General features: G+C 43.3%; 1 non-coding gene across 1 annotated transcript; it reads left to right on the top strand.

The window, feature by feature from the left end:
- The first annotated feature begins 4533 nt into the window (after positions 1 to 4533).
- trnas-gcu (transfer RNA serine (anticodon GCU)) lies at positions 4534 to 4615 on the top strand. Its single transcript has one exon. It is a non-coding gene; the product is annotated as a tRNA-Ser (tRNA).
- Positions 4616 to 144179: the final 139564 nt, after the last annotated feature.

The raw sequence follows: 144179 nt of genomic DNA, 5'->3' as shown, positions 1-144179 counted from the left end.
GGACAGTTCCGCGTATCTGACAAACAGGCAGGCAGAGCTAGGTCCTATGCGGGTGCGCATGGCTACCAGTTTCGATGGAGGAAGTGGGAGAATTGGAAAGCGAAGTTGTTGATTGTGAGGACATGTTCAGCCAGGTGGATGAGGATGTCGGTGGAAAGGCACTGGTTGGGATGATGTGAGATTAAGAAATGGAAGGCTTGCTGACTTCTGTCACGCAGATGGATTTGTACACGGACTGGATGTTCATGGTGAAGATGACGCGTTGTGGGTCAGTGAAAAGAAATTCTTGGAGGAGGTGAAGTGCATAGGGGTGTCACGAATGTGTCACGAGCGGGCATTTCCTAAACTGGGGAGAGATGATTGTGTCGAGGTCGGAAGAGATTATTCGGATGGGACAGGCTCAGGATGAGAGAATAGGTCGACTGGGGCAGTCAGGTTTGTGAATCTTAGGAAGGAGGTAGAATCGGGAATTCCGCGGTTCACGGACAATGAGGTTGAAGGTTGTGGATGGGAGATGCCCAGAGCTGATGAGATTGTGGATGGTCTGCGAGATGATGGTTTGTTGAGGGGAGGAGAGTTTGTGATCGTGGTCTGTAGGAGGAGGTGCCTGCGAGTTGGCACCTGGCTTCAGCTTTGTTCCTCTGCCCGACTCACAAGCCTAATTCCTGATGAATGGCTTATATCTAAATCGTCCATTCTTCTGCTCCTCGGATGTTGCCTGACCTGCTGTGCTTTTCCAGTACAACACTCTCCACTCATTCGTTGTTACTGTCTCATTTCACACTCCCAGGTCCATGCTGTCTGTTTGATTCTACTGAGCACTGTTCTCATGAACTCCGACAAAATCTGCCAATCTGAAACAAAAACAGAAATTGCTGTTAAATCACAGGTGTGCTGTTTTTGTTTGATTTTCAGCATCAGCAATTTTTTTCATCTTGTTTTCTTATTTTCTGCCAATATGATTTTGCTAAAGATTACGTTAAATGTTTTAAATATGACTGTGCTGGAACGGCCAGATTCCACCAGCTGGCTACTTTTATTTGGTTCACGTGACCAATGCCTTTCCATTTGGTCACCGCACCCTACAGCTGCACTGCATATAAATTGACAAAATTGTGGCATTCTCTCGGATTGGTAATCAGGAGCGAGATTGATTGAAATATTGAAAACTTAAGATAAACTGATAAAATACGGGATATAAAACGGGAAACTGAAAGGGAAAGAGAGAACAGCGAATGATAATTTTTTGACAAAACTGAAATATAATTGCTCAAGATTCAGAAAGTTCTTTCATCCACAAACATACCATAATATGGAATGTAATTTTTGGGACAACCAATGCAAGCAGATTGCAAAAATCTTAGTTTTAAAGTCTTGCTGCAACTGTTTTGGTTTTAATGAACGCACACATGGGATTCAGTGCTGCAATGATCTGCTAAAATGGACAAGGAAATCCTTGGCTTCGAGGATACGTGGGGAATGTTGACTGATTCATCCCAGTAATGGCAGGACTGTCCTTTGGAAGCGTATGAGTAAATTCTTTCAATGTTCCATGGAGTTTCGACTGAGTGGTGAAGGTAATGTCTCCATTCACTAATTAATCATTCAGTAAAACTCAACACAGCGACTCATGAAATGATGAACAAATTGAACAAGAACACGAACATCCGATACACAATAGCTACGAGAATTACTATGCGAAAACGGTTGATTTCAGATTCACGGTGGCCTTTAGTGATAGCATTTACTGTCCAGAACCAGTCTGCATTGGAATGATGGGAGACACCCTATGAAGTACTTGAACTTCAGTCGCCTTTAGAAATAGCTGAGACTGACTCAGGACATGGGCATTTCGAGATGTTGGCCTTACAAACCTTTCAGACATTCCGTGGAAGAAGAAAGGAAGACATAGAAAATTCTCGTCTCCATCGAGACGATGTTCATGAACTGGATAGATAGTAATTTACCTTATTGGAGTTTATAAATAGAGGCGTCATATTTAAAAAGCAAAGAGTTCATAGCGTAACTGTAAAATCTTTTTGTCACTCTCAGTGGGAACATTGTGTGTAATCCTTGTCCTCATTCTCCACCAAAAACATGTGAAGAAGTTAGAAAGGGCACAGACGCTGTTTCCTGGAGAGCAAGATATTAGAAAGCCAAGTGACGTTGTTTACTGAGACATAACAATATCAGAAAGGATACAAACGGGATGATAGAAAGAATGGAGGAGTTTATTCACGAGATTTGGAAATGCTGGATGCACAAACACGCAAGTTTGATGTAAACAAATGAGATGTTCACATAACGCGAAGTTTGAATGAGTAAATCGGAGAAAGTCCCTCTTTCTAGTGAACAGATAACTTTAGTTAGAGCTTGAAAACCATGATTGAATGATTAAGAAAAGTTTGGATGAGAGTTTCTTCCACTCAATAGAGTTATTTTAATCATGAACGACTTTCCAGAAATAAAACATAGAAGCTGATTTCAGATTGTTTTAAAAGATGCACGATCAAACGTACGAGGAGAGAATATACCATTGAGTGAAAGTCAGTGTGGTTGCGTGACAATTTAGAATTTGTTGACTTCAGACACAAAGATATTTCATGAACACGTACAACTGAATAAGACTGAGTATAACAAGTTCATGGAGTGGTAAGGTGTGGCGTATTGTTCAAGGTGAAACTCTGAAAATGGAGTTGATGTCGTAAAATAACTGCAGACGGAAGTGATATCCTAATGAGTCGGAATTGAATCGTCACTTGGAGAGGCAACACAGACTTTAAAGATTTGACCACATTCACATGATGTTATGTACATTTCGTACATTCTTAACTCCACCCAAGAAATCCACCAAGAAGACTCTGTCCTTTTGTATTGTTAACCCTCTGTACTTCTCTGCAGCACGCCAGTTAAGATAAAATATGCTCAGACCAAAATTCAATTCAATACAATATTCAAACGGTCCTATGTGATTTCTTTTTTTATTTTTGCAACAACCTTTGTGTTTTTGCAACAAACTGTGAAACATGAAACCAGTTCAACTTCTATTTTCCCGGAATTTAACGCAGTGCACATGGGAAACGTTATCCATCTGCTGAAAAATCACTTTCGGCTCTCTCTACACACATGTCTCTTCACGTTTTAGATACTTGGAGTATGTTTGTAGATCAAGGAGTCATTATCCAGAAGAGGTTGTTTCTCAATCCACAAACACGGGTATTTTCCCATAAACTTGGCTTTGCTCAATATCACCTTCTGTCCGTATCCCTCAACACGACGACAAATTGAAGCTGCTCCATGTGAGGCTCAAAATTAAACCTTCGGCACAGCACACCCCACTATACTTAAACAGAGATACCGTGTACTGGTCACCTTCAGCACAGGAGCAACACATTAATGCTTACCTCCACATTCCTGGTTTTACCTTAACGTTTGGGAAACCGAGTTTCTCTGATTCCATGGCTAGTAACGGGGATTATATGATCATCTTCACCAGTGGTTCAGTCCCTGAGTGAGGAAAGTGGTGAGGTACTCATTGTAAAGATGGGTAGATTGATGAAATGTACAATTTCATCTTTTGCCTTCACTAACCCATGAGCTTTTTATTTTGTTTTGCATCTGTAAAAATCTTAAAATCTTCATCTTGAACAGACTCAATAACAGGTCTCCATTGTGTCTCTGGCATCAAATTTCAAAATGTAAACCCCCTCTGAATTCTTCCACCTCAGTCCACTGTTTGGGAAGTGTTCCTGTGGTGGGAAATGCACTTCCCCGTGTGTCACCTGCTGCTCCCAGCATGCGCACTGGCACTGCACTCATTTTCCTTCTGACACTTGCTCACTGTGTTGCTGTGATCATACAGTGACTTGGTGTCACACAGTGCAGGAAAATGATACAGATCAAGGTTTTTGCATTGTTGCCTTCAATTGTCAGTTTAGCCTTATTTTGGATTTTGAAATTGTCTGTTCTGTACACAAGTGCGTGTCAAAAACATCTGAGCGGAAGTTAGGTGTTCCGAATAATGACATTGAGCACTATGCACTCTCCTCCAGTCTGGAAAACAATTCCTCACAGGCAATTTAATAGACAATTTACAGCAGGTGCAGGAGTAGGCCATTCTGCCTTCGAGCCAGCACCACCATTCATTATGATCATGGCCTGAACATCCTCAATCTGTATCCTGTTCCTGCCTTATCCCGATAACTCTTGATTCCACTATCCTTAAGAGCTCTATTCAACTCTTTATTGAAAGAACACCTCCTGCTGTCTCGGGTTCTTCATTCCGTTGACTTCAAATCTTCACAGAATTCAACAGACCTTGTTACATATTCATTTCCTCATTTTTGTTCAGATCACTGTGTGCATTGTGTGACAGTGGGAGTGCACTTGCCCCACAACCCAGGGGTCAGACCATAGTCTTGGAACCGTACTATGTTATTTATCATTTTACCAACACCAGGGAGAAATATCTGCTGCTCTGCATAATTTACCCAATTCAATTATTCATAAGGTCAGAGCTTCCCCACGGTCTGTGACGTGGTGGCCGAGAGGTTAAGGCTTTGGACTGCTAATCCATTGTGGTCTGCACGCGTGGGTTCTAATCCCACTCTCGTCGCTGTCATCAACGGCATTTCCGTGGAGCTGTTTTCAGATATACACAGCTGTCGTATTGGAACGCTAATGGTCAGTTTATATGCATTGACGCTATTCCAAAATTTCCAAGAATGGTTTTAGCCTGTTGACTAAACTGTGTTGAAATGTAGGTTGCATAGGGATTAATGAAAGGGAGCGCGGTTTCCTTTTGCAAATCAAGTTGCTGTGAACGTTTTTTCGTATGAAAGACATCCAGGATAATCAAATAACGAGAGCTGCGAAGTGCATGTTTATGCAAAGGAATTCTTAATGAACGTTTTGTCAAATGAAATCTGAAGGAGGTTGAGTAGAAGTAATTCATCCTGGTGAGAAGAGCACAGCGAGATAGCACAAAATGATGGCGATACTTCAAAGGGGCAGGGCGTGGGTGTACGGGCACTGAGGACTGGCTGTAAATGCATAGTGGAGAATTGCCAATGTTGGTGCCGTGCATGGGCACGGAAAGGCTGACACATTGATCTCGCCCTCGCCCCTTGCTCTCGCCATTGATGAATGCTGGACATAAGGCACAGATAAACACAAGATGTGGGAAGCAAGCTCCCTCTCGTTATACACACACTGGATGCATCACATTGAACTATGAACAACTGGAGAAATCAGCATGTTACCTTTAGGGAGTGAAACTAAACTGTGGATCAATGACCGCAGATTCATGCAAAATAAACATGAAAAATAATTTAAAATGTAGGGTGAAGGTTTGCTTGCTCAGCTGTAGCTTTGATATCCAGACGTTTCATTACTTGGCTAGGTAACATCATCATCAGTGGCGACCTCCAAGTGAAGAGAATCTGTTGTCTCCTGCTTTCTATTTATATCTTTCTCCTCGATGGGGTTCCTGGGGTTTGTGGTGATGTCATTTCCTGTTCGTTTTCTGAGGGGTTGATAGATGGCATCTCGATCTATGTGTTTGTTTATGGCGTTGTGGTTGGAGTGCCAGGCCTCTATGAATTCTCAGGCGTGTCTTTGATTAGCCTGTCCCAGGATAGATGTGTTGTCCCAGTAGAAATCGTGGTATTTTTAATCCGTGTGTAGGGCTACGAGGGAGAGAAGGTCGTGTCTTTTTTTGGCGAGCTGGTGTCCGTATATCCTGGTGGCTAACTTTCTTCCTGTTGTCTTACGTAGTAGTTGTGACTGTCCTTGCATGGAATTTTGTATATGACGTTGGTTTTGTCTTTGGTTCTGGTTCTTTTAAGTTTGTTAGTTTTTGTTTGTGAGTGTTGGTGGGTTTGTGTGCTACTAGGATTCCGAGGGGTCTTAGTAGTCTGGCTGTCATGTCTGAAACTTCTTTGATGTATGGTAAGGTGGTTATGGTTTCTGGCTGTGTTTGGTCTGCTTGTCGTGGTTTGTTCTTGAGGAAAGTGTGGACTGTATTTTTTGAGTATCTGTTCTTCTCGAATACATTGTAAAGGTGGTTTCCCTCTGTTTTCCGAAGTTCGTTTGTGCTGCAGTGTCTGGTGGCTCGTTGGAATACTGTTCTGACGCAGCTTCGTTTGTGTGTGATGGGATGGTTGCTGGTGTAGTTAAGTATTTGGTCAGTGTTTGTCGGTTTTCTGTATGCACAGGTTTGTAGTTCTCCGTTGTCCTTTCTTTCTACTGTGTCATTCAGGAATGCGAGTTTGTTGTCGGTTTCTTCTTCCTTGTTGAACTTTATGCCTGTGAGAGTGTTGTTGATGATGTTAAATGTCTTTACTATCTTATTTCGTTTTGTGATGACAAAGGTGTCATCTGCGTAGCGGACCCAGATTTTGGTTTGATTGTTTCTAGGGCTGTTTGTTCTAGTCTTTGCATTACCGCTTCTGCTCTGAATCCTGATAGCGGAGGTCCTATGGGTGGGCCATTGGGGGTTTGTTTGTAGACGATGTTGTTGAAATTGTAGTCGGTGGTGAGGCACAGATCGACAAGCTTCATGATGTTTTCGTTGGTAATGTGATTGATGGTGGTTGGTGTGTGTGATGGTCTCTTCTAAAAGTGTGTTTCCTTTGCCATGTCGATGTTGATGAAGGTGAACAGTGCTATTATGTCGAATGAGACCATTGCTTCCCTTCCTCTACTTTGGTGTTTTTGATGATTTTTAGGAATTCCTGGGTGGAGTGGATGGAGTGCTGTGAATCTTCTATGAGGTATTTCAGTCTTGCGTGTAGTTCTTTGTCAGTCTGTAATTTGGTGCTCTGGGTAATGAGACTATGGGTCTGAGGGGGCTCCTGGTTTATGGATTTTTGGTAGTCCGGTTCGACTTGGCCAACACATTGATCCTGCGACAGTCTAAGCAAAGACACGCCAGAGAATTCCCAGAGGCCTGGCACTCCAACAACAATGCCATAAACAAACACATAGATCAAAAAGCCATCTATCTATCAACCCCGCAGAAAACAAACCGGAAATGACATCACCACAAACCCCAGGAACCCCATCCAGGAGAAAGATATAAATAGAAAGCAAGAGACAACAGCTTCGCTTCACTTGGAGATCGCCCCTAATGATGTTACCGAGCCAGATCATGAAACGTCTGGATATCAAACCTACAGCTCAGCGAGCAAACCTAAACCCTAAACCTCAACCTGAGCTACAAACCTTCACAAACCTTGCGAATTAAAGTATCTTTATACGCATATCATTAATAGACTTTTCGTTATAATACCCGTCTGGTTGAAAGAAGAAGACATCACATTTTAAGATAGATGACAACGTAACCAATTTTGTTTTGAAATTGAGATTTATTTGGTCATTTTACACAGTGAACAAGTTCATTTTAAATAATGCAAACCACATTCTCTCACCTGGAATAAAAGTGTGATTTCAATATAAACATTGTCCTTGCTAACTCGCAGTTACTCAACATGAAAAATAGGATGTAATGTTTATTAAGCATAGATCAATTAGCACCATTATCTTACTTTGGATTGACTGCAGTATGCACATGCTAAGTAAGGTTTAAGAAAGAATGACTTTTGGAAATAATGATTCGGTGGTGACTAAAAATAATATTAGCTTCTCATGATGTGGATAGTCCACCAATGGTTCCAGTGGTGGAAATGTTCAGTGGGAAGTATTTCTATGATGGTATAGACGTATGTGCGCCGCCAGGGATGGGAGCTCCCACTTCATCTGGAACAGCGTCTTTTGACGTGGACCAGGGAGCATTGTGGCATCCGTCTGGGAGTTCCAACCACACCTGCTGCAACTTCCATTGGCATGGAGCAGCTGGGAGCATTGGCACATCCGAATGCAAGATCTGACCTCATTTGGAGCAGCTCCAGTTGGCCTGGAGCAGGGAGCTTTGGGAGATCATTCTGGGAGCTCCACTCTCACCTGGAGCAGCTTTTAATGACATGTAGCAGCAGGGAGCATTGGGACATCAGAATGTTAGATCCCACCTCAACTGGACCACTTCTATTGACATGGAGGACGGAACATTGGGACATCAGACTGGGAGCTCCAACCTCACAAGGATCAGCGTTTAATGACATTTAGCAGCTGGGGGCATTGGGACATCAGAGTGGTAGGTCTAACCTGAACTGCACCACTTCTACTGACATGGAGCAGGGAGCATTGTGACATCAGTCTGGGAGCTCCAACTTCAAGTAGAGCCGCTTCTTTTGACATGGAGCAGCAAGGAGCATTGGAACGTCAGGTTGGGAGCTCCAACATCACCTGGATCAGCTTGTATTTACATGGAAGAGGAGGGAGGATTGGGACATTAGGCTGGGGGAAAGGATATTCAACTATTTTAATCTAAAGTAAAATATGTTTCAACACCTCAGATGTTAATTGATTTATGAAGAATCTTTCCCGGGAAAATAATTAATTCTTTAGATAATAAAGACAAGTCCTGCAAATATTCAACTCAGGAAAACGCATTGGTACAGAGAGAAATGGGAGTGATGATTCATGTCGTTTTCTTTTCATTTCTGGCCGTTTCTGCACTGGATTACATCACCGGAAGGACGTTTTCACTCATTTCCAGCAAATACGGTCAGCTCACTAACGTAATCTAAAGGTGAAAATTAATGGGAATATGTGATGTTATGATTAGGATGGAGTTTACTTCAAATTTTGGTCAAAACGTAGCAAAGTCAGTTGCAATTTCCAAGATCAGCAGTGACCTCATTGATTGGCTGATCAGATTGTGAATGGTCGTTTTTTTGAGGACAATTTGAAGTGAATCAATGATGGTGATTATCTTTGTTCTTTGTTCACCTTGTGACTGTTACTGCTATTGCTCATGTCCTTGTCAACACCACAGCTCTGCAGCGTGTAAAACCTCAGCTGTGCATCTGGCCAGTGGCACAACCATTCGTATAGCTGGCTACGCATCAGGCGGTTGTAAGTTCAACTTTTACTTTGCGCAAGCGCATTGTGGAGATTCATCACACATCCAACCTAATCATTTTTGTAATGCTGAGGTGGATAATATTTGAAATTTTCATCTTCACGAGCGAAAATTCTTTCACTGTCTTCGATCAGTTAAGCATTACCAAGAGCTATCAGAGTAAAAATCACACAGCACCAGATGGTATTGAACAGACGTATTTGGAAGCACCAGTGTTCCATGCACTGCTTCTTCATCAGGTGTTTGTCAACTGTTGGAATCGAAAATGGCTTTGTCTGATTATTAAATGTATCCACCCCAGTCCAACACCAACACCTCCAAGTCATGGGTACCGTCGACACCACGAACGGTTGGTTAAAGTCCAGATGATCTTCCAAAAGATCGCGCATATTGACACAAACACCAAGTTTCTGCAGTAAAACACCCACCTGATGAAGGAGCGGCTCTCCAACAGCTAGTGCTTCCAAATAAACCTGCTGGACTCTGCCCTGATATTGTGTAATTTTTAACTTTGTCTACTCAATTCAAACACTGGCACTTCCTTATCATAGACAACATCAGTCATGTCCCACCGTTGTCAGAGAAGGCAATCCTGGAAGAGCCTAATACATTGCACATGGGTCCGTTTCATTTTCAGAAAACAACGCACTCAATCGCTGCAGCTCCGGTGGATGAAATGGCAGAAAAGAAATGGCTGAGACTCGGTTTTGACAATATTTTGAAACTTTTTCGGAAGTGGAATCAGAGGAGAATGAAGGATTAACGGTCCGACTGTGCAGAGAGAGGGAAGGCACTATTCCCTTCTTTGAAGAGCTGTGGTATTGACTGATCTAAGGCATGAAACAGATTTCTGGTAGAGCTGCGCTCTCTGCATTAGGAACAAGAAGTCCTGATTTTCTAAACTGTAATGAAACCCAGGCCACTCAGTTAAAGCGCTGAATACTAAGCACTAGACCACCAGGGATGAGGGCAGAAGCCGTTGCACCGTTTCTTCCTAACACAGTTTTTGGAATTATGTCACTGCAGATATGTTTCCCCTCAAAAATGATTGAATTATCGCGTGTTTACAGCACAGATCTGGGTCCCTTCATCTCGTTTCCCAACACTTGGTCTGTAACCTTGTATGCTCTTACATTTCACGTGAGGGCGATTTTCTCTGGAACGTTTTAATCTCGTAAAACACAATAAGTGGGATTAAAGTTTGAGATGGGAACTGAACCCCATTTTTAACCATAGACTGAAGCACGCAGACACAGTTCCCCAAGTGTGTCACAGGCCTCGGGAGAAAACAAGCAGAAAGTAAGATTTCACCGACTTGTCTGATGTTGTCCCATTTCAGAGTTCAACACCAATGTCTGGTCACAGCAAAGAAAGGAAGCATTCAGCTCCTCCCGTCCCAGTGTTCCTTGCCCATTGTTTCCCCATTACTCTGTAGTTTATACTGCCTCACCTCGTTCTTTCTGCCAAACTTGATCACTGCTCACGCCAGCTATTTCCTGTCCTGACGAACGGTTTGCCTCAAGTTCTTGGAATGAAAAACAGGATTGGCCTATTTCAAGCACTTTTCTAGTTTACAAGGACAGTTTTATCACCACTGAGCAAGCACATTGCCAGCTCAGAGAGAAGGTCTCATCCTTTAGAAACTGAAATGCAAAGATGATTGGATAGCCTCAGTGTTTTAAACCAACCAACAAGACCGGAATAGGGCCCAGGGGACCCCGCACAGAAGGATGGGAGTATAGAATGGCGAATTTCATGGTGTCCAGGGTGATGTTAACAGAAATATTCCCTGGTAGTATAGTGATGAGTATTCAGTGATTTCACTGTCATGGCTTGTTAAAGGTTAACGTTTACAGTAATAAATATGAAATACTGCCTGATTTTTCGAAGCAGAATGATGTGTAGCATTCAGAATCGTTTCCCTGCATGACCTAATAAGAGAGCTCAGAAGAGCCAGGAGGAGACATGAGAGCCAGGAGGAAACATTAGATGTTGTTGGCGGATAGGATCAGGGTTAACCCTAAGGCTTTCCATAGGTATGTCAGGAATAAAAGAATGACGAGAGTTAAAGTAGGGCCAATCAATAATAATAGTGGGAAGTTGTGTGTGGAATCAGAGGGGACATGGGATACAATAAATAAATATTTTTCGACAGTGTTCATTATATAAAATGAAAATGTTGGCGAGGAAGATACCGAGATACTTACATCTCGACTCGAAGAGATTGAGGTTCACAAGGAAGAGGTATTAAAAATACTGTAGAGTGTGAAAATAGACAAGTCCTCTGGGCCAGATGGGATCTATCCTAGAATCCTCTGGGAAGCAAATCAAGAGATTGCCGAGCCTGTGCCATTGATCTAGAAATCATCATATTCTACAGGAATAGTGCCTGAGGACTGGAGGATTGCAAATGTGGTTCCCTTGTTAAAGATGGGTAAATGAGACAACCCTGGTAATTACAGACCAGTGAGTCTCACTTCAGCCGTTGGTAAAGCATTGGAAAAGATTATAAGAGATAGGATTTATAATCATCTAGAAAAGAATAATCTGGTCAGGGAGAGTCAGCACGGTTTTGTAAAGAGTAGGTCGTGCCTAACGAATCTTATGAGTTTTTTGTCAAAGTGACCAAACAGGTGGATGAGAGTAAGCAGGTTGATGTTCTGTATATGGATTTCAGCAAGGTGTTCGATAAGGTTCCCGCAGTAGGCTATTATACAAAATGCGGAGGAATGGGATTGTGGGAGACATAGCAGTTTGAATCAGTAATTGGCTGTCTCAAAGAAAACAGAGTGTTGTAGTTGATGCAACATGTTCATCTTGGTGTCCAGTTACTCGCGGCATTCCGCAAGGTTCGATGTTGGGTCTACTGCTATTCGTCATTTTTATAAATAACCTGGCTTACAAGAATGTGTTAGTAAATTTGCGGACAACACTATGGTCGGTGGAGTTGTGGATAGTGACGAACGATGTAGTAGGTTGCAGAGAGACATAGATAGGATGCAGAGCTGGGCTGAGAGGTGGCAAATTGAGTTTAATGTGGACAAGTGTGTGGTGATACACTTTGGACGGAGTAATCGGAATGTAAAGTACTGGGCTAATGGTAAGATTCTTGGGAGTGCAGATGAGCAGATAGATCTCGGTGTCCATGTACACATATCCCTGAAAGTTGCCACCCAGACTGACAGGGTTGTCAAGAAGGAAAACAGTGTTTTGGCCTTTATTAATAGAGGGATTGAGTTCTGGAATCAGAAGGTTATGCTGCAGCTGTACAAAGATCTGGTACGGCCACATTTGAAGTATTATCAACAGCTCTGGTCACCGCATTATAAGAAGAATGTTGACGCTTTGGAAAGGGTGCAGAGGGGATTTTCTAGCATGTTGCCTGGTACGGAAGGAATGCATTACGAGGAAAGACTGAGGGCCTTGAGGCTGTCCTCGTTGGAGAGAAGACTGAGAGGTGACTTAATAGAGACATACAAGATAATCAGAGGTTTCGATAGGGTGGATAGGGAGAGTCTTTTTCCAAGTATGGGGATGGCAAACACGAGGGTCACAACTTTAAAGTGAGGGGAGAAAGGTATAAGACAGGTGTCAGGGGTAGTTTCTTTACTCAGAGAGTAGTTAGGGCATGGAATGCTTTGCCTGTAGCGGTGGTAGATTCGCCAAGATTAAATGCATTTAAGTCATCATTGGAGAGGCATATGGACGTACATAGAATAGTGTAGATGGGATGGGCTTTAGATTAGTATGACAGGGCGGCGCAACATCGATGGCCGAAGGGTCTGTACTGCGCTGTAGTGTTCTATGTTCTATATGCTACAATTCCACATCAGCAATTTCATCGGCAATTGCCTGACGTTCAATCAGGTAAAAACAATGACTGCAGATGCTGAAAAACAAATACTGGATTAGTGGTGCTGGAAGAGCACAGCAGTTCAGGCAGCATCCAACAAGCAGCGAAATCGACCTTTCGGGCAAAAGCCCTTCATCAGCAATAAAGGCAGTGAGCCTGAAGCATGGAGAGATAAGCTAGAGGAGAGTGGGCGTGGGGAGAGAGTAGCATAGAGTACAATGGGTGAGTGGGGGAGGAGATGAAGGTGATAGGTCAAGGAGGAGAGGGTGGAGTGGATAGGTGGAAAAGAAGATAGGCAGGTCGGACAAGTCAAGGAGACAGCAACTGAGCTGGAAGTTTGAAACTAGGATGAGGTGGTGGAAGGGGAAATGAGGAAACTGGTGAAGTCCACATTGATGCCCTGGGGTTGAAGTGTTTCGAGGTGGAAGATGAGGCGTTCTTCCCCCAAGCGTCTGGTGGTGAGGGAGCGGCGGTGAAGGAGGCCCAGGACCTCCATGTCCTCGGCAGAGTGGGAGGGGGAGTTGAAATGTTGGGCCACGGGGCGGTTTGGTTGATTGGTGCGGGTATCTCGGAGATGTTCCCTAAAGCGCTCTGCTAGGAGGCGCCCGTTCAATCAGTTTAAAACAAGAACGGAGGGGGCGTCAGGAAAACGGAAGGGGAATAGTGGTTTGTGAGAGTCAACGACATGCCTCGTGGAGCCAGGTTCAATGTAGACACTGAATATGGGTTTCCTGTTTACCTTGGTATACTGATCACTACAGATCAATGACTCAGTATTGCCTGCCATTTGTGTGTTGTTCTTTGTACATTTCACCTCGGTTCAGTGCTCCGGGGGACCACGCTTTTTTAAATTTGGCACGTTTTACTCAGGTCGGTTTTGCAGCTTCATATTAAGGCCAACAATTTTAGGAACAAATAATCACCATTCAGACCACCAAGTCTGTTCCGCTATTGAATGGTTTCATATCTGATCTGATAACCTTGAACTGCACTTCCTTGTCTTTCGCCATAATGCTTGATGTCTTCGCTGTTTGAAGATATACCGATCTCAGCCTCATTACACCTCATGACACTTCCTCCACAGCCCTCTGCTACGAGAAAGTCCACTGATCCAGAACTGTCTGAGAGAATAAATGCTTCTTCATCTCTATTTTAATTGTGAGATCCGCATTCTAATACGAAGTTAAAAATCGCACGACACCAGGTCATAGTCCAACAGGTTTAATGGAAGCAATAAAATTTGGAGAGCTGCTCCTTCATCAGGTGGCTGTGGAGTACACAGTGGTAAGGTACAGAATTTATAGCGAAAGGTTACAGTGTAATGTCACTGAAATGATGCATTGGAAAAATACCTTGATTGCTTGTTAAGTCTTCCATCTGTTGAAATGACTATGTTAGGTTCATTTCTTTCTTATGTAAATCGAAAGACTTTCTTTTAACAGTTACATTCTCAGGTGGACTTTACTAATTAGTGTCAGCACAGATAACATGTTGACAGTGTTAGTCCCTGTGTGCTGCGCCCATGCCATAATGTTTAGACTGACACTCATCTGAAAAAAAACAACACGCTGCAGGCAACGATGCCTTAAAACATGGTACATCGGTAAAGCTGAGCAAAGACTACATCAACGGAATGGGCGCTGCACATCAATCAACAGACAGGTATGCCCCTTCCCTGTTGGAGAGCACTTCAGTGATCCAGGACATTCGACCTCGGATCTTCGGGTGACAATCCTCCAAGGCGGTCTTCGGAACAGGCAGCAGCTAAAAGTGCCCCCACAGAGACTGATAGCGCACACACACACACACACATATACGTCTGTGGGGTGAATTTGTACTTGCAGATTTACATTGTACTTTGCACAATAACTGCATGAATCCATGTAAGTCTCTGGTAACTCATTTTTATAAATTAGAATCAGTCTAAACAATATGGAACAGACAGCAGCAGAGGGGGGCAGACACCAGTTGTTAAACTTCACTCGAGAATGAAACTTTAAAATAAAAAAAAATTGCACTTTACATATGAAAGAAGTGAAGCTCACATTGTCATTCTAACAGATCAGAGACTTAGCAAACAATCAAGGTATTTTTCAATGTACAATTTCAGTTCCGACACTATCTGAGTGAATCTCTCCTGCAACTTTCCCAGTGCGATCTCATCCCTGGACAATTCTAGCACTGAGCCGAATGAACATATTTCTATTCTGTAACAGCATCGGGGGTGGCTCTGCAGCATTTATTGACTTCCGGTTTGGAGTCACGTGGACGCCAGACCAGATAAGGACGGTAGTTTCCTTCCCTCAACGACGTCAGTGAAACACATGGGTTTTTCAGACAACGTATTCTTAATTCTAGGCATTTATTGTATTCACATACTATCATCATCGTGGTGTGGTGAGAATCCAACCCTTCTGCCCAGAATATTACCTGGCTTTGCTGTGTTAACAATCCAGCGATAATACCACTAGGCTATCGCAGAAAGCCCTCATGGGGGATCTTTTCCAATAGAGTCTCTTTTCCCCAATGATTCCTTATGCCCTTTTATTGAGCCTCACACTCCAATAATCTCTGGTCCATGTCAGTAAAAGCTACTAAAAGAGAATTGATCTCACAGCCAAGGTATCCAAACGGATCGAATGCTTTGAAGGTGCCAATGAAGAGATTGGGGCAACAGTGAGTGCAACGGCACAGATTGGATGGTATCAACGTGAAAGTGTATATTAGATTGTGCAATGCCTCAGTTAAATGGGATGAGGGACGGAAAAGAGAGTTAGGGAGAGTGCGAGGGAGAGACATCTTCGAGAACTTTTGGGTTTAAATCCTGATACATGAGACGCAGAAATATTAGAGAATAAAATTCGATGGAAAACAGATCATCACCTCGGAGGATATTATCTTGTAAAAACGATTAATTTCTGACCGTGTTACACCAAAAGTAAAGCTTTGAGAGAGCTGACTGCCATGATGTGGATTCGAAGTGAGGTCGCTGCAATCACAACGCAGAATGCGATCTACTAAACGGTTAGAGCATTCGACATACCACACTCGTAAACTGCAACCAGTATGGTAGCAGAGGAAATGTCAGGAAGAATGTACAACATCAGGATTTAGCGACAGGAATGTGGGAACACAGAATGAACCGAATCTTTAACTTTAGGGTCCCCAGAGACTGTGGAGATTCCATGAATGAGAGTACAGGAGAATGGGATTAATGAAACTCTCCAAACTCTTGGCAGAGTGCAGAATATTGTTGAAACGTATGCTTCAATAGCATTATATTTGAACATCGGCTACTCCATGACTTTGCCCACACAAGGCTGGACCAATTGCTGCATGCAATCACACATAATCCCAGTTCCAGACCCGGAATCAGAGCAACTGTATGAAGCATCCACGAAGATCCAATTGGAAACTGGGATGGAATGACAGGAGAGAGGCGCATGTATTTCCGAGGTTGGGACAGCTCCTGGTCAAAAGCGGGGCGGAAGGGAATACTTGCCCCCATTTATAATATTATGACCATAAACAGTACCTGTTGCTGAGACAGCCGAGTGGCGCATCTAAAGCGTGTGGAGACTTTAACTTTGGGGTGGCAAGGTTTGAAATTTCATTTTCCTGATTGGATCATTGGTTTTGACATTGGCATCTGCTTTTGTTCGCATCAGCTCAGAATCAGCTTCTTGTTCCCAATAAATTCTGCAACCTGGAGAAGGTGGTGTTGTGTTTATATAATAAACTAGGCATCCTTGGGCACTCACACACGGAACTGGTAATGTTAAAGTTCGAGGAATAAAACCTGGAATGGAAGCCTGATCTCAGGAACAGTGAACATGCCTTTAATTTCCTGCAATCTCATTCATGCATGTCGCTGAGATAGGGGATGCTACCATCATTACCCAATCCTGCCTACTTGTGCCTCCAGGACCTGAACAAAATAGGTGACCCTTAATCCCAGAATGAAAACCGCGCGGGAAAGGAGGCCATTCAGCCCTTACAGTTGACACTATCCCTCTGAAGCACATCCTATCAGACCCACACTCCATACCTATTCCATTCCCCTTCATATCTACAGACTGTGGGAGGAAACTCACACAAACAAAGAGAGATTGTGCAAATTGCACACAGTCACACGAGACTGGGATCGAATCCATGTCTCTCGAGCAGCGAGGCAGCAGCGAATCAGGATGAACAACAAATGCTGTCCTGACCAGCGACATCCACACCCTGTGGGTGTATCAGGAAGAATAAAAACACATTCACAACATGGACAACGGGACTTACGTCTGCGTGGACATGATTTCAACCAATCGTTTATCCTGGGTAGATACAAGGACACCGATATCACAGAGAAACCAGCGCAATGCGGGATTCAATTACCTGGTGAAGTGGAAACTCATCTACTCAGTCAAACTGGGGACAGAATATTCAACAGTCCCGTGGATGGGAAGGGCTCAATGAGCAGAGAAACCTTCAGATTTACCAGCAAGATCACATATCCCAGAAGGAGATCAATTAAACTGTCAACGGTGCTGTTAATCCCAACCAGCTGCCGGTTTCATAGCGTCAAAGTCATAGACTCACACAGCATGAAAACAGGCCTTTCACTCCTACCAGCTCATTCTGAACATAATGCCAAACGAAACGAGTCGCATCTGATGGCTCTTGTAAATGCTGAGGGTTAATAATGCCCTTGTGATATTATTACTGTATTGTTAATATGAATGTCCAGATATAATTCTGAGGACACGGGTTCAAACGCTGGAATGGCAGATGCTAGAATTTTATTAAAACAAATACCTAGAGTCTAATGATGATGCTGAATCAGGAGATCTGATTCACTAATTCCTGATAGGGAAGGAAACTGCCATACCTATCTGGTCTGGCTGGTATGTGATTCCAGATCCATAATATCGTGGTTGATTCTGAACTTCCCTCTGTGCAATAAATAATGTACTAGGCATGAATGAATAGCTTTTGTTAATCCCACTGATACTTTCCAACTCATTTATCGATCCAAATATCGTGTAAATATTGTAAATGTACTTTCATTCCTCACTGCCTCAGGAAGTGAATTGCAAACATAAACCATCCTCTGTTTTAAAAAGCCTCTTTTTTATTTTAAATCCCTCTTTTCACTTTAAACATTTGCCCTCTCGTCTTGAAGTGCCCCTCCTTGGAGAAAAAACAGTTACAGTTAACTCCAGCCGAACTCTCAATAATTTATAAATTTCTATCAGGTCGCCTTTCAAACTCCAGTGCTCGAGTGAAAATATTCTCAGCCTATCCAGCCTTTCGTTAGAATGCAAACCTTCCCCACTCGCCATACGCGGATATTCCTGTTCTAAACCTACTCCAGCTGAATAATTTCCCTGCTATTACTGGGCGACAAGAACTGGACACAGTATTCCAGAAGACGTAACACCCAATGTCCTGTTCAACTTCAACATAACGTACCAACTCCTACGCTCAACGGACTGAGCAACGAAGGCAAGATGACATTTTTTTAACCATTCTGTCTATATATGAAGCAAATTAAAATGAATTATGTCCTTGCATTCCTGGCCTCCGTGTTCCACAACACGATGCAATGCTGGTCATTAATTGTATAAGCACTACTAATATTTGATGTAGCAAAATGCAATACCTTCCATTTATCCAGATTGAACTTCATGTGACATTTTTCAGCCCAAAGACGCAATGGATTAAGATCCTTCTGGAACCTTAGATCACCTTCTTTAGAGTCTCCAATTCTGCTCCCCTTTGCAAGCTTATGAACCATGGTTCTATGAGTTCTATTGTTTTCTCATACAGGTCAACGATTTTTAATTATTTGTCGTGGCCATCATTTAGCTGTTCGCAAATCAGGTAACAATTAGTCATGTCGTTAACCATGAGGAAGAAAGCCATAGACTGCAGTGAGATTGGAAATAAATGGCAAGAAAATGTGCTGAAAGGAATTCAATCCAGTGAAGTGGGTGATAATTAATTTGGGGAGGATCAATGATAATTGTGTGAATACTGAGTGGCTTAAAGTAATAAAAGAGAAATTGGAGTAAACATTCACGAATCTTTGTAGTTGATTTGACAAGGGATCAAGTGGTCTCGAGAGCTTGGAGATACTTTCTGTTCTTGACCGCAGCTGGGAATATAAGAGCAGGGAAACGATGCTGGAACTTTAGCAATGGCCTATTCAAGATCAAGAGACAGGGGAATCCGATGGACGGAAGTGCGTACTGCAGGTGCTGGAAATCAGAATCAATATTAGAGTGGCGCTGAAGAAGCACAGCAGGTCAGGCAGCATCCGAGTTGCAGAAAAAAATAACGTTTCGGCAAACGCCCGTCATCACGAAAAAAGGTGGGAGTCTCGTGGGTGGAGCGATAAACGGGAGAACTGGGTCTGGGAATAATTTAGCTGAGAGTGCAAGAGGTGGATAGAGATGGGGTGAAAGGTGATAGGTCGGAGAAGAGGGTGGAGCGGATAGGTGGAAAGGAAGATAGACAATGGGACAGGTCAGTAGGATGGTGGCAAGGTAGAAAGTTGGAACTCGGATAAGGTGACCGTGGAGAGATGAGCAAACTGGTGAAGACCACGTTGATGCCCTGGGGTTGAGGGTCCCGAGGTGGAAGATCTGGCGTCTGGTGGTGAGGGAATGGCGGTGGAGGAGACCCAGGAACTGCATGTCCTTGGGAGAGTCGGGGGACGTGGTAATTGATGTTTTTGGTCATGGGGCGTTGGAGTTGAATGTTGCGGGTTCCCTGGAAATGTTCTGTGAAGCGCTCTCCGAGAATGTGTCTGTTGGCCCCAATGTAGAGGAGACCACATCGCGAGCAACAGATGTAATGAACGACATGTGTGGAAGTGCACACGGACATTTGATTGATGTGGAAGGCTCATTGGAGCCTTGGAAGGATGTGAGAGGGAAGATGTGGGTGCAGGTTTTGCAATTCCTGTGGTGGCAGGAGAAGGTGCCGTGAGGGGAGGGTGGGTTTTTGGAGGGCGTCGACTTGACTAGGTAGTCGTGGAGGAAAGAGTCTTTGTGAAAAGTGGATAGGGGTAGGGAGGGAAATATAAATTTCCCTGTCACTGCAGGAATTACAAAACCTGCACCCACATCTACATCCTCACCCCTGTCCAAGGCTCTAATGGAGGCTATCGCGTCCATCAAAGTTTCTCCTGCACTTCCACACATGGCATTTCTTGTATACGTTCTGCCCGATGCAGTCTCCTCTAAGTTGGAGAGAGGAGATGTGTTCTCACACAACACTTCAGAGAATATCTCCAGGATACCCGCAAGAATCAACCCCAGTGCCCCATGGCCAATCATTTCAACTCCCCCTCCCACTCTCCCGAGGACATGCAGGTCCTGGGTCTCCTGTATCGCCACTGCCTCACAACCCGATGCCTGGAGGAAGAAAGCCTCATCATCTGCCTCGGGACCCTTCAACCTCATGGCATCAATTTGGACTTCACCCGTTGCCTCATTTCCCCTCCCCCTACCTTACGCCAGTTCTCACCTTCCAGCTCAACACCGTCCGCCTGACTTGTCCCACCTGTGCATCTTCATTCCCACCTATCCACTCCACCTACTTCTCTGACATATCATGTTCACCCCCCGCCTGCATCCACTTACAGCACTCTCAGCTACCTTCTCCCCAGCCCCACACCCTTCCCATTTATCTCTTCATCCCATGTGCTCCCAGTCTCATTCCTGAAACCTTTGCCTGAAACGTCCATTTTTCCTCCTCCTCAGATGCTGCCGGACCTGCTGTGCTTCTCCAACACCACTCTAATCTTGACGGGAGTCAGTTGATTGAGAGGGTTTTCAGATATTTTCTATTGTTGAGCTGTTGAGCACAGGCTGTGGATGATAGCAGAACTTTAGCAACCACCAGTTTAGGGAACAGCTAAAGGACTGAGCACAAGTCTGGTCATGGCATAAATCAACATTTTTCTTAAAATTGGAAGATAAAAGATGGAAGGCTGAAGTATGCAACTTTGTCCATCAAGACCATTTCACCAATGATTTTCTCACTGATTCCTTTCCAACTCAGGGTGCTATGGGCCTTGGAGGGTAAGTTGAAAATGGTGGCGTTTCGTTGCATCTTCCAACCTTGTCCTTATAGTCAGTACAGCTGTTGAGCTTTGAAGGTTGTCAAAAATGCCCGTATGACTTACTCCAGTGCATCTTATAGTGGGTGCACTCTGCTGCAATTGTGCCTTAGCGGTGAAGGGAATGAATATTGCAGGTGTTGAAGAGGGTACACTCAAGTGACTGCATTGTGGTGGACGGTGTCCAGTTCCTTAAGTGTTATTGAAGTTACACCCATCTCGGCAAATAGTTAGAGTTATATTAATGTCTCATTTGTGCCTTGCAAACTATGTAGGAGTCATAGAACAATGAGTTGAGTTTATAATCAAAAAATGTCTCAAGAACATGTTGTTGTTGTCAAAGTGTTTATGTCGCCAGTTTCTATAAGTTTTTTCCCCCGAAATAATAGCTCTGTGGACGATTACACAGGGTAATTTGTTTACAGTAAAGTTATTGAATGTCAATGAAATATGATTAGATTCTCATTTGTCGGAGAATTCATTACTCTATTTCGTCCTTGTGTGGACCAATCTGATTCCAGTCGCTGTCTGATTTCAAGTTCCAATTCCCGTCTGTGCTTGAAATTCCAACCGTTTCTTCACATAAATGTCTCCGCCTGCCGTAATAATATGTAAGGACGCTGCAGGGACAGCAGAGAATAATGAACATGTTGTCAACACTGGAGAAAATGGAGCTTCGTGGAATGATTGGTTAGGCTGGGATTATTCTCCTTGAAACAAAGAAGACGGAGGGGAACTCTATAATCACATTTATAAACGTTCAATATTCATTGACAGGGTAGTTACGGGCTGGTGATTCACCCTCTGGTAGGATGAAAGCAGAATTAGATATTGCCTGCTTAGTTCAGAAATTAGATGAGTGTGGAAATAAGCCCTTCGGCCCAACAAGTCCACACCGACCCACCAACACCTAATACTGCAGGCAATTTACCTAAACTACACATTTGTGGACTGTGGGAGGAAACCGAAGCAAACCCACGCAGACACAGGGAGAATGTGCAAACTCCACACAGTTAGTCGCCTGACGCGGGAATTGAACGCAGGTTTTTGGCGCTGTGAGGCAGCAGCTCTAATCACTTTGCCACCGGGCCACACACGACTGAGGAGTATTCCCTTTGCTCAGGGGCCAGTAAATCGGTGGAACTCCTTGCCGAAATTGTTGTTGAGGCTGAGTTGTTGTGTATTTTCAAACTGTGCCACACAGATATTTAACCAGATAGATGATAAAGCTTTGTCGAGGCAATGCTGGAGAATGGAGTTGAGGATTATCAGATCAGCCATGAGTTCGTTGAATGGTGGAGCAGACTCGATGCGCTGAATGGCCGACTTCCAATCCTACATCATTTGGTCTAACGCCTTATTTAATTGACACCTTTAGAATTCTGAGGGGAGGGGATGAAGTGACAGAAAAGGTTTCTCAATCTGATCAGACAGATCAGGAACTAAGCTCATAAGTTCATGAACAGGAAATGAGCTGGGGCCTGGCTACAACAAATGGCACTGGGCACACCGCAGATGGGTATGTGCAGATGTTCTGATTGCTAAAGAAAATTGGTGGATCTAATATTGTTGCCAACTTGGTGATCACGCTGGATGATGGATCGCGGTATGATTCACACAGCAAAAGGTTGTGAAAGACTGAAAGATTCATTTCATTGGAAAAGTTTTCTGCGGTTCCAATTCAATTGACTGTTTAAAATACTGATCAGAACTTTGTGTGAAGTATTAAATTAAAAATTAACAATCCCACTTGATAAACTATTGCACTCGATCTTTCCTTATTTGTTCTCCTTTCATTCGACGTAAATTCATAGAATGTCAAGATGGAATTAAAGGAGAAAAGAAACGTTTGCACTCCATTTCGTTATCCCAATGTAACTTACAACAGAATCAAATTGCTTTACTTCGACTTTGATGAGGTACCGATTTCTCACAAATCTCCGGTGCAATGAAGGGCAAGAGCAAGATCGTCCACGTTAAATGTTGCATTCAATTTTGCTCCGAATTTATTTCAGCTGAAAGAAAATACTGATGAGAAAAACAGAAGGTTGAGCTAAAAAACAAGATGCCAGTTTTGATGCTCAGTTACTTTGGCAGATTTCAATGGGTATCAAATGAGCCCAAAATCATGGCGATCGTCCTCCCATCTTTAAGGCATGGGATTAAAGCAAGAAATCGATCTCTAAGAGACGGGTCACTTCCTATTCATTATGGAATAGCTTTCCTTGACAATAAACCAAATCTGCTCAGTTCCATTTATTATGCTTCATGTGGAATATTAATAGAAATCTTTAAAAAAACACTGAGTTTTTTGCTGAATCTTACTCAGCTGCAGACGTTTTCGATATTTCTTTGCATCTGAAGTCGTCCAAATTAGATATTGTTTCCTCGCACCTTCTACCCCCTACACCCTCCTTTACACTTTTACCTGGCCACAGGCTGTCTCTCTCCTGTTGAAACTCACTGCTTGTGTGTCTCTCAATGTGCCTTTCCAAATATTTTGGAAACGGATTGTCTGAGTGACAGAAATGCTGCTCCCATTATTTCTTTGTCCAACATCGATGGTTTTGAAATCTTGACTTTCAGAAACTTATGAACTTGAAAAAGTGAATTTTCCACATATTTACTCTCTCCAAACCTCAAATGCTCTGGAAAACTTCCATTCGGTTTTCCTTGGTTTAGTTTCAAATTTTCCAAAATACAAATACATAAAACTCCATCCCCACTAAATGCCGTCAGCATCGTCTCCAATGTCTTAGCAGCACAGTAAACCCTGGAAGTGTCCTCTCTAATAGAATCACCGATTCCTCACAATGCAGAAAGTACAGTTGAGTCAATCGGGTCTGTAGGGAGACTATGATCAGCATCTCAACCAGACCGAGCTCCCGTCTCTATCCCCGCAGGCCTCTGGCTTGTGATTTCAAATAAACCTGGTGCAATAATAACCTGGCAACTTGTGACTGCTGACCTTATCACTGCGTTACCCCTGGCTAATTCACTTAACTTACTGAGTTCACGCCCTGGACAGATGAGCGCAATTTAACATGGCCAATCCACCTAACCTACAGACTTAAGAGCAGTGCGAACCACTGATCAAATGTAACATCACATTGAACACTATCAGTGTCATGTGTAATGGCTTTACACACTGGCAACTCTGCCGAGTGAAAGCAAGCTGCGCCCACCAACCCGAATTCAATGCATCCAAACGCGGTTCTACGCTATACAACCTCAGTAGTTCTGCTGGAAATGTTTCTGCACTCAGATCTGAATGGATTTATTCTGTTTGCTTCCTCAGATTCCTGCTTTAAATAAACACATCAGTCAGGAACAACTCTATATAATGGTTTTGATTGCAACACAAACACAATGTGCAGTTTGCTGAAGTTACGTGTTTGCACTTTCACTGACACTCTGTCTCCCCAGGAGCTGCAGTCCTTCCCCAAATGATTCGGACAGCACTGTCCCTGCTGTGACATGTCCCATCGAGAATGGAAGGCCAGACATGAATAACCTTCACTGGGGAACAGAGCGACAGGTTCAAAACCGTTACGATGCCCCCAGCGGATTATTAAGCCCTGTGACAGGTGGGGACACTAACCATAATACTATGGAGGACAACAACGTCGAAGGAGGTCCTTCAGCCTGTTGTGGCCGCACTTGTCAAACACAACTGCTTAACGACCTGAATCAAGTTTTCCATCGTTTAGCCCATGATCTTACATGTTTTGGCATCGCAAATCAACATCTCAATTTTTTTTAAGGTTAGAATGATTTCCGCCTCTATGACCCTTTCCACAAATCTACTCAAACCTTTCTGCTTTTCCCAAAATCTCTTGGCCCCAGTGTTCAATCGCTCCATCAATAAGAAACGCTTCTTTCAGTCTATCCTATCCATATCCCTCAGTATTTAGTACATCACAGTCATGTCTTCTCCAATCTCCTCTGCTCAGCGACAAACAACCCCAGTTTGCCCAATCTCTCCTCACAACTGAAACTCTTCAGCCCAGACAATATCCCAGTGAATCTCTCCTGCAACGTTCCCAGTGCGATCACATCCATGCAGTACTCTGAATTGCAGAACTGCACACAGTAATCTAGCTAGGGCCAAATGAACTTTTTTTTCTATTCTGTTACAGTATGAGGGCGTCGCTGGCTCGGCAGTATTGATTGCTATACCAAATTGCACAGCGGGTAATTGAGACTCAACCGTATTGTAGTGAGTCTGGAGTCACATGGAGGCCCGAGCAGGTAAGAATGGCAGTTTCATTCCTTAAATGACGTCAGATAGTTTTGTTATTTTTTTTCATCAATTGAACATGGATATATAGGAGTTATTAGATTCGTAATTCCAGATATTTATTGAATCCCAATTCTACCATCTAGCATGGTCAGAGTGAAACCCAGGTTCCTGGTGTCTGAATTAACAGTTCTGTGTTCAGTTGTAATAGCGCTCGGCCATTGCAGAAAAGCAGTGAAACTGATCTTATCCAATTAAGTCGTTTTTCCCCGATAGTGTTCTGTGCCATTTTCCTGAGCTTGACCTCCACTCTCCCCCCCCCCCCCCCCCCCAATAATATCTGGTCCGTATCAGTAAAAGCTGCTACATGAGTATTGATCTCACAACAGTGGTAACGAAATGGATCAACTGTTCTGCAGGTCCCGATGGTGGGGTTGGGGCACGTTCACCCAGCAACAGTGACCCCAGCCACACAGACTGATTGGTATCAATGGGAGAGTCTGTATTAGATTCTGCGATGCCTTCGTGAAATGGGAAATGACTCCACAAACACATGATGAAAGAGCAGCGCTCCAAAAGCTAGTGCTTCAATTAAACCTGTAAGACCATAACCTGGTGTTGGGTCATTTTTAACTTTGTACTCCATAGTCCAACATCGACATCTCCAAATTAATGAAATGGGGGTATGGGATGGAAAGTTCGGTTACTGATCGTAGGAGGGAAGAAACCTCTGGCAACGGGTGGATTTGAATTCTGACATATGAAACACAGAGATGTGAGCGAGCAGAACTTGGAGGAAAAAAATCACCTTGGAGAAAATCATGAATTTAAAACAATTGATTGCTTTGCGTTTCACAAAAGACTGGGACACACAAAACTATTACTGCCGTTATTCGGATTCGAGCCGAGGTTGTTGCGGCCACAAAGCAGAGTACTAACCACAATACGATCACAGCACCCCACAGACGAACACAGCAAGGGCATGCTCTAAGTACAGTATTATAAGGAATGTTAGGCAGAGCACCAAATGCATACTGTCAGTGCTTCGCGAACAGTAGCAGATATGTGGGAACTCAGAATGGTCTGACTGTTTAACATCGGTTCCCCAGTGGCTGTGTTGATTCCATCATTAATGTGTTGAGGGCTGAGATAAATAGATTTCTCCAAAACATCAAAGACTCCGGGGACAGTGCAGCTTTTATTACCTGCACATCCACCAATATTATTTATTGTATCCGTTGCTCCCGGTGCAGTCTCCTGTACATTTGGGGACTGGGCGCCTCCTAGCAGAGCGCTTTAGGAACATCTCTGGGACACCCGCACCAATCAACCACACAGCCCTGTGGCCCAACATTTCACATCTCCCTCCCACTCTGCCGAAGACATGAAGGTCCTGGGCTTCCTTCACCGCCGCTCCCTCACCACCAGAAACCTGGAGGAAGAATGCCTCATCTTCCGCCTCGGAACACTTCAACCCAGGTTATCAATGTGGACTTCAACAGTTTCCTCATTGCCCCTTCTCCCACCTCACCATAGTTCCAAACTTCCAGCTCAGCACTGTCCCTATGACTTCTCCAGTGTTGTCCTACCTGCCTATCATCTATTCCACCAATCCATTCCACCCTCCCCCCCGACCTATCACCTTCATCCCCTCCCCCATTTACCGATTGTACTCTATGCTACTTTCTCCCCACCCCCAACCTCCTCTCACTTATCTCTCCACCCTTCAGGCTCTGTGCCTGTTTTCCTGATGAAGAGCTTTTGCCCGAAACGTCGATTTTACTGTTCCTCGGATGCTGCCTGAACTACTGTGCTCTTCCAGCACCACTCATCCAGAATCTGGTTTCCAGCATCTGCAGTCATTGTTTATACCAAGCTTTTGTTGAAATGTATACTTCAGTAGCAATGCAGTTTAACATCGGTTACTTCACGAGTTTCCCCACACAAGGCCGTAACCACTGCTGCCACATAATCCCAGTTCCCAGCCCCAAAATCAGAGGAACTGAGTGACGCAGTCGCGAAGATGCAACTTGAAATCGAGATGGGAATGAGGTCGCAGAGATACTCGCTGGCTCAAGTGACTCAACCGGAGAATGCACGGTGTTTCTATGATGGTTTAGAGGCGCAAGCAATTCCGAGGTTGGGAGTGCTTCTGGTCAAAGGCGGGGCAGAAGGGAAAATCTGTTCCCGGTTATAATAACAGCAATCTACAGTGCATCTTGCTGAGACAGCTGAGTGCCACAACTGGAGCGTGGGCAGCTGGTTTGAAGTTTAATTTTGCTTCACGATCACCCACTTCTCTGGAATGAATTACTTTCACCATTTTTATTTCAAATTGTTTAATATCTCCCTGCAGTCTGCAGCTTTCTTCCTCATGTTTAATTGCGTGACTAACTGTTGTATGATCTGCACACTGCTAAATCACGGCCACTACAAGTAAATAGGAATCATTGATCTACATGAGAAAACAGTGGAACTCACCGCTGGCATGCTTCATAGGTTTGCAGGCGACACCAGAATTGTAGACAGTGATGAAGATTATCTAAGTTTCAAAAGGATCTTAATCCAATGAGTCGTTGTACTGAAAAATGTAACATGGAGTTCAATCTGGATAAATGGAAGGTATTGCATTTTGGTACAACATAAAGAGTATGGCTTAAATTCATGATCTCTGTTCCTGAGGTCAGGCTTGCATTTCAAGTTGTATTTGTCGAACGTAAACATCACCGTTTCCGTGTCCCAACCCCCAAGGATGACTCGTTTAAAATATCATCCCAACACCAACTTCTCCTGGTTGATGTCTTGACTGTGTGGAAGAAACTGATACTGAGCTGATGCGAGCAAATGTAGCTGCCACCGCCAGTGTCGGAAACACAGAGCAAAATAGCAAAATCATCTTTTAAACCCACCACTCCAAAGTTAAGGGCTCAACACGCTCCACTTGTGCGACTCAGCTGTCTTAGAAAGATGCACCGGAAATCGCTATGGTAGTATAAACGGGGACAACCATTCCTTTGAGCAGGAGCACATCAACCGAAGAATTTCTTGAGCCTCTGTACCATCACACACTCACCTATTGCATCACTGGTAACTCTGCGCACTGATTCCCATCCCTATATCCGGTTGGATCTGGGCGGCTGTGCCGATGTTAAGCTGAAATGCTATTGAAGCATGCATTTCAACAATATCCTGTCCTGTCCCCTGAGTCTTTGATGTTTTTTTCGAAATCGATCAATCTCATCTTTCAACGTTCTTATTCAAGTGATCTCTACGGCCTCTGAGGACATCGATATGAAAGATTCAGCTCATTGTCAGTTCCCACATGTCTGTCACTGATCCCTGAGTACTGATATTGTACATGAGCTGTACATCCGAACATTTCCTCTGCTGGTATACTTATTGCTGCTTGCAAACATCCTGTTCTGTGGTTATGTGATCGTGGTTGTCGGTATTTTGCATTGTGACCACAGCAAACTCGATTTGAAACCAAATCACGGCACTAAGTGTTCTCTCCGTTGTCCTTTTTGTGACACATGCTAAGAAATTAATTATTTTACCTTCAAATTCCGCTCTCTTACATCTCTGCGTGTCATATATCAGGATTGAAACACACTCGTTGTCGGAGATTTCTCTTCTTCCCACGATCATTAAACCTCCTTTCCGTCCCTCCCCCCATTTCTCTAAGGCAATGCCCAATCTATCACTCTCTTTCACATTCATACTGTTCTGTCTGTGCTGCTGCTGCGGTTACTGTTGTTGAGTGAACGTGCCCCAATCCCACCATCGGGACCTTCAAACAAATCGATCCATTTGGATACCGCGGTTGTGAAATCAATCCCCATGTAGCAGCTTTTACTGATATAGGACAGAGACAATTGGAGCGTCAGGCTCATGGAAAATACCCAGAGCAGTTTTGGTGAAAAGACATTTTATTGGAAAAGATCAGCTTTTGTGGTTTTCTGTGTTGGTCTTGTGGTAATTTCATAGGACTGATAATCCAGAGGTAATAGTCTGGGTACTCGGGCTTGAATCCCACCATGCCATGATTGTAAAATTTGGATTCAGCAAATATCTGCAATGAAGAATCGAATGATTACGATAGATACATTGACAATTGTTGAATAAAAAACCATTTAGTCCACTGATGTCATTTCAGGAAGGAATCTGCTGTCCTTACTTGGTCTGGCCTGCATGTGACTTCAGACTCAGAACAATATGGTTGAGTCTCAATTTCCCTTTGAGCAATTCAGAATGGGTAATAAATTCGGCTTAGCCAGAATCGCCCTCATACTAATCCAGAAATTTTAAAACAAATGCTCATTAGGCTCAAGCAAGAGTTTTGATTGCAGTTTTGCAAGTCACAGGGATGTGATCACACTGAGAAAATCGTAGGAGATATTCACCGGGACATTGTTTGGGATGAAGAGTTTCAGTTGTGAAGAAAGACAGGACAGAGTGGAGTGTTTGTCGCAGTGTAAAGGAGATGTAGAGGAGACATGATTGGGTTAGGTATGGACAGGGTTGACTGAACGAGTTTGCCATTAATGGAGGATTAGCAGGGGGCAGAGATTTAAGAAGAAAGTCAGAATGGTTTGAGAAGATGTGCAAAAGTGCTTTATAAGCCAGTGGGTGGTTGGAATTTGGAATACAATGTCTGCATTTTTCAGAATGGCAGAAACCCTTAGAACCTGAATAAACATTCAGATGTGAACTTGTGATGCCATGACATATAAGACTGTGGGATAAACATTGTGAAATGGGATTCAGTTCATTAGGCAGTTGTTTTTGACAAGTGTCGACACAATTGGTTGAAGGGCCTCCTTTGAGACTCTTGGTCGCGGTAGTATAGTGGTTCGTGTCCACGTCTGTCACAGGGCTCAAGTCTCCACTGGGGACAGTGTAAATATTTTAAAACTGTAGCTCCATTCCCAAGTGCGGGTATTGATACCTGTCCTTCCATTCTCGATGGGGCATGTCACAGGAAGGACAGTGCTGCCTGAATCAAGGTGGGAAAGGGCTGCAGCTCTCAGGGAGGCAGAGTGTCAGTGAAAGTGCAAACATGTGACTTCTGCAAACTGCACCTTGTTACAGTGTTGGAAAGAAAAGAAAAACAGTTGGCAGACTTGTTCCGGATTGAAGTGTTGAATTTGGGTTGATTTGCTTTGATGTGGCTGAGTTACCAGTGTATTCAACCATTAAAAATGATTCAGGTTTTCCTCACTATAATGGAACATTGGCTCAGTAATTCGCACTGCTGTTCGGTCTGAGGGTTATGTTGATTGGTCAAGTTAAATTGCCCTGTCGTATCCAGGGAATGATTTCAGTAAATTAAGTGAATTAAGTAAAGCGGGGACAAGGTCATAAGTCACAGGACGCCAGGTTATAGTCCCACAGGTTTATTTGACATCATAATGGGGAGGGTTGCCCCTTCTTCTGGTGAAATATACGGGAATAGGGAGGAGAACTAGGTCTTGGTGAGATGCTTTTCAGAGAGTCGACACTGGCTCGATTGACTGAAATGCCCTTTCTGCACTGTAGGATTCTGTCATTCTATCAGAGAGGGTAATGACGGTGTTTACTGGGGGTAAAGCCACTAGAGTCGATGCTGACGGGGTGTACTGAGGATGAGATTTTATTCACTTGTTGTCTTCGAAAATTTAGAACAGTTATCCCTGAACCAAGAAAGACCTAATCGGGGGTTTTCATGTTATGAAAAGTTTGGACAGAGTAAGTAGGTGGAAAATTCGCTATTTCAAGTGAGTAAACATCTAGACGTCAGACATTCAAACCCTTTGATAAAACCTTTGAAGGACAAAGAAAAGATGAGAGCAGAATCGCTATCACTCCGAGAATCTGTTTTCCAAAATATTTGGAAAGGCACCTTTGTTGACATACAAGGAAAAAATTTCACAAGAGGGCGACAGCGTGTGTCTCGGTAAAGGTGTAGGGGTGGGGCGTAGTCGGTCAGAAGTTTCGGGGAAACAATGTCTAAGTGGGTTGACTTTAAATGTAAAGACATTTTGTGAACGTGTGCAGATGAATAAGATTCGGTTCCAAAGACTCTGGATTTTCAAAGATTTGGCATAATATTCTACCTGAAGCATTGTAAATGGAACTGAGTGGATTTTTCATCTTGTGAAGGGATGATATTACATAATGAATAAGAAGTGACCAGTTGAGATCGACTTCCTGCTTTAATCACATGCGTTAAAGCTGTGAGGACAAACACCATGATGTTTGGTCCATTTTATACTCGGTGAAATCTGCCAAAGCAACAAGCAACAAAACTGGTGGGTTTTCTTTTGCATTTTAACATTCTGATGTTCTAAGCAGTATTTTCCTTAAGCTGAAATAAAGTCGGAGCATATTTGAATACAACATCAATCGTTCCAATGAGATAAATCTAATTCCCTTCCGATTATTACAATGAACATTGTGAGGTTGCAGCAAAGTTAAAATGAAACGAATAAAACAGAGTTTATAGCGATTGAATCCAATTCAGGTTCAGCCATATGAGAAAGGCCATTGAGCCACAACATCGCCTTTGTTTCCCTCTCCATGACTCCTTCTTCACGTGAGAGAGAAAGTGACTGAAGAAATTATGCGTCAAATGTAGGTGGGAATATGACGGAAAATTCTTATTCTCTGATTCATCCTGACACAGTTCTGATCAGAATGTATCAATGACAGCTATTCATTGTGACGAACATGGCTATTTATTGGAATTTGCTGTTATTATAATTCTGATGCAAGCAGAAACACAATGGTGTGGATTTGAATCCGCTCTGCAAATTTCTCATCCTTTACTTTCACCACATGTACCCTGATGAGGTCACATGTCACCCCTCCACAACATGTGCAGAGGAGACTGAACGATTATGGTGTTGTGTTATTATACCGCTGTGCTCCACATTCACGAGTTCGAGTCATACTCTGGTTGCTAACTTCACAAACCGCTCCAGCAGATTTTCTTTGCATCTCACACCTCTGGAATACACTGGATCGAGAATCTTGTTCTTGCCCTTCACTGCACGGGAGATTCAGGAATAATCGACACCACATTAAAGTCGAAATGAAGAGTGAGAGCAGACATTCTATTCAATTGTACATTAAATTCGTGTAATGAGAAGGAACGCATTTTTTTGCTGCCCCACATTCCATTTTGTCTTTCTATGAATTTGCATCGAAAGAAAGAGAAACAAATAACAAGAGAACGGGAGCACAAGTTTATCCAGTGGGGTTGTTCATGAGTATTTTAACCTGACAATTCACACAAATATCTGATCAGTATTTCAAACAGTCACTCGGAATTGGAATCGCAGAAAACTTCTCCACTGAAACGAACCTTTCATTCTTTCACAAATTTCTGCTGTGTGTGAATCATACAACGATCCATCATCCAGCGTGATCACTGACTTGCCAACTGTCTAAGGTCTACCAACTTTCTTCAGCAATCCCACCGTGCCGCCCCAATAATCTGTAACTCCTTTCTGCTCACTTAACTCGACAAATTTTCATCATCTTTCTGATTAACTATCTAGCACAGTTTGGAAATACCCAACAGCACAGATGGCACAGATTGTTTGGCCCCTGAGCAAAGAAAGTACTCCTCAATTCTGAATTAAATGGGCAATATGTAATTCTGAGATTATGTCCTCTGGTGCTCTCCTCACAGCCTAGGGCAAACCACCTGCCCGTATCGACCCTGTCAAGATTCCACGAATATTGAACGTTTATAAATGTTATTATGTAATTATAGAGTTCCCCTCCACCTCCTTTGTTTCGAGGAGAATACTCCCAGCCTAACCAATCATTTCACGAAGCTCCATTTTATACAGAGTTGGCAACATCCTTGTAAATCTGTGCTGTCCTCTGCAGCGTCCTTACATATAATGAAGGCATGTGGAGACATTTATGTGAGGAAACGGGTTGAAATATCAGTGCAGATGGGAATTGGAATTGAAATCAGAAAGCGATTGTAATCGGATTGATCCACAGAAGGACCAAATACAGCAATGATAACTCTGACAAATGATAACCTAATCATATTCAATTGACATTCAATGGCTTCATTGTAACTGAATTCCTATGTGTAATCGTCCTGAGAGCTAGTATTTAGCAGAATTGGAACCTGACCACCAATATAAAAGAATTGTTGACAAAAACATGTCTGTCGGTCGTTTTTGTTTGATTATTAACTCAACTCTTGTTTCCGTGAAGCCTACATCGTCTGCAACGCACACGTTAGATGTTTAACAGGACTCTCTCCATGTGCCTCGGTGGGTGCTGCTGCAATATCACTGAAGGACCAGGACACCCTTCACGACAATACAGTCACTTAACTGTACATTGTAAAACGCATGAATATTTATTCCCTTAACTGCTGAGGCACAATTGCAGCAGAGTACGCCACCGAGAAGATTCACTGAAGTAAGTCAACCAGGCTTTGTTGACAGAACCTTCAAAGCTCAAAGACTGTGCCAACTATAAGGATAAGGGTGAAGATGCACTGAAACGTCACCATTTATGAATTACCCTCCAAGGCACGTACCAGCATGACTTGGAGAGGAAGCAGTGGTAAATTCATTGAGTGGTGAAGCGGTCTTGATGGGCAAAGAGTTATACTTGAGCCCTCCGCCTTTTATATTACAATGTCAAAATATGTTGATTATTGCAATGACCAGACTTGTGCTCATTCCTTTTGGTGTTTCCTAAACTGGCGGTTGCTAAAGATCGAATATCATTCTCAGACTGTGGTCAACAAAGAACCTCTCGTACAACTGATCTCCCTGTCCAACAATCTTCAGAGATCAGTGAATATCTACTCCAAGATCTTTGTTCCTGTTCACCACTCAGAATCTTCACTGTTATTGTTTCCACTCCACAAATTCATTACCACTTACTGGTCTGGATTCAATTCTATTCTCCGTTTTTTCCTTTCCACCTGATTGATACATCCCTGCGTCCCTGGTATTATTCATCACAGTCACCTACACGACCAATTGTTGCATCGTGTGTAAACTTCTAAACATGACTCCTACAACTAAGTTTGAATTATTGATCTACATCAGGAAACAGTGGTACTCCACTGGAATCAGCCATCCAGTCCATTGCTGGATGGGATGAACACCTGCAATAACAGCAGAATCGTTCTCTTGCTATCATTTGTAATCCTGATGGCAATTCAGCACGTTGCTCTCCTGAATGATTCTTTCTCTCATGTGGGAGTGGTGAAGGAACTGTCCACATTGCGACTGGGGAAGTGAGTTGACATTTCAGCGGGTAATTGAATCCCTTCCTACAGACCCCGCCCCCATGGACCTGACTTCATGGAGGCGTGGGTATCCTTGTGTCTATTTAGTTTGGATAATCAGCTGAATTTGAGACCATGCTGAGACGACTCCCAATTTTCTCCGTCATCCATGTATCTTTTTTATCCTTCCTTGTTCTCCCCAGGAGTGTGGCCATCATAGTCTGAACAGCATTTGTTGTTCATCCTTAACTCTCCTTGAACTGAGTCAGAGGGAATTTAGGGGTGAACCGTACTATTGTGGGTCTGGAGTTATATGTTGGCGGGTCTCTTTAAGGAAGGCAGATTTCCCTTTTGAAGGGACATGAATGAATGGGTTTTCAGCAAATTAAAACTTTTTGTCACTCTTCCTCTGAGCGGGTTTATATTCCAGATTTTATTCATCGAATTTAATTACCAGCAGTTGCAATGTTCCAGTCTCCAAGGGTTGCTAGTCCAAATATCGCCATTACATTTGCAGATGACACGAAGATTGGTGGAGTAGCAGAAAGCATAGGGACTGTCAAAGACTGAAGGAGAATATAGATAGACAGGAGAGTTGAGCGGAGAAGTGGCAGATGGAGTTGAATCCAGGCAAATGTGAGGTGATGCATTTTGGGAAGTGTAAATCTAGAGACAAGCATACTGTAAACGGAAGAGCCTTGGGTAAAGTTGATGAGCAGAGAGATCTGGGAGTTCAGGTTCTTTGTACCCTGAAAGTGGCTGCACAGCTGGATCGAGTGGACAAGAAGGCAAATGGCATGCTTGCTTTCACCGGACGGGGCATTGATTGTAAGAGCTGACAGGTCATGCTAAAAAATACAAGATTTTAGTTCAACCGCATTTAGAATGCTGTGTACAGTTCTTGTCACCAAATTACCAAAACGATATGGACGTTTAGGAGAGGGTGCAGAGAAGGTTTATGAGGATGTTGCCTGATATGGAAGATGCTAGCTCAGAAGAGAGGTTGAGTTGGTTACGTTTGTTTTCATTTAAAAAAAGAGATTGAGGGGGACCTGATCGACGTCTACAGAATCATGAAGGGTATAGTCAGGATGGATAGAGGTAAGTTTTTCCCCAAGGTGAGGGATTCAACACTGAGAGGTCACGCGTTCTAGGTGAAAGGTGAAATGTTTAAGAGAGATAGACGTTGGAAGCATTTTACACTGAGGGTGGTAGCTGCCTGGAACGTGTTGCCAGAAGAGGTAGTAGAGGCAATCTCAGTAGATTCATTTCAGGTGCGTCTGCACAGATGCATGCGTAGGCGGGGTGCAGAAGGATACAGATGCTTAGCAATTGGGTGATAGGTTTAGACATTGGATTTGGATCAACTCAGCCTTCGACGTCCGAAGGGCCTGTTCCTGGGCTGTAAATTTTCTGTGTTCTTTGTTCTTCTTTGTTCACTAGTCTGCCAACTTCATCTCTCCCCCTCTGACTTATCACCTTCTCCACGGCTCCATCCACCCTTCGCTTTCCCAGCTACCTTGCATCCAACCCCAACCCCGTCCCATTTATCTCTCAGTCCCCACCCACAAGACTCGTTCCTGATTAAAGATTTATGCCAGAAACGTCGATTCTCCTGCTCCTCGGATGCTGCCTGACCTGCTATACTTTTCCGGCACGACACCATCGCCATGGCGAAGATAGACGAGCTCTGCTCAGGCTCTTTATCTGGGAGCGGAGAAGGCGAGTGAGGAAGTGATTAAGGGGCACATTAAGGGGATCGGTATGTGTGATAGGAACAAACTTCTTATGGGAAGAGTTAACAACCAGGGATCTCCGTTAAACGCAAGGGAGAGGGTGCTCAGAGGAGATATAGGAAGAACGTTTTCACTCTGAGAGTATTGTATAATTGGAACTCACTGTTTGAACGTGTGGTAAAACTTTGTGTCATGAAAATATTTCATGAGTATTTAGCCAAATACTTGAGAAGCTAGAGCACACATGGATAAGGACCCGTACTGGAAAATGGGGTGAAGATAAACAGATGTCTGATGAAATATCCGAACACCGTACAGAAAATACAGAGCATGAAAACACGGGAAGGGTAAAGGCACGGAAACTACGTGAAATCTGTTACAAGGGGTCTGCGGAATGATACACGCGTCAAAAGGTCACTGGGGCAGGATGGGGCCGCTGTGGCAGGATGGGATAGGAATAGTGGAATGCTCCTACACCAATTAGCAGAGTCAGACTGAGGCTGAAAGGTTACAATGGCAGGCTGAGATAATAACAATTAGTCAATTCAGACTCCCTACTAAATATCATCATGGTAGGTTGGGACAAGTCGTGACAATAAATAGGAAGGGCATGACTTTAATTAATTAATTGATAGTAGAGTCAGCCTGCTTGAGACGCTTGTAGCAGGATATGACATTATATACATAATCAGCGGTTAGTTGAGTCAGCTTTGGATAGGAAATCATTGTGACAGATGGGGTAGCTGAATATCTTATCATGACAGGTTAGTCTGGGATGGAAGATCATTGTAGCACAGGTGGCAGTAGAATACCTAATAGTGACAGTCGAATATTATTAAGTAGAATTAGTTTAAATACATTGTGACAGAAGTAGAACAACAACGGGAACTAACACAATTGGTTTATTGTATAGCTGGAGTGAGGTAATTCTGACTAACACAGTTGGACATTCTGATAAGCTAACTAAACATGATTAAAGAAAAGTGATGGAGTTTAATTCAGATTAATGCGAGGTGCTGCATTTTGAGAAAGCAAACCTTAGCAGGACTTATACACTTAATGGTAAGGTCCAGGTTCTGAGCTCCTTGAAAGTGGAGTCGCAGGTGTCAAATCCCAGTCACATACATGGCTGTTGTTCTTAAAGTAATTTCTTCTCTTCGTGTGTAGAAGTAACACAGTGAGTGATCAATTACAATTGGCAGACGTACATAAGGGGGCGTGTGAAATGCTGAAGTTGTGAGATCAGAGCAGTTTGTATTGACATACACCATTCAATGTTCGAATCTGATACTCAGAAATGCGATTTTGAGCGAAATTTGAGCAGGAAAGCTTACCACATGATGTAACACCAGTTTGTGTGGTTACTCTGTTGTTTACCACATTTGTGTGTTTTGCCTCATTGAGGATTTTGAAGTTGTCCCCCTCTACAAAAGTTTCGTGCTTTTGCACCAATATAAAAAAGATGCAGTACAATAACACCCAAGGCTGATTCAGTGTACTTGTACAGATATTGACACCTGGAAACAGCACTATGCACTCTCCTCGAGTCTGGAAAATAATTTGCTCCATTCCCACACTTATGGCTCTTTTCATTCAATCGACTCCTGTTCTTCACCGAATCCGATTCAGCAGATCTTGTCACTGAGTCATTTATTTGTGTGTTTTCAGATCATGTGAGCAGAATATCACAGTGGAGGGCCCTGGGCCCATAACCCAAAACCAGACCATACTCAGGGAACCCTCCTCTGCTCTTGCTTATTTCATGAAGACCAGGAAGAAATATCTAAGCTCTTCAAAATTTACTAACCGGTTTTTCAGAAGCAAGATAAACAATTCCAGGTTTCTGCTTTTGTTGTCACACGGACCAAGATTGTAAATGCTGGAGCCAGTTGAGAATGTCCGCTCATCCACGTCCATGTTCTCCCCAGGAGGTGTTAAGATGATGGTCTCAATCGGATTCTTTGAAAAAGAATAATCTTTTAATCTATTAATTTCTGGTTTATGGGTCCACCAGTTTCCCCTAGGCCTCTGTGTTAGCGCTGACCACAACAGTTTCCCGCAGTCTTCAGCTTTTTGTAGCATGCACCTTCGAGGATGACATCAAAAGATCTTCACTGTTAATGTGTGATGATCTACCAATGGAGACAGCTCAGTCCGCGGGGATGGGATAAACACCACCACCCCGCTACTGCTACTTAGTTCATGTGACCAATGCCTTTCCACTTGGTCACCGCGCCCTACTTCTGCATTGCATATAAATTGACATGTTTATGGTACTCTCTCAGATTGATAATCAGGAGCGAGATTGTTTGAATTGTTGAAAAAGTAAGATAAACTGAGAAAATACAGGATATTAAATGGGGAACCGGAAGGGAAAGAGAGAACAGTGAATGATAGTGTTCTGACAAAATTTAAATATCATTGCTGAAGATTCAGAAAATGCTATCATTCACAAACATAGCACAATGTGGAATGTCACTTTTGGTACAAGCAATGCAAGCAGATTGCAAAATCTTAGTCTGAAAATCTTAGTCTTTCTGCAACTGTTTTAGTTTTAATGAACACACACATGGGATTTAGTGCTGTAATGATCTCCTAAACTGTAGAAGGAAATCATTGCCTTCGAGGATACGGGGGAAAGTTCACTGATTCATCCCTGTAATGGCAGGACTGTCCTCTGCAAGCATATGAGGACAATTATTCAATGATCCATGGAGTTTCGAATAAGAGGTGAAGGGAAAGTCTCCATTCACAAATTAATCATTCAGTAGAACTCAATACAAGGACACATGTAGTGATGGACAAAGTGGGCAAGAGCACAGAAATACGATACACAATAGTTACGATAATTACTGTGTGAAAAGTATTGAACTCAGATCTATGGTGGCCTTTGGTAATGATATTTACTGTCCAGAACTAGTCTGCACTGGAATATCTATAGTCCTACTATGATGTATTTGAACTTCAGTTACCTTTAGAAATAGCTGAGACTCACTCAGGTCATGGAGATTTAGTGTAATCGTATTTAAAAAGCAAAGAGTTCATCGTGTAACTGTGAAATCGGTCACCCTCAGTGTAATCCTTGACCTCGTTCTCCACCAAAGACATGTGAAGAGTTTATAAAGGGCACAAACGCTGCTTCCTGGATAGCAAGATATTAGGAATCCCGGGGACGGGGTTTACTGAGACATAAAATCATCAGCAAGGATATAAATGGTTTCATCGGTATGATAGAGAATGAAGGAGTTTATTCACGAGATGTGGAATTGCTGCACCAGAAACACGCAAGCTTAAACGGAAACAAAAGAGATTTTCACATAATGTGAGGTTTGAAGTGACTAAATTGGGGAAGGTCCCTCTTTCGAGTGAACCTACCAATTCAGTTAGGGCTTCAAAACCACTAGTGAATGATTAAGGAAAGATTGGATGAGAGTTTCTTCCATTCAATAAAGTTATTGAAATCCTGGATGAATTTCCGAAAATAAAACGTAGATTTCTGATCTCAGAGTGTTTTAAAAGACGCACGAACTGACATACAAGGAGGGAATTTATCATTGAAAGAAAGGAAAAGTATGGGTGTGGATTAATTTCGAATTTGTTTTTTTTTCAGTCACAAAGGCATTTCACGAACACGCACAACTGAATAAGATTGAGTTCATGGACTTGAAAGGTGCAGCGTATTATTCAAGGTGAAGCATTGAAAATGGGGCTGATGTCCTAACATAACTGCAGACAGAAGTTACATCCAAATGAGTAGCAATTGAATCGTCACTTGGAGACGCAACACCTACTTTAAAGATTTGACCACATTCACATGATGTCAGGTGTACTTCATGCTTTCTTATCTCCTCCAAAAACTTTACTCTGTCTTTTTTTGTGTTTTTCAACAGCACACCATTTCATCTGAAAGATGCTCAGACTGAAATTGAATACAATATTCAGACGGTCCTATGCGACCAATCTTTTGTTTGATTATTACAATGACCTTTGCGAGTTTGCAACAAACTGCATAACATGAAACCAGCTCAACATCTATTTTCCCGGGATTTAAGGCAGTGCACATGGGAAACGTCACCATCTGCTGAAAAATCACCTTCAGCTCTTTCTCCACGCATGTCTCTTCACGTTTTAAATATTTGCAGTATGTTTGTTGATCAAGGAGTCATTATCCAGAAAAGGTCGTTATTCAATCATTATATTGAATCATATTATGAAATATATCTGTGTACGTGTGTCTGTCTGCCTGTGTGTGTCTCTGTGTATGTGTCTGTATCTGTGTGTGTGTGTGCGTGTGGTTCTGTGTACCTGTGTGTGTGTTTGCCTAATAGCAGGAGACAGCATTATTGAGGACGGCTATTTTTCAGACTGGAGGCCTGATGTTTTGTTCTAGGCCAACTCAAAACGTTCTTAAGCAGGCAGGAGAGACCTGCTTAAGAATGCAATTTGTTTCAATAATTGCACAGTGAAAATTACCCAGAGTAACCTAGCTAGGTTGACTATCATGTTTTAATATAGACAAAATGTAATTCACAAAATTATACAATGAAACACAAAGAACAGAATAAAGAACAACTCAGTCTATTCAAACTAGACTTAATTAGCTGTTCTGAACGTACACACCAGTCCCAATAAGCAAACCCCCATTAAAAACTGGAAAGGTCGAACATCTGCTAACCGGTTGAAGTTAGAAGGGCACAAGGAGAGAGAGAGAGGGAGAGAGAAAGAGATTGTCCACACAGCTGAACTCCATCTGGACTGAACAGCTCACCGAGACAGCTGACCACTCCCCTTTCATTACACCTTTGATCACAACACCGTTTAATCTCTGGACCAAACCAGTCACCTTGGAGCTTAGAGCTACTTACGATACCTCTGAAAAAAAAATCAATAATACAGTATCTGTGAGAAAAGGAAACTTTCAGAGAAAAGGGACAAGCTTTGTGACACTCTGCACAGTGGTGTTCCACAGGGACTTATGCTCAATCCATTATTGTTTGTTAGTTATAGAAATGATTCAGATGATAATTATGGAAGGTGTGGTTAGAAAGATGAAACGAAGATTGGCTATATCGTGGACAGTGAAGATTACATAGGTACCTTGATCCAATGTCTTAACGAATCCTAGAGTTGTACAGCGCTGAAGCAAACACTTTTGACGAACTCGTCCATGCAACCTGATTTCCTAAATTAATCGTGTCCTATTTGGGTCGGTGCGGTGGCTCAGTGGTTAGCACTGCTGCCTCATATTACCAGGGTGACTGACTGTGTAGAGTTTGCACTTTATCCCAGTGTCTGATTTGGTTTCCTCCCACAGTCCAAAGATGTGCAGATTGGGTGAATTGGCCATGCTAAATTGAACATAGTGTCAGATGCATTAGTCAAGGTTAAATGGTTCTGGGTAGGTAACTCTTCAGAGGGTTGGTGTTGACTTGTTGGGCAAAAAGGCCTGTTTCTACACTGCAGGAAATCTGATCTATGTGTCAGCAATTTGCCCATATCCTGCTAAATCCTTCCTATTAATATACTCATCTGGGTGCCTTTTAAATGTTGTAATTATACCAACCTCCACCACTTCCTCCGGCATTTTATCATATACACGCTCCAATTTCTGAGTGAAAAAGTTGCCACTGAGCTCCCTTTAAAATCTTTCCCCTCTCACATTAAATATATGCCTTCTAATTCTGGACTTCCAAACGTGGTGAAAAGATCTTGACTACTCGCGCTATCCATGCCCTTCATGAATTTATAAACCTCTAGAAGGTGCAAATGTGACTCCAAACCAGGGCCTGTGGTTTCAGTCATCCGGAGATTAAATTCTGAAATTGAATACTGAAACCTCTTCCATCTCGATCAAATCACAATTTTAAACTCATTTTAGTCAACGTGTTCAAACATATTATAAAACACCTCTGGTAGGATTTGAACCTCGAGCTTTGCAGCCCAGAGGTAGGGACACTACCACCACTCCACAATAGTCCCTAAACTTCGAACACTATTCTCCTGTGTGTTTGTTCAGCAGCCTGTTCTGACATGCTGTGACACACCTCTGCACCTGAATCCAGACTGTCTGGTCTCGAGCTAGGGACATGTTCAGACAAATTCAGGAATTGGAATAGAATCCAGAGCTCTGCATCAGAGGTAGGAACACTACTGACTACACAAGACCTAAACAGTACCTAAATGTTTAATTTTAAGTGCCAGCTTTCAGTTTGGTATAGATTCATTGAAATCTGGTTCACTTTACTGAATAACACAGTGAGAATAATAACATTGTTTAAAAAATACAAGGTACTTGCCTCAATTGTAGGATGTCGAGTTTATGTGCTCTAGTTTCGAGATAAAATATGAACATCATTAAATACTTGGCTATTATTTCCAGCATAAATGAATATTATCGGTAGTCTGCAATGTGAGGGAATGAAGTCATGCAGACACACACTGCACTATGAAGGAACTCGAATAGATATCAACACTGAACATCTGAGACAAAGAAAGCACATACTTTCTGGCCTCAAACACCGATCACTGTTTCCCACCTCTAACGTGTGACTGCCCTCTTCCTAAAACTATTAAATGATACAGGCAGCTGATTACTTTCCAGCCTTTCTTCCCCAGTACGATCACTCACTAGCTAAAGAATGGCAGATGGAGTATAATGTTGCTAAATGCAAGGTATTGTACTTTGGTAAAACAAACAAAGAAAACACATATACAATGAAAAGTCGAGCCAATAGTAGTGTTGTAGAACAGAACGACTTATGGTTTCAGGCATAATTCTTTGAAGTTTGTATCATGTGTGGGCAGGGTAGTTATGAAGGTGTTTCGCTTGCAGGCCTTCATAATAGAGACATAGAGTCATAGAGGGGTACTGCGTGGAAAGAGACCCTCTGGTCCAACTCGTTCATGCCGACCAGTTGGCTTAACCTAATCTCGTTAAATTTGCCAACACGTTGCCCATATCCCTTCCTATTCATATACTGATCCGGACGTCTTTTAAATACTTTAATTTGACCAGCCTCCACAACTTCATCTGGCAACTCATTCCATACGCGCACCACCCTCTGTGCAAAAACAAAATTGCCACTGAGGTCACTTTTAAATCTTTCCCCGCTCACCCTAAACCTTTGCCTTCCAGTTGTAGACTCGCCCAACCTAAGGAAAAGACATTGTCTATTTACCCTTTGCATGCCTCTCATGATTTTATGAACCTCTATAATTCACCCACAGAGAAAACTGCCCCAGCCTATTTCGGCTCTCCCTACAGCTCAAATCCTCCAGCCTTGGCAACATCCTTGTAAATCTTTTGTGAACTCTTATAAGTTTCACATCTTTCCAATGGGAATGAGACCAGAATTGCACGCAATATTCCAAAAGTGGCCTAGCCAATGTTCTTTGCAGCCACAACATGACCTCCCAACTCTTGTCCTCAGTGGTCTGAACAATAAAGGAAAGCATACCAAACACCTTCACTATCGTATCTACCTGCGACTCTACTTTCAAGGAACTACGAACCTGTACTCCAAGGTCTCTTTGTTCAGCAACATTCTCCGGGACTTTACCATTGAGTGTATGCGTCCTGCTCTGATTTGCTTTCCAAAATGAAGCACCTCACATTTATCTAAATATCTCTCCATCTGCCACTCCTCAATCCATTGGCCCATCTGATCAAGATACCATTTTATTCTGAGGTAACCTTCTTCATTGTCCACTACATTTCCAATTTTGGTGTCACCTGCAAATTTACTAACTATATCTCACATGTTCACATCCAAATCATTTATATACATGACAAGTAGCAGTGGACAATCCTTTGAGTGCAGGATTTGGGATGGTATGTTCAGGTTGCACAGGACATTCGTGAGGCATGTCTTGGAGGACTGTGTGCAGTTCTGGTCGCCCTGTTTTATAAAGGATATTATCAAGTTCGAGAGCGTTCAGAAGAGACTTATCAGGATGTTGCTGGGAATGGAGTCTTTGAGTTATAAGGACAAGCTCAATAGACTTGGACATTATCTACTGGAACGTAGGAGGCTGAGAGGTGACATTATAGAGATTTATAATATCATGAGAGGTATCGATAATGTTGAATTGTAGGCGTCTTTTACCTCGAGTGGGGGATTGTTTTTAGATAAGAGGAGCACTTTTCTAAAAACACATAGCGTCATAGAGCTGTATAGCATGGAAACAGTCCCTTTGGTCCAACGCGTCCATGCAGACTAGATAGCCAAAATTAATCTCGTCCCTTTGCCAGCATTTGGCCCATTTCTACCTAAACCCTTCCCATTCATCTGCCCATCCAGATGCCTTGTAAATGTTGTAATTGTGCCAGCCTCCACACCTTCCTCTGGAAGCTCATTACACACAACCACCCGCTACATGAAAATGTTGCCCATTGGATCCCTTTTATGTCTTTCCCATCTCACCTTAAACCTTTGCCGTCTAGTTTTCGGCTGCATTACCCGAGGGAAAAGACCTTGGCTATTCACTCTAACCATTGCACCCAGGATTTTAATAACCTCTAAAGTCAATCCTCATCCTCGGATGCTCCAGTGAAAACAGCCATAGCCTTTTCAGCCTCTACCTGTAGCTCAAACACTCCAGTCCTGGCAACATTGTTGTCAACCCTTTCTGATCCCTTTCAGGTTTCACAACATCCTTCCTACAGCAGGTAGAATAGAATTGCATACAGTATTCTAAAAGTGGTCTAACCTTTGTCCTGTACAGATGTAACCCATTCTCCTAACTCATATACACAATGCACTGACCAATAACATGCCAATACTTTCTTCACTATTCTATCTACCTGCAAATCCACATTCAAGGAACTATAAACCTATACTCTGAGGTCACGTTGTTATTAGCACCACTCCCCATGACTTGACCATTAAGTGTATAAGTCCTGCCCTGATTTGCCTTTCCCATATGCAGCATCTCACATTTATCTAAATTAAACTCTGTCGGCCACTCCTCGGTCCATTGGCTCATCTGATCAAGATCCTGTCGTAATCTGAGGTAATCTTATTTGTTGGCCATTATACCTCCAATTTTGGTGTCATCTGCAAACTTACGAACTATATCTCCGATGTTCATATGCAAACCATTTATATACATGATGAAAAGTCGCAGAACCAGCACCGATCCTTGTGGCACTCCACTGGTCACAGGCCTCCAGTCTGAAAAGCAGCCCTCCACCACAACCCTCTGTCCTCTACTTTTAAGCCAATTCTGTATCCAACTGGCTAATTCCCCCTGTATTCCACGTAACCTAACCTTGCGAACCAGTCTCCCATGCAGAACCTTGTCGAATGCCTAATTGAAGTCTGTATAGATCACATCCAGCGTTCAGCCCTCATCAATCCTCTCCGTTACTTCTAAACAAAAAATAATCAAGTTAGTGAGACATGATTTTCCAGGCACAATCCAATTTGCCTATCCTGATAAAGCGCTTTTGCCCAATACATCTATTTTCCTGCTCCTCAGATGCTGCCTGACCTGCTGTGCTTTTCCAGCACCACTCTAATCTAGACTCTCATCTCCAGCATTTACAGTCCTCACATTGTTCTATCCCTAATGTATCTTTCCAAATACATGTAAATCCTCTACCTCATGATTCCCTCCAAAAACTTGCCTACCACTGATATCAGGTTCACCAATCTATAGTTCCCGAGCTCTTCCTTTCCATTTTGTTTAATAGCACAACTTTAGTCAAACTCATGAATTCCAGCATTTCACCTGTGGCTATTCATGATAAAAACATCTCAGCAAGGGTCCCTGCAATCAATTCGTACTCTTCCTACAGAGTTATTGGGTTCACATGATCAGGTCCCGTGAGGTTGTTTTTTTACACAGCATGTGGTTCATGTAGAGAGTGAACTTCCTGAGGAAGTGATGGATTATTGGTAAAGTTACAGCATTTAAAATGCACTTGATTAAGTACAAGAATAAGCGAATGTTTGGATAAATCTGGACCAAGCGCATGCAGATGGGACTGGTTTAGTTTGGAATTATTGTCAGCATGGACTGTATGGGCCGATAGGTCTGTTTGCAAATACCCTGTATAACTCGATGAGTCTATGTGTATTTACATATCCAAGTATGTATCTGCATGTTTCTGTTGTGTTTGTCTATTCCCGTGTGTCTACATATGTTGCTGTGTACCATTGTGTGCATGTCTATCTCTCTGTGCTTGTTAGATGTGTTCCTGCATTAGTGTGTGGATCTCTGTCTCTGCATCTCTGTGGAATTGGAACTCTTGTTGTTTTTGGTGTGAATCACTGAAACGGGGTCAAAACCGCTCTCCCTTCCTCTCCCTTTCCCTCTTTTCTTTAAAGTGATCAATCCCACACTCTGCTAGTCTGGTTTAGGTCTTTTCAATCCTTTCTCACATGTAAGGTTACTTGTAAGAGTAAGACATTAAAAATTGCAAGTTACAGGAAGTGCATTAAAATTAATCTCATCGCCTTGCAATATGGCTACTCGGATTTGCTTGGATCTAATTGCAATGGAAATATGCTTTAATGAGTATACTGTGCATTGAAAATAATACCCAGTGACAAAACGTTTCCGCATTAGAGAAGGAGAGCAGACATTTGTGCACATTAAACTGTTCCACTCTGAGGGCTTCAGTCCAATGACAATCCTGTCCACACCAACTGTGTGTGTGTGTGTGTGTGTGTGTGTGTGTGCAATCAAAGTTTAGATTGGATTGTGCTGTGAACTACTGCCCTCTCTCTCCCTCCCAAACTGAATCCCTGATGGTTTACACACTTTACCACCATGATTACAGTGACATCGGAGGTGGGAGGTGGGAAGTGGGGGATGGGGTTTGGAGTGCAACAGAGATTGACAACAAGAGAAAGCTCAGCAGCTCTGGAAGCATCTTTGGACAGAAATGAAATTTGACGTTTTGGATCGAGTGACCCTTACTCAGAACTCGTGTCGGGGGACATTACATCACTTGAAACACCACAGAGACTGCCAGATTCGCCATACACAGATACACACACGAATATACACACATAGAGGCACTTGCTGTTCATTGACACGACAGACATGGAGAGTGTCAGTATTTCTCTCGCTCCATGGTAACCTTGTCAATATTTCAGTCGATCTGTCTGGTGTGTGTCAGTATTTCTGTGTGGAGTGTGACTGTAGGACAATTTCAATCTTTGCAGATATCAAACTTGGAAGAATTGTAAAGTTTGTTGAGGACAGCATGGAAGTCCAACAGGAAAGTTATATTTTGGTGTAGTGTTCAGGCGTATGGCAAATGCTGATCAAAGCAGAACAGTGTGAGGTGATGCTCTTTGGTAGGAAGGACATTGAAAGGTAACATTAAACAGGCTATACTGTTATAAAGGAGGTGCAAAAGCAGAGGGTGCTGGATGTATGAGCACAGATTATCGAAGAAGTCAGGACAAGTGGAGGTAGCGGAAAATCTCACAAATTAGTGTCAGTATCTGAGCTGTTTACAGGAGGAAGGAGTCACCGTGACCGCTTCCTGGGAGGTGGTGGAGATGGTGTGTTGTGAGTCCACCCTCATGCCCACCGAAACTGTGGGGATTCTATTTGTAACAGCTCAACACAAAAGGGAGATGGCATCAGGGCCATGGCTTCCAAGTTGTGCCGGTGGGAAAAGGAGCTGCTAGTGGGTTTAAGGAGAGAATTTCCCTTCACTGAACATTGCTCCTTACTCGATCGGTGGGACGTAGATGTTTCAGAATCTCCACACGAGGCATCCCGGTCCTCTCCGGATCCTACCAGGGTCCTCCCCACATGGCGGGGGCAGGGGGGTGAGGGAATGGACATCGGGCACTCCACCACACGGCTTGGCCCTTTCTGTCCAATTCCAGGCTGTTTCTCCTAGAATGGGAGAAGGGGAGGGAGCGAGGGTAGGAGTGGGTGGCACTGTTGTTAGTGCTGGTGTAGGTAGGGGGAGATATGGTGAGGTGCCCGGAGAGAGTCAATCCATAGTGTTGTATCCATGTAGTGTTATTAGTGTCGGGGGGGGTGGATAGTGGGGGGAGAGAGAGGGTGTGTGTGTGTGTGAGAGAGAGAGAGAGAGAGAGAGAGACGGGGGAAGGTGCTGCATGCAGCAGTGAGAGTGGTGGACCATGAGCCTTGTTCGGGGTCGGTGCTATAACAGATATACAGTGAGTGTGAGGGAGCAGAGAGAATAGAGTGACACTGTCCCTGACAGAGCGGGGAAGGTTTTGGATGCTTGTCCTGTATTGCTGGTTATTTCTTCAGACCGCAGATACTGCACTGAGCTGGGTGGGGAGCTCAGACCATGCTCGGTGGGTCTGGTGGTGTGGCCTGCCTCTGGAAAGAGCAAGGCCCCCCTCTGTACTAGACCATCCAGTAGGACCTCCGTTCCCCTGTCGACAAACCGTCTTGTAATTTCCCATTATCTGCAATACTCGGGGTAAACTGTGCAGGGCAGCTCCAAACTGAGAAAGCTCAACCTTGTGCCTATTGGCCTTTTAAAGATGGCAATGGTGCCAGGGATCACGGAATATCCAGGGGTATCTGGGCGATGGTGAATACCTCCAGACATGATGGGTGGGAGAATAGGGCTGGCATTGAATGAGAAGGACACCATGGGGTGGGGATTAATGAGAAAAGTTTTATAAGATAGCACCAGGAAAAAACTAGCTCGGCTTTGTGCAGTCGATCCCTCTGTCGCACTCAGTGAAAATGGCTAGGAGACGGATTATTGTTCGATTCAATCCAATGAGTCGAATAAACTGCTGACCCCACGAACAGTAACAAAGCTGCATTTGCTTATCCAATACTCTCCATCACAGAGAACGAGCTAAACATGAACTACGCTTGGGAAATAAGGCAGGTCAGGTGACTGAGATATCAGTTAGGACGCACCTTTGGACAAATAATCATAATTCCGTTAGTTTTAAAATAGAGATGGAAAAGGAGATTGGAGTAAGGCCAATTTTGATGATATTAGAAAGAACTTCCAAACTGGATTTGGACAGATATTCGCAAATAACGGGCCAACTGTGAAGATTGAAGCCTTCAAAAATGAGATGTCAAGAGCTCAGACACAGTATGTCCCTGTTAGGGTGAAGGGTAAGGCTGGTAAGTGTAAGGAATGCTGGAGGACTGGAGAAATTGAGGGTCTGGTCATGGATAAGAGGGAAACATATTTCAGGTAGAGAGAGGAGGAATCGAGGGTTTTCAGTATTCATTCACGGGATGAGAGTATCGCTGGTTGGGCCTGCATTTATTGCCGAACACTAATTGCCTAGAGGGCAGTTAAGAGTCATACACATTATTGTCGATCTGGAGTCACGTGTAACCAATGACAGGTGAGGGTGGCAGTTTACTGACTTCAAGAACATCAGCGAACCAGGTGGGTTTTTTCCAAAAATCGAAAATGTCTTTGTCATCATCATTAGCTTCTTAATTCCAGATTTAAAGTCAATGTCCAGTGAGTCTAAAGCCAGTAGGAGTATACTTAAGCGGGATATAAGGAGGCCATAATGGGGACATGAGATAGTTTTGGCAAATAGGGTTAAGGAGAATCCAAATGTACTCTACCCATACATTTAGGAGAAAAGAGTAACTCCGGAGAGTTTTGGGACATCTAAAGATTAGCAATGCTGCCGATGTGCGAAACCACACGAGATGGAGGCGACACTGAACAAGCATTTTGACTGTGCAGAAGGATATGGAAGCCAGAGAACTTAACAGTGGTATCGTGAAAAGTGTCTGCATTACAGAGGAGGAGATGCTGGACTTCGTAAAGCCTGTAAAGGTGGGAAAATCCCCAGGACCTGATCAGGTGTACCCGAGAACTCTGTGGGAGCGAGGGAAGTGATTTTTGGGCCCCTTGCTGGGATATTTGTATTGTCAATTGCCACAGGTGAGGTACCGGGAGATAGGAGATTTGATAACTTGTTGGAATTACTAAAACCATTTAAGAAGGATGGTAAGGAAAAGCCGATGAGGCTGACGTCAGTGGAGGGCAAATTGTTGGTGAGGATTATGTGGCACAAGGTTTGCATGTATTTTGAAAGGCAAGGACTGATAAGGGATAGGTAACATGGCTTGAAGCATGGGGAATCGTGTCTCACTAAATTGACGGAGATTTATTTTGAAGAAGTGACTAAGAGGATTCATTGAGGCCGAGAGATACACCTTGTCGATGTGGACTTCAGTCAAACATTTGACCCTTTCCACATGGCAGACGCGTTAACAAGTTTAGTTCACATGGGATACATGGAGAACTAGCCACGTTGATATAAAATTGGCTCGAAGGTAAGAGACAGAGGGTGGTGATGAAGGGTTGCTTTTCCAACAGGAGATCTGTGACCACTGGTGTTCTACAAATATCCGTGCTGGGTCCAGTATTTTCATGATTTATGTAAATCATTTGGATGCGAACATAGCAGCGATAATTGGTAAATTTGCAGATGACACCAAAATTGATGGTTGAGTGGACAGCAAGAAGGTTTACCTCAGAATAAAATGGGATCCTGGTCAGATGGGCTGATGGGCTGAGGCGTGGCAAATGGTGTTTAATTTAGATAAATGTGAGGTGCTGCATTTTGCAAATGCAAATCAGCAAAGGACGTATACACTTAATGGTAAGGTTCTGCGGGGTGTTCCTGATCCATGAGACCTTGCAATCCAGGTTCATAGTTCATTGAAAGTAGAATCGCAGGTAGGTAGGATAGTGAAGAAGGCATTTGGTATGCTTGCCTTTACTGGCTAGTGCTTTGAATTGGGAGGTCACGTTGCTGCTGTACAGCACCGAGTTTGGCCACTTTTGCAGTCTTGCATTCAATTCGCGTTTCCCTCCTATCGGAAAGATATTATGAATATTGAAGGGAGTCAGAAAAGATTTACAAGGTAGTTGCCAGAATTTGAGCAATAGGGAGAGGGTGAGTACGTTGGGGTGATTTTTCCTGGAGCGTGAGGGGCATGTATAGGTTGAATCGCCAAGGTCTTTTCCCCAAACCTAGAGGACATGGATTTCTGGTGAGAGGGGTAAGATTTAAAAATGACCGAAGGAGCAACTTTTTCCAACAGAGGTTGGTGCATGTTTGGAATGAGCTGCCAGTGGAGATGGAGGAGGCTGTTACACTTACAACATTTAAAAGACATTTGAATGGGTACATGAAGAGTAAGGGTTTACAATGATATGGGCCAAATGTTGGCAAATGGGACTCGTTTAATTTGGGATATCTGATCGACATGGACGAGTTAGACTGAAGGATCTGTTTCCGTGCTGCATATCTCCAAGACTCCATGTCCCTGTCTGACCTCACTCCAATATCCCATTAATTATTCATTCCCGGAAATACCAGTTTATGTTGTGAGATGCCATCCAAATGCCTTCACTTCAGCATTCTGAAACCTGTGAACACATCCTCCCATAGCACTGTATCTAAGTCTCTCTCTCTGTCTATTTCCCAAATCCCTCCCATTTGTTGCTATTTAAAACTGTTGGTATTTAAACCCTGACATCCAGTTTTAGTTGTCCAGTTTTAATGTGAATAACTGTCCCATATCTTCCTCTTACCTTGAATGTTGCTCACCCGAGAGCAGCAGTTTCCAACATTAAGATGCTTAAAAACAATGTGCAAAATGCATAGCTTGCATTTTCTTTGACTTCCAAGTATCCTGTCCTGTGCTCCATTTTGAATCGTAGGTTTCGAGCAGTTTTCAGGCACATCTTTGTAACTTGCTCTGTGCCTATCCATTCAATGCCTGTGTTAATCACTCGCTGCTGATCGTGTGCTCAGTAACATGAGGAATCCCCTCAACTGTTACTGATTCAGACCAGGCTTCCTACTTGCAGTTGAGTGTCATTTGACTTAATTCTAGTTTTGGTACATTCGTGGAAATGTTGAGCACCGTTTCCTAGAGACTGTGCTTTAAACTGCTGTGGGACTTTCAGGAAGACCAGAGGCTTTGGTGACCTACTCTTAATGGGTCATGGGGGCTGCAGTTAGGGCATCTGGGTCTGCAACATGATCAACGAATGGAGCAGAGGCTGCAGAGAGTGGAATGAGGAAATCACAATCAGATCAGCTGTGGTCTTAGAGAATGTTGGAGCAGGATTGAATGGCTCGCTCATGCAACTTTTTCACATATTTCTGTCTGAAACAAGACAATTCCCCTTCTCTCCCAGTGACCCATACTGATGGGGAGTGAGTCACCTCCTTGTGTTCCTGCGTAATAGGACCCTGGGGCCTCACTCGCCCTCTGATTTCTCCCGTTCCAGTCCTGAGCAGTTGAGTGACTGCCTCTAGTTCCTGTGTCCCAGTATTGAGCAGTTGAATGACTGCCTCCTGTTCCTGTGTCCCAGACTCTCGCATTTGAGTGACTGCCTCCTGTTCCTGTGTCCCAGGCTCGAGCAGTTGAGTGACTACCTCCTGTTCCTGTGTCCCAGTCTCGAGCAGTTGAGTGACTACCTCCTGTTCCTGTTTTCCACTATCGAGCAGTTGAGTGAATGCCTCCTGTTCCTGTGTCCCAGCCTCTAGTAGTTGACTGGAGGCCTCCTGGTCCTGTGTCCCAGCCTCGAGCAGTTGAGTGAATGCCTCCTGGTCCTGTGTCCCAGGCTCGAGCAGTTGAGTGAATGCCTCCTGTTTTTCCCTGTTTCTGAGCAGCAGTTTCAAAGCTCTGATATTTTTGTCTGAAACAAGACAATTCCCCTTCTCTCCCAGTGACCCATACTGATGGGGAGTGAGTAATCTCCTTGTGTTCCTGCATAACAGGACCCTGGGGCCTCACTCGCCCCCTGATTTCTCCCGTTCCAGTCCCGAGCAGTTAAGTGACTCCCTCCTGTTCCTGTGTTCCAGCCTCGAGCAGTTGAATGACACCCTCCTGTTCCTGTGTCCCAGCCTCGAGCAGTTGAGTGACTCCCTCCTGTCCCTGTGTCCCAGTCTCAAGCAGTTGAGTGACTCCCTCCTGTTCCTATGTCCCAGCCTCGAGCATTTGAGTGACTCCCTCCTGTTCCTGTGTCCCAGTCTCAAGCAGTTGAGTGACTTCCTCCTGTTCCTATGTCCCAGCCTCGAGCAGTTGAATGACTCCCTCCTATTCCTGTGTCCCAGCCTCGAGCAGTTGAATGACTCCCTCCTGTTCCTATGTCCCAGCCTCGAGCAGTTGAATGACTCCCTCCTGTTCCTGTGTCCCAGTCTCAAGCAGTTGAATGACACCCTCCTGTTCCTGTGTCCCAGCCTCGAGCAGTTGAATGACTCCCTCCTGTTCCTGTGTTCCAGTCTCGAGCAGTTGAATGACTCCCTCCTGTTCCTGTGTCCCAGTCTCAAGCAGTTGAATGACTGCTTCCTGATCCCAAGTCTGTGAAAATGGATGTCCTCCTCCTGTTCCTGTGTAACAGGCTCCAATAGCTCTGTGCTCACCTCCTGCTCCTGTGGAATGGAACTGAGGGACTGAATAGCCTCTTCACATTCCTTACAGCTTCTGTTGACTAAAAGCAATTCTCCTGATTCTGTAAATCACCATCAAAATCTGAATGATGTATTTTTGTATTTTGCTCTCAGTAATTGAGCAAACAATCTGACTGACAGAATTCAGAAGCTGAGTAGCCTCCTCCTGTTCCTGTGTTATACACTCAAAAGGCAATAGAGTCTCAGAGATGTACAGTACAGAAAACGATCCTTCAGTCCAGTCGTCTATGCCACCCAAATATCCTAAATAAATCTCGTTCCCCTTGCCAGCATTTGGCCCATTTCCGTCTAAACATCTCTCATGCATGTATCCATCCAAATACCTTTTAAATGGTGTAACTGTACCTGCCTCCACCACCTCTTTTGTCTGTTCAATCCATACTCACAGCAGTCTCTGTGTGAAAATGTTATCCCTCATGTCCCTATTTAAATCTTTCCCCTCTCACCTTAAACCTTTGTCTTCTAATTTTGGACTCGCCTATCCTGGGAAAAGACGTTGACTGTTTACCTTATCTATTCCCCTCATGGTTTTATAAACCCCTTTAAGATCACCCCTCAGCCTCAACACTTGAAAATAGTCCCAGCCTATTCAAACTCTCCCTGTAACACTAACCCTCCAACACCTGCAACATTCTTTTAAATCTCTTCTGTACCCTTTCAAGTTTGACAACATCTTTCCGACAGCAGGGAAACTGGAATTAAAGGCAATATTACAAAAGTGGCCAAACCAATGTCCTGTACAGATGCAACGCGTCGTGAAAATGTTTAGACACAAAGCACGGACCAATAAAGGGAAGATCACCAAGTGCCTTCTTCACTGCACTGTCTACCTGTGATGGCACTTTCAAAGAACAGAGAACCTGCACCACAAGGTGACACAGTAGCTCAGTGACTAGCATTGCTGCTTCAGAGCACAACGATCTGGGTTTAACTCCATCTTTGAATGACTGACTGTGTGGAGTTTGCACATTCTCCCCGTGTCTGTATGAGTTTCCTCCGGATGTTATGTTTTCCTCCGACACTATAAAGATATATAGATAAGGGTAGATCGGCCATGCTAAATTGAGTAAAGTACCCAGGGATGTGTAGGCGAGGTGGATTAGCTATGGAAAATGCAGGCTCAGAGGGATAGGGTAGGGGTTTGTCTAGTGGGATACTGTTTAGAGGGTCGGTGTGGCCTCGATGGGCCGAAAAGCCTGTTTCCTCACTGTAGGGATTCGATAACTTCTATGGAATTCTCCTTGATTGGCAGCTTTCGACAGGACCCTACCTACATATCTTGCCTTGATATGTCTTGCCAAAATGCTACACCTCACATTTCACTAAAATAAACTCTATCTGCCACTCCTCAGCTCACCTAACTAAGTTCCCATTATAGTCTGAGAGATCATTCATCACTGTCGACGACACCACCAAATCTGGTATTATCTACAAACTTACTGACCATACTTCATATACTCAAATGTAAATGATTTGTATCAGTGACAAAAGGCAGTGGACCCACTATTGATCTTTGCGGCACGCCACTGGTCTCAGGTCTCCAAGTTTAATGAACAAATATCACTGTCACGCCCTGTCTCCAATATTCAAGAAAAGTTTGGACCTAAATGGCGAGTTCTCCCTGGATCCCAGGCAGTCTGACCTTGCTAACCAGTCTACCATGTAGAACATTTTGGTTTTCTTACTGAATTCCATAAAGGCAACATCCACTGTCCTGCCTTCATCAATCATCTTCATCACATCCTCAAAAAATTCCACCGAGTCAGTGAGACGTAATCTCAATTGTACAAACCCCTCTTCAGTCCTTGTCTTTCCAAATACATATCGATCTTTTTCCTCGAAATCCCCTCCAACAATTTAGTCACCATTGACGTCATGCTCACCAATCTCGAGTTACCTGTTTTTTCTTTACTTTCTTAAATAATTGCGCTATGTTAGCAGCGCTCCAATCTTTTGACACCTCACCTGTGAAAATCAATGTTACAAATATATCAGCAAAATGCATAAGCAATCTATTTCCTAGCTTCCCGCAAACATCTGGGATACAACTGATCAGGTCCCAGGGATTAGTTCACCTTTATGTGTTTTAAAATGTCCAACACCTCCTTGTAATATAGACACTTTTCAAGGTATCGTTGCATATTTCTTCATTCTCTCGCTCTTGTAACCTCCTCCACATTAAATACTGAGGAGAAATACTTGTTTAGTATCCCTCAAATTTGTTTTGGTTCCATAAATAGGTAGCCTTACTGATCTTTAAGGGGCCCTATTGTCTCCCGAGTTAATCTTTTGCCATTAAAGGATTTGTAGAATTTGTTCAATGCCTCATTAACCCAATTTCTAAAGCAATCTCTTGTCCACATTTTTCTGGCCCGATTTCCCCATTGACTATGCACTTGCTGCCCTTATACACCTCTCGGGATTCACTTGATCTCAGCTCTGTTTTCCTGACATACGCCTCCTTCCTTACCTTGACCATAACATCAATATATCTAGCCATCCAGCACTCCCTGCATCCACCAGCCTTGCCCACCTCTCTAATAGGAACACGTTGGCTCTGGACTCTCTGAAACCAAGTTTTGATGGCCTTGCATTTTCCAACCATCCCTTTACCTGTGAATAGGGTATTCCAATCAGCCTTTCACAGGGCTCACCTAACACTTTCAAAATTGGCCTTGTTCAAAGTTAGAACTTTAATGTTGACATCAGGTATTTCCGATTCCATAATTAATTTAAAACTAATATTTATGCATAACAAACTTGAAAGTTAAATAAACACTTCCTGTGCCTCCAGAACGGGCTCGAGAGACTGAATAGGCTCATCCTGTCCCTCTGTATTACACTGGAAATGCTGTCCCTCTGTAATAGACCCAAGAGGCTTAATGGCCTCCTCCAGTTCTTCTAAACACACTCGAGAGGCTGCATGGCCTCCTCCTGTCCCTGTGTAACAGATCCGAGACACAGCAACCTGTGGATTACGAGCAGCCGGTAAACTGTATCTAATGGAGACCCATTCCTTTTCAGTTACAGAAACACAAACAACACAATGTACTCCAGGTGCCCTCTCAGTGACACCTCATACAGCTGCAGCGACAAATCTCTTTGTTTTGAATGATTCTGTTGGCAAAATGTGCCAATATTCCAACTTTCTACCTTTTCAAGTAGCAACAGGTTAATATGGGCTGAATGGCCTTCTCCTATCCCTCTGTAAGGGGCCCATAGGGACAGAATTGCTTTGGTCTGTTACTGAGCAGCAGTCTCAATGGTCTGACTCAAGGTTATGAAAGGATTTGAAAACAGGGCATTAAAACCAGGAGTAGCCTCACACTGGTCAATAAGTACCGTACTTTGTTTCAGGTATCTAGAAACCTGCCCACCCGACGTTTGTTTTTTTACGCAGCAGATCTGTCATTTTATAACTGCCTATTTTCATAAGCAGAGTGGAACATATATAGGCCGCTGCAGTGTTCTGTTAATACTCTTATATACAAGGGAAAAAAGATTAAAAATATTGACAGATTTATGGTCCATCCCTCAGCAACCCTTATCCATTTCGTCCAAAACCAGTAAATGAAAAGTGATGTTTTGAATTGGTTAACTGGGCCTGTTTGTTCAGTGACTGTGATTAATGCCAATCTCCATGGATTCTAATTATCCCAGTGGAGGGTTTCAATCTTTTAATGATAACTGGGCTCCGTTCAATGTGTCAACCCATAACATGAGCAGAGCATCACTGGCAGCACTGACAAGGATCAGCAGATCCAGAGAGAAGGGAAGGAGAAATCAGAATCTGAGAACATGAGACTGGAATGTTCCAACAATCGATCAGAATCTGAGAACATTAGACTGAAATATTCCAACAATGGATCAGAATCTGAGAACATTAGACAGGAATATTCCAACAATATACAGGAGCTTATCTGATTATGTTTGGTATCTTTCTGAATTTGATTGGTTGTCATTATCATCGCAGATCTATTTCGCTCTTCTCATTCTTCAATACTTTTATTATCCCTTCCTGGCTATCGTTGGTGTTCCTGGTGAGTGTCACTATCCAGATTTTGTTTTCTATACACCAGTTATGAGTGTATTATTGTTATTTCATATTGTCTACACTTCCTGCCACTGTTATTGTTCCTGTTGAATCTCACAATCCAGACATTAACTCTACAGACCACTACTAACTGCATCAATGAAGGTGTTCAATTACTGTCTCGCTCTCTGCTCTGGCAGTGTTACTCACGGGTCTCTATGTTGAACTATTCAGTTTCAGGGGAGAACCACAATGCATTGTCTCATTGTCTTTACTGTTAAGAGCATGGAGGACACTTTCTACTCTTCTGGTGACAAACTCCACTTCCTTCCACTGTTTCCATCCCATTCCTGGCCAATATCTGCAGCTGAAACAGTCAGGTCACAACTGTGGGAGATCCCTTTGACTATGAGCTGATTCTTGACACCATATCCCGAACATGTGTAACTTGAAATACTCCCCACTCCAGAATATATCTTACTGGTTTATTCCATCTGTTGTTTGAACCTTAAGCTATGAAATACAATCTTAATGAAGCCAATAATCTGCTGCTGACACTCTCAGCTTCAAACGTGCTGAAGCAAATCTGATTCAACCTCACACCAGACTCCCATCCATCTGTCATTCATGTGCATGCGGATGTATATTGCTATTGTGTCTGGCAATGCCTTTATTTTTACATTCTCAAATACCTTCGCTCACCTGTCCATGCAACTTCTCTCGTTCTCTCTACTGATTAACAAAAAGCTTGCCTGTTGTTCGTATTTAAAATAATTTCCTCCATGTGCGTTCCTTCTCAAACAATGAGTTTTGCATTCAACCACGCCAATCGCGCGCGCACACACACACACTCTCTCAGTCTCTGATGAACATACGCACACACACATACACATGCGCGCGCGCGCGCAGAGAGAGCAAACCTTCCCACTGTAAGCAGTAAATCTGTTGTGAGTATAGTTAGCATATGATAGTAGAGTTTGCAATACTCTCTATGCTGTGCAGATAGTGCAGTTTACTGAGCAACACACTAGCATGCTCTGCAGAGCTCTCCATGCTGGGCTGTCATCTTGTCCCAGTTTATGTTGTTTGTGGTGTTCTGTGAAGCACATTGAGAACTTGATGTAACAAACCATTTCAGCTGATCTGACAATGTCTTTATTCAATGTTCTCATTCTTGTAATTTTACTCACGAAGATCTCACTTCGCCAGTTAGTCCCACTGCCCTGACGTTTTCCACATATTTCCACAACATCTTTTCAGTTAATTAACTGTCTGTTTCTGTCTTTAATGTGAATCTCTTGTCCCTTTCTTTCTTTCCCTGGCCTTGGGTTTTGGCCTCCCTAGTGTATCGAGTGCTGGCATTGTGTAGCTCAGAAATAATGAAATGGGGTGTGTCAGGCTGTTGTTCACTTCCTGGTATGTCCCATGTGATGGTCCATGGACAAGCGTGTTTCAGAAGTTATGAGAAACATCCTTGTAATTTGGTCTGTACCTGTGACTGTCGCTCTCAGGTGACCATGCGATCAGTAACAAAAGGAAGCCCACTGAGTGAAGGACCACGCATATAAATTGCCTGACAATGCTGTCACTTTTTTAATAAATGGTTATTTTCTCCCTTTTTTTTAGTAAGAGACCTTAAAGGCAAAACTTCCTACGGAAAACGGCTCAAGTAAATAACTTATGGGGCTTTTAGGGTTTTTAAATAAATAGTAGTAACAATGGCCAGCTGGCACAGACCAGGATTTCTAGTTTTTTTTATATTGTAGCTATAACAATCACCAGGTCCCAGAAGGGTTGTAAGTTTCAGTAAATTATCCACAGCTGGTATTCTCTCTGGAACCTCACTTGATGGTGTTTCCTCCTGGATTGGAGAACTGTATGCAAGAATGCATGTCTGAATGTTCCTTTTTGCCAAGGGGTGTGTTTATGGGATGTTGATATATTGGAACAGTTCATTAGTACAAGGTACTGTATCCATTATTCGGTTAAGATTGCCAATAGAAAAATTATTCTAAATTCATCTTCATTTCTAATTGGATTTTCATTAGAGTGTTTAAATATATTGTATTTTGCTTAATGGTGAGTGGTTTGAATAGTTTGACATCTGGAACACCCAACTCACGTCTACCTTTAAAATAAGGAAAGGTTGGCATCCAACCAACCTTCTTAAAATAGTTTGAGGCAGCCTGGTTCGACTACAGCAAACTGGGGACTCTTGTCCGGTTCTAAATCGATAATACAAAATTGGGTTTAGAATTTGCAAACAGGCCATTCTCCCCAACAAGTCCACACCGATCCTCCGAGGAGTAACCTACCCAGACCCATTCCTCTACCCTATTATTACACATTTACCCCGACGAAGGCAACTAACTCACACATCCCTGAAAACTATGAACAATTTATCATGGCCAATACACCTGACATGCACATCTTTGGATTATGGGAGGAAACCAAATCATCCAGAATAAGCTCATGAAGACATTGGAGAGTATGCACCAGGAGGCTATTGGGTTCAAAGGTCGTGTATGGTAGTTGATAGTGTCTTTTTTCTGGATGTTGAATTCGGTTGTTTTCAACAGTATTTTGTGCATAAAGATTCAGTCATTAAGAGTTCTCTGGGTGTGGAAAAGTGAAGTTGGCGGTTTTACAAAACGTAATGATGGTAAAGCTTTAGGAATTGACAGACAAACTGGAGTTGGGGTTGCGATTGTCTGTGAGAAAATTAGAGATAATTACAGCTATAGATCGGCAATTACGTTTCGTGGAACCGCCATCAGACTCTTTGGAAATGGCCGGAATTGAATTTGAAATGATGGTCTTTGAACCTGAGAAGGAATTGAAAGAGTTTGAATTATGATGAAAAGTAGAAATAAAAGAAAGGGAAACGAAGAGAAAAGAGAGAAAAGGACAGAAGAAAAGCAGAGAGTTTCAACTTAAAACGGTAGCAATTAGAGAGGAAAGTTGATATAGAAGGCGGAGATGAAGGTAGAATGTCGGTGGGATGAGGAGGATAGTACGGTTGAGCAACCCTATTGTCACCAATGGCCTAACGAGGTTCTGTTTAAATGCATCCAGGCATTCTCTAAATTTGATGAGAAGGATGGGAAGCCTTTTGAATTTCATTTGAGAAAGTGGCTAAACAAATGCAGACACCAGTGACCATGTGGATTGATTTGATCCAAAGCTGATAGGTATTTGCATCCCTATCGGAGGAGGTATCTGGCCAGTATGGAGTGGTGAAGAAAGCCATCTGAAGTGTATATGAGCTTGGGCCAGACACTGACAGACAGCGTTACAGGAATCTAAAAGAGGGTCTCTGGTTAAACGCACATTGAGTTTGAAAGGATCAAACAAAGTAATTTTGAAAGGTGGTAAGGGTATTAAAAACAGAGCAAACCTATGACACTCTTAGAAAGATTCTTATTTTGGAGAAGTTCAACCATTCACTTCCTACAGTCGTGAAAGCTCGTGTGGAAGAGCAGAGTTAAAACGGCAACATTAGAAGCTGAAATGGCTGATGATGATGATTGATTTCAGAAATCAAAGTTTGGTTTCTGTGAGAGATGGAGAAGAATGTGCGAGGTCTTGTTAAGGTTTACAGGCATAGGCCAGGAGTAGCAGGTAAAGAGGTTAGAGCAGTAAGAGGTACAGAAGCATGTAATTCTTTTATGCTGAGACATGAGGAGCTATGTCATTCAAAAGGACTATTGGAGAGATGAGAAGTGCTCCATTATGTAACGTGTGGTTGGAGTGTCCAGTGGAAACATCAACAGATTTATTCCACAATGGGGAAGGAGGCCTTGAGCTTGGTGTTGGCGTTACAACTTTTCAGATTTACATTGCCAATAACATACCTGAGACAAATCTTTATCACTGATCATAACCCCTTAAAGTTTTTGGAGAAGATTAGGGAGAAAAATACCAGTCTGTTTCGATTGAGCTTATTATTGCTGCCATTCAGTTTGAAACTATACAGGTGACAGGGCGATAAAACCTAAGTGTGGAGACTTGGATGAAGAAAGTCAAAGGCATTCTGTGGCAGGAGTAAAATGACTGAAATCGAAATAGATGTGAATATTTGTATGCTCAGAGTCAATGTAATATATATGCATTTCAGTCTACTAATCGAGGAAGATTAGGATGTCTAAAATGAATCCACCTTTGTGTATTGATGGATTATTTTATTAAAGATGGAGTTGTGAGGATGCTATCACTGTAAAAAGATTATTTTTCTTGGTTTTTTTTGAAGAGAGGTGTTAAAGGCAGAGGTGTAGAACTGCTGTCTGAAAACAGTTTAAATAAATAACTGAGATTTTAGGTTTCATTAAAACTTTGGTAACAATGGAAGGGCAGTGGCCAGCTCTCCCAGACCAGATTTCCTCATTTTACTTTTAGCTGCAGCATTCAGAAGCTGCTGGGGATCCCAAAGGGTTGGAAGTTTCAATACATGATCCCCAGCTGCTTTTCTCTCTGAGATCTCTGTTCAGCTTGTTTCCCCCTGGATTGGAAAACTGCTGTAAGGATCTGTATTTGAATATATCTTTGTGCCAAGCGGTGTAAACCAAACAGGTACGGTATCTATTGTTTGTGTAAGTGTTCCAACATATAAGCTATTTCAAAACGTTCTTTTCTTTGATTGTATTTTAACTAAAGCATTTGAATAGATTATATTTTGCTCAATGTCGAGTGGTTTGACTAGTCACAACATAACTGGAACACACACTTCACATCTATATTTAAAATAAGGAAAGGTTTGGGTCTAAACGGCCTTCTGGAAATATTTTGAGGGAATCTGGTCTGGTCCAAAACACTTGTAGCGAGGGGCTTCTGACTGGCTTCTGCAATTGAAAATTTAGTGGAGGGGCAGGGGATGTTTTGCTGGAGGTTGTGCTGTAAGTTGCCTCAGACATTCAGGGAGATCTGAGGATTTGGTGACCCAACTCTGGATGGAGCATGGGGACTGCAGCTCCAGCATCTGGGTCTGCAACATGAACAACAAATGGAGCAGAGGCAGCAGAGAGGGGAAGCTCTGAAACCACGGAGTGAGTGTGTGTGGGGAAAGGGATCTGCTGTATCCACCCCGGATTTTCCAGGACCAATTTCCCAAACTCCACTTAACCCAGGATCAAAGTATGAGGGGACCATGACTGAACAAGGAGCTGGTCACAGAGCGGTGTCACCTCCTTCAACACGACCTGCAGCTTCACACCAGGGGGAGGATGGTGTTGCCAGGGGCTGTGAGGGTCACTGTTTCATTCAGCTTCTATGATCCAGAACTTTCCAGGCAGGACTGGGTGACATATCCATCATCTCCCAGTGTCTCAACATCAATGTCACCATTCGATGGTGGAGTATATATATGGTGGATGAGGTAAATAGATTGTTTCTCCCTCAGCAGGGAGCTGCCGGTTGTATCCAGTATAGTGGGATTCCCGATGGTGTCCATGGCATCTGCAGAGTATCCATGTCAATGGGGAGAGGTAGAAGAACTGAAGGAGCTCTCCCTCTCCATTAATGTCACAGTGTGCCCATCACAGTACATCATGTTGGCGAATACCCACTGTCCTGGCAGCAGTCATGGTCTCTTCATTCAGAAGCAGTCAGCCATTCCCATCGTCATCGGGTCTCCACGTAGAAAGGAATGAATATATCTTGGATAAAGTCCATCCCTTTGATGCACGTTTCAAAACACCATTCCCACCACCAATTAACCAGATCAAAGTATTCCATGTGTATGGAGAGCATGGGGTCATTTGGAGTGTCTGGGAGCAGACGATCAGGGATGGAGCAAAACCTCCCATGTCTGAACGGATCTGAGTGAATCCCCCAGTACACAGCAACATTAAGTCCTATAATCCCTCTCCATTTCAGTAACATATTGCTTTCTATTATTCCTGTAAATGAAACGACAGGTTATATCATGTTAAATTCCACCTGCTAAACGATTATCTATTGCCTTTACATTTCTGAATCTGTTTGTAGACTCTCCACCCTCTCTTGATAATTTATTCTCTTGCTTACCACAGCGACATCACCAAACTCAGCATCTGTATATCTGTTCCGTCCACCTGATCATTAATATAGATTGTAAATAGTTGAGAACCCAGCGCTGGTCACTGTGTGACCCTACTGGTTACAATCCCTCTAACTGATTGAGACTGATTTATCCTGAGTGCCTGCTTCGTGTATGATACCCAGTCCTCCCCCATTCCTGTGAAACACTGTCGAAGGGTTGAATAAGAACAAGGAGCATCTGTGAGGAATCCAACCCCTCGATGACACTGATGTCAACACGGCCTCTGTTCCACTTTCCTGCCATCTCTCCATCCTAAAACTCTAGTCTCTTGTTGTAGATTGCGCCACATGAAAAAAACTCCACTCCATATCTACACATTCAATTACTATTAGAATGTTACAGACCTCAATGAGATCTCCTTTCATTCTTATAAATTCGAGAGTATATGCTTAAACTGCTCAATTACTCTTCATAAGGCAAACACTTTGAATATGGAATCAATCTAATGAACCTCTTCTGAATTGCCCCCAATGGAAACACCTCATTCTGCCGGACCCCCAAACTATAATTCAGTTGCAGCCTCACTAATGCCTTGCATAGCTACACCAACACTCCCTACCTTTCTACTCTATCCTTTTATAAATAAACACTGAAATTATGCTTGCATTTCTCATTACTTGCAGTTCCCACAGGCAGGTTTTCTGTGATATGCAAGCAGACACCCAGATCCCTCTGCACCTAAGCACTTTGAACTTTCTCTCCATTTAGATAATAATTTGTCTTTCTATTATCCTGGCAAACTTGAATAGCCCCATATTTATTCCCATGAATTTTCCTTGCTAAATTTTGGCCCATTCACGCAACCTATCCATATAGTTTTAAAATCTCTTGCATCGTCATTCCAAAGTAATTTCCCACCGATGTGAGAGTCATCTGAAAATGTGGCATTGTATTTTCTATCCCATCAACCGAGTACAGTAATACCATCAATCGCAAATGTTTGAGGCATGAGTACTGAAATCAATGGTACCCCACAAATTGCATTTGCCAAAATAAAATGACACATTTATTCCATCTGACTGCATTTTGTTGGTTAACCAATCCTCCATCCAAGCGAATAAACTACTCCTAAACCCATGTTGTGTGCTCTTACCACTTAGTCTTTGGAGAAGCGACACATCCAATGCCTTCAGGAAGACCAGAGATGTTCCATCTCCCACGATCCACCTTTTTTGTGACATCTTCAAATAACTCAAGCAAACACTTCAAACTTGATTGTCCTTTGTAAAACCATGTTGACTCTGACAGATTGTGGTTTAATTTTGCAAATGTCCTGAACAATGGACTCTAACAATTAGCCTTAAATTACAATGGTTTATTGTTACACTTTAGTCCCTAATGTATACCATTATTATAAGTTCTTCCCTTTCGAAAACCTTCACGTTTTCTTTGAATTCCTATTTAATGGGCACACGTTTTTTAAGAGATCTGCTCCAATTACTGAGTAATAGTCATGTGTGGCTGAATGGACTCACCATCCTGTAGGTGTACAAACACGATGGGCTGACGTCTTTCTGGTGTTCCCATGTTGTCGTCTCCAAGGCCAGAATGATCTGCGCCTGTTGATCCTTTAGAGGATTGGGAGATTATGGAATCTTACTGTTGCTCTCTAACATTTTGATGGGCTGACGGGTCTTCTCATACTTCTCCATCGAAATATTGAACGGTCTCCTCATGTATCCGGGAGATGGTTCCGAGGGATTGATTGGTCTTATCTTGTTCCCATACAACAGACACGTGTCGAAATTACTACTTCCTTTCTCATTAAAGAAGTCTCAGATAGTTTTTATCCTTATCTAATTCCCTTGCAATAGGCTCGGTGGGTCTGAACGGCCTCCTGTTATCCCTGTGTAACAATCTCCAGTCACTGTGTGACCTCTTCCAGTTCCTATGTTACAGACCTGAGGAGGCTGAATGGACTGATCCTGTTGCTGTTTAACAGGATACTGGTGCAGCATGTCCTACTGTTATAGGCTCGAGTGGCTAATTGGCCTCCTTCTGTAAATGTATATCAGGCGCCAGGGGCTGAATAGCCTCATCCTGTTTTGGTGTAACAGGGTCGAAGGCTTGAATATCCTTCTGTTGTTCCTGTGTAACACACTGGAGAAGGGAATGGTTCCTCCACTCTCTGTGTAATTCGCTTCACTCGTTGACTACATCTGTCATCTATGTTGAAGTAAGATCATCCTTATTTTTTGTAAACTCCAATGGCTACTGGATCAACCTGATCATCCTTTCGTTATAAGCTAGCACCTTCATTGCAGGAATCAGTTGAGGGAACCATCTCTGAGCTGCTTCCAATGTAACAACATCATTTCTTCACTGAAGAGATTAAATCTGTACACACTACTCCACATGTGATCTCACTAAGACCCTGTACAGCAGCAGCAACATTTTACCAGCTTGTTGTAAGGTTCCCACCCAGGTTAGAGCTGTCTCAGCTCTCTGGGGGAATATAGTGCATTGTTGGAAAATCAATGCCCTTCTCTACTCCATCAGCATAACGGGAGATCTGGAGAAATTAAAGTTTGAGAAGTTCATAAATGATGTGGCGAAATGATCTCTACCATTAATCTCTCCAGAGCCCACACCGCTCAGATTCCACAGAATCTAGTAAGATGGAGCAAACATTGATGGGAGTCATATATCAAAGTGAAAGCTGCAATACAAATGCTGGACATGTTGTAAAACAGGAAATGAGATAAACACATTTGTGGGTACTGCAGTAATAATATACTGCTTATATTATATCTAAACTGTGTTCACCCAATTGAATGCTAATGCTGGGAAAATGGATTTCATGACCGCGTGTGAGATGGTTTACATGAACATTATGTTGAGCACTGAGCTCGATATCAGGTTATTGAGGAATTGGTGTTGAGTGATCAGAAGAGCTAATTGAAAATTTTGCCGGAAAGGACATTTTCGGAACAGTGACCACAATGTATTGGTTTTCTTTTATGCTGTTTGAGTACACGACAGTTTTTGTTGCATTTGAAGTAACCATTTGAAATATGAGTCATGCAGACCATGAAGGTGTGAGGAGAAAGTGGGGACTACAGATGCTGAAGATCAGAGCCGAAGGGTGTGGTGCTGGAAAAGCACAGTCAGGCAGCATACTAAGAGCAGATAAATCGATGTTTCGGGCATAAGCCCTTCATCAGGGATGAAGCTTATGGGCCTAGGGGGTTGAGAGATAAATGAGAAGAGGATGCGGCAGGGGGGAGGTAGCTGGGATTACGATAGGTAGATGAAGGTGGGTTTGAAAGTGAAAGGTGATGAAGGGAGACAGAACGCCTCATCTACTGCATCCATTAAAGACAATGTGGTCTTCTCTACATTGGCGAGGCAGGAGGTCAACTTGTGGATCATTTCAGGGAACATCTCTGGGACAATCACATTGAACGACACCATCGCCTAGTGGCTGAGCACTTTAACTCCCCTTCCCATTCTGCCAAGGACATGAGAGTCCTGGGCCTGCTCCATCGCCAAACCCAAGCCACCAGAAGCCTGGAGGAAGAAAGCCTCATCTTCTGCCTTGCGACCCTCCAAACACAGGGGATCATAGTGGATTTCCCCATTTCCCCATTTCCCCTAATCCCACTTTATCCTACTCCAACCTTCCAAATCAGCACCGCCCTTTTGAACATTTCTATGTGTCCACCTTCTTCCCTATCAGTCTGTTCCACCCTCCTTCCTCTCTGACTATCACTTTCAAACCCACCATCATCTACCTATTAGATGAAAGGAGGCAGCTTAGAAAAATGCCAAGTGTTGCAGTAAGCCAGTGGATTCAGAGAAATGTAGGACCCAGCAAAGGATGACCAAGAAACTGAGAAGAAAATCAGAAAGAGAAAAAGCGTGCAAACGAAAGAAAAGCATAAAGACTGCTAAAAAGCGTCTATCAATGTATCAAAAAAATAAAAATAAGGCCAAATGTGGGACAGTTGATGTGCGTTCAGGATAATTTATTGCAGAGAACAGAGAAATCGCAGGGAAAAGAAACAGTTTCTTTGTGTCTATCTTCATGGAAGAATGTCCAGAAATTCTTCCAGAAATACCAAGTGACCATGGGACTTGTGCAAGTAACGTCTAAGATCATTCTTATCAGTGTTGAGGTCATCTTTGAAAAGAAAGCTGGATTGAGTATTTCTAAATCTGACAGACGAGATGTACTTCATACAAAAATTTCAGAGGAAGCAGCAACAGACATGTTGATTGCATCGCGGATTTTCACTTTATTTTCCGACACATTCCCAAAATGCCTTTAGCCAATCTGGATAAGGCAAAGGTTATAAATATTATCCAACAGTTTAAGGAGAGATGAATTTGGAGAATGGTAAACTACAGACCAGTTAACCTGTCATCCGCAGTCAGGTATGTCTTGGACTCGGTTACAAAGAACATGCTACTAGATATTTAGAAGGTAAAAACTTAACTGGGGAGTGTGAGAATGTACCGGTGAAAGGAAAACCAGAAGTGGCAAACATTCTTTTGGAATGGTTTGAAGATGATTCTTGTGGACATAGGCAATGAAGAACCAATGGATAATGTATAGTTGGATATTCATGAGCTTTTTTAAACAACTCACATACTGAGCTCATAAGAAAAGTTAAACCGAGAGGTATGAGGAAGAACATATGCAAATGGGAAAGTAAAAATTAGGTTTATATTCATGTCAATATAATTGGAAGATAGAGGATGTCGTGCACCAGTTGCATCGAGCATTGGTGAGACTAAACTTAGACAATTGTGTATCGGTCGGAGTCCCAATCTGAGAAAGAATATACTGACTACAGAGGAACTGCAAAAGGTATTCTCCAAATTAACCCCTAAGTTGGCAAGGTTGTCTGACGGGGTAACTCAGCCTGTAATCTCGAGTTTCGAAACATGAGAGGTGATTGCAGTGAATCTTAGAAACATCGAAAGGACTGAATAACAGAGGGACCTGAGGAAGTACAAGTAGGTGAGATCTGGGAGAATCCCATGATATTATACACGGACATGTAGAACAGAATAATCAGCAAAGAGTCAGTGTACATTAGAAACCAAAGGGGCAATCTGTGTGTCAAGCTCGAGAACATTGATGGATTGTAACATGAGACCTTCACATCTATTTTACTTGGGAGAAGGAGGATGCAGGTACAGAATTCAAGAAGATGGACTGGACAACTCTTGAACAGATTGATGTAAAATACGAGCAGGGATTTGAGGTTTTGTTCTGTACAAATTTGGACCAATCTCCATGTCTGAATGAGTTGTATAACAGGCAGCTGTCGGCGTCAAGGGAGGAATGACCCTGTCTGAATATTTTAATTAGAATCTGACCATAGGGGAGGTGCCAGAGAACTGGAGGACTGCTAATACGATTACACTTCACAGTAAGAGTGGGAGAAATAGTCTAGGTGACTATAGATGAGCGAGTATTAGATCACTGTTAAGGAAACTACTGGAGAAGATAGGGAAGGAGAATATCGAACTCCAATCAGAGTCACAGGGTTTGATCAGGGATAATTATCATGACTTTATCAGAAGGGAGTCGCATCTAATGGATTTGATTGAATTAGTTTGAGGAGGTCAATGGTTTAGTTTTGTAGGAAGGCCTTTGACAAATTTCCAGCTGGGATACTGAGAAATAAAGTAAAATCTCACAATATGAAGGATACCTTGGCAGGTTACAAGGAGATTTCTCTGAATGGCAGCAGGCAGAGGGTGGTGGGAGAAGGCTCTTTGAGCGACTGGAGACCAGTGTCCCCTGGTGTACTACAGGGATCAGTGCTGTGTCCCTTATTGTTTGTGTTATTCATAAAAAAAGATGTGAATGTGGAGGGGGCTAGGTGGAGAGTGGGGGAGGTGTGAGAAGTAAGTGTATGTTTGACATAAAGATTGACCGGTTGGTTCACAGTGAGGAGGAAGGCCTTAAGTTACAGGAAGATGCAGATGATTGGTCAGATGGGCAAATCAATGGCAGATGGAATGTAACCCTGATAAATATGATGTGATGGAGTTTGGGAGAAGGAGCCAGACAGGGGAGGACTCAATGAATGGCAGCACACTGTGAAACTCAGGGTGTGCTTCTCCACAAATCCCTGAATGTGACTGGACAGGTTAATGGGTTAGGTAAGAATTGGACCTTGGGTGTTGTGTTTCCTAATCAGGGTGTAGATTATAAGAGCAACACAGGGCTTTGGTTCGGCCAAAATGGAGTACTGTATGTGGTTCTGGGAGCCCCATTCCAGGAAGGATGTGATTGTACTGGAGAGGGTGCAGAGGTGATTCACCAGGATGTTCCCTGGGATGGAGCATATCAGCCACGGAGAGAGGCTGGATAAGCTCAGGTTGTTTACTTTGGAGCAGAGAAAGCTGAGAGGTCCGTGATTCAGGAGGATAAGATTATGAGGGACATGGACAGGGTGGATAGACAGTAGCTGTTCCTTTTAGTCAGAGGGTCAAGAACAAATGAGCCCAATTTAAAGTGAAAAGTTTGAGGTTCAGAGAGGATTTAAATATTTTTTCACCTCGAGGATGTGGAGTTCTGGGATTACTTCCCGAGAAGGGGAATTATCACGGGTAACCTCACAATCATTAAAAAGTACTTGGACGAGCACGTGGAAGTGTCATAACATTCCAGGCTATGGGCCTGGTGTAGGAAAGTGGGACTAATATAGATTGTGCTGTATTTCTGTTGGCACAGAGTCTATGCTCCTGTGAGTGTATGGTGTGGAAGGTCAATTATTGAGCAGTCTAAGGCAGGAATTGATGGCTTTCTGAAGAGTATATTCACAAGGGTTAAAAGAGTGAACTGTAATAGCTGGTTGAATTATGTCAATGTGAGAAATATGAGAAAACAAGTGCAGTTTCCTTACAGTTTGAAACCAGAGAATAGAGAATGGGAAACAGGGAAATGGCAGAACTATGAAGCCACTACTTCAGTTCTGTCTTCACAGAACTTTCAAACAATACAAGGAAAACCAAGTCTGGTGTAGGAAATTGATAGAGTACATTGAACATAGAACATAGTAAGTAAATGGTTTAGGAGAAATTATTGTGGCTGAAAGTATTGGTCATAGGCAACACTAACGTAGATTTTTGAAATGGGAATTATGTTTGAGAAACAGAATGGGAGACAAATGAAAGAGAAGCAATGGATGTAAAACATGTGGATTTTTAGAAAGATTTTGGTAAAGCTCCAAGCCCAATTTGCGAAATCAAATCTGAGTGGATTGGGGGCTAATATATGGCTATGGTTCCAGAATGGGTCAGCTGGCAGGAAACGGTGAATAGAAATAAACAGACTCGTCAAGCTACAGCCTGACATTGTCTGTAAGGTATGATTCTGTGAGTATAACTATATCGCAGACACCCCATTACCTTCCCCAGGTATCTCCTGTCTCATCAGGACGGACACAGCAGAAGTGGCGGCACAGTGGGATACAGTTGGAAGGGAATTGCTCTTGGAGTCCTCAACAGTGACTCCGTATCCCATGAAGTCTCATGGCATTACTTTGCACATGGGGAAGGAAACCTCCTGCTGATGACCATGTACCAGCCTCTTCCAACTGATGAATCAGTACTCCTCCATGCTGACCAACACTTGGAGGAAGCACTGAGGGTAGCACGGATGCAAGATCTACTCTGGGTGTGGGATTTCAATGTTCACCACCAAGAGTATCTCAGCGACATAATTACTGATCGAGCTGGCCAGGCCCCAAAGGATATAACTGCTCGACTGGTTCTGCAGCAGGTGGGGAAAGAACCAACAAGAGGAAAATATATACTTGACCACAGCCTTACTAATCTGTCAGTTACAGAACTATCTGTCCATGACATGATCGGTAAGAGAGACTACCGCATAGTCATTGTGGAGACAAAATCACACCTGCACATTGAGAATTACCTCCACCATTTTGGGTGGTTCTATCACGTTGCTAAACAGGGCAGCCTTCGAACAGATCTAGCAGCTCAAATCTGGATGTCCATAAGGTGTCGTGAGTCATCAATAGCAGCCAAGTTGTACTCCCACATAACCTCATGGCCTCCCGCATATCCCCCTCGCAACAATTGCCATCAATCTCGAGGATCAACATTGGTTCAATGGAGTGTGCAGGATGGCAGGAGCAGCACCAGCCATACCTGATAATGGGGTGTCAGCCTGGAGAAGCCACCAATCAGGACTACTTGTGCGCTAAACAGCATAAGCAGTAAGTGATAGACACAGCTAAGTGATCCCACAAGCAAAGGGACAGATCTAAGCTCTGCAGTACTTCCACATCTAGCCGAAAAACGTTGGGGACAATTAAACAATTCACTGGAGGAAGAGATTCCACAAATAACCCCTTCCTCCATGATGGAAGAGCCCAGCACTTCAGTGTATAAGATAAGGCTGATGTATTCGCAACAATCTTCAGTCAGAAGTGCTGAGTGGATGATCCATTTCAGCCACCTCCAGTGGTCCTCAGGAATTCAGTTACCAGTCATCAGCCAATTCGATTCAGTCCACTCGATATCCAGAAACGATTACAGATACTGGATACTCCAAAAGGTGCATAATCTGACACCATTATGTCAATAGAACTGAAAACCTGTGCTCCATAACTTGCTACTCCCCTAGCCAAACTATTTCAATACAGTTACAACAATGGCTTTTCCTGATTACTTGGAAAATTATCCCAAGCAATCATTGCTCCTGTATGTAAAAAGCAGAACAAATCCAATCCGGCCAATACCACCCCATCAGTCTACTCTCGATCATCAGTAAAGTGGTGGAAGGTCTCAGTGTTTTTAAGCAGCACCTGCTCAGCAATACCCTGGTCAATGACGCCCAGTTTGGGCTCCTCCAGGGCCACTCAGCTCCCGATCTCATTACCATGGTTCAAACATGGAAAAAAGAGCTGAATTCCAGAGGTGGGGTGAGAGTGATAGCCGTTTAAATCAAGGCTGCCTTCGACCAAGTGTGGTATCAAGGGGCCTTAGCAACACTGGAATCAATGGGTATCAGAGGGAAACTCCCCGCTGGTTAGAATCATACCTGACACATCGGAAGGTGGTCATGGTTGATAAAGGTCAGTCAACTCAGCTCCAGGACAAGTCTGTAGGAGTCCCTCGAGCAGTGACCGAAAACTTCTTCAGGGCTGCTTCATTAATGACCTTCCCTTCATTTTAAGGTCAGCAGTGGGGATGTTCGCCAATGATTGTACAATGTTCTGCAACATTTGTGGCTCCTCAGATACTGAAGCAGTCTATGTCCAAATGCGACAAGATCTGGAGAGTATCCAGGCTGACAAGTGGCAAGTAATATTCAGGCCATGCAAATGCCAGACCATGACCATCACCAATAAAATACAATCTAACCTGCCCCTTGGCATTCAATGGTGTTACTATCACTGAATCCCCCAGTATCAAAGTCCTGGTGGGTAATCATTGCTCAGAAACTCACTGGTCTCGCCACATAAACACAGTCACTATAACAGCAGATTAGAATCTAAGAATACTGCGGCGAGTAACTCACATCCTGACTTCCAAACGTCTGTCCATCATCTACAATGCATAAGTCAGAAGTGTGATGGAAGACTCCCAATTTGTCTGGATGAGTGCAGCCCCAACAACACTCAAGAAGCTTTACACCATCCAGGACAAAGCAACCAGTTTGACTGTCCATTCTTCCACAATGCTCCACCATCAACGCTCAGCAGCAGCAGCAGTGTTTTACTATCTACATGCTGCAATGAAATGATTCACCAAAGATCCTCAGAGACCAACTTCCCAGCTCCCATGTCTATCTAGAAGGACAAGGGCTACAGATGTATGGAAATACCATCATCTTCAGGTTCCCTCCAAGCCATTCACCATCCTGACTTGGAAATTTATCACCGCTCCTTCACAGTCACTGGGTCAGAATCCTGGGATTCCCTCCCTAATGGCATTGGAGGTCAACCACAGCAGGTGGACTGCAGCGTTCAACAAGGCAGCTCACCACCACCTTCTCAAGGGCAACTAGGGACGGGCAATAAATGCTGGCCCAGCCAGTGACACCCAGATTCACGAAATAAATAAATAGAAATTAACAGAGGACGGTTGTTGAGGTATCGCAGGGACCGGTGCTTGGGGCCCAGCTGTTCACAATGCCCTTTAAACATTTGGTTACTGGAATCAGATACAATATATCCCAGCCTGCTGACAGCACTAACGGGTGTGGGATTGTGAGTGGGTGAGGAGGATGTAAATAGCAACGCGAAGACTAAGACAAGCGGAGTGAATGGGTAAATACGTGACAGATGGAGAACAATGTGGATAGAGGTGACGGTGTGCTCTTTGGTGGAAACGATAAATTGTCAGCCTACCATTTGAAAGGGATTGGTTGAAACATGTTGATCTACAAAGGGACGTATGCTCCTGTTTGTTTCTTCCTTCTGCATAAACCTCTGAGGCCCCTGCAGTGCAGTGAGTTCTGTAACCAGAAGTCAATACTGGGCATGGCATTGGCACACTGCCCAGTGTACACAGACCCACCAAGTGGGGAGCTGTAACATTAAAAAGGATCTGCATCTCCCTGTACACCAGACGCTGAAAACAATATTGCAGAAACAGAAAGCAGTGATGAAGATAAATGGTGTGTTGACCTTCATTTCAGGGGGATGTGAGTCCAGAAGTAAGGGTGTCTTACTGCAGCTGTATAGGGCCTGGTGAGCTATCATCCCAAACATTGCGCAAAATTGTGTGTAGTTTTCGTCTCCTTACCTAATAAAGGGCAAACCTGACATTGATGGAGAGCAGTGAAGGATGACCAGACTGATCTCTGGGATGACGGGCTTGTTGTGGGAGCACAGATTGGGGAGACTGGATAAGTATTCCACGGTGTTTAGGAAAATGAGTGGAGATCTCAGTGAAATATACAAAACTCTGACAGGGTGAGTCAGATTGGAAGCAGGTCACTCTGCATTGAGATGAGAATAAATGTCTGCACTCACTGACTGGTGAACCTGGGGAATTCACTCGCACCTGGAAACCCAGACATTGATTATAGATAAGGATTTAGAGACAGTAAAGGGATGGCGGGAGAGCAAGAGTACGGTGTGGAAATGAAGGGCCAACCATCATTACAATGAATTGGATAGCAAACTCGATGGACCAAACGTACTACTGCACCACCTATTTTATAGCTTCCCAACGTTACTCACATTAACAGATATGTATATCGTGTGGGGTAAGTGCATTGAGGAGACTTTTTCCATGAACTAGAATGGGGAAGGCTCAATGTGTTGAATGACCTACTCCTTTCCCGCTGTTTCTGTGCAGTCTGGGGGAAAGCTCTGTCAATGCTGTCACAAGCTCTCAGATGTTAAGAAGGAGGTCTCTGCAGAGTCGACAGGACTGTGTTCCCATTCCCTTTTCTGACATTGATGCAGAGGCCGGGTGTTCTGTCCAGTTTCATCCTTTCAGACCTCGGAGTAGTTTGATACAAATGAGTGTCTTGATTGGCCGTTTCAGAGACAATTGAAATGTTTATCACATGTCAGGGTCTTTGGAGTTAGTTTTAGTCCAGCCCAGGAAATCACGGGAGATTCACTTCCTAAAAGTATATTGGAGAAGGAAATTCTGTTTACAATCGATATTGGCTTCAAGGTCACTGTTACTGACCCCAGATTTTAGATCTCGATATTTTATTAATTGTTTTTAACTTCCACCAGCTGGCAGAGCATTAGCCTGGTCTGGATTAGTAATTCAGTGACATTACCACAACAGCACCATCTCCACATGGGGACCTATTGGAAACCACACTGAGCTGGTTATTTCTCTGCTGTTTGCCAGCTCTGTCAAAAAGAACTCCCACCAATTTGACTGTCGTGATGGGTCTGAGGGGGTGGTAATTGGTCAGGTTGTAATTATTCCCCTCTTAGGGAGCGGGACATAGCTGAGTAATTTTCCACACTGCCAGGGAGATGTCGGAGTTGGAACTGGAATGAAACAGTTTCCCCAGGGACACAGCTTGTTGTGCAGCACAAGTCTTCAGTCCTATTGAAGAAATGGTGTCAGGGCCCATTGCCTGTGTCATATCTACTCTGTTCAGCTGTTTCTTCAGGTCACGTGCAGCAATTGAAATTGGTTGAAGACTGACATCTGTGATTTTGTGGGCATCGTGATGAGGGTGAGGTGTATCATCGACTCAATACTTCTGGCAGAAGATGGTGCAGATAAAACATCTTTCTCTTTTACACTGATGTGCAGGTCTGTTCCATTATTTAGGATGGGAATGTTTGTGGAGCCCTCTCCTCCAGTCGTTTGTTTAATCGTCCATCACCATTTTATAACTGAACGTGACAGGACTGCAGTGCTTCGTTCAGATCTGTTGGTCAAGTCTGGTAGCTTTAATGAGTTAGCATCAGGTTAAAGTTCATGTGAATCTGACTCTGACATGTTCACCCACACTCGTTACTGAGCCATAGATGGTGTTGATGGTAATGACAGACGGGAGTGTTACCCTGGCAAAAAGTTACAGGTTGTGGTTGAATGAAGGTCTGCTTCTCCTGCTGCTGTGGTCTACAGCACTACATGAATATGCAGTTTCGAGCTGCAATATCTGCAATGCAATTCTGCTGTCTGTTCCCCAAGTCTCACTGAGACCCATTCACCCATCAGCCCTGCACTCAGTGACCTAACCTGGTTTCTGATGTGGAAATACTTTCATTTTCAAACTCTCATTCTGCTGAGGGTCTGTCTCCCCGGGTCTTGCTTCCAATCTGACACATTCCACAAAAGCATTTAACTGATCTTAATGCAAATGTTTAATTCACCTGAATCCTTTTCCTTGAGAAATACCATCTTCTGTGTTTAAAGTGAATGTGTTTCCTCTGTTTCTCTCCCTGACCATGATTAAGAGCTCTGTCGTGTCAGTGATGCCAGCGTTATGTAGTTTCAGAGGCAACGAATTCTCTGGATTCCCAATCATCTTCACCACATTGTATGTTTTATCTTTTGGTTTGATGCCTTATCACTCATGGCTGCCTTGTTCTCCCATGAGTATGTTTCATCTTCTTGGGGTTGAATTTCTGGTATTATCTTCCGAATTATCCCCAGAACCTCTTCCCATTGCTGCTCCATGGTCTTTCCTGCTCAGCTCCCCTTCCAATTAACTCTGGCCAGCTCCTCCCGCATGTCTTTGTAGTTACATTGCTTAATTATAACCACATTACATCTTGAAGAGAGCGTTAGATATAAACTGAAAGAAGGGGTTTTGGGAGATGGGACACGAAGAATAATTGGTGGATTTCTTAACTAGATGCAAAGGGAGAACGAGAGAGAGGATATAGATCTGGAGATGTGGAAAATGAGAAAACTACATGATCGAAAGAAGTAGATGAACATTCCCCAATGGTTTGGCAATGCCTGTGTGCTGTGGTTTTGGTACAGTGCCTGTACAACAGAGTAATATGTTCAAATGCTGAGTCTGATGCCAGAATATTTATCTCCCATGATATGACAGACACTCGCTTTGGAAAGAACCCAACAGGCCAATATATTGAAGGGGATTAACTGAAATAATTTGGGACACTAGAATCAAAAATTTGGAGCACTCATCCTGGTAAGAATGAGAGAGTAGAGTAGGGAATTCCAGAAAAGGAGGGAACGTTGAGAGGATCAAATCATGTTTTAATGTTTTATCAATTTTATACATCATGTGCATCATTTTTCGTTAACTGTGTTTCTGTTGTTCATTTACAATGTGTTGTGCACGTGTGAAAAATGCTACTTAACTTCACACAAACATTGATTAAACAGTGTGTATAAAATCACTTTTCGAACATTGAAACTGTCCTGTTGTCGTGTTATGAGGATACATGAACACCAACTGGCCACCAAAAGACATGACGCACGATCACTATGTTCCATACATACAGACAAAGAAAGGCACCACTTTGACTGGGACAAAGCACACACACATACGAAGACATGCAAGGACCTTCTTAGAGGAATGACGTTCTAACCAGAAGTCCATCAATAGACACATCAATTTAGATCCTGTCTACATTTTCTTATTAAAATAACCGGAAATGACATCACCCACTTTAAGAAACCAACACCTCTAAATAGAGAGGTGGGACATACCACCAGAGCGTCAGCAGATACTCTCACTGATGATGTCACCTAGTCATGGTGACGAAACTTCAGAAAACAAACCTTCAAGCTCAGCGAGCTAACTTGCACAGATATGAATTGTTATTTGTTGTTTATTAGTGGAATTTAGGAGTTCTCTGTCGCTCACGTTTTAACAGATTATGATGTGAGGTGAGCTTTTCTAGGTGTGTGATTTTAATTAACAGAGGGGTGCGACATTGATGTCATGACAGTTTGGGGCCTTGCCGTGTGGCACTTGGACCGACTTGAACAAATTTGAGATACAACAGGTCCCAGCAAATTCCAACTCATTGGAATTAGTGACTTTGATCTTCAAATAAAACCAGTGGGAAAATTCGTTTAATTTTGTTACTTGTGGTTGAGTAAATCAAAAGTGAGGGAAATGGCTTTTAACATTACTAAAGAGGTTCCCAAATTTTCCAAGGAAGTTTAGAAAGACAGAAGGAGGACATTTTTTAGAATTAGCAAATAGGTTGGAATTGGGTTTAACCAGGGAGAAAAGGGAAGCTGAAATTGTAATGGAGTTGGTTAAGCACTTTGATGTATCAGAGAAATAGGGAACTGCAGTGGAGTTAGAAAAAACTTAAATTGCAAATGTGGCAACTGGAGATAGAAAATAACTAAAGGGAAGGAAATAGAGAGAAGAAAGAGAAAGAGAAGAAAAAGAAAGAGAGAGAGGATTTCAAATGCAGAAGTTGGGAATTAGACAAGCAAGTTAAGTTAACAGGATGGAGATGAAGGGAGAACATAGGGATGTATACAACTATGTTAATAACTTGCCATATTTCGGTGACAAAAATGTCAAAACCTTTTTTATTTCATTTGAAAAAATGGCTAGGCAGAAGACGTGTCCAGTGAACTTGTGGCTAATGCTAGTTCAGACTAAGCTGGTGGGCACAGCTGGTGAGGTATGTGCAGCGCTATCAGATGAGGGATCAAGAGATTATCAAGATGTCAAATTGGCTATTTTGATTGGTTATGAATTGGTACTAGAAGCATATAGACAGAAGTTCAGAAAAATAGAGACGGAACCAGGTCACACTTATGCTGAGTTTGAAAGAAGTAACCAGTCATTTTGACAGGTGGGTGCTGGCCTTAAAAATGGATAAGACCTGTGAGGCTTGAAGGAAGATTAATTTGCTGGAGAAGTTAAAAGACTTACTTCCAGAGATAGTAAGAATTCATGTGAATGTACCGAAAGTTCAAGAAGTGAGAAGCACGGCAGAAAGGGCAGGTAAATATGCACTGGGGCATGAGATGATATTTAGCTTCTGGCAGGAGTTGCATCCTGTGAGGGATAGAAATTGGGAGAAGGGAAGATCACACATTACAAAGCGAACAGTAGCGCACAATACTTTACCACAGGTGAAAGAAGAAGCCCAAGGGGGTTGAAAGGTGGTGAAAGGCCTCAGGTGTTCTCACTATAAGGGAGTGTAACACATAAAATTACAATGCTGGTGGTTTAAGAAGGGCACTGGGAAAAGGTGGTTTCACTGCACTAAGCGGGGACACACCGTGATGGGAGTTGAATGAAGGCACTTTGGGGAAAGCTGTGGCAGAAGAGGTTAAGCCCAGTGGCATTAGTGAAACTGGTAAAGGAGACCCCAAGTAGAGCCGAAGAGCTGCAGGAGAGTGCACAGCCTAGGCAAGGGCTGGGTATGGAGGCAGTGCCTGACCTTTGAAAGAATTCATCTCTGTAGATAAAGTTTACTCAGAAAGAACAGGGGGAGAACGACAAGAAGTTATAATTTTGTGAGATACAGGATCTGCTCAGTCTCTAATAGTTGAGAAGTGAGGCTCCAGAAAAGCACAACAGATCAGGCAGCATCCGAACAGCAGAACAATCGAATATCAGGCAGTAACCCATCGTCAGGAATGTGGTTGGGGGACAATGGGACTGAAAGATAAATACGAGGGTAGTAGTTGTGCTGGTGGGAGGGTCACTGGGAAGGCAATAAGAAGATGTAGGTGGGAGTAATAGTGATATGTTGGAGGGTAGGGTGGAGTCGATGGGGGAATGGAAGATGGTTAGTTAGGGCAGTCCAAGAGGGCAGTGCTAGTTTGAACGGTTGGATCTGGGAGAGGTTGGTGGAGGGGAGATTTGGAATTTGGTGAAGTCAACTTTGATGCTGTACAGTTTGAGGGTTCCAGCTGTCCTCCCACCGTTAGGTGTCCTATCACCCTCCTGTCCGACCTATCACCATCACATCCCACCTGCATCTACCTATTGCCTTCCAAGCTCCCTTCCACACAGCTCCACCCCACCCTTCTATTTATTTCTCAACCTCCTTCCTCCTCCCTTACCCCCCACTTTCCTGATGAAGGATTTATACCTGAAACGTTAGCTCTCCTGCCCCTCGGATGCTGCCGACGTGTTGTGCTTTTTCCAGCCCCACACTTTACAACTCTCATCTCCTGCATCTGCAGCCCTCACTTTCTCTCACCCTCTAATAGTAAGAGATGAAAGATTTTTTCACTCTTTCTGGCATGATAATCAAGAGTGTGTTAATTTATGGAATGGGGACAGAAATTAATCATTCCCTTGTGTTACATCAGGATGGAATGCCAAATCAAGATTAGGGAAGTAACAGTGACAGTGAGTAACAGAGTGTCAGTTCCAGGAATACAGTTTGTTCTTGTGAATGATTTAGCAGGAGGCGAGGTGGGAGACGCACCCCTTGTGGTGGAGAAGCGAACAGAAGTCTACGGAATTGGGGTGTTAAAAGAAAAATACCGAGGAATCTTTCCAGAGTGTGTAGTAACAAGATCCCACTGTCATAAGTTACAGCAGGAAGTAAAACCGAAAGAAAAAGACAAATGAGTTGATGTGCAGTGAACTGACACCCTGTTTGATGTAACGGTGGAGGATAAACCTGAACAGGCAGAGGATCAGGCAGAGGGGTTTTATCCAGAAAGGCTCAAGGACATACAACAGATATATACACACACACAGAAAAGGAATCAGAATATATTGTTGAATGTTATTAACTTAAAGATAGAATCATAAAATTAAAATGGAGACCCCGATCGGTTACTGCAGAAGGGAAATTGGCCGAAGTGCACCAGACTGTGTTAGCAGTAACGTACAGTGTTATGGCTAGCACATAAACTAATTGCAGGCGGTCACTTAGGTGTACAGAAGACTCAGGCTAAGGTACAGAAGCATTTCCACTGGCCTGGAATGCACAAGGACGTGTTTTTTTTGTACATGATATACATCCCAAATGGTAGGTAAGTAACAGGCAGGAATAAAACCAGCACCTTTCGTGCCAATTACTGCATTCGAAGAACATTTCACGTGGGTTATGATTAATTGTGTAGCTCCACTTCCTAACATAGAAGTGGAAAACTATATTTGCTGACCATAATGAGTATGTCCACCAGATTTCCAGAGGCAATTCCATTACGGAATGTTAAGATAAAAAGGGAGGTGGAGGGGTTGGTAGCTTTCTTTACTCGCTGTGGGCTAGGCAGTAAGATTGAGTCAGACGAAAGATCTCATTTTACCGCTCAGCTGTTTAAGGAAGTCATGGATAGCTTCAACATGCCGCAGTTTAAATCAAGTGCGTCCCATCCTGAATCCCAGGGAGTCTTTGAAAGTTAGCATCAGACGCTGAAGACCATGTTAACAGCGTACTGTTATGATGACCCGAATGATTGGAATAAAGGTGTCCCATTATATTATTGCCATTAGAGATGCCCCAAATAAATCTACTCACTTTACTTCCTTTGAGTTAATATTCGTACATGAAGTGAGAGGTCCGTTGAAATTAATAAAATATAAATTGACAGGACCAAAGTCGGAAATCTCACACTTGGATTCTGTGTGTGAGGTGAAAGAGAGAGTAAATGGAGTAGGTGAGTTTGCTAAATACTATATCTGAATAGTATCTGAAGAGCACAACATAGAGTGAAGCAGGTGGCAGTTAAAAACTCTGAAACTTTGAGGATATCCCGTGGGGATGACGTATTAGTATTGCCACCAGGGGTAGGTAATTACTTCAAAGCCAGGTTTAGCGGCCCCTTTCAAATTAAAAAAAATGTGGAGTCAGTTCAGCGATCTAGTAAAGATACTGGAGATGACAAAAATTTAATCGAGTATTTTATATGGATGAATAATGCTCCAGACATATTTATGACTCAGGAACAGAGCTGTGGCCAGATGAACAAATTGTGTAGTTTATCTGTATGATGTGGTGATATTTAGCAAGTGATTAAAAGCTCACATGTTACAGTTGACAGATCATGTTGAACAAGAAGCAAACTTGGTAATAAACTTAAAGAAAACAGAATTCGCGAAGGCAGAGGTGACGTTCTTGGGACATTACATTGGACATGGGAGGTTGACCCCATGGAACACAAAGTCGAAGGGCTTTGAGGGATTTCCACAACCATCCTCGAAGAAAGAAATGCTTCGATTTTTGGAACTGAGTGGATTCTATCAGAAGTTTGTTCCAAACTTCAGCACCACTGATGGATTTACTAAAGAAGAACACAGAATTGTGGTGGACAGAACAATGCCAGGAGGCATTTGAGAATTTTAAAGCAGGATTAATCACCCATTTTAGCTACACCAAATATTCTGAAACCCATTGAAAATTGTGTTTGATGCTCGGGATATCGGGGTCAGAGATGTATTGATACAGAAAGATGAGGATGGAACTGAATGGCTATTTGGCTACTTGTCGAAAAAACTCAATATCCACTAGAACAAAGATACAAAATCTCCATTATTGAACAAGAATGATTATGTTTCGCACTGGCCTGACAATAATTTAACGTGTATATGACAAACAAATTGTCGGAGATGGTTTTGGACAATGACAAATCTCTCGCATTTTTGGAATATTTAAAGACCAGAATATGAGTCTATCTCATTGGAGTTTTACCTTCCTGACTTTAAACTTACAAAAGGTACATGCTGCGGCTCCTACAATGTGATAGCAGATGTGTTATCGCGGATTTAAAGGAAAAAGTGTAGATAAGATTTACCTTATTCCAGTGTTATAATGGTGTGCAGAATTAATATGAATGATATAACTGAGATAAATACTTTTGTATTTCATAAAATTGGGATTTAAAATTAGAGGAGAAGAAATGTAGTCATCTTTTCATTCTGCTGGTCCACTTTATTTTCTGAAGCGGGGAGATGTTGTGAAGCCAAAAATATGTAGAGTAATTTAAAACAGAACGGGTTTTGCCGAATAGAAATTAAAGCCACAGATGCTAGCTAAAGGTCAAACTGTTCCACATGTTACCATTAGCTGAGAAATGGATAACTGAGTTTTGGTTGCTGTTTTGACAGCCATTCAAATGCAACCAAAGAGTTTAAATTACGCTCAGTAAACCAGAAGCCAATGGAATTTGAATATTATTATTTGGACACCTGGTAAGCAACCAAATTATGGGAATTACTATATCATGGGGAGTATACATACCCAGCATTTTGAACACTACAGGGAGAGCTACTGCCATCCAACAGCAGAGCAACTGCTGTAGAGCAGCAGTGCTAACTGGCCATCCCAAACACTCTCTATCAAAGACACATGTTCATCTAAACCTACATGCAATAATAAAATGACCCGGGGAGATCAGCAGCTGAATGAGTGAGCACAGTGGGGAAGATAGAGACTGTGTGCTCTCGAGATTGTAATGTTTTATATGTGGGCTGTTGGAACAGCATATATTTACAGAGTTGGAGTCAGATCTTAAGTAGCTAAGAAAAGAGGGGCTTGTATTTGTCAATAGTTGTTGTTTATTGTTCACTATTAAAGTTAAGAAACAAACTTGTTAATTTTTGTTTAAATAGTGGAATATAGGAGATCGGTGTCACTCATATTTTAACAGATTACGAGGTGAGGCGAGCTTTTGTGGGTGTTTGGTTTCTATTAACAGAGGGGTTCATCTTCACTTTGTAAATGTCCATCCACATTAGCCCCATTTCCCTGCAGTTGGCCCATATCCTTCCAGTCCTTTCCTATCGACATTTTTATCCAAATGCATTGAAATGTTGTTAATGTTGTTAATGTACACCCCCCGCCGCCCCACCACCAACTACATCTGCTGGCAGCTCATCCATGTTCCAGCACTCTGTGTAAAGAAGTGACCACTCAGGTTCCCTTTTATTCCTTCCCCTCTAACCTTAAACTGATCCCCTCTAATCCTCGATTCTGTACACCTTTGAAAAAGACTGAGAGCATTAACTCTATCCATACCCCTCATGATTTTATACAGCTCTATAAGGACTCCCTCAGTCTCTTACACGCTAAAGAAAAGGTCCTAGCTTGTCCAACCTCTCCCTATAACTTAGACCATTGGGTCCTGGCAACGTCTTTGTCAATTTCTTCTGCACTCTTTCTAATTTCATAACATCCTCCCTATAACAAGGTTATAAAAACTGAATACAATACTCCAAGTGCGGCCTTACCAAAGTCCTGTGTAACTGCAACATAAATTCCCAACTTCTATCCTCAAAGTCCTGACTGATGAAGGCCAATGTGCCAAAAGCCTTCTTCACTGCCCTGTCAACCTGTGACTCTACTCTTAGAGAGCCCGTGAAACCAAGGTCTCTCTGCCCACTGCACCCCTTAAGACCCTCCCATTCACCGTGAAACTCCTACCTTGATTTGAGTTTCCAAAATGCAAGACCTCACACATCTATATTAAATTCCATTTGCCATTTCTCGGCCCACTTCCCCACCTGATTAAGGTCCTGCTGCAATTTCTGATAAACTTCCTCACTGATCACGCTACCACTTATTTTAGTATCATCTGCAAACTTACTAATCATGCCTTGTACATTCTCAACCAAATCATAGATAACAAACAGCAATGGACACAGCCTTCAGTCTGACCATCATCCTTCCACTAAACCCTCTGCTTCCGATCATCAACCCAACTGTGTATCCGAATGGACAGTTCCCCCAGCATTCCACGTGATGGAACCTTCCAGAGCAGCCTGCCATGTGGAACCTTATCAAAGGCCTTACTGAAATACATAGAGACTAAATTTACAGCTCTGTCCTCGTAAACCTTCTTGGTCACTTCATCAAAGAACTCTAACAAATTTGGGAAGCATGATCTCCCACTCACAAGTCTATGCTGACTGCTCCGAATCAAACCCTGTGTAAGTAATGGGTGCAGTCAATGGTATGCTGTCCTTAATTGTAAGATGATTCGAGTACGTGAGTAAAGCCATCTTCCTGCTGTTGTAGAGCCTTGCTGAGAGAGCATTTGGGGCGCTCTCTACAGATTTGATCTCCTTTGTAAGGAATGATCTCCTTACCACAGATACAGATGGCAGTATCATGAGGGTAGAGTGAAGAACCTGAGAGTTTAATCTGCAGAGCTGTAAAATCTGAAATGGTGACGCTGAAACACGAGGTGTAGCAGGTATATTTCCAAAAGACACATTGATAGGGTGAGAAATTCCATACTTTACTCAGGATTGATTGATCTGATTTATTGTCACGTGTACCTCAGTACAGGGAAACACTTTATTTATGAGCAGTGGAGGCAGATCATAGTAAGCATGGCCAGACAGATCATAGGGTGGAAATAGACTTGGACAGAGTAAGGCACACAGGTTACACTGAACAGGACGTGCACTCGACAAGATCAACATGAGAAAGATCAGCGTTATTTGAACACAGAGAGTCGATTCATCAGTCTAACGTGACTTTCCTAATAGTTTATATGCCTAAATTAACTCTCCCCATGTTATTGTGCTGTTGGCGTGTGAACCCGCACTGAACGCCATGTTGTTCACAATCCCTAACATCAGCCATAATACCTTCGATCTGAAACAGGTAACCATTCCCACCAGCTTCCACCCTGCATAGAAAAAGGCTGGCTTCTCAGAGATGGAAGGTGCCTTCTTGAGACTTCACACAAGACATAATCCTTCCCTCCTCAACACTAGAAAACCACGTTAAAGTCCCACGTGTGTATCATGAGCAACGGAGCCAGGAGGAACAACGTGGAGCAGTCTGTCTGTGCAGCCTCTGCCCCACTTGTTCATCATGTTAGACCATCAATCGGGAGACAGTGAGGACTGCTGATGCTGGAGATTGTAGTAGACAGTAGATTGCTGGAAAAGTACAGGTGGTCAGGCAGCTCCGAGGAGCAGGAGAATCCACGTTTTGGGCATAAGCCATTCATCAGGAATCAGCATCAATTACCTCATTCTGTCCCTTTGCAAGTGCGTTGATGGGGGAATGGCCTCCTCCTGTTCCTGTGTAAGAGACTGAAGGAGCTGAATGGCCTCATCCTGTTGCTGTGGAAGTGGCTTTAGGGGCTGAATGGCCTCCTCCTGTTCCTGTGTAAGAGACTCAAGGGACTGACTGGCTTCTTCCTCTTCCGATTGGACAGGACCAAGGGCCTGATTGGGTTACCCCTGGTTCCTGTTTGACAGCTCAATGTACTGACAAGTGTGATGGTGCTGCAGGCTTTGAGAGGTTATTTTGTCCTGGTTTCTTTTCAGAGAGAGATTAAATGATCGTTACCAAACTGGTTAGTTAAGACCACTGAGTAAACAGCTCGGGAGGTCTTGGGTTTATTTTAATGCAGCCTGAATGGGTGTGGCCACCTCTCACAGGTTAGGATCTCTGGGTTTTGGTTTCTCAGTAACATCAGAAACTATTGGGGTCTGCACAGAGTTGGAATCTTCAGTGACTATCACCTGGGTGCTACTCTCTCTGAATTTTCTCTTGGTGCTGTTTTTAATTCCCGGATTAGAGAAATGTTTGTGACGATCTGTGTCTGAATTTTCCTTTCTGCCAGAGGCTGTGTTTTTGGGATTTTCCTATATTGGTACAGTTCATTCGTAATAGTTCCTTGATTTGTTATTCTGTTAACTTGTCTAATGGAATTATGATTTTCTAAATTCCTCTTTCTTTGCTTTCATTTTATCTTTCCCGTTTCAATAAATAGTGTTTAGCTTCACACCGAGTAGTTTGACCTGTCACATTGCATCTGGAACAGTAACTTTATATTCCCTTTAAAATAAAAAAAATAGAGTCTAGGTGACCGCCTTCAAATATTTTCGAGGGGCTCTGGTGTGGTCCATCACACTAGACTCCTTCTCTTCCTGAGTAATAGACTGGAGGCACTGAATGGGCTGTCCCTGTTCTTCTCCAATAGTGTCAATGGGCTGAATGCTTCCTCATATTCCTGTGAATCCAGCGTGAGGTGCTGAATGAACTCTTATTTCACTGTGGAAATGTGCAGTGTCAGGCAGTGCTGGTAGATGAATGTTACGGACCATTTAATGGCACAAGTCTCAATGGAGTCTGGGTCTTGCTGCACATGGACACAGACCAGCTCAGGATCTGAGGGGGTATCAAAATGTTCTGAACATTGTGGAATGTTCGGTGACCATCCCCACTTCTGCTCTTATGTTGCGGAGGGTGAGGGCGGGGAGACATTGATGAAGCAGCTGAAGATGTTTGTGAAGGGGAAGCTACCCTGAGGATCTCCCACAAAGGTGACCCAGGACTGAGATGGTGAACATCTTCCTTTGTGCCATGTTTAACCCCAAACACTGGAGAGGTTACTCTGATTCCCATTAAGTTCAGTTTTGTTCAGCTCCTTGATGTCAACAGAACTCAATCACTGCCTTGATATTAGGGCAGGTCATTTTTACCTGAACCCTTGTTTCAACCTCTTTTGTCCATATCAATAGGCCATGATATAGGAGCAGCAAGTGTTTTCTTCAAACAGGTGGGATTGAATGTCAGGATTTCTCTCCTCAAGGGTGTTCGGGGAGTGAGATGTCTGAACGTATTTGAAGAGGAGGGAGATGGATATTGACCTGTCAGAGAGTTCAGGGCGATGAGGAATTGGGTATGAAAGAGGATTTGAGACCAAGAGCAGATCAGTCATGATCTTAGTGAAGGGCAAGGCAGGCTTGGGGAGTGAACGATCTGTTCCTGTTCCTGATGTTCTCACATTCTGTTATTGGAAAGTTAGTGGGTGTTATTTTCATGAATGTGCAATTACTGAATATTGCAGTCAGGGAGACCAGAGGATTTTGTGAGCCAACTCTGGTTGAGGTATGGGGGCTGTATTCACAGTGAATCTGGATCTACAACATGACCAACAAATGAAGCACAAGTTGCAGAGAGGGGAAGCTCTGTGAAGAGAGATGAGAGGCCTCTTTCATACCTGTGCCTGGATTTTCCAATTACACTTCCCAAATCACTTCAAAGCATGTGTGACAGTATTGAGAGGCTGAATGGTCTCCTCCATTTCTGTGCACCAGATTATAGGCCTCCAACTGTCCCTGTCTAGCAGGTATGAGGGACTGAATGGAACACAGGAACATGGGACTGAGGAACAGGAGTGAGATACTTTGAGCCTTCTCCACCAGGCACTAAGATTGTGGCTGATCAGGTTGGGGTCTCAGCCCCACTTTCCTGTCTATATCCCAATATCCGTGACTCACTTCTCTGTCAAATATTTAACTGATGCAGCTTTCAATCAATGTGAACATAGAGGCACAATAAACTTCCACTGAAGAGAATTCCCACTTGAAAGGTCCTTTAAGAATTATTCAACATCCTTCTTATAGAACCAGAGAGTCATGCAGAATGGAAACAGACCCGTTAGTCCGATCTGTTCACTCCGATCAGATATCAAATCTGATCCAGTCCCATTTGCCAGCATTTGGTAAATATCTCTCCTCTTTCAGATACTTTTTAAATGTGCGATTGTAACCGCCTTCAGCACTTCCTCTGACAGCACTTTCTGCACACACACCACTCTCTGTGTCAAACATTTATCTTCAGGTCCCTTCTAAATCATTCGCCCTCTCCCCTTCAACTAATGCCCTCTTTTCTGGACTCCCCTAACCTGGAGAGCAGAACGTGGCTGTTCAGAATATCCATGCCCCTGATGGTTTTATTAACCTCTATAATGTCACCCTTCAGCCTCTGACACTCCAGGAGAAAGCACCTCAACCTAATCAACCTCTCCTTAAAGCTCAAACCTCCAGTCCTGGAACATCTGGGTAAGTTATTTCTGCAGAAAACCGAGTTGTACGCAGTATTCTTAAAGTGGCCTCACAACGTCCTGTACAGATACAACATCCCACCACAATTCCTATACTCAATGCTCTGACTGATTAAGACAAATGTGCCAAATGTGTTCTGCACCACTCTGTCTACCTGCGAGTCCACATTCAAGGAACAATATACCTGCAGTCCTATGTCCCTTTGTTCTACAACAAACCCCAGGACCTTATCATTAAGTGTATAATTCCTGCCCTGGTTTGCGTTCACAAAATGCAAAACCTCGTATTTATCTAAATTGAACTTGCCCCTTTGTCCCATCTAATTGTGGTCTTGTTGTACTCTGAGATAACCTACTACACCACCTTTCTGATGTCATCTATAAATTTACTAACTCTGGCCCCAATATTCACATCTAAATCCTTTACATAAATGATGAAATGCAGTGAACTCAGTACTGATTCTTGCAGCACATTGCTGCTCACAAGCCTCCAGGCTGAAACATGTCCCTCTTCCTTCAAGCCAATTGTGACTAGCTTCCTCTGTATCTGATGTGACTGAAACGTACTAATCTGTCTACCAATCAGAATGAAATACTAGCTATGAAGAGAGGCTGAGTAAGTTCGGTTTATTTTCACTAGATAAAAGGAGATTGAGGGGGGACCTGATTGAGGTTTACAAAATCGTGAAGGGTGTAGCCAGGGTGGATAGAGACGGGCTTTTTCCCAGGGTTAAGGATTCAATAACGAGAGGTCGTGCTTTCAAAGTGAGAGGAGGAAAGTTTAAGGGGGATACACGCGGTAAGTACGTCACACAGAGGGTGGTGGGCATTTGGAACACATTGCCTGCAGAGGTGGGAGGGGCAGGCACGGTCGATTCATTTAAGATGCATCTGGACAGATGTATGAGTAGGTGGGGAGTAGAGGGATACAGATGGTTAGGAATAGACCGACAGATTTAGACAGTACATTTGGATCGGCTCAGGCTTGGAGGGCGAAGGGCCTGTTCCTGGGCTGTAAGTTTTCTTTGTTCTTTGTTGTTTAAATGAAGTCCACATAGACAATGTCTACCAAACTGGCTTCATTAATCTTCTTTGTCGCCTCTTCAAAAAACGCAACCATATTAATGAGACATGATTTCCCATGCAGAAAGCTCCGTTGTCTACCCCGATCAGCCCTTTCCTTCCCAAATGTATGTAAATGCTATCCCTCAGAATCCCCTCCAACAAATTACCCACCACTGACATCAGGCTCACCCGTCTATAGTTCCCCGACTTTTTGGGTCACTGTTTCCTTTTCTAGTCCCACTCCTCCACTGCTCACAACAAATATTAAATGTAACCAAGTTGGTGATATGGCCGATGATATCGGTCTCAGACTGGGTCAGGGTCAGTTTTAGGAACAAGTCAGGCTAGTTTCTTTAATCTGCTAAAACAACACGTTTATGATCCAGAGCAATGTTACTCAAACTATGATGGAAAGATGAATGGCAAACTGTTTGGGTATTGCAAATATATAATCAATGGCTTGGAAAGGGTGGACGCTAAGAAATTGTTTCCTTTACACCTTAGAATGAGAAGGGGTAAATTCAGAACAGAAATGCGGAAACATTTCTTCAGTCAGAGAGTGGTGGGCCTGTGGAATTCATTACCACAGAGTGCAGTGGAGGCTGGGATGCTAAATGTCTTCAAGGCAGAGATTGATAAATTCTTGATGTCACAAGGAATTAAGGGCTTCGGGGAGAATGCGGGTAAGTGGAGTTGAAATGCCCATCAGCCATGTTTAAATGGCTGAGTGGACTCGATGGGCCGAATGGCCTTACTTCCACTCCTATGTCTTATGGTCTAATATTTCCCTTTCTAAACACAAACACACAAACACACATGCAAACACACACACACAAAAACACACACAGATTAACAAAATTTCTGCAAATTAATTTGAAAGAACTTTGTCTAGATATTATTGGAACTCATGACAAAAGTAAAAATTGAGATTGTCCAAAATGTTATTCTGCTTCTGAAGATATTGTACACACACAGCTGCTAGCAATGGGATTTCATCCTGGGAGAGTTGGATTTGGCTGAATTCCCTTTGCTTTAGGCAGTGAGGAGATTCCAGTGAATTCTGGTCAGGATCACCCAAAGGGCAGCACGGTGGGCAGCACTGCTGCTTCACAGCAGCAGGGGCTTGGGGTCGATTCCAGCCTTGGGTGACTGTCTGTGTGGAGTTTGCACATTCTCCCCTTATCTGTGTGAGCTTTTAATGGGTGATCTAGTTTCCTCCCACAAACTGTGTAGGTTCGGTGGATTGTCATGTTAAATTGTCGGGAGTGTTCATGGATTTCTAGGTTAGGTGCATTAGTCAGGGGCAAATAGAGGGAAATGGGTTGGGAAGGTTGGTATTGACTTGTTAGGCCGAAGGGCCTGTTTCAACACTGCAGTGATTCTATAAAAGTAACGATGACTGTAGAGGGTTTTTTTTAGCTTGCACACATTGATGTGATGAGGAACAATGAAGGAGAGAGTGTGATAGGCAATTCCTTCTCAGGCAGGTTACATTTTCTCCCTCTCTGAGTTGAATCACACAGTAATGTCATCCTCTCCCAAACTGGATCATGTGAGGTCTCCTTGTACATTGTCCAAACTGTGTCTCCATCACATTCCCTGCTCCATGTAGGTGCATCATTGCTGCTGTCACACACAGAGCAATACCCTGAGCAGAAAATGGTCTCGAATGATTTGAAATATGTTTACATGGCCCTGCGTCATTAAAAAATTAAAATATTTAATTTATTCAGAATACCTGTGTTAAAATGACTGCATTTTTTAACAAATGCAGAAATTTCGGGAAAAGCTCGGCAGGTCTGTCAGTACCCAGATGCCTTTTACATGCTGTAGTTGTACCAGCCTCCACCACTTCCTCTGGCAGCTCATTCTATACACACACCACCCTCTGTGTGAAATGGTTTCCTTTAGGCCTCATCAAAATCTTTCCCCTCTCACTTTCAAACAATGCCCTCTAGTTTTGGACGCTCCTAACCTGGGGATAAACCCTGACATACTCACCCTATCCATGGCCATTTTGATTTTATAAACCACTACTGCTGCGAAATGTGACTCCAATGATCACGAATAGCTGTACTTTCAGTCATCCCGGGCCTAAATTCTGAAATTCAATACTGACACCGCTCCCTTATCCATCAAGTCACAATTCTAAATCCATTTTAATCAGTTTGTTCAGATTTATCATGAGAAACTTCTGTGGGATTTACACCAAGACCTTTGTGCCCAGAGGGAGGGACTAGCATCACTCAACAATACCCATAAAGCTGTAACAGTATTCTCCTCTGTGTTTGTTCATCAGACTGTCCTGACATGATGTGACATACCTCTGCAACAGGCAGGACTTAAATCCAGGCCTTATAGTCCAGAGCTAGGAACACTACCACACAAGTTCAGGAATTGGAATCAAATACAGAGTTCTGGCTCAGAGACAGGGACACTACCCACCACACTGCCATACCCAGATTTTGGGTCATATTTTAGTGCCCACTTTCAGCTCAGTGAGGATTTATTATAATCAGGTTACCATTACTGAACTACACAAAACCCTTTGTATTGTTAAACAAATGCAAGGTATTTGTCTCAACTGTAGGATATTGAGTGACGTGCTATGCCATTGATTAATTGCTAGTATCTGTAGTCTGCAATATTTCGGAAAGAAATCCAGCAGAGACACTCTGCCCAATGAAGGGTCTCAAATGGATATTTATTACTGAACAGCAGAGACGAAGGAAGAGCTTAATTTCTGACCCCAAAACACCGATCACTATTACCCAACTCTCACGTGCGACTGCCCTTTTCCTAAAACCATGAAATGACACCAGACCAGTGATTACTGTCCAGCCTCTCCTCCCCACTGACTGTGTCTGCAATCTGTCCCTCCTCCCCCAAACCACACAAGGCAAACCAAGCTCAGGGTCTTTGTGAAAATCAAGGCCGGAGTGTGCAGGCCGTCTGGAGAGGAATGGGCGTTTTAAAATTGAAGGGGGAGGGGAGGTGGCAGTAATATCACACAACGGGCAGAGGGGTGGCTGATGGAGTTTAGTTTGGATTAATGTGCGGTATTGGATTTGGTAAATCAAACAACAGCAGGACCTATACAATTAAAAGTAGAGCCTTTGGCAGTGTTGTAGAATAGACACGTAGGCCGTCAGGTATAATTTTTAAAAATTTGCATCTCATAGAGATAGTACGGTTAAGAAGGTGTTTAACACACTTATTTTCATTGGTCAGACTCTTTGAGTATCGGAATGGGGATATCATGTTGAGGATGTACAGGACATTGCTTAGACCTCTACTGGAATATTGTGTCTAGTCTAGTCATCCTACCCGCTCATTCCATAGGCACACCACCCTCTGGGTGAAAAAGCTGCCCTTTAGGTCGCTTTAATATTTCCCCTCTGACGTTAAACCTCTGCCCTCTAGTTTTGGTCTACCCTACCCTTAGAAAATACCTTGACTATTCACTTTGATATTATTGACCTTGATATTATTAAGCTGGAGAGGATTGAGAACAGATGAACTTGGATGTTGTTGGGAATGCAGGGAGTGAGCGATAAGGAGAGGCTGGGTATGCTGGGGAGGATGAGGTTAAGGGGTAACTTCACAGAAGTTTACAAAATAATGAGGGGTACAGATAAGCTGAAGGGCTGATGTCTTTTCCCAAGAGTTGGGGATTCAAAACTGAAGGATATTTTAAGGTGCGAGGAAAAAGATTTACAAAAGTCATAAGAGTTAATTATTTTAGACAGAATCTGGCTTGTGTGTGGAATGAACTTGCAGAGCAAGTGGTGAAAGCAGGGACAGTTACAACGTTTAAAGGACATTTATATCAGTACATGTATAAGACATCAGTTTGGATGGTGCTGTGAGCAGCTGCTCTCTCCCTCCCCCTCTCTGAATGAATCCCTGTTGGTTTTCACCCTCTGCCAATGCCTTTCAGTGGCGTGGGGAGGCCAGCAGAGGGTGGCATTGCATCACTTTAAGCACCACAGAGACTGCAAGACCTGCCCCACACACAGACACACACATACACTGACAGGAATTGTTAGGACATGGCGTGAAGCTCATCTGGTAAGTTAAATGAAACATAAAGAAATGCTCAATTTGCCTCGTAAACTATTGAAATATGAGGAACAGAGAACTCCCAAATTCCACTGTTTAAATAAAAACATCAATTTATTTTTTTATTTTGAAAGTGAACACTTTACATCAAAAATTCACAACTCTGGGACCCTCTTTCACTTAACTGCTTATTACCCGAGTAGAAAGTGAGGACTGCAGATGCGGGAGATCAGAGCTGAAAATATGTTGCTGGAAAAGCGCAGCAGGTCAGGCAGCATCCAAGGAACAGGAGAATCCACGTTTCGGGCATAAGCCCTTCTTCAGGAATGAAGAAAGTGTGTCCAGCAGGCTAAGATAAAAGGTAGGGAGGAGGGACTTGGGGGAGGGGCATTGGAAATGCGCTAAGTGGAGGGAGGTTAAGGTGAGGGTGATAGGCCGGAATGGGGTGGGGGCGGAGAGGTCAGGAAGAAGATAGCAAGATAGGAAGGCGGTGCTGAGTTCGAGGGATTTGACTGAGACAAGTTGGGGGGAGGGGAAATGAGGAAACTGGAGAAATCTGAGTTCATCCCTTGTGGTTGGAGGGTTCCCAGGCAGAAGATGAGGCGCTCTTCCTCCAACCGTCGTGTTGCCATGGTCTGGCGATGGAGGAGTCCAAGGTACTTGTTGGAGTGGGATGGGGAGTTGAAGTGTTGAGCCACAGGGTGGTTGGGTTGGTTGGTCCGGGTGTCCCAGAGGTGTTCTATGAAACGTTCCCCAAGTAGGCGGCCTGTCTCCCCAATATAGAGGAGGCCCCATCGGGTGTAGCGGATACAATAGATGATGTGTGTGGAAGTGCACAGATCAACACATGGGGATGGTAAGGATACAGCGTGAAGCTCATCTGGGAACTTCAATGACACAAAGAAATGCTCAATTCACCTCGTAAACTGTTAAAATATGAGGGACAGATCCGCCAACTCCACTGTTTAAATAAAAACATCAATTTATTTTTTTCACTCTGAAAGTGACCATTTTCCATCAACTATTCACAACTCAGGGACCCTCTTTTCCTTAACTGCTTATTACCCGACTCCAGCTCTATAACAATATTCTGTTTCTGGGTCTGCCACCCTCTCATACCACAGGTGCTTGTAAGCTCTCAGTTCAGAACAGCATTCCCTCTCTTAAAAGTACAGTACACACTTTCAACTTCATCACATTATACTCTGATGAAGTGGATAAGTGGGACCTAACCGGATTTCACTTGCTCTGTGGTTTGTCAATAATTAATCTACTCTGTCTGGTATGTGTCAGGACTTCTGTTGCTCCATTGACAGCATGTCATTATTCGACTCTGTCCGTGGGAATATATCAGTATTTCACTTGCTCAGACTTGTGTGTGTGGGGCAGGATTTCAGGTGTTTCATAGGGACTGTGACACGATTTCAATCGCAATGTTTGTAGATGGCACCGAACCTGGAAGAACTCTGAAATCAATGGAAGACAGTGTGGAACTCTAACAGGACAGTGACACGTTGGTGTAGTGTTCAGTTATAAGGCAGATGGGGATCAATGCAGAGCAGTGTGAGGTGATGTACTGTGGTAGGAAGGACATTGAAAGGCAGTTTAATACAGGCCGTACCGTAATAAAGGGGTTGCATGAGCAGAGAGCGCTGGGTGTATATGAGCACAGATTGTTGAAGATGTCAGGACAAGTGGGGAGAGCAGTAACTGTCACAGATTAGTTTCAGTATCTGAGCTGTTTACAGGGGCAGGTGTAGGAGGGAGTCTCGGTGCTCCCTTCCTGGGAGGTGGTGGTGACGATGTGTTGTGAGCCCACCCTCCTGCCCACCGAGACCTTGGGGATTCCATTTGTACCAGCTCGACACAAAAGGGAGACGGCATCAGGGCCACAGATTCTAAGTTGTGCCGGGGGGAAACGGAGCTGCCAGTGGGTTTAAAGTGAGAATTGCCCTTCGCTGAACATTGCTCCTTACTCGGTCGGTGGGACGTGGATGTTTCAGAATCTCCACACAAGGCGTCCCGGTCCTCTCCAGCTCCTACCAGGGTCCTCCCCACATGGCGGGGGGAGGGGGGGTGAGGGAACGGATATCGGACACTCCACCACCCGGCTTGGCACTTTCTGACCTATTCCAGGCTGTTTCTCCTGGAATGGGAGAAAGGGAGAGAGGGAGTGAGGGTGGGAGTGGGTGTCCTTGCTGTTAGTGCTGGTTTAGGTGAAGGGGACGGGGACATGGTGAGGGGTCTGGAGGGAATCAGTTCACAGTGTTGTATCCATGCAGTGTTATTAACGTGGGGGGGGGGGGTAAAGTGGAGGGAGGAGGAAGACAAGGGGAGAGAGAGAGGGAGAGAGAGAGAGAGGGATAGAGAGATCACGGCGGGGTGGGATGGTGCTTTACCTGTTATACAGGGAGTGTGAGGGAGCAGACAGAATACGGTGACCTTTACCCTGACAGAGTGGGGAAGGTTATTGATGCTTGTCCTGTATTGCTGGGCATTTCCTCAGACCCCAGATACTGCACTGAGCTGGGTGGGGAGCTCAGACCATGATCAGTGGGTCAGGTGGTGTGGCCCCCTCTGGGAAGAGAATGGTCCCCCTCTGTACTAGCACATCCACCAGGACCTCCGTGCCCCTGTCGACAAACCGCAGTGTAATTGTCTCTTATCCCCCATGCACAGGTTAAACTGCGCAGGGCAGCTCCTAACTGAGAAAGCGCAACCATGTGCTCATTGGCCTTTTAAAGATTGCCCCAGTGTCAGGGAACGATGAATATCCAGGGTCGCCCGGGAGATGGTGAGTACCTCCAGCCATGATGGGTGGGAGAATCGGGCTGGTATTGAATAAGAGGGACACCATGGGATGGGCTGGGTAGTTCATGAGGTGAGTTTGATCCGATATCACCAGGAAACTAGCTCAGCATCGTGCAGATAATCGTTCTGTCAGACTAAGGGATAATGTCACTGAGACAGTTTTTTGTTTGATTCAGCCCAGTGAGTCATAGATTCTGTTGAAACAACTCCCATTTACAAAGCTGTAGTGCAAATGCTCAAATATCCCATTTGCCCATCTTTCCTGGGAAGACAGGCTCATGTTACAGGATGCTATCGAAGTGTCTACATTTCAGTATTCTGCAACCTGGGAACACATCCTTCCATGACACTGTCTCTCAATCTCCCCCTCCCTGTCTATACCCCAAACCCCTCCCATGTGGTGATATTTAAACTGATTCCCACGCTTTCTCTCTCTGGCAGTGATGTTCACACCCACAAAACCCCCTTGTCAGGGCAACAATGGGGATATGGAGCTGTAAATGGGTGGGAGCTGTACATCCTGTCGGTTACAGAATGGGCTGCAATTTTCCCCACACTGGGCAGGGGTCTAGCACAGTGTTGCCGAGCAATGCACTGGGGTGGGGTACACAGTCCGACATGCTGGGAGGGTAACTGCTGTTGGGTTACAGATCAATGTGCTGGGGCGGTGTACACACTCCTACATGCTGGGAGCGTAACTGCTCCTGGGTTACTGATGAATGCACAGGGATGGGTAACACAGTCCTACATGCTGGGAGGGAAACTGCTCCTGGGTTACAGATCAACGCACTGTGTCGGTGTACTTAGTCCTACATGCTGCGGGGGGGGGGGGGGGGGGGATGGCTCCCGGTTTACAGGGGGAGAGGTGATAGGTCAGAGAGGAGGGTGGGGTGGATTGGGGGAAGGTCATGGACAGGTCAAGGAGTTCCCGGGAACATTCCGTCCCCGACATTCTATAACTGCCATTCCCCAGAATGTTCTATCCCCGACATTCTATAACTGCCATTCCCCAGAATGTTCTATCCCCGACATTCTATAACTGACATTCCCCGGAACGTTCGGTCCCTGACATTCTATAACTGACATTCCCCAGAACGTTCTGACCCTGACATTCTATAACTGACATTCCCCGGAACGTTCTGTCCCTGACATTGTTTGTGAACGGCCGGACGTCAGTGAATTAAACAAACGATAAGATCCCGAGGGAAGGGATCCCGTTCCAGGGGGAAGGAGACACTGTTCCGAAGGACCCTCGGGCAGTTAAAGGGGTGAATACGTTTTCCCTGCGTTTACATTTCTCCACGACACAGGATCGACCACAATTTAGACCAAAATACAGGAATTCCCAAACTCCGTTTGTCTTCCGGAAACTGGGAGAGAATCCTTCAGGACAGCAACGTTCCCACCCTCCGTATTAGGAACTGGAAAGGAGTGACCTGTGTCTGCTCTCGAGAGATCGAGTGTGTGGGAATGTTCTAGAAACCATCTGTCCTTATGGATGTGTCTCTGTGTGTTTGGGGAGGGAGGGTTTCTTGTGGTTTATGTCACATTTTTGTGATTAATTCCGACCTTCCCATTTGTTATTCCAGCTCCAATTATTTTAATAAATCCCGGAATACAGGGACACATTTGAAAATCTCACTGGGTCCCCGGTCAAACGGGTCCCTTTGCCTCCAGGCTGATGGATAATGGGTTTGTTTTCCTTCCTCACAGTTAACGTCGTGACCATCTCCGTCCTGCTTTATAAAGATTGTGGATTGTCTCCATGTGTCAGACGTTACCTGGGGGCCATGGCAGCGGCGGATCTCCTGGTCATTATCCTCGACCTGATCCTGAGACACATTCCCATTGTTTATCGGGAACAGTTTTATTTCCTGTACTCCGTCCCCGTGTGTAATATCCACGCCGTCCTGCTTTATGCTGCCACTGACTGCTCTGTCTGGTTCACCGTCACTTTCACCTTTGAATCAAATGTGGCGCCTGTCTTCAAGAAAGTAATGAGACAGAAGGCAGGAACAATTTATCCTAACCATTATTGCTGGGAATCTGCTAGAGCCTGTTATTAAGGAAGGAATTGCAGGGCACTTAGAAAAGTTTAATGCAGAGTTGGCATGGTTTTATGAAGGGGAAACTATTTTTGTCCTGTAAAATCGAGAATATCAAGATTAGAGTCATGCTGGAAAAGCATAGCAGGCAGAATCCAAGGAGCAGGAAAATAAATGTTTCGGGCAGGAGCCCTTCATCAGGAACACCTGAGAATGTGACAGACAGATTTTATAAAGGGAACTGGTCAACATGAGGCTTTCCAGAGATTTTAGACAAGGTATCACAAAATAAACGCTCTGTCACAAGACAGAGACTCGTAGTATGATGAATAATATATTAGCATGGGATGACAGTTGCTTAACACATTGAAATCAGAGAGTCAGGATTAATTGATCTTTATGACAAAGACGTATCTACTGGATTACCACAAATATAAGTCTGATGGCATCAGTTATTTACAATCTATACTGATAGCCTGAAGGTGAAAGCTGAGTGCAATATACATCCGAGTTTGTGGATGACACTGAGAACCAAAATACTGGCTGTTTTTTTAATGAAGAGGACTCCCAAAAAAGGAGCAGTACAAAGGGATTGGAGTTTCCTGTGTATGAATCATAACGTCAGCATGCTGATGCAGCAAGTAACTGGGTTGGTTCATGAGTCAGCTTCCTGGGATGGAAAGGTTGAATTATTGAATACATTTAAAATGGTGAGGCGATTATTCGTTGTGGTTGAAATGAATGAGGGTGATATTACTGAAATGTACAAGATACAGAGGGAGCTTGACGAGGTAGATGCTGAGAAGGTGTTTCCCCTGAGTCTCGAACTCGAGGCGGTAGATACTGAATAAGGGACATCGATTTCAATCTGAGGTGAAAAATGATGTACTCTCTCAGAAGGTAGTGAACGTCTGGAATTTCCTAACACAGGGAGTTGTGGAGGGATGCAAGAAATTGGGTAGGAAATTGGAGTTGAACCCGGAAGTAGATCAGCCATGTTCTTATTGAATGAGAGTTCAGGCCTGAGGGGCCGAATAGCCGACTCATGTTCCTACTTCTTAAGTTTTTATGTTATGATTTTGGAAATTAATTAGTTATTTTCCTGGAAGTCGTGTTGTACAATGTTGCATTCGTGAGAGGAGAAAAATTGTCTGAGTTAACCCTGGATGGGATATGGGGGCAGTATTCTGAGCAATTCCAGAGCAGAAGTTACAGAGTGGGGAAGCCTGGAAAAAGGGATTGCGGCTGGGGGGTCACTTCCTGACCAAGCCTGGAATTTCCAAGTGTATTTCCGAAACTACACCAAACCATCGGCGTGGCCTCGATCTGCCTGTGTGTAGCAGGTCCGAAGGGCTGAATCGGACATCAGAATACAGGGCTTAGGGAGACGAGTGGGCCAAACGGCCCTTTGACACTACTCCACCAGTAAAGAAGGTCATGGCTCCTCTCATTGTGCTCCCAGCTGCACTTTTCTCTCCATGCAGCATTATCCCTGATTCATCTGTCTACGGAAAATCAGACAAAGCCATAAACAGATAATATAATATTATATAATATTAATATAAAGATTCAAACTTCTGGGAAAGAGAATTCCCACTTGAATGAAATCCCACTTTGTGATTTTTTCCTCACTCCACTTCTGACTGTGGTTGAAGGGTGTCACTTTTTCCTTTTCTACGCCCATTCCTCCACTGCTCACAACAAATTTTAAATGCAACCAGGTTGGTGATATGACCAATGATAAAGGTCTCAGACTGGGTCAGGTTCAGTGATAGGAACAAGTCAGGCAGATTTCTTTCATCAGCCACAGTTAACAAATAGGGCTAATGGAGCAGCATGTTAGATTTGTGGTCAGTACTGCTGCCTCATATCAACAAGGAGCTGAACTCAATTCCAACCTTCTCCGACCCTCTATGTAGAGTTTGAACATTCTTCCCATGTCTGTGTGAGTTTCTTCCCCGTTCTCCAGTTTCCTCCCACAGTTCAAAGATATCCAGCTTAGTTTGATTGACCATGCTAAATTACCCAGAGTGACCAGGAATGTGTAGGTTAAGTAGGTTAGTCATGGGAAATGCAGGGTTACATGGATAGGGTAGGGGGACAGGTCTGGATAGGATAATGTTCGGTGGGTTGGTGTGGACTCGATGGGTCGAATGTCCTGTTGCCACCCTGTAGGGTTTCAATGACAACGGCGTCAAGATTGGGCTATACAAACTCCCAGTTTGTATATACCTGATCCACTCGCCACAAGGCTTTGTATATTTCAATAAAATCAGCTCTCATTCCAACGGTAGCCTGTTAAAGTCGCCATAATATCAGCCCTTCATGCATGGAATAAATGAAGTGAAATATCTATGAACTGCTTCCAGTGTTACGATATCATTGCTCAGATACGAATGCAAAAATAAAGCTAATCTCACACACCGATGAATCGGTTTATTTTTGTTTTCTCAGAGTGGAGTGAGTCTTATAAACACTCTTCCCCGCAGAACATGGGAGGCAGAGATATTGGATACATTTGAGGCAATGTTCACGAATCACAAAGGAGTCAAGGATTATCGAGCAGCAATGTGCAGTGTTGGGGAAATTGTAGACAGTGGTTCCGAATGGCACGGCTCCAGAAAATCCAGGAATTAAACAAAATGGATAAGATCGATAAAGTTTTAAAGGGGATCAGGATTGCAGCGATCTGAAAGGTCTGAAAGTAATGCTCTATCCCACCCCACCACAGTCATTTACTTAAAGGTCAACACTAAAAGAGCTACAGAATACTGAATAATGCCATTTTGTCAAGTGGAAATGACAAAACAAGGGAAAGGATTGACTAAGTCCCAACACACAGGGCACCCGTCAGAAGCTTTCAGCATGCCTGTGGCCGCACCTGCAACCCCCTCTGCTCGATGGACCCAGTTACTCACCAGGTCTTGGTCACCAAATTCACCAAGTTACATGAAATGATTGAAGGCATCATTGAAGAAAAGTTCAGCAGGAGGCTAGAACCACTCTCAGCCATGCTCCAAAAAATATGAGCAGCAAATTGAAAGTCTTGGAAACAGAACAGATGAGGTCGAGCGTCAAACTACAGGGGCAGAGTCAGTGGTCGATTCCTCTAAGGAGCGGATCCTCCCCCTTGGAAAACAGGTCCGTACCTTAAATGAACAATTTGACAAGCTCGAAAACAGGGGCAGAATGAAGAATGTTCATATCATCGGTCTGCTGGAGACATAAGGTGTTCAGCCAGTGAGTTTTTTTCGAGAACTGGCTGCCGTGTTCCTTCCCTTCGAAGCTGAAGAGGGACGAGTGAAGAGTGAGACAGTTCATCGGGTTATGGAGCGTAGGTCAGACTCAGACCAACGCCCTCACCCTGTTCTTGTGCGATTACGAAGTTGCAGAGACAATCAAAGACTTATGGAAGCTTCCAGAACACAGGGAAAAGATCCGACCAGGTCTCCAGGATGATGTTCTTCCAGGTCTTTTCAGCGGCAGATTCAGAAAAGAAAATCTTTTGATGATATCAAGAGAAGATTAAGGGAACTTGAGATTCAGTATTCCTTCATGAACGCAGCGGTGCTCCATATGCTTTCAATAGATCTATGCACTGATGGATCTTTCAATAGATCCATTGACGCTCCAGAGGACGCGAAAACATTGTGGACACTATAAAGCAGGCTGGATGCTTTAATAGATATCGATAATCATGTTTCTATCGTTTGAAAGAACGTTTGTTGAATCTTTCTTGGTATTAAGTAATGTTAAATTACAGTCAGGGTAGAGTACACAATTTTAACTTGATTAATATTACTATTCGTTTTTCTCGTGCTTAGTTTGTGTGTCGAGTTCGGCTCAAGCTGGAGGGAGTTATGAAGCTGATCATGAAGACTGAATGCCTACGTTAGGGCAGTTCAATCCCGATGTTTGTGATTAATTGCCCGGGATGCAGTATTGATAATGGGGCAGAAGATAAAGATTTGTGAAGTGCAACTGCCCCCAGTGGGAGGGGGAGGGGTAAATGCCCCTCCTCAGTGTCATTGACACTTTTTAGCCTGTTTTCTGTTTGTTTTTATATGTATTTAGTTGTAGAACATTTTGAAAGCGTGTTAGTTGTTGTAGTTTTAGTTAGTATGTTTTTTAGGCTCGATGAGTCTTTTTTCATTGATTCTCAGCGATTTGTCATTCAGGTTCTTCCTCTCTGGAGTTCAAATGTTGTTCCAGTGTGTTATGGCTAATGTCATGCTTCAATGGTGTATCTTGAGCATTAAGGGGAGGCAGTTAAGAGGAAAAAGGCACTTTCTCGCCTTAACAAGGAGAGGGTTGACCTTGTCCTATTGCAGCAGATGCACCTCGATGACAAGAAATATTTGACGTTACAGCAGGGCGGGTTTGAATGGGTTTTTATTTTCGTCTTTTAATACTAGGAGTAGGGGAGAAGCCATACTGGATAAGAAGAATGTTCCATTTAAATTACTAGATTGTATTTGATACTCACGGAAGGATCATAATCCCCCAAGCCTTGAACTATGGTAAATAATCCAATATTTTGAATAGTAATTGCGACTCCCCACCCCCACCCCGGCGTACCCTCTTAAAATCCTGGTAGATGCATTTTCTTGCATCATGGCACATTATCGTAGAAGGAGATTTCAACTGTCTTATGGAACCCACAGTGGACAGAATGTCCGAAGGTCCCTCAATACCCTCGTTATAATGGAAGTAATCGGTGGATTTGTGTGCAGGACTAGAGCTGGTGGATGTCTGGAGGCACTTCTACCTCACAAGTAGGGCTTTTAATATCTTCTTTTACCCGCAGAAATGCCACACCAGGTTCGATTTCTTCCCCATCCCTGCAAAAATCTTAGATTCGGTGGCATCCTGCAAAATTGGGAATATTACCATTTCTGACCATACTTATTGATAAAGATTTATCCATAATATAATAGATTCGAGACACTGGCGAATGTATCCCTTTATTGTTAAGACTAGTTAGTTCATTGAGCATTTCTGTAATGAATTCAGATCTTTCTTAGCCATTAATTCAGATTCAACCAGTAAACCATCCATTCTATGGGAAATTGTTCAGGCTTATGCCAAGGGAATAATTATTCCTTAGGATGTAGCAGAAAGGGGAGCAGGAACGCTGGTTTGAGGCACAGTTGAGGGCAGCCGAGAGGGCATACTGTGATAGACCCTCAGTAGCTAAGCTGCAGAGGATTACAACGCTTCGGTCTACAGTGAATTCCACGCTCACACTGTAGGGGGTAGTGTAATTTTTAAACGGTTAGCTGCCTTTTAGTCTTTTCTACCTCATAGTAAACACAAGCAGACACTCGAAACTGTTGCCGGACCTCCCCCACGTTTATATGAATGAAACAGTTGTAACAGCTTTCCTCGATAGTTGAGAGACCGCCCTTAACCACAGTTGTACAACATCATCCATATAAGGGAAGAACGGGAAGCTCAAACACTGATTGGCCAAGTGAATAACAAAATAATCGCAGGCACCAGAACCCAAATAAGGAAAACAGTGGGGATTCCGAGCACTCGTTGGTCAAGGCAGCAGTAGTAGACCCAGCCCACATATACATGTATATAATGCGTGGAGATTACTATGCTTGTGTGTGTGTACCTTTGGGAACAGCACCTGACTTTGCAAAGTTGAATGAAAAAGTTTTGGACAGACTCCTCCGTGTCTTTGTTCCTGGGAAGGGGAATAAAAAGTGCCGTAGATGGGGCTGGATAGCCACTTATCTCGCACAACACAGACTGCCAAGAAGGAACTTACTTTTGCTAAACAAAGGCTGTTTGAGCATGGTGATAAGTCAGGCAGGTATTTATTCTATCTTGCCAGGAAAACGAGCGCCCCTCTAAGCCATTCCCTCAATTAGGGAAGGTATTGGGATCTTTACCTTCAATTCCAAAAAGTTTGGTATCTCCTGTCCAAGATTTTTCTCCGAATTATTTCAGACTGAGCATTATGAGGACAGATGGATTAAAATGGAGTCACTTTTCATTTTTCAGGAGTAACCCTGAATAAGTGGTGTGGCTTAATGCACCATTGTCTGCGCAGGAGGGTGTGAAGCAGCTTCAGAATGCAAAGGTGCACATTCCTGACAGATTTCCTCGTGAATTTTATAGATAATTTATAAACCTATTGTCAGGGCTGATGTTTAACATGTTCTGTCACTCATACAGTCACGAACCCATCCCTCCATCCTTAAGAGAGGGTCATATCTCTATGATGATGAAGAAAGGAAGACCCTGGAGGATTGTGCTTCTTACACGCCAATCTCACATTTAAATGTTGGTTTCAAAATCCATTCTGAGACCCGTGCATTAAGGCTGGAAACTTTGCTGCCTTCAGTTACTAAAGAGGACCAAACAGGCTTTATAAAGTGCCGCAGATCTTCCTACAATGTGAAGAGTTTACTCAATATGATCCAAGAGTGTCAACAACAATCTGTCCAGGGATTATTGATCTCTTTTGATGAGGGAAAGCATTTGATTGGGTTGAGTGGCCGGATCTCTTCTGTACATTAGAACGGGTTGGTCTACGCAAAGTTTTTATCAAGTTGGTGAAGGTCCTTTACCGCGATCCTCTGGCTGCAGTTCTCACTAATGGTGTGCCAACCAGTAATGTTAATATTTCTCCAGGCAGCCGACAAGGTTGACACCTTTCACCATTGTTGTTTACGTTGGGGATTGAGCCACTGGAGGAGTCCCTCCGTAGGGATGTCAACACATCTGACCCAGAAGTGGGATAGAAGTCACGAAAGATTACATTGTATGCAGATGAGGGTCTTATGTTTTTTGTCAAATCCCGTAATTTCGGTAGGTCATGTGATGCAATGCATGAATTCGCTTGTTGCCTTTCCGTGCAATAAATTAATTTTACAAATTTGGAGGCCATGCCTATGGGAGATCTTAGGGAAATACCTGATACTAAGGGCAAATCCTGGTTTCCTTTTAAATGGTCACGGGGGTGGTTTCCCTAATTCAGTATAGTCATTACATCTGTCTTTGATCATTTATTTAATGTGAACTGTGTCAATTTCTTTGACAAAATTAAACAAGACCTTCAAAGATGGGAGGCAATTCAAATATCCTGGCTAGGTCAGATAGCTGTTATTAAAATGACTGTCCTTCCTCATTTCCGAGACCCCGTGTGAATGTTTTCTTTGATGTTTCCCAGACAGATATTTCGGAAATAGAATGGCTGGTTTAGCTGTTTTATTTGGCACCATAAGCGATTCCTTATCAAGCTAACAAAATTACAACTGCCCCACAGATTGTGGGGGGTAGATCTCCCAGATTAAAAGCAATCAATTAAGCTTTTTTATCATCCTATATTCGTGCCTGGGATTTATGGAGTATTGTCAAAAGCTAATGATTATCAATACTGTTAAAACTTGAAGAACAATGCGTCAGATCGAGAGCAATACAGCCAAAACCATGTTTCGTACCGCTTTAATTGCTATACCAGGTTGTCAACCAGGGATAATGGATTCCAGGTGTAAACTGTGGGCAGCCAGGGGAGTACCTTGCTTGGGTGATTTAGAATTAGTAGAATCCCTAAAGTGTGGATACAAGCCCTTGGGCCCAGCAAGTCAACTTCGACCCTCTGAAGAGTAACCCACCCAGACCCATTCCCCTACCGTCCTATATTTACCCTGACTAATGTCTGAACTTACAGATCCTTGAGCACTTTGAGTGATTCATCTAACCTGCACATCTTTGTGACTGTGGGAGGAAACCTACGCAGTCACAGTTGAGAACATACTAACTCCACATCGCCAGTCACCCAAGGCTGGAACCAAACCCGTGACCCTGGTGCGGTGAATCAGCAGTGCAAACCACTGAGCCACCACGTGTTAATTGAGGGAGAAACAATGATATCATTTGATCAAATAACTCATAAGTATGAGCTACCTAGTAGAGATTTCTTCTGTTTTTTTTCCAGATTAGAGATTTGATTTTAAAAACACACACTTTTAACAGACTCTTATAGATCCGATACAGAGAAGCGGGTGCTTACTGCTAAGAATAGACTCTCTGTCAGTACCCTTTATCATTTGTTGGAGAGTGTCCCCTCAGACAAGACTGTGCAGCTTCGTGATGTCTGTGCGGGAGAGTTAGGGGGTTTAGATCTCTTTGGAGACATGGGAGAATATTTGTGAAAATGCTCGAAGGATTTTGATCTGTAAAAGGACCAATTCCATGCAGTTGTAAATTCTTCATAAGGCTTATCTAACACCACATTTTCTCTCAAAATTCAATGTGGAATTATCTTCAGCATGTCCTAAATGCAGAATGACTACAGGCACTCTTACTCATTGTATGTGGTCCTGCTGCAGGTTTCGTATAGATTGGATCACTGTGTTCGGTGCGGTAGAGTGGGTCTTGGGGGTCCGAATTGGAGATGGACACGGTTTCTCTTTCCCTGCACCTGCCCAGAGTATCTTACGCAGGTGCACATGGGAAAAAATATATCCTTACTTTCTGTACTAGGAAATAATATTCTGTTGTGTTGGATGTCTGAAACTCCCAGGATGTGTTGGATCTTTGTAAGCTCATCATGGAGAATATCCCTTTGGACTTTCTCACCAGTATGGTGCACCAAAAAACAGAGATTAATATAAGTCATAGAGTCATAGAGATGTACAGCATGGAACCTGACCCTTCGGTCCAACCCGTCCATGCCGACCACATATCCGAATACAATCTAGTCCCACCTGCCAGCACCCGGCCCATAAACCTCCAAACCCTTTCTATTCAATATACTCATCCAAATGCCTCTGAAATGTTGCACTTGTGCCAGCCTCCCCCACTTCACCTGGCAGTTCATTACATACACGTACCACCCTCTGTGTGAAATAGTTACCCTGTAGGTCTCTTTTACATCTTACTCCTCTCACCTTAAAATTATGCCCTCCACGTCTGGACTCCCTGACCCCAGGGAGAAGACTTTCCCTATATAACCTATCCATGCCCCTTATATTTTTGAAAGCCTCTATAATGTCATCCCTCAGCATCCGAAGCTCCAGCGAAAACAGCCTCAGCCTATTCAGCCTCTCTCGATAGGTCAAATCCTCCAATCCTTATAAATCTTTTCTGAACCCTTTCAAGTTTCTCTACGTTTTTCCGATAGGAAGGAAGCAGAATTGCACGCAATATTCCAACACTGGCCTAACCAATATCCTGTACAGCTGCAACATGACCTCTCAACTCCTGTACTCAATACTCTGACCAATAAAGGAAAGCATACCAAACGCCTTCTTCACTATCGTATCTACTTGCGACTCCACTTTCAAGGAGCTATGAACCTGCACTCCAAGGTCTCTGTGTTCAGCAAAACTCCCTGGGACCTTACCATTAAGAGTATAAGTCCTGCTATGATTTGCTTTCCCAAAATGCAGCACCTCGCATTTATCTGAATTTAACTCCATCTGCCACTTCTCAGCCCATTGGCCCATCTTGTCAAGATCCTGTTGTAATCGGAGGTGACCTCTTCGCTGTTCACTGTACCTCCAATTTTGTTGTCATCTGCACACTTACTAACTGTATCTCATATGCTCGCATCCAAGTCATTTTTGTCAATGACAAAAAGTAGTGAATCCAGCACCGATCCTTGTGGCACTCCACTGGTCAGAGGCCTCCAGTCTAAAAAACAACCCTCCACCACCACACTCTGTCTTCTACCTTTGAGCCAGTTCTGTATCCAAATGGCTAGTTCTCCCTGTATTCCATGAGATCTAACCTTGCTAATCAGTCTCCCATGGGGAACCTTGTCGAAACCCTTACTGAAGTCCATATGGATCACAAATTTCCCTCTGCCCTCAGCAATCCTCTTTGATACTTCCTCAAAAAACTCAATCAAGTTTGTGAGACATGATTTCCCACGCACAAAGCCATGTTGGCTATCCCTAATCAGACCTTGCCTTTCCAAATACATGCACATCCTGTCCCTCAGGATTCCCTCCAACAACTTGACCACCACCAACGTCAGGCTCATTGGTCTATAGTTCCATGGCTTGTCCTTACCACCCTTCTTAAACAGTGGCACCACGTTAGCCACCTCCAGTCTTCTGGCACCTCATCAGTGACTATCCATATTACAACAATCTCAGCAAGAGGCCCAGCCAACACTTCTCTAGCTTCCCACAGAGGTCTAGGATACACCTAATCAGGTCCTGGGGATTTATCCACCTATAACCGTTTTAAGACACCCAGCACTGCACTTCCTCCTCTGTAATATGGACATTTTGCAAGGTGTCACCATCTATTTCCCTACATGTGATATCTTCCGTATCCTTTTCCACAGTAAATACTGATGCAAAATACTCGTTTAGTATCCCCCCCACACTTCCTGTGCTAGGAAAGGTATTGTGTTGTGTCTGATGTGTTAAACACCCCCCCCCCCCCCCCCCGGTTTGTTGGTTCGTCGTAAGCTCATCATGGAGAATATCCCTTTGGACGGTTTCACCTGCATGGTGCGCCAGAAAGCAGAGATTTATATAAGATATAGCAATCTTTTTTGGATTATCACGATTAGGCTAATCTGCCACTCTAAAAATGGCTTTTATGTAGCAATGACGATATTGTCGAATGAATCTAATATGAAGAATTGTGAACATGTGAATGTGTATCAGTTAATGCTCTCGAAGAACAAGAGCTATCGCTTTCTTATTCTGAGCGGTATTATTTATTTATTATTTATTGTTTATTTTTGTTTTTCTTCTGTCCGTTTATAGACTTTAACTTATTTTGTATGTACACGCACATGGTTGAAATATTGTTCAGTTATTTGAGTTGTTTTGTTCTTGTTTTAACATAATAATAAAAATCTATTTTTCACTCAAAAATTTTTTTAAAAAATTAAAATGCTAACATTGATAGAATAGAGTCCCAAAGAGCTCTCATTAGATAGATCACTCATGGTGGTTTACGCTGAATGTCACCACACCTTGCGTGACAGGGTGAGGTTGAGAGAGCATCCCCTTCATGGTAACCCCAGTTAGTGTGGGGAATTTAACCTGCGCTGGTGTCCTCCCTCTGCATCACAAACCAACCATCCAGCCAACTGAGTGGGAGACTGTGTAACTGTTACACACAGAATCAGTCACAGACAAAGGGCAAAAGAAACATTCATGACACAAAAAAGGTATATTTGAGATAATCGTCATGACAACGGCTGAGGATAAAAACGTTCTCTTCTAGAAATTCTATTTTACATTGAGACAAGTGTTTGGAAGCTTTCTTTTACTGAATAAAATAACGTGAGACAAGTGAAATAACAAGAATGTCTAATTGTGATTGGATATCGATAACCGTAAATTAAGTGCATGTTTTTGATTGGTCTGTGGAAAGCATACTGACTATTGGATGAATTTCGAAAGCAGATGAAATATATTGTTAGGAGAGTCTGTCCCCATGGGAAATGCCTTCGGAACACATGCAAGAAGAAACACTGGGTAAAATGTTTCTGAGAATCGTCTGCTCGGTAACAGGAAGCTGGGAGTTGAATGACTGAAAGTTCCTGTAACGTGGAGCTGAGAAAACCATCATTTCACCTCCAAACGTATTGAATGTTGGAGCATGTTTGAAGTACTGAATGGCCTCATGATGGATTTCAATTGTGTGTGATTTGAAAAATATACATCTCTACTCCATCCTCTTACATGTTACACACTGGGGCACAGCCGCTTAACTGAAACTGGGAATAAGTTGGAACATGATCTGGAAAATTCCATAATTGGCATTCTCCAGAATATTCTATAACTCTGTAGGGGGCATTAGAGATACAGAGAGAAAGAGAGGGATGGTGCTGTATGCAGTAGTGAGAGTGGGAGAGCATGAGCCTTGTTCGGGAACAGGTGCTATACCAGACATACAGTGAGTGTGAGGGAGCAGAGAGAATATGGTGACCCTTATCCTAACAGAGTGGGGAAGGTTATTGAAGTTGTCCTGTTTTGCTGGACATTTACTCAGACCGCAGATACTGCACTGAGCTCGCTGGTGAGCTCAGACCATGCTCGGTGGGTCTGGTGGTGTGATCCCTCTGGGAAGAGAATGGTCCCCTTTTGTACTAGCCCATCCACCAGGACCTCTGTGCCCCTGTCGAAAACCGTGATGTAATTTCCCCTTATCTGCCATGCTCAGGGTAAACTGTGCCGGGCAGCTGCAAACTGAGAAAGCTCAACCGTGTGCCCCTTGGCCTTTTAAAAATGGCCCAGTGTCAGGGGTCATGGAATATCCAGGAGCATCCGGGCGATTTTGAGTACCTCCAGTCATGATGGGTGGGAGAATCGAGCTGGCATTGTATGAGAGGGACACAATGGAGTGGGGTGGGTAGTTAATGAGATTGGTTTGGTAAGATAGCACCAGGAAAGTAGTTCAGCCTCGTGCAGACAATCCCTGTCACACTTAATGAAAATGTCACTGAGACAGTTTTTTGTTAGATTCAGCCCAGTGAGGCGACGACTCTGCTGTCCTCACTCCCAGGCACAAAGCTGCAGAACAAATGCTCATCCAAAAGTCTACATTGCCTGAACTCACAGCAATATCCCTTTCACTCATAATTCTTCAAAGTACTGACCCGTGTTGCATGATACTATCGAAATGTCTTCATTTCAGCATTCTGAAACCTGTGAACATATCCTTCAATGACATTTTTTCTCAGTCTCCCCCACTCTGTTTCCACTCCAAAACACACTCATTTACAGTCATATTGCACGAGACTCCCAGTATGACTGGACCATGGCAACCAGAATGACCAGCCAGACTCACCCCATTCCCCTGCCCTTGTTCTGTAACCCTCTAATCCTTACCTATCTGTGTATTTGTCCAAATGCCTTTTCAATGTTGTTATTGTACCCACCTCAATCACTTCCACTGACAGCTCAGTCGGTATGCATACCACACTCTGTGTAAAAACGTTACCCCTCAGGTTCCTTTTTATATACATTTTTTTTCCTTTCCAAACATTAATGAATGTCCTCCACTCCTCGATTACCCAACCTTGGGAAAAAAATTGAAGTATTCACCCCATGCACGTCTCTCATAATTTTATAAGAGTTACACTTCAATAAGAACCCCCTCGGTATCCTACGCTGAAAAGAAATAAGTTCGAACCTGTCCAACCTCTGCCTATAACTTAGAGCCTTTAGCCCAGGAAACATCTTTGGAAATTTGTTCTACGCTCTTTCTCGTTCAATAATATCCTTTCTAGAGCAAGGTGAACAAAACTGAACACAATACTCCAACTGCAGCCTTACCAACATCCTGTACAACTGCAATATAACGTCCCAACGTCTATACCAAATGCGCTGATGCAGGCCAGTATGGCAACAGCCTTCTTCACTGTCCTGTGTATCTGTGACTCAAATTTCAGACAACCGTGCACCTGATCTCCAACGTCCTTTTGTTCCACTACACTCCTTAAGGCCCTCTCATTCATCATTAAACTCCTACCTGGATTTGACTTTCCAAAATGTAAGACGTCACACTTATCTGTATTAAACTCAAATTGCTATTTCTGATCCCACTTCCTCAGCTGACCAAGGTACTGCTGCAATTTCTGATAATGTTTCTCATTGTAAATGATGCCTCCTAATTTCGAGTCATGTGCAAACTTACTAACCTTGTGTTGTGCACTCTGGTCCAAATCATTGGTATAAGACTACGAAGAGCAATGGGCCCAGGACCGAACACTGAGGCCTCCAGTCCGACAAGCTAACCTCCACCATAGCCATTTGCTTCATAACGTCAAGACAATTGTGTCACCAATTTGCCAGTTTACATTGGAGTTCATGTAATCCAACCTTCCAGAGCGGCCTACCATGTGGAACCTTGTCAAAGGCCTGACTGAAATCCATATAGACTATGTCCACCACTCTGCCCATGTCAACCTTTATGGTCACTTCCTCAAAAACTCTAACAAAAATTCTAAGGCAAGATCTGCCACGCACAAAGCTATGCTGACTGCTCCAAGTCAAACTCTGTTTTTCCAAATGCATGCATATCTTATATCTCAGAACCTTCTCAAGTGGTTTACTGAAAACAGATGTGAAGCTTACTGGTCTATATTTCTCAGGTTTTTCTTTGCAACCCCCCTTGAAGAAGGGCACTCCATTTGTTACCGCCCAGTCTTCCTGGTCCTTGGCCCCTGAACTGTCTTCTCTCACCACCTGCAGTGCTCTTGCATATATCTGATAAGGGCCAAGAGATTTATCTGACTTTATGAATTCTAATATGTCCATCAGCACCTCTACTGTCATATGGACTGTACCAAGATATCACAACTAACCTCCCAAAGGTCACAGGTCTTTATGATTTTCTTCATGATAAACACAGAGGGGAAATTGAGGACCTCACCCATCTCTTGAGGTTTTACACATGCATGCCCATTTTGGATTTTAAGGCGTCCTATTCTCTCTCTGGTTGTTCTTTTTCTTTTCGATACTGAATTTGGATTCGCACTAATCTGCTCAGCCATGGCTATCTCATACCCCCTTTTCGCCTTTCTGATTTTCTTCTTCAGTAAACTCCTCTATCCCCTGAGTACCTCCAGGGATTCCCTTGATACGAACTGCCTGTACCTGAGCCACGCCTCATTTTTTTCTGGTCAGAGCCTCAATATTTCTTGTTATCCAGGGTTCTCTCTTCCAGCCTCACTTTCCCTTCATCCTCACAGGGACATATAGACCTTGAACTCGAGCTATCTCACTTTTGTCGCCCCCCTACCTGCACGGGATCATTTTACCTGGAAACAAACGAATCCAATCATCCCCTGCAATCCCCTGTCTTTTTTCAACAAAATACGCCTTGCCCCAATTTAGAACTTGAATCTGTGGACCAATTTTGTCCCTACCATAACTATTTTAAAACTAATACAGCTCTAGTCACTATTCCCAAAATGCTCGCCCACTTTACCTCCGTCACCTCTCCGACCCTATTTCCCAACAGTAGGTCGAGTTTGTCCCTTCCCCAATAGGAACCTCTCAATATTGCTTGTGGAAGCTTTCCTGAACACACTTAACAGATTACGTTCCATCGAAGTTCTTAACCCATCTGGAAGTCCCAGTCTATGTTAAGAAAATTACAATCACCGATTATGACCACACTATTACTCCTGCAAATCTCGCCAGTGTCCCTGAAATTTTGTTCCTATAATTCCCATTGATTATTTGGAGGCTTATAGTGCAACCATCACCATCCCCCTCTTAATTATTTGTACCGTTTACAAAACCTCATTGGATATTATCTCAGTTATTTCAACTTTAAAGACTAGAGTGATATGTGCCTTAATCAGAAATATTGGTATTTAAATTGTTTCCCTTTATATCTCTTCCTCACATTGATTTTCACATTGGCAGCACCCCTTGTCAAGGTACAGTACAGATATGGAGCTTTAAATGGATGGGAACTGCACATTCTGTCACTTCCACCATTGGTTACATTTTTCTCCACACTGGGCAGTGACCTAATACAGTGTTACCAAACAATGCAACAGCCTGGGTTTATATATGAATGACCCAGTGCGGACTGCACAGCTCCCCACACTGGACATTTAGTCCAGGATTATAAATCAAGCATTGGTGTGGGCTGCATAGAGTTTCACTCTGGACATTGCTGGGTTGCATACAGCTGTACACTAGCCGGATCTACACAGTGCTCCATCCTGAATATGTAATGGATGGGCTGGTTATGTGAGTTGGATTGCGAATGTGAGAGTACAAAACATCTGACAATACCTTTATTTTGTCTTTTCATCCTTGTCATTGGACCCGTCAAATCCTGACTCATCCTGTTTGACATATCCTTCTGGATGAGTCATGGTGAGTGTTCTTGCAGCATCTGAGTCTGCAACATGACCAAGAAACGGAGCAGAGGCTACAGAGAGGGGAGTCTCCGTAAAATGGAATGAAGGAATCACCATCAGATCACAGTGGTCACAGTGAATGGTGGGGCAGGATTGAATGGACCACTAATGCAACCTATTCATATATTTCTGTTTGTTCCAAGCAAACTCCCCTTCTCTCCCAGTGTCCCATACTGGTGGGGAGTGAGTCATCTCCTCCTGTTCCTGCATAACAGGATGCTGGGGCCTCACAACCTCCAGATTTCCCTGTGCCCCAGTTTCGAGCTCTGAGTGACTCCCTCCTATCCCTGTGCCCCAATCTCAAGCAGTTGAATGACTGCGTCCTGTTCTTGTGTCCCAATCTTGAGCAGCTGAGTGACTGCCTCCTGATCCAAGGTTTGCGATAGTAGATGTCCCCCTCCTGCTACTGACTGACAGGTTCCAATGTCTCTGTGCTCACCTGCTGCTCCTGTGGAATGGTGTCGAGGGCCTGAATGTCCTCTTCACATTCCTTACAGCTTCTCTTGACTAAAAGCCTTTCCCCGTTTCTGTAAAACACCATTAAAATCTGAATGATGTATTTTTGTATTTTACTCTCAGTAATTGAACAAACAAACTGACTGACAGAATTCAGAAGCTAAATTGCCTCTTCCTGTTCCTGTGTCATACACTCAAGAGGGAATAGAGTTTCAGAGATGTACAGCATGGAAAAATACCTTTCGGTCTGATCGTCCATACCGACCAAACTTCCTAAATAAATCTCGTCCCCCTTGCCAGCGCTTGGCCCATCTCCCTCTAAACACTTCCCATGCATGTATCCATCCAAATGCCTTTTAAATGGTGTAACTCTACCTGCCTCCACCACCTCTTTTGGATGTTCAATCCATACACACAGCGGTCTCTGTGTGAAAATGTTGTCGCTCATGTTCCTTTTTAAATCTTTCTCCTCTCACCTGAAACCTTTGTCTTCTAATTTTGGACTCGCCTATCCTGGGGAAAAGACTTTGACTGTTTACCGTATCTATGCCCCTCATGATTTTATAAACCCCTTTAAGGTCACCCCTCAGTCTCAACACTTGAAAATAGTCCCAGCCTCTTCAAACTCTCCCTGTGACTCTAACCATCCAACATCTGCAACATTATTTTAAGTCTCTTCTGCACCCTTTCAAGTTTGACAATGTCTTTCCGACAGCAGGGAGAACAGAATTAAAGGCAATATTACAAAAGTGGCCAAACCAATGTCCTGGACAGATGCATCATGTCATGAAAATGTTTAGACTCAAAGCACGGACCAATAAAGGGGAGATCACCAAGTGCCTTCTTCACTGCGCTGTCTACCTGTTACGGCATTTTCAAGGAACAGAGAACCTGCACCACCAGGTGACACAGTAGCTCAGTGACTAGAATTGCTGCTTCAGAGCGCAGCGATCTGGGTTTAATTTCATCCTTGAATGACTGTCTGTGTGGAGTTTGCACATTCTCCCTGTGTCTGCATGAGTTTCCTCCGGATGTTATGATTTCCTCCGACAGTATAAAGATATACAGATTACGGGAGGTTGGCCATGCTCAATTGCGTAAAGTACCCAAGGATGTATAGGCAAGGTGGATTAGCCATGGGAAATGCAGACTCGGGGGATAGGGTAGGGGTTTGTCCAGTGGTATACTGTTTAGAGGTTCGGTGTGGCCTCGATGGGCCAAAAAGCCTGTTTCCTCACTGTGGGAATTCAATAATTTCGATGGATTCTCCTTGATTGGCAGCTTTCGACAGAACCCTACCTGTATGTCTTGCCTTAATTTTTCTTGCCAAAATGCAATAGTTCACATTTATCTAAAATAAACTCCATCTGCCACTCCTCGGTTCACCTAAGCAAAGTCCCATTATAGTCTGAGAGATCATTCTTCACTGTCGACTACACCAACAAATTTGTTGTTATCTACAAACTTATTGACCATACTTCATATACTCAAATGTAAATGATTTGTATCAGTGACAAAAGGCAGTGGACCCACTATTGATCTTTGCGGCACGTCACTAGTAACAGGTCTCCAAGTTTAATGAACAAATGTCACTGTCACGCCCTGTCTCCAATATTTAAGAAAAATTTGGATCTAAATGGCGAACTCTCCCTGAATCCCAGGCAGTCTAACCTTATTAACCAGTCTACCATGAAGAACATTTTGGTAATCTTACTGAATTCCATAAAGACAACATCCACTCTCCTGCCTTCATCAATCATCTTCATCACTTCCTGAAAAGATTACACCGAGTCAGTGGGATGTGATCTCCAATGTACAAAGCCCCTCTTCAGTTCTTGTCTTTTCAAATGCATATCGATCTTTTTCCTCAAAATCCCCTCCAACAATTTAGTCACCATTGACGTCATGCTCACCGATCTATAATTACCTGTTTTTTTCCCCTTACTTTCTTAAATAATGACACAATGTTAGCAGCCCTCCAGTCTTTTGACGCCTCACCTGTGGAAATCAATGTTGCAAATACATCAGCAAAAGGCTGAGCAATTTCTTTTCTAGTTTCCCACAAATATTTGGGACACAACTGCTCAGGTCCCACGGATTTGTTCACCTTTATGTGTTTTAAAATATCCAACACCTCCTTGTAATAAGGACACTTTCAAGGTATCACTATATATTTCTTCATTCTCTCGATCTTGTAACCTCCTCCACATGAAATACTGAGAAGAAATACATGTTTCGTATCCCTCCAATCGCCTGTGGTTCCATGCACAGGCAGCCTTACTGATCTTTAAGGGGCCCTATTCTCTCCCTAGTTAATCTTTTGACATTAAAGAATTTGTATAATTTCTTCAATGCTTCGTTAATCGTATTTCTAAAGCCAGCCCTTGTCCACATATTTCTGGCCCGATTTCCCCATTGACTGAACACTTGTTGCCCTTACACACCTCTCGGGATCCACTTGACCTCAGCTCTGTTTACCTGACATATGCCTCCTTCCTTACCTTGACCAGACCATCAATATATCTAGCCATCCAGCACTTGCTGCACGCACCAGCCTTGCCCCTCTCACTAATAGGAACACGTTGGCTCTGAACTCTCTGAAACCAAGTTTTGATGGCCTTGTATTTTACAACCATCCCTTTACCTGTGAATAGGGTATTCCAATCAGCCTTTCACAGGGCTCACCTAATACTTTCAAAATTGGCCTTGTTCAAAGTTAGAACTTTAATGTTTACATCAGGTCTTTCCTATTCCACAACTAATTTAAAACTAATATTTAGGCGTAACAGACTTGGAAGTTAAATAAACACTTCCTGCCCCTCTGTAACAGTCTCAAGAGGCTGAATGGGCTCCTGGACGCCCTCTCTGAAAGACTGGAAAGGCTGAATGGCCTCCTCCTGTCCCTGTGTAACAGACCTGAGACATTAAATGCCACAGCAACCCATGGATTACGAGCAGCCATTAAACTGTATCTGATGGAGGTCCATCCTTTCTCAGTTACAGAAACACAAACAACACAATGTACTCCAGGTGCCCTCTCAGTAACACCTCATACAGCTGCAGTGACATATCTCTTCGTTTTGAATGATTATGTTGGCAAAATGTGACAATATTCTAGATTTCCACCTTTTCAAGTAGCAACAGGCTAATATGGGCTGAATGGCCTTCTCGTATCCCTTTGTAAGAGGCCCATAGGGACAGAATTGCTTCGGCATTTTTGCTGAGCAGCAATCTGAATGCTCTGTCTCAAGGTTATGAAAGGATTTGATAACAGGGCACTTAAAACCAGGAGTTGCCTCATACTGGTCAATAAGTATTATACTTTGGGTTAAGGTATCCAGAAACTTGCCTACCTGACTCGTTTTTATGCAACTGATCTGTTATTTTATAACTGCCTCTTTTCATAAATAGAGTGGAACGCAGATAGACCACTGCAGTGCCTTTTAATACTCTCATATACAAGTTTTAAAAAAAGATTCGAAAGATTTGAAGATTTTTGGTCAATCCCTCAGCAACCCTCATCCATTCCATCCAAACCCGGTAAATGTTCCCTTTTATAGTGATATGAAAAATGATGTGTGGAACTGGTTAACTAAGCCTGTTTGTTTAGTCATGATTTGGAGATGCCGGTGTTGGCCTGGGGTGTACAAAGTTAAAAATCACACAACACCAGGTTTTCATCAAACAGGTTTATTTGGAAGCACACTAGCTTTCAGAGCGTTGCTCCTTCATCAGGTGATAGTGGAGCATAAACTTCTAAGGCACAGAATTTATCGCAAAAATTTACAGTGTGATGTAACTGAAATTATACATTAAAAAATACCTTGATTGTTTGTTGAGTCTTTCATCTGTTCGAATATCATGATTGTTTCATTTCTTTCATGTGTAAATTATAAAACCTTCTTCTTTTAAAGTTGCAATCTCAGGTTAGCAGTAACAACGAGTGTTAGTTCGACAATATTTTGAAGGTGTTAGCCCCTTTGTTCGCTGTCTATACCATAATGTTTAGATTGATTCTAATCTGAAAAGTGAGATAACAGAGTTCTACATGAATGCATGCAGTTTTTGAGCAAAGTATAATGTAACTCTGCAAGTACAAATTCACCACATAGGATATATGTGTGTCTGTGGGTCTTTGTCGGTTTGTATGTGTGTGTTTCTCTTAGTTGGGGGTTGTGAGTGTGTGAGGGAGTGTATATGTGTGTGTAGTGATGTAGAGTGTCTTACGTCTGTGAGGGGGTGCATGTGTGAGTGTGGGAGTGTATGTGTGTCTGGTGTGGGGGAATTGAGTATCAGTGAGAGAGAGTATATATGTGTATGTATGAGTGTAGTGTGGTCTAAGTCTCTGAGCTGATGCCTGTGAGAGTGTGTGTGTCTGTAAGGGTGTGTCTGTGTGTCTGTGTGCGTGTCTGTGTACATATGTGTCCGTACGTATGTGTGTGTATCGGAGTGCCTGTGTGTGTGTAGTGCAATGGTGGTCACCTGCGATGCGACATGAACCCAAGGCCCCAGTTGAGGCCCTCCCTATGGGAACCGAAATTTGTAATCAGCTTCTGCTCGGCCACTTTTCGCTGCTGCCTGTCCTGAAATCTGCCTTGAAGGATGGTCACCCGAAGGTCCGAGGTTGAATATCCTGGACCACTGAAGTGTTCCCCAACTGGGAGGGAACCCTCCTGTCTGTTGATTGTTTTGCAGTGCCCATTCATCCGTTTTCGTAGCCTTTGCTAATTTTCCCAGTGTTTATTCAGTGACTGTGCTTAATACCAATCTCCATGGATTCTAATTATCTCAGTGGAGGGTTTCCATCTTTTAATGATAAATGGGCTCCGTTCAATGTGTTATCCCATAACATGAGCGGGAGGATAACCGACAGCATTGACAGGGAACAGCAGACCCAGAGAGAGGGGGAGGAGAGATCAGTATCTGAGAACATGAGACTGGAATGTTCCAAAAATGTATCAGAATCTGGAAGCATTAGACTGGCAAGTTCCAACAATAGATAGGAGTTTATACATTTATGTTTGGCATCTTTATGCATTTTATTGGTCGTCATTATCCTGGCGGATCTATTATGCTCTTCTCATTATTCAATGTTTTTATTATCCTTTCCTGGTTATCGTTGGTGTTCCTGGTCAGTGTCAACGTCCAGATGTTTTGGATCTAAAAACCGATTATGACTGTATTACTATTCTTTTATATCGTCTACACTTCTTGTCACTATTATTTTACTGTTGAAACTCTCATTCCAGATATTTACTCTACAGACCACTACTAACTACATCAATGCATGTGTTCAATGACTGTCTCCCTCTCTGAGCTGGCAGTGTTACTCTCTATGTTGACCTACTCAGTTCTAGCGGAGAACTACAATTTATTGTATCATTGCCTTTGTTATTTAAATATTAAGAACAGGGAGGTCACTCTCTACTGTTCTGGTTACAAACCCCACTTCCTTCCACTGTTTCCATCCCATCCCTGGCCAATATCTGCGACTGAAGCAGACAAGTCACAACTGTGGGAGATCCCTTTGACCATGAGCTGATTCATGAAACCATATCCTTACCATTTCTAACTTGAAATACTCACCACCCCCGAATATATCGCACTGGTTTAGTCCATCTGCAGTTTGAAGCTTGAGCTATGAAATACAGGCTTAATGAAGTTAATAATCTGCTGCTGATGCTCCCGGCTTCAAATCTGCCGAAGCAAATCTGATTCGAACTCACACCAAACTCCCATCCATCTGTCATTCATGTGCGCGCTGATGTATATTGCTGTTTTTTTTTTCTGGCAATACCTTTATTTTGACATTCTCAAACACTTTACCGTATCTGTCCATGAAACTTCGCTCGTTCTCTCTCTGTTGATTAACAAAAAGCCTGCCAGTTGTTCTTATTTAAAATAGTTTCCTGTGCGTTCCTTCTCAAACAATGAGTTTCGCATTCAACCACGCCTATCGCACACACACACTCTCTCTCAGTCTCTGATGAACACACACACAGCAAACCTTCTCATTGTCGACATTGCATTAATTTGATGCGAGTATAGTTACCATATGATAGTAAAGTTTGCAATACTCTCTATGCTGGGCAGATAGTGCAGTTTACTGAGCAACACACTAGCATGGTCTGCACTGCTCTCCGTGCTGGGCTGTCATCTTGTCCCAGTTTATGTTGTTTGTGGTGTTCTGTGAAGCAGATTCAGAATTTGATGTAACAAACCATTCCAGCTGATCTGACAATGCCTTTATTTAATGTTCTCATTCTTTTAAGTTTACTCTCGAAGATTCTCACTTCTCCAGTTAGTCCCACTGCCCTGTCTTTTTCCCCATATTTTAACGACATCTTTTCAGTTAATTAACTGTCTCTTTCGGTCTTTAATGTGAATCTTTCTGAACCCTCTGTTTCTTTCCCTGGCCTTTGTTTATGGATCTCTAGTGTATCGAGTGCTGGCATTGTGAAGCTCAGAAACAGGGAAATGGTGTGTGTCAGGCTGTTTTTTCACTTCCCTGTTTGTCCCATGTGATGGTCCATGGACAGGGATGTTTCAGAAGTTATGAGACACAGCCTTGTAACTTGGTCTGTACCTGTATTTGTCCCTCTCAGGTGATCTTCTGATCGAGGAAGCCCCTCAAATAAAGGGCCAGGGATCTAAAGTGTGTGACAATGCTGTTACTTTTAAAAAAAAGATTATTTTCTCCTTTCTTTAAATAAGAGCTCTTAAAGGCCAAACTGCCTACTGAACAACGGCCGAGTAACTTATCCACAGCTGCTACTCTCTGAAACCTGACTTGATGCTGTTTCCTCCTGAATTGGAGAACTGTATGCAAGAATGTATGTCTGAATGTTCCATTTTTCCAAGAGATGTGTTTATGGGATGTTGGTATATTGGAACAGTTCATTTGTAGAAGGTACTGTATCCATTATTCAGTTATGGTTTCCAATAGTAAAATTATTCTAAATTCCTCTTCATTTTGCATGGATTTTCATTAGAGTCTTTAAGTCGGTTGTGTTTTGCTGAATGGTGAGTGGTTTGACGAGTACCATCACATATGGAACACCCAAATCTCATCTACCTATAAAATAAGAAAAGGTTTGCATCCAAACTACCTCCTTAAACTAGTTTGAGTCAGTCTGGTTGGTCTATAACAAACTGGGGTCTCTTGTCTGGTTCTAAATCGGTAATACTAAATTGGGTTTAGAATTACAATCCCTACAGTGTGCAAACAGGCCATTCGACCCAACAAGTCCACACCGACCCTCCAAGGAATAACCTACCCAGAACCATTCCTTTACCCTATTATTACACATTTACCCCGACTAAGGCACATAACCCACACATCCCTGAAAACTATGAACAACTAACCACGACCAATTCACCTGACATGCACATCTTTGGGTTTTCGAAGAAACCAGAGCATCCAGAATAAGCTCATGCAGACACTGGAGGGTATGCACCGAGAGACGATTGGGTTGAAAAGTTACGTATGGTAATTGTTAGTGTCTTTGGTTCCGGATGTTGAATTGGGATGGTTTAAACAGTGTTTTGTGTGTAAAGATTATTTCAGCCATTAAGAGTTCTCTGGGTGTGGAAGAAATGAAGTTGGGGGTTTTACAAAAGGTAATGAAGGCAAAGCTGTAGGAATTGGCAGACAAGCTGGAGTTGGGGCTGTGTTTGTCTGTGAGAAAATGAGAGATAATTACAGCTCGAGCTCGGCAATTATATTTGGTGGAAACGCCATCAGAGTCTTTGGAAATGGCTAGAATTCAATTTCAAATGAGGCACTTTGAACATGAAAAGGAATTGAAACAGTTTGAATTATGATGAAAAGTAGAAATAAAAGAAAATGAAATGCAGAAGAAAGAAAGAAAAAGAGAGAAGAAAAGCAGAGAGCTTCAACTTCAAAAGTTAGGAATTAGAGAGGAAAGTTGAGATGAAGGTAGACGGTAGGCTGGATAAGGAAGATAGTGAGGATGAGCAACGCCATAGTAGCGAAAGGCCTGATGGAGATCTGTTTAAATAAACCCAGGCATTATCTAAATTTGTTGAGAAGAATGGGGGAGCCTTTTTACTTCCATTTGAGAAAGTGGCTAAACAAATGCAGTGCCCAGTGACCATGTGGATTTAGTTGATTCAAACAAAGCTGATAGATATTTGCATCCCTATCGGAGGCGGTGTCTGGGGAGTAGGAGGAGGTGAAGAAAGCCATCTGAAATGCATATGAGCTTGTGCCAGAAGCCGACAGACATTGTTTCAGGAATCTAAAATAGTGTCCCTGGTTAAGCGCACATTGAGTTTGAAAGAATCGAATAAAGTAATTTTGAAAAATGGGAAGGGTATTAAAAACAGAGCAAACCAATGGCACTCTTAGAGACATTCTTGTTTTGGAGAAGTACAACAATTCACTTCCTGCAGTCGTGAGAACTCGTGTGGAAGAGCAGAGAGTTAAAACGGCAAGATTAGAACCTGAAATGGCTGATGAGAATGATTTGTTCAGAAATCAAAGTCTGGTTTCTGTGAGGGATTGAGAAGAATGTGTGAGATCTTCTTAAAACATATCCCTGTGAGAGTAAGGTTTATTGGCATAGGCCAGGAGTAGCAGGTAAAGGGGTTACAGCATTAAGAGGCACAGAGGCATGTAATTCTTTTATGTTGAGACATGAGGAGCTATGTCATTCAGAGGGACTATTGGAGAGATGAGAAGTGCTCCATTACGTAATGTGTGGTTGGAGCGTCCAGTGGAAACATCAACAGATTTATTCCCCAATGGGGAAGGAGGCCTTGAGCTTGGTGTTGGCGTTCCAACATTTCAGCATTTAAATTGCGAATAACGTATCTGAGACAAATCTTTATCACAGATCGTGACCCCTTCAAGTTTTTGAAGAAGTTTAGGGAGAAGAATACCAGTCTGTTTCGATTGAGCTTATTATTGCTGCCATTCAATTTGAAATTATCCCGTTGATATTCGAGAAACCAAAGATTTGACACATTGCGGAGACTTGGATGAAGAAAGACAAAGGCATTCTGTGGCAGGAGTAAAATGACTGAAATCGAAGCTAGTTGTGAACATTTGTATGCTCAGAGTCAATGTAGTATATATACATTTCAGTCTGCTAATAGAGGACGATTAGGAGGTCTAAAATTAAGCCATCTTTGTATATTGATAGATCATTTTATTAAAGGTGTGTTGTGAGTTTAATATCACTGTAAAGAGGTTATGTCCTCTTAGGCTGTTTTTGAAGAGAGGTTCTAAAGGCAGAGGTGCAGAGCTGCTGCCTGAACACAGTTTAATTAAAGAACTGAGGAGGCCTTTAGGTTTCATTACACGGTGGTAACAATCGAAGGGCAGTGGCCAGCTCTCACTGACCAAGTTTTCTCGTTTTGTTTTTAGCTGGAGCATTCAGATGCTGTTGGGGATCCTCGAAGGGTTGGAAGTTCCAACACATGATCCCCAGCTGCTTTTCCCTCTGAGATTTCTCCAGGATCAGAAAACTGCATACAAGGATCTGTATTTGAATATATCTTTGTGCCAAGCAGTGTATACCAAGAAGGTACGGTATCTATTGTATGTGTAAGTGTTCCAATATATAAACCATCCCAAAATATTCATTTCTTCGATTGGATTTTAAATAAAACATTTGAATAGATTATGTTTTGCTAAATATCGAGAGGTTTGACCAGTCACAACATATCTAGAACGCACACTTCACATCTATGTTTAAAATAAGGAAAGGTTTTGGTCTAAGCGGCCTTCTTAAAACATTTTGCGGGGATCTGGTCTGGTCCACAACACTTGTACCTGAGGGGTTTCTGACTGACTCCTGTAATTGAAGTTAGTGGAGGGGCTGGGGATGCTTTGCTGGAGGTTGTGCTGTGAGCTGCCTCAGACATTCAGGGAGACCTGAGGATTTGGTGACCCAACTCGGGATGGAGCCTGGGGACTGTAGTTACAACATCTGCGTCTGTAACATGAACAACAAATGGAGCAGAGGCTGCAGAGAGGGGGAGCTCTGAAACCACGCAGTGAGTGTGTGTGGGGAAAGGGATCTGCTGTATCCACCCCAAGTATTCCATGACCAGCTTCCCAAGCTCCACCTAACCCAGGAGCAGAGTGTGAGGGGCCCTGACTGAACAAGGAGCTGGTGCGGTGTGAACACAGAGCGGTGTCACCTCCTTCAACACGACCTGCAGCCTCACACCAGGGGGAGGATGGTGCTGCCAGTGGCTGTTAGGGTCACTGTTTCATTCAGCTTCTATGATCCAGAACTTTCCAGGCAGGAGTGGGTAACATATCCATCATTTCCCAGTATCTACACAACGGTGTCACCATTCGGTGATGGAGGATATATATGGTGGATGAGATATTACATTGTTTCTCAGACAGCAGGGAGCAGCTTGGTGTATCCAGTATAATGAGATTCCCGATGGTGTACATGGCATCTGCGGAATAGCCATGTCAATGGGGAGAGATAGAGGAACTGAAGGAGTTCTCTCTCTATTAGTGTTACAGTGTGCCCATCACTGTTCATCATGTTGGTGAATACCCACTGTCCTGGCAGCAGTCACCGCCTCTTCATTCAGAAGCAGTCAGCTATTCCCACCGTCATCGGGTCTCCACGTGGAAAGAAATGAATATATCTTGGATAAAGGCTGTCCCCTTGATGCACGTTTCAAAACATCAGCCCCACCACCAATCAACCACATCAAAGTAGTCCATGTGTACGGAGAGCAATGGGGTCACTTGGAGTGTCAAGGAGCAGATGATCAGGGATGGAGCAAAACCTCCCATGTCTGAACGGGTCTGAGTGAACCCCCCAGTACACAGTCTCATTAATCCCTGAAATCCCTCTCCATTGCAGTCACATATTGCCTTCCATTATTACTATAAATGAAATGGCAGGTTATATCATGTTAAATTCCACCTGCCAAACTATTATCCATTGCCTTTACCTCTCTGAATCTATCTTTAGACCCTCCGCCCTCGCTTGATAACTTAATCTCTTGCTTATCACCAGCGACATCACCAAACTCAGCATCTGTATATCTGTTCCATCCTCCTGATCATTAGTATAGATTGTAAATAGTTGAGGACCCAGCACTGGTCACTGTGTGACCCTACTGGTTACGTTCTCTCTAACTGATTGAGACTGATGTATCTTGAGTGCCTGCTTCCGGTATGATACCCAGGCCTCCCCCATTCCTGTGCAAAACAATCGAAGGGTTGAATAAGAACAAGTAGCTTCTGTAGGAATCCAACCCCTCAAACCTGCTCCGCCATTGAATATAATCATGGCTGATGTCATCGCGGCCTCTGTTCCACTTTCCTGCCATCTCTCCACCCTAAAACTCTTGTCTCTTGTTGTAGATTGGGCCACCTGAAAAAGATCCACTCCACATCTGCAGTTTCAATTACTTTTAGCATTTTACAGCCCTCAATGAGATCTCCTTTTATTCTTATAAATTCGAGAGTATAGGCCTGAAGTACTCATTTTCTTTACATAAGACCAACACTTCAAATATGGAATCAATCTAATGAAGCTCTTCTGAATTGCAACCAATGGAAATACCTCATTCTGCAGGACACCTAACCTGTACTCCAGTTTAAGCCTCACTAATGCCTTACATAGCTACACCAACACTCCCTAACTTTCTACTCTATCCTTTTATAAATAAACACTGAAATTATGCTTGTATTTCTCATTACTTGCAGTACCCACAGGCAGGTTTTCTGTGATACACAAGCAGACACCCAGATCCCTCTGCACCTAAGCACTTTGAACTTTCTCTCCATTTAGATAATCATTTGTCTTTCTATTATACTGGCCAACTTGAATAGCCACATATTTATTCACTTTAACTTTCATTGCCAAATGTTGGCCTATTCACCCAACCTATCCATATGTTTTAAAATCTCTTGCATTATCACTCCGATGTAATTTCCCACCGATGTTCGTGTCATCTGAAAATGTGGTTTCGTATTTTCTATCCCATCAACTGAGTACAGTAATACTATCGATCTCAAAAGAGTACTGAAATCAATGGCACCCCACAAATTGCATTTGCCAAAAGAAAATGACACATTTATTCCATCTGACTCCATTTTGTTGGATAACCAATCCTCCATCCAAGCTAATAAATTACTCCTAAACCCATGTTGTCTGATCTCACCACTTACTCTTTGGAGAAGCGATATATCCAAAGCCTTCAGGAAGACCAGATACATTCCATCTCCAGGAATCCTACTATCCACCTTGCTTGTCACATCTTTAAGTAACTCAAGCAAACACTTCAAACTTGATTTATCCTTTGTAAAACCACGTTGACTCCGATGGATTGTGGTTTAACTTTGCAAATGTCCTCAACAATGGATTCTAGTAATTGTCTTAAATTACAATAGTTTATCGTTACGTTTTCCTCCCAAATGTATACAGTTATGATTTCTTCCCTTTCAAAAACGTTTTGAATCCTGTTTAATCGGCAAAAGGTTTTAAGAGATCTGCTCCAATTGCTGCTTGCGGCATGTGTGGCTGAATGGACTCAGCATTCTGCCGGTGTACAAAATCGATGGGGTGACGTCTTTCTGGTGTTCACATGTTGTCATCTCCAAGGCCAGAATGACCTCCTCCCGTTGATGCGTTAGAGGGGTGGGTTATTATGGAATCTTCCCGTTGCAGTGTAACATATTGAGGGGCTGATGGGTCTTGTCATACTTCTCCATAACAGGTGGAGATAGTGAACGGTCTCCGCATGTATCCTGGAGATGGGGCCGAGGGAGTGATTGGTCTTCTCTTGTTCCCAAACTACAGACGTGTCTGAATTACCTCTTCCTTTCTCATGAAAGAAGTGTCAGATAGTTTTTATCCTTGTCCAATTCCCTTGAAATCGGCTCGGTGGGTCTGAATGGCCTCCTGTTATCCCAGTGTAACAATCTTCAGTCACTGTGTGACCTCTTCCAGTTCCTATGTTACAGACGTGAGGAGGCTAAATGGACTGATTCTGTTGCTGTGTAACAGGATACTGGTGCAGCATGGCCTACTCTGGGTCCAGTGTTATAGGCTCTAGTGGCTGATTGGACTCCTTCTGTAAATGTATATCAGGCTCCAGGGGCTGAATAGCCTCGTCCTGTTTAGTGTAACAGGCTCAAAGGCCTGAATATCCTTCTGTTGTTCCTGTGTAACAGGCTGGAGAACGGAATGGATTCCTCCACTATCTGCGTAATTCGATTCACTTGTTGACTCCTTCTGTCATCTATGTTGAAACAAGATTATCCTTAATTTTTGTAAACTCCAATGGCTACTGGGTCAACCTGATCATCCTTTCGTTATAAGCTAGCACCTTCATGCAGGAATCATCTCTGAGCTGCTTCCAATATTTCAACATCCTTTCTTCATTGAAGAGACTAAATCTGTACACACTACTCCAGATGTGATCTCACAAAGACGCTGTACAGCAGCAGCAACACAATACCAGCCTGTTGTAAGGTTCCCACCCAGGTTAGAGCTGTCTCAGCTCTCTGGGGGAATACAGAGCATTGTTGGAAGATCATTGTCCTTCTCCATTCCACAGCATCACGGGAGATCTGGAAAAATTAATGATTGAGAAGATCATTAATGATGTGGCCAGATGATCTCTACCATTAATCTCCCCAGAGCCCACATTGCTCAGATTTCACAGAATCTATTAAGGTGGAGCGCAGAAACAGCAAGGAGGAGCAAACATTGATGGGAGTTATATATCAAATTGAAACCTGCAATACAAATGTTGGGCATGTTATAAAACAGGAAATGAGATATACACATTTGTGGGTACTGCAGTAATAATGTACTGTTTAAATTATTTCTAAACTGTGTTAATCCAATTGAATGCTAATGCTGGGAAAACTGGATTTCGTGACCACGTGTGCGATGTTTTACATAAACAGTATGTCGAGCACTGAGCTCGAGATCAGGTTATTTAGGAATTGGTGTTGAATGATCAGAAGAGCTAATTGAAATTTTTGCTGGAAAGAACCTTTTGGGAACAGTGACCACAATGTATTGGTTTTCTTTTATGATGTTTGAGGACACGAAAGTTTTTGTTTTATTTGAAGTAACTGTTATAAATCTGAGTGATGCAAGACATGAGGGTGTGAGGAGAAAGTGGGGAATACAGATGCCGGAGATCAGAGTCGAAGAGTGTGGTGCTGGAAAAGCACAGTCAGGCAGCATACTAAGTGCAGATAAATCGATGTTTCGGGCATAAGCCATTCATCAGGAATGAAGCATATGGGCCAAGGGGGCTGAGAGATAAATGAGAAGGGAGTGCGCCAGAGGGGAGGTAGCTGGGATTGCGATAGATAGATGAAGATGATAGGTGACGAAGGGAGACAGAACGCCTCATCTACTGCATCCATTAAACCCAATGTGGTCTTCTCTGCATTGGCGAGGCAGGAGGTCAACTTGTGGATTATTTCAGAGAACATCTCTGGGACATCCACATTGAACAACTCCATTGCCTTGTGGCTGAGCTCTTTAACTCCCATTCCCACTCTACCAAGGACATAAGGGTCCTGGGCCTGCTCCATTGCCAAACCTGAGCCACGAGAAGCCTGGAGGAAGAAAGCCTCCTCTTCTGACTTGGGATCCTCCAACCAAAGGGGATCATAGTGGATTTCCCCATTTCCCCATTTCCACTAATCCCACCTTATCCCACTCCAACCTGCCAAGTCAACACCGCCCTTTTGAATGTTCCTACGTTTCCACCTTCCTTCCTATCAATCTGGTCCACCCTCCCCTCCGACTATCACTTTCAACCCCACCCCTAGATATTGAGAAGGTAACAACATAACTGGGGAGTGTGAGAATGTACCGATGAAAGGAAAACCAGAAGTGGCAAACATTTTTTGGAATGGGTTGAAGATGATTCTTGTGGACATAGGCAATAAAGAACCAATGGATAACGTATAGTTGGATATTCGTGAGCTTTTTTTAAAGAACTCACACACTGAGCTCATAAGAAAAGTTAAAGCGATTTAAAGCGAGAGGTATTGGGAAGAACATATGCAAATGGTAAAGCAAAAATTCATGTGAATGTAATTGGAAGATAGAGGATGTCGTGCACCAGTTGCATCGAGTGTTGGTGAGACTAAACTTAGAATATTGTGTATCGTTCAGAGTCCCAATCTACGAAAGAATATACTGACGACAGAGGAACTGCAAAAGGTATTCTCCAAATTAACCCCTTAGTTGGCAAAGTTGTCTGATGGGGTAACTCAGCCTGTAATCTCGACTTTCGAAACATGAGAGGTGATCGTAGTGAATCTTAGAAACATCGAAAGGACTGAATAACAGAGGGACCTGAGGAAGTACAAGTAGGCGAGATCGGGGAGAATCCCATGATATTCGACACGGACAAGTAGAACAGAATAATCAGCAAATAGTTAGTGTCTGTTCGAAACCAAACGGGCAATCTGTTTGTCAAGCTGGAGAACATTGATGGATTGTAACATGAGACCTTCACATTTATTTTACTTGGGAGAAGGAGGATGCAGGTACAGAATTCAAGAAGATGGGCTGGACAACTATTGAACAGATCGAAGTAAAACACCAGCAGGGATTTGAGGCTTTGTTCTGTATAAATTTGGACCAATCTCCATGTCTGAATGAGTTGTATCACAGGCGGCTGTTGGGGGTCAAGGGAGAAAAAACCCTGACTGAATATTTTAATTCGAATCTGACCATAGGGGAGGTGCCAGAGAACTGGAGAACTGCTTATACGATTCCACTTCACAGTAATATTGGGAGAGATAGATCAGGGAACTATAGACAAGCGAGTATTAGATCACTGTTCAGGAAACTACTGGAGAAAATAGGGAAGGATAAAATCGAACTCCAATCAGAGTCACAAGGTTTGATCAGGGATAATCATCATGACTATCAGAAGGAAGTCACATCCAATGGGTTTGATTGAATTAGTTTAAGGAGGTCGATTGTTTAGTTTTGTGGGAAGGATTTTGACTGATTTCCAGCTGGGAAACTGAAAAATAAAGTAAAATCTCACAATATGATGGATAACTTGACAAGTTACAAGGAAATTTGTCTTAGTGGCAGGAGGCAGAGGGTGGTGGGACAAGGCAGTTTGTGTGACTGTAGACCAGCGTCCCCTGGTGTACCACAGGGATCAGTGCTGTGTCCCTTATTGTTTGTGTTTTTCATTAAAAAACGATGTGAATGTGGAGGGGGTTCGGTGGAGAGTGGGGGAGGTGTGATAAGTAAGTGTATGTTTGACATAAAGATCGGCTGGATGGTTAGCAGTGAGGAGGAAGGCCTTACGTTACAGGAAGATGCAGATGGAATGGTCAGATGGGCAATTCAATGGCAGATGTAATGTAAACCTGATAAATATGAGGTTATGCACTTTGGGAGATGGAACAGGCAGGGGAGGACTCAATGAATGGCATCAAACTAGGACGGTCAGATTGTCCTTCTCCACACATCCCTGAATGCGACTGGACCGAATAATGCTTAAAAGTTTGTTGCTGGAGAAGCGCAGCAGGTCAGGCAGTATCAGAGAAGCAGGAGAATCGACATTTCGGGCAAATTCCTGAAGAAGGGCTTATGCCCGTAATGTTGATTCTCCTGCTCCTTGGATGCTGCCTGACCTGCTGCACTTTTCCAGCAACACATTTTTTAAGCTCTGATCTCCACCACGTGCAGTGTTCACTTTCTCCTGGACTGGTTAATGGACTAGTTAAGAATTGGACCTTGGGTGTTGCGATTCCTAATCAGGATGTAGATGAAAAGAGCTAGACAGGGCTTTGGTTCCGCCAAAATGGAATATTGTATGTAGTTCTGGGAGCCACATTCCAGGAAGGATGTGATTGCACTGGAGAGGGTGCAGAGGTGATTCACCAGGAGGTTCCCTGGAATGGAGCAAATCAGCTATGGACAGAGGCTGGCTGAACTCGGGTTGTTAACTTTGGAGCAGAGAAAGCTGAGGAGTCAGTGATTCAGAAGGATAAGATTATGAGGGACACGGACAGGGTGGATAGACAGCAGCTGTTCCTTTTAGTCAGAGGGTCAAGAACAAAGGAGCACACTTTTAAAGTGAAGAGTTTGAGGTTCAGAGAGGATTTAAATATTTTTTCACCTCGGGGTGTGGGATTCTGGGATTACTCCCTGAGAGAGGAATTATCATGGATAACCTCACAATCGTTAAAAAGCACATGGACGAGCACTTGGAAGTGTCATAACATTCCAGGCTATGGGCCTGGTGTAGGAAAGTGGCACTAGTATAGATCGTGCTGTATTTCTGTTGGCACACAGTCCATGCTCCTGTGAGTGTATGGTGTGGAAGGTCAATTATTGAGCAGTTTAAGGCAGGAATGGATGGGTTTCTGAAGAGTTATATTCATAAGGGTTATAAGAGTGAACTGTAATAGCTTGTTAAATTGTGTCAATGTGAGAAATATGAGAAAAAAGATGCAGTTTCCTTACAGTTTGAAACCAGAGAATAGAGAATGGGGAACAGGGAAATGGCAGAACTATGAAGCCACTACTTCAGTTCTGTCTTCACAAAACTTTCTAACAATACTCGAAAAACCAAGTCTGGTGTGGGAAAATGATAGAGTACATGGAACATAGAACATTGTAAGTAAATGTTTTAGCAGAAATTATTGTGGCTGAAAGGAATGGCCATAGACAACACTAACATAGATTTATGAAATGGGAATTATGTTTGAGAAACAAACTGGGAGACAAATGAAAGAGAAGCAATGGATGTAAAACATTTTGATTTTTAGAAAAATGTTGGTAAAGCTCCAAGCCCAATTTGCAAAATCAAATCTGCGTGGATTGGGGCTAATATATGGACATGTTTCTAGAATGGGACAGCTGGCAGGAAACAGTGAATAGAAATAAACAGACTCATCAATTAATAGCCTGACATTGTCTGTAATGTATGATTCTGTGAGTATGACTATGTCACAGACTCCCCATTACCTTCCCCGTGTGTCTCCTGTCTCATCAGCAGGACGGACACAGCAGACGTAGCGGCACAGTGGGATACAGTTGGAAGGGAGTTGTTCTTAGAGTGCTCAATGGTAACTCCGTATCCCATGAAGTCTCATGGCATTAGTTTGCACATGGGAAAGGAAACCTCCTTCTGATTACCATGTACCAGCCTCTCTCAACTGATGAATCAGTACTCCTCCATGCTGACCAACACTTGGAGGAACTACTGAGGGTAGCACGGATGCAAGATCTACTCTGGGTGGGGGAATTTCAATGTTCACCACCAACAGGATCTCAGCTGCAGCTTTCTGATCGAGCTGGCCAGATCCCAAAGGATATAACTGCTAGACTGGTTCTGCAGCAGTTAGTGAAGGAACCAACAAGAGAAAAATACATACTTGTCCACAGCCTTACTAATCTGCCAGTTGCAGGAGTATCTGTCCATGACAGTATCGGTAAGAGTGACCACCGCATAGTCATTGCGGAGACAAAGTCACACCTGCACATTGAGAATAACATCCACCATTTTGGGTGGTACTATCACAGTGCTGAATAGGGCAGACTTCGAACAGATCTAGCAGCTCAAATCTGGATGTCCATAAGGAGTTGTGGGTCATCAATAGCAGTGGAATTGTACTCCCGCATAACCTCATGGCCTGGCATATCCCCCTCGCAACAATTGCCATCAATCTAGAGAATCAACATTGGTTCAGTGGAGTGTGCAGGATGGCAGGAGCAGCACCATGCATACCTGACAATGAGGTGTCAGACTGGTGAAACCACCAAATAGGACAACGCGCGTGCCAAACAGCATAAGCAGTAAGTGATAGACAGAGCTCAGTTATCCCACAAGCAACGGTTCAGATCTCAGCTCTGCAGTCTATCTACTTCTAGTCGAGAATAGTTATGGACAATTAAACAATTCACTGGAGGAAGAGATTCCACAAATAACCCCTTCCTCCATAATGGAAGAGCCCAGCCCTTCAGTGTATAAGATAAGGCTGATGCATTCGCAACAATCTTCAGTCAGAAGTGCTGAGTGGATGATCCATTTCAGCCTCCTCCAGTGGTCCTCAGCAATTCAGTTACCAGTCATCAACCAATTTGATTCCGTCCACGCGATATCCAGAAACGATTGGAGATACTGGATACTCTCCCAAGAGTCCATACTCTGACAACATTCTGGCAATAGTACTGAAAACTTGTGCTCCATAACTTGCCACATCCCTCGCCAAACTATTTCAATACAGTTACAACAATGGCTTTTCCATATTATGTGGAAAATTACCCCAAGTATCTCCAGTATATAAAAAGCAGAACAAATCCAATTCGGCCAAATACCACCGCATCAGTCTACTCTCGATAATTAGTAAAGTGGTGGAAGGTCTCAGTGTTTTTAATCAGCACCTGCTCAGCAATACCCTGATCAATGGCGCCCAGTTTGGGCTCCACCAGGGCCACTCAGCTCCTGACCTCATTACCTTGGTTCAAACATGGAAAAAAAAGATGAATTCCAGAGGTAGGGATGGAGCGATAGCCCTTTAAATCAAGGCTGTCTTTGACCATTTTTGGTATCAAGGGGCTTTAGCAACATTGGAATCAATGGGTATCAGGGGCAAAATCCCCGCTGGTTAGAATCATACCTGACACGTAGGTCATGGTCATGGTTGATGAAGGACAGTAAATTCAGCTCCAATTCTGTAGGAGTCCCTCGAGCAGTGACCGAAAACTTCTTCAGGGCTGCTTCATCAATGACCTTCCTTCCATTTTAAGTTCAGAAGTGGGGATGTTCGCCAATGATTGGACAATGTTCTGCAACATTTGTGGCTCCTCAGATACTGAAGTAGTCCATATTCAAACGCAACAAGATCTGGAGAGTATCCAGGCTGACAAGTGGCAAGCAATATTCAGCCCACACGAATGTCAGACCATGACCATCACCACGAAAATACAATCAAACCTGCCCCTTGGCATTCAATGGTGCTACTATCACTGAATCCCCCCGTATCAAAGACCTGGTGGATAATCATTGCTCAGAAACTCACTGGTCTCGCCACATGAACACAGTAACTATAAGAGCAGGTCAGAAACTAGGAATACTGCGGCGAGTAACTCACATCCTGACTTCCAAACGTCTGTCCATCATCTGCAACACATAAGTCAGAAGTGTAAGAGGAGACTCCCAATTTGCCTGGATGAGTGCAGCCCCAACCACACTCAAGAAGCTTTATACCATCTAGGACAAAGCAGCCAGTTTGACTGTCCCTTCATCAACAATGCTCCACCATCAAATCTCAGCAGCAGCAGCAGTGTTTTACGATCTACATGCTGCAATGAAATGATTCACCAAAGATCCTCAGAGACCATATTCCCAACTCACGACCATGTCTATCGAGTAGGACAAGGGCTACAGATGTATGGGAATACCATCATCTTTAGGTTCCCCTCCAAGCCATTCAGCATCCTGACTTGGAAATATATCACCGCTCCTTCACAGTCATTGGGTCACAATCCTGGGATTCACTCCCTAATGGCATTGGAGGTCAATCAGAGCAGGGGGACTGTAGCGTTCAATAAGGCAGCTCACCACCAGCTTCTCAAGGGCAACTAGGGACAAGCAATAAATGTTGGCCCAGCCAGTGACTCCGATATTCACGAAATAAATAAATAGAAATTAACAGAGGAAGGTTGCTGAGGTGTCGCAGGGATCGGTGCTTGGGGCCCAGCTGTTCACAATGCCCTTTAAACATTTGGTTGCTGGAATCAGATACAATATATCCTAGCCTGCTGACAGCACGAACGGATGTGGGATTGAGAGTGGGTGAGGAGGATGTAAAAAAGCACCGAGAAGACTAAGACAAGCGAAGTGAATGGGTAAATACGTGACAGATAGAGAACAATGTGAATAGAGGTGACGGTGTGCCCTTTGGTGGAAATGATAAATTGCCAGTCTACCATTTGGAAAGGATTGGTTGAAACATGTTGATCTACAAAGGGACGTATGCTCCTTTATGTTGTTTCCTTCTGCATAAACTTCTGAGGCCCATGCACTGCAGTGAGTTCAGTAACCAGAAGTTAATACTGGGCATGGAGATTGGCACGCTGCCCAGTGTACACAGACCCATCAAGTGGGGAGCTGTAACATTGAAAAGGATCTGCATCTCCTTGTACACCCGTCACTGAAAGGAATATTGCAGAAACAGAAAGCAGTGAGGAAGATAAATGGTGTGTTGATCTTCATTTCAGGGGAATGTGAGTCCAGGAGAAAAGGTGTCTTACTGCAGCTGTACAGGGCCTTGGTGAGATATCATCTTGAATATTGCGCAGTATTTTGTGCAGTTGTGGTCTCCTTACCTCATAAAGGACAAACCTGAGATTGAGGGAGAGCAGTAAAGGATGACCAGACTGATCTCTGGGATGATAGACTTGTTGTGGGAGCAGAGTTTGGGGTGACTGGGCCTGTATTCCATGGGATTTAGGAAAATGGGTGGAGATCTCAGTGAAATATACAAAACTCTGATAGGGTGAGACGGATTGGAAGCAGGGATGATAATTCCCCTTGCTGGGACTTGTAAAACAAGGTGCCACAATATTAGGTACAGGCAGTCACTCTGCATTGAGATGATAATAAATGTCTGCTCTCACTGACTGGGGAACCTGGGGAATTCGCTCGCACCTGGAAACCGAGACACTGCTTATAAATAAGGATTTAGAGACAGTAAAGGGATGGTGGGAGAGAAGGAGTACGGTATGGAAATGAAGGGACAACCATCATTATATTGAATTGGTTAGCAAACTCGAAGAACCAAACGTACTACTGCACCACCTATTTTATTGCTTCCCAAGGTTACTCACATTAACAGATATGTATATCCTGTGGGGTAAGTGCAATGAGGAGCTTTTTTTCCATGAACTAGAATGGGGAGGCTAAATGTGTTTTCCATTCCCGAAGATTCTGTGCAGTCCTTGGGAAAGCTCTGTAAATGCTGTCACAAGCTCTCAGATGTTAGGAAGGAGGTCTCTGCAGGGTCGACAGGACTGTGTTCCCATTCCCTTTTCCGACATTGATGCTGAGGCCGGGTGTTCTGTCTTGTTTCATCCTTTCAGACCTCGGAGTAGTTTGATACAAATGAGTGCCCTTGATTGGGGTTCAGAGACCATTGAAATGTTTATCACATGTCAGCGTCTTTGGAGTCACTTTTAGGCCAGCCCAAGAAATCATGGGAGATTCACTTCCTAAAACTACATTGGAGAAGAAAATTCTGTTTGCAATCGATATTGTCTTCAAGGTCACTGTTACTGATCCCAGATTTTAGGTCTCGATATTTTATTCATTGTCTTTAACTTCCAAACGCTGCCAGATCACTAGCCTGGTCTGGATTAGTAATCCAGTGACATTTCCACAACAGCATTATCTCCACATGGGGACCTGTCAAAAACCATACTGAGCAGGTTATTTCTGTGCTACTTGACAGCTCTGTCAAAAAGAACTCCCACCAATTTGACTGTCATGATGGGACTGAGGACGTGGTAATTGGTCAGATTGTAATTATTCCCATCGTAGGGGACAGGACTTAGCTGAGTAATTTTCCACATTGCCAGGGAGATGTCAGAGTTGGAGCTGGAATGAAACAGCTTCCCCAGGGACACGGCTTGTTGTGCAGCACAAGTCTTCAGTCCTATTGCAGGAATGGGGTCAGGGCCCATTGCCTGTGTCCTTTCTACTGTGTTCACCTGTTTCTTCATGTCACGTGCAGCGAATCAAATTGGTTGAAGACTGGCATCGTTGATTTTGTGGGCATCATGATGAGGGTGATGTGTATCATCGACTCAACACTTCTGGCAGAAGATGGTGCAGATAAAACATCTTTTACACTGATGCGGAGGTCTGTTCCATTATTTAGGATGGGAATATTTGTGGAACCCTCTCCTCCAATCATTTGTTTAATCGTCCATCATCATTTATGACTGAATGTGACAGGACTGCAGTGCTTCGATCCGATCTATTGGTCAAGTCTGGTAGCTTTAATGAGTTAGCATCAGGTTAAAGTTCATGTGATTCTGACTCTGACATGTTCACCCACACTCGTCACTGAGCCATTGATGGTGTTGATGGTAATAACAGACTGAGGTGTTACCCTGGCAAAAAGTTACAGGTTGTGGTTGAATGCAGGTCTTCTTCTCCTGCTGTTGTGGTCTGCAGCACTACATGAATACGCAGTTTCGAGCTGCAATATCTGCAATCCAATTCTGCTGTCTGTTCCCCAATTCTCACTGAGACCCATTCACCCATGAGCCCTGGACTCAGTGACCTAACCTGGTTTCTGATGTGGAAATACTTCCATTTTCATACTCTCTTTCTGCTGAGGGTCTGTCTCCCCGGGTCTTGCTTCCAATCTGACACATTCCGCAAAAGAATTTAACTGATCTTAATTCAAATGTTTAATTCACCTGAATCTTTTTCCTTGAGAAATAGCATCTTCTGTGTTTAAAGTGAATGTGTTTCCTCTGTTTCTTTCCCTGATCACGATTAAGGATTCTGTAGTGTCAGTGATGCCAGCGTTATGTCGTCGCAGAGCCAATGAATTCTCTGGATTCACAATCATCTTCACCACTTTGTATATTTTCTCTTTTGGTTTGATGCATTATCAATTATAGCTGCCTTGTTCTCCCATGAGTATGTTTCAAGTTCTTGGGGTTGCAAATCTGGTATTATCTTCCGAATTATCCCCAGAACCTCCTCCCGTTGCTGCTCCATGGTCTTTCCTGCTCAGCTCCCCTTCCAATTAACTTTGACCAGCTCCTCCCGCATGTCCTGTTAGTTACATTGCTTAATTATAACCACATTACATCTTGAAGAGAGCATTAGATATAAACTAAAAAAAAGAGTTTTGGGAATGGGACACGAAGAATAATTGGTGGATTTCTTAACTAGATACAAAGGGAGAACGAGAGACAGGATATAGATATGTAGATGTGGAAAATGAGAAAACTACATGATCGAAAGAAGTAGATGAACATCCCCCAATGTTTTGGCAATGCCTGTGTGCTGTGGTCCTTGGTACAGTGCATGTACAACAGAGTAATATGTTTAAATGCTGAACTGATGCCAGAATATTTATCTCCAATAATATGACAGACACTAGCTTTGGAAAGAACCCAACAGGTCAATATATTGAAGTCCCGGTAGAAAGGGGATTAACTGAAATAAGTTGGAACACTAGAATCAAGCATTTGGAGCACACATCCTGGTAAGAATGAGAGATTAGAGTTGGGAATTCCAGAAAAGGAGGGAACGTTGAGAGGATAAAATCAAGTTAATGTTTTATCAATTTTATACATCATATGCATCATTATTCGTTAACTGTGTCTCTGTTGTTCAATTACGATGTGTTGTGCACATATGAAAAATGCGACTTATCTGCACACACACATTTATTAAACAGTGTATATAAAATCATTTTTCCACCATTGAAACTGTCCTGTTGTTGTGTTACGCGGATACATGAACACCAACTGGCCACCAAAAGACATGACACACTATCACTATGTTCCATACATACAGACAAAGAAGGGAACCACTTTGACTGGGACAAAGCACACACACGCAAGGACCTTCTTAGAGGAATGGTATTCTAACCCGAAGTCCATCAATAAACGCATCAATTTAGATCCTGTCTACAATCTCTTGTTAAAATAACCGGAAATGACATCACCCACTTTAAGAAACCAAGACCGATAAATAGACAGTTGGGACATACCACCAGAGCTTCAGCAGATACTCCCACTGATGATGTCACCTAGTCATGGTGACGAAACTTCTGAAAACAAACCTTCAATCTCAGCGAGCTAACTTGCACACATATGAATTGTTATTTTTTGTTTATTAGTGGAAATTTAGGAGTTCTCTGTCGCTCACGTTTTGACAGATTATGATGTGAGGTGAGCTTTTCTGGGTGTTTGGTTTTAATTAACAGAGGGGTTCGACATTGATGTCATAACAGTTTGGGGCCTTGCCGTGCGGCACTTGGACAGACTTGAACAGATTTGAGATGCAACAGGTCCCAGCAAATTCCAACTCATTGCAATTAGTGACTTTGTTCTTCAAATAAAACCAGTGGAAAAATTCGTTTAATTTTGTTACTTGTGGTTAGTTAAATGAAAAGTGAGGGAAATGGCTTTTATCATTACTAAAGAGGTTCCCAAATTTTCCAAGGAAGTTTAGAAAGACAGAAGGAGGACATTTTTTAGAATTAGCAAATAGGTTGGAATTGGGTTTAACCAGGGAGAAAAGGGAAGCTGAAATTATAATGGAGTTAGTTAAGCACTCCATTAGGCAACAGGAAATAGGCAACTGCAGTAGAGTTAGAAAAACCTTAAATTGCAAATGTGGCAACTGGAGTTAGAAGATAAATTAAGGGACGGAAACAGAGAGAGACAAAAGAGAAAGAGAGGAAAAAGAAAGAGAGAGGGGATTTGAAATTCAGAAGTTGGGAATTAGACAAGAAAGTTAAGTTAATAGGATGGAGATGAAGGGAGAACTTAGGGATGTATACAGCCAGGTTAGTAACTTGCCATATTTCGATGAGAAAAATGTCAAAACTTTTTTATTTCATTTGAAACAATGGCTAGGCAGATGACGTGTCCAGTGAACTTGTGGGTAATGCTAGTTCAGACTAAGCTGGTGGGCACAGCTGGTGAGGTATGTGCAGCGCTGTCAGATGAGGGGGTTCAAGAGATTATCAAGATGTCAGATTGGCTATTTTGATTGGTTATGAATTGGTACTAGAAGCATATAGACAGAAGTTCAGAAAAATAGAGACGGTACCAGGTCAGACTTATGTTGAGTTTGAAAGAAGTAACCACAGTCATTTTGACAGGTGGGTGCTCTCCTTAAAAATGGATAAGACCTGTGACGCTTGAAGGGAGATTAATCTGCTGGAGAAGTTAAAAGACTCACTTCCAGAGATAGTAAGAATTAATGTGAATGAATAGAAAGTTCAAGAAGTGAGAAGCGCGTCAGAAATGGCAGGTAAATATGCATTGGGGCATGAGATGAAATTTAGCTTCTGGCAGGAATTTCACCCTGTGAGGGATAGTAAATTGGGAGAAAGGACGATCACACATTACAAAGCGAACAGTAGTTCACAATAATTCAATACAAGTGAAGAAAGAAGCCCAAGGGGGTTGAATGGTGGTGAAAGGCCTCAGGTGTTCTCACTATAAGGGAGTGGAACACATAAAATTACAGTGCTGGTGGTTTAAGAAGGGCACTGGGTAAAGGTGGTTTCACTGCAGTAAGCTGGGACACACCGTGCTGGGCGTTAAAGGAAGACACTTTGGGGAAAGATGTGGTAGAAGAGGCTAAGCCCAGTGGCATTAGTGAAACTGGTAAAGGAGACCCCAAGTGGAGCCGAGAAGCTGCAGGAAATTGCACAGCCTAGGCAAGGGCTGGGTATGAAGGCAGTGCCTGATCTCTCGAAAGAATTCACCTCTGTAGATAAAGTTTACTCAGAAAGAACAGGGGGAGAAGGACAAGAAATTATAATTTTGTGAGATACGGGATCTGCTCAGTCTGTAATAGTTGAGAAGTGAGGCTCCGGAAAAGCACAACAGATCAGGCAGCATCCAGACAGCAGGACAATCAAATATCAGGCAGAAACCCATAGTCAGGAGGGGTGGGGGGACAAGGGGGCTGAAAGATAAATGCGAGGGGAGTAGCTGAGCTGGTGGGAAGGTCACTGGGAAGGCAATTGAAGATATAGGTGGGAGTGATAGTGATATGTCGGAGGGTCGAATGGAGTCGATAGGTGGAAAGGAAGATGGCTAGTTAGGGCAGTCCAAGAGGGCAGTGCAAGATTGAACGGTTGGATCTGGGAGAGGTTGGTGGAGGGGAGATTTGGAATTTGGTGAAGTCAACGTTGATGCCATACAGTTTGAGGGTTCCAGCTGTCCTACCACCGTTAGGAGTCCTATCACCCTCCTCTCCGACCGACGACCATCACACCCCACTTGCATCTACCTATCGCCTTCCAAGCTCCCTTCCACCCCAGCTCCACCCCCACTCTCCCATTTATTTCTCAACCTCCTTCCCCCTCAATTACCCCCCACTTTCCTGATGAAGGATTTATGCCTGAAACGTCAACGCTCCTGCCCCTCAGATGCTGCCGACGTGCTGTGCTTTTCCAGCCCCACACTTTTCAATCTAATCTCCAGCATCTGCACCCCTCACTTTCTCTCACCATCTCATAGGAAGAGATGAAATATTTTTTCACACTTTCTAGCATGTTAATCAAGAGCGTGTTAATTTGTCGAATGGGGAAGGAAATTAAGCATTCCCTTGTGTAACATCAGGATGGAATGCCAAATCAAGATTAGGGAAGTAACAGTGACAGTGAATAACAGAGTGTCAGTTCCAGGAATGCAGTTTGTTCTCGGGAACGATTTAGCAGGAGGCGAGGTGGGATAGGCACCCCTTGTGTAGAGAAGCCAAAGGAAAACTAGGGAATTGGTGAGTTAAAAGAAAATTACCCCGGAATTTTTCCAGACTGTGTAGTAACAAGATCCCACTGTCATAAGTTACAGCAGGAAGGAAAAACGAACAAAAAAGACAAATGAATTGATGCTCGGTGAACTGACCCCCTGTTTGATGTAATGGTGCAGGAAAAACCTGAACAGGCAGAGGATCAGGCAGAGGGGTTTAGTCCAGAAAGGCTAATGTACGTACAACAGATATATACACACATTCACACACACATACACATGCACACACACAGAAAAGGAATCAGAATATATTATTGAACGTTATTAACTTAAAGATAGAATCATAAAATTAAAATGGAGACCCCGATAGGTTACTGCAGAAAGGAAATGGGCCGAAGTGCATCAGATTGTGTTAGCAGTAACGTACAGTGTTATGGGTAGCTCATAAACTAACTGCAGGCTGTCACGTAGGTGGACAGAAGACTCAGGCTAAGGTACAGAAGCATTTCCACTGGCCTGGAATGCACAAGGACGCTGTTAACTTTTGTTAAACGTGACATACATCCCAAATGGTAGGTAAGTAACAGGCAGTAACAAAACCAGCACCTTTATTGCCAATTCCTGCATTCGAAGAACCTTGCACGTGGGTTATGATTAATTGTGTAGCACCCCTTTCTAAAGTAAAAGTGGAAACCAATATTTGCTGACCATAATGGATGTGTCCACCAGATTTCCAGAGGCAATTCTATTATGGAGTGTTAAGGTAAAAAGGGAGGTGGAGGAGTTGGGAGCTTTCTTTACTCGCTGTGGGCTACCCAGAGAGATTCAGTCAGACCAAGGGTCTCATTGTACTGCTCAGCTGTTTAAGGAAGTCATGGATGGCTTAGGCATACAGCAATTCAAATCAAGTGTGTCCCATCCTGAATCCCAGAGAGACTTGGAAAGTTCGCATCAGATGCAGAAGACTATGTTAACAGCGTACTGTCATGGTTGACCAAATGATTGGGATAAAGGTGCCCCATTAAATTGTTTGCCATTAGAGATGCCCCAAATAAATCTACTCACTTTTCTTCCTTCGAGTTAATATTCGTAAATGAAGTGAGAGGTCTTTGAAATTAATTGCATATAAATTGACAGAACCAAAGTCGGAAATCTCACACCTGGATTATGTGTATGAGGTGAAGGAGAGAGTAGATGGAGTAGGTGAGTTAGTTGAACAGTATCTGAAGAGTACAGCATAGAATGAAGCAGGTGGCAGACAGAAACAGTGAAACTTTGAAAATTTCCCGAGGGGATGACGTATTTGTATTGCCACCAGTGGTAAGAAATCTCTTCAAAGCCAGGTTTAGTGACCCCTTTCAATTTAAAAAAAAAGCGTGGAGTCAGTTAAACTATCTAGTAAAGATACCAGAGATGACAAAAAACTTTATCGAGTTTTTCATCCATTATCCATATGAATGAATAATGCACCACACATTTAAGACTCAGAAACAGAGTTGTGGCCATATGAACAAATGGTGCATTTTAT

Source organism: Chiloscyllium punctatum, chromosome 34 (assembly GCF_047496795.1).
Source record: "Chiloscyllium punctatum isolate Juve2018m chromosome 34, sChiPun1.3, whole genome shotgun sequence".
Classification (NCBI taxonomy): Eukaryota; Metazoa; Chordata; class Chondrichthyes; order Orectolobiformes; family Hemiscylliidae; genus Chiloscyllium; species Chiloscyllium punctatum.
This window is presented reverse-complemented; position numbering and strand designations above follow the sequence as displayed.